Genomic DNA, 144179 nt, shown 5'->3' on the forward strand with positions numbered 1-144179 from the left:
AACAAAAACAAAGCACGTTACTTTCTGCTTTGGCATCAGTTCATTTATTGCTTGTTTAGGTTTTGTCTTATTCCTGAGAAGAAATATCTTTCCAGCCTCATCCCCTCTCACTCCCAACCACGATGGTGACTTCATAACATTTGTTGTTGACTCTATGGGATAATTAAGGGAATTCCAAGGTTTCTCTTGAAACCCTTGGATAGAGGTGGCTGAAAGGAACCGTAGAGCCCCCACCATAACTCTTCTACCTTCTGTAGCCTTCTTTCAGAGGTTAAAGAGGAGCAGAGACTTGAGAAGCTACTTTAGACTTATGTGGGACTGAAGGATCCCAAGTCTCCCTATTCAGTCTTATTGCCATCTCCCTAGACTTGCTATCAATTGTTTTCTTACCCACCTTGTGTCTCAGGAACCACCTCCCAAGAACACACTCTGCCCATTTTCCAGGGGGTAACCTCTGCCATTCCTCTCCCTAACCACCATTCCCTTGGCCAGCAGCATGTCCCATGCCACAGCTGTCCTGAATTCCTGCTCAACTCTCCCCAGTAAATCAGCCCACACTTGTGTAGTTAAGTGAAGTGGCAGGTGAACTCCAGCTAATTGAGTCTGAAGCCTTTGGGGCAGGGCTTAATTCAGAGCATAAGATCTGGTTGCCCATGAAGCAGGCTGGTCAGAGGCTAGAGCAGGCACACGTGTGTGGCAGCCCACGTCCATCCAATCTATCTATCAAGTCCATTTCCTTCAGGAACGTCACCCTGGAACCAGTTACAGGGAGAATTCAACAGAGGAGCAATTCTTCATCTCGGCCACCTAAAAAGAGCCAAAGGGCAGTCAGTGTCCATTTGGAGACTCTAATTGATTTATCTGAATCAGGAACTACAGTCATACCTGAGGGAGACTTTCTGCAAGTCTACGAAACTCTCCCACTGAGTGTTTCAGCCCCGCTTCCATTAGACTGAGCTCTCAGGAGCAATTTGGCAGTGATTCATCAGGTTGCTCTTTGAACTTCTCTTATAACCTCACCAGTTCCTTGACCATGAAAGCCTGTCCACTCCCTCCTCAGCAGTGGAGGAACTGACCTTTCTCCCCAGAATAGTAAGAAGTGTGAGGCTTCCTTTAAAAAAAATAACCACTAGTGGAGTTTCCAAGTCTCTCTCATCTTCCATTTGCTTTGATTCTCCTGTTTTATAACTCTGATCTAAGTGGGATTCCGTGAAACCTCTGGGTTTCATGAGAAAGGGAAAAGTCGGTCATACATACTTCTATCTCTAGGCTTGTGGGTTCCTGGCTGCCCCCTTTTGGTCCCCTCCTCCATCTGCAGAGTTCTGTTCACTTGCCCATTTCCCTCCATCCCTGAGTTGCCCATTGGGCTTCAAATCTGGGGTGTATGTCCACTGGTTGAATTGGCTGGACCAGCTAAATTCCAGTCATGTCGTGCTAGTAATAGAGCTTCTGCAAGATGACCAACAATGAATAACGAAGGAATGCTTTGCTTTTGTTTTGGTTTTTGGTTTGTTTTTTGGTTTTAGCTTTTAAAAACTCTTTCCTGGCAGCCTCCTCTGATATCCAAAGAGTTCATCAGTCAGTGTGGGCAGAGCCTGTTTCCTGGAGAAGAATTTTTATGTTTCTTTATATATATATATATATGCATATACATATTTCTTTTATTATATTATTATAATATATATATACACATATATATGACCAAAAAGGTACTTGCCACAGGGTGATATCCAGCTACCCAATCATCTCAATCTCCTTTATAGAGCCTTTTCCCCAATATAGCCTAGATTTGAGTCATAAGACCATTTCATCCTGATGATTGACTATACCAGATGTTAGTGGGGAGTCCTCATTTCAGCAGTCTGTTAGTTCCCTTTGGGTATTGGAACCAAATAAGGTGCTCAAAAAGGTCACAACTGGCCAAAGACTTAGCATCACAGAAGGAGAATGGCGCTCCCCTTGGCAAGAAGTATCCTACTCTTGCCATTTCCATTTGGAAAAGCATCTGTTCGGGTCAGGTTTGGTGACTCACAAGGTCTTGGGACATCCCCCTAAGTCTAAAGGACCTGCTGGAAGTCCAGGTGATCATTTATGCCTTCAGGTTCCCATCAGTGCAGCCAGAGGCTACCAAAAAACTTCATTTAGCTGTGGAAGAGTTCCTCCTCCCTGCCCAATGTAAGGGAGGAAATTATGAAACTGGTAATAAATTTAATGATTTTATTTAATCAGAAAGGAGTAGGGGAAAGGATGGAGAGACAGAGACAGAGAGAAAGTGAGAGACAGAGACAGAGAGAAAGTGAGAGACAGAGACAGAGAGGGAGAGAGAGGCAAAGAAAGGGAGAGAGAGAGAGGGAGGGATGGATAGACAGACAGACAGACAGAGACTAGATCAAGTCCCCTCATTGATTTTCTTCACATACCAATCAAGTTGTACATTTGTTGGGTTTTATGGAAAGTCTAGATATTGATCTTATTATGTCTTGTCAGCCTTGCTCATTTGGAACTTTTTCCCAACATTATTTTACTCTTTACTCTGAACACTTTGAAATATACTTTCTCCAAACCTAAGCCAAATTTTCTGTCCTTTATCCTGAACATTAGGTAAATAACCCTAGGTTACCATTTCCTACCACAATACCCCTTTCCTCCTTGTTACACTCAGATGCAGAACAGAATTTTGAGGACATTTTTTTAAACCCTTAGCTTTGATTTTAGAATAAATAGTAAGTATTCTTTCCAAGGCGGAAGAATGGTAAGGGCTAAGCATTTGAGATTAAGTGACTTTCTCACCTTCATGCTACTAGGAAGTGTCTGAGATCAGAATTGAACTCAGGATCTTCCGTGTTCAGGCCTGAATCTCTATCCAATGAGCCACCTTGCTGCCCTGGAAGGATAGTTTTGAAAGATGAAATTATTAGTAAATCAAGGAATTGTTAGGAGCTCTTGTATAGGGCAGACAGCTCCAACATATGTCTGGATAATTAAAGAATCCTGTTTAGTCCAACTCTTCCATTTTATAGCTGAGAAAACTGAGGATCAAGGAGGATGAGTGATGTTCTCAAGGTCACAAAGGAAATAGGTAGCAGAACAATATTTGAATCCAGGTTCTTTGAATCCAGAAGGATCTCAGAAGCCCTGTAGCACAAGCATCTCATTTTTTTATATTCCAGTAACTGCAACCAATGGATAGAGTACAATCTTGGATTCAGACTTGGAATCAGGAATATCTTAATTAAAACCCTGCCTCCTTCACAGACTTGCTGTGTGGCTATGAACAGATCACTTCTCTGATTCCCTAAATCTATAAGTTCTAGATAGATCACCCTCTGCATCAAAGGAGAGGGCTCCACCAAGGAGGAAATCACTTGTATTTGAATATCGGCTGCAGGCAAAGACTGGCTGAAGAACATAAGTGGGAATTTATTATCTAATTGGCATCAGTTACTCCACCAAGTGTAACTGATTGGCTATCAGATTCCACTCTCTCTCTCTCTCTCTCTCTCTCTCTCTCTCTCTCTCTCTCTCTCTCTCTCTCTATATATATATATATATATATATATATATATATATTTATTTATTTAATATAACTGGGAGGAGTTAAAAGATCAAGACGGAAGAGGGTCAAAGAACAAAATATCTAGGCCAGAAAGTCATCCTAGTTTCCTGACTCCAGGTCAGTGCTATGTCTATTGCAACAGCATGTGTCCAGAGATAATTTTGTCATGACGGTGCAAATTAGACAACTCTGCTTGAAATGATTGATGCAGATTTTTTTTAATAATACAGCTGACTTCACATAAAGGACCTTCATTCTCAGGGGACTCCCTAAGAGAGAAATAACTATAAATTAGGGATCTAAATGTCATTTGTGAAACAATGGTAAATATACACCAGAGGAAAATATTTTTGAACCATTCACTAGTAATATCAGAGCATGAAAAATGTTATTGTTTAGTCGTGTCTGATTCTTTGTGACCCCATTTGGGATTTTCTGGGCAAAGATACTGGGAATAGTTGGCCATTTCCTTCTCCTGATCTCATTTGACAGATGAGGAAACTGAGGCTAACAAGGTTACGTGACTTGCTTAGGGTCACTTAGCTAATAAATGTTTAAGGCTGGATTTGGATGTAGGTCTTCCTGATTCCAGGTCTGGCATTCTATCCACTATGCCACCTATGGAAAATATTAGTTTCTGCCAGCTTTTTAAAGAAAGAATTATAGGTCTGAAATTGCTACCATTCCATCCATTTTTAAATGGCCAGACATCAAAGTGTCTTAGGAACCCAATATTAAAGAATTGTAATGTGTAGTGGAAGGATTAGAAGATTGAAGTCCCAATTTGGGCTACCTTGCTGCAGGGGATAAAGTCCTGAATCTGTCATCAAGAAGACTTGGGTTCAGATCTAACAACCTCAGATACTTAACTAACTGTCTGGCTCAATTTCCCCTTTTATAAAATGAGAATAATATTAGCACCTACCTCCCTGAGCTATTGAGAGTATAAAATGAGATGATTATTAATAAAGTACTTTGCCATCTTAAGGTGCTATATAAATTCTAGCTATTTATTATTACTGACCCTGTGATCTTTTGCAAATTACTTAATCTTTCCAAACCCCAGCTTCCTAATTAGTAGAATGATAGGGTTAAATTAGAATCAGGGGCTCTTAACCCAAGTTTTGTGGACTTATTTCATTAATATTTTGGTAATCATATTTCAATGTCAGTGGTTTCCTTTGTAATCTCATGTGTTTTTTATTTTATAAATTTAAAAAAGGTTCTGAGAAAGGGTCTACAGGCTTCACCAGATTGTCAGAGGGAGCCATGACACCCCCCAAATTAAGAATTTCTGGTCTAGATAGATCCTTAATCACAATAAAATTATATTCTTTTCTACTACATATATGCCCTTGGATGTTCACAGAATAATACCATATTCAATTAAAATATTAAAAATTAAACAGAAAAATTGTACCAAAATTTTTCAAAGATAACAAAAGGTCTTTAGCAAATATATTGGGGAAAAGGGATTTCACTTGCTGGAATGAAGTAGGACAAAAGTCAATAATTCCACCACGTTGCAGCAATTTGGTTGTTGAGGGTTGGGATTGGGAAATAGGTCAAAGATTGCCAGCTTCATACATTCTGCCCATTCTCTTTCCATCCTGCTATGATGTGCAAGATTCCCAATTGGCAATAACAAGTATGATAGTCCTTAAAAGGACTAGCAGAATTCTGATCACTGCTTAAAATGACAGATTTCTAACCAAGGATGGAATGAATTCTCAGAAGGCCAGTAAGAATGCATTTGCCTATGATCTTTCAAGTCTAATCAAAAAGGTTTTAAAACAAAAGAGAAAGGGGCAAGAAAAAACTGCCTCTCTATATCCACCTAGCTAGAAACCATTGAAAGTAGCAAAACTGAAAGAAGAAAAATAGTTGAGATACCCAGAAGTTTAAAGGTCATAAAAAACAAACAAACAGGAAAAGAGACAATAGGGGAGCTCTTGACCTCAGGTGTCTATATCCCAAATCCCAAAGTTGAGGCGGTTTATAAGATGAACTAGAGGTCCTACACAAGGGTGCAAATTTGACCTTATTGGTATTAATGAGATTGATAGGATAAAGTTAGTGATTGGAATATGGCTCAGGTTGGGTTTACCTTATCCAAAGCAACAGAGTAGGTCAAAGGAAGAGTAACTGAGATATATTAAGACTGTCCAGTAATATGAAGAAGTCCAGGAACCAGAGTGGAATAACATGGCGGTGGGCAAGGGTCAGTGAAGGAAGAGGCAGAAATGTTTTTGTCATTGGAAACGTTCACCGATCATGCGTACAAAAAGAGAAACTAGATGAATAGTTCAGGAAAGAGCTTATGAAACTGGTACAGAAACATGATACAGTAATTAAGGGAGATTTTAATTATCTTGACATCTGTTGGAATAGTTTCTCTTCCAAAGAAAAGTAGCTTCTTGATTTGATAATGCCATCCTTTAAAAGACGAAGGAACTGACTGGGAGATCCTTTACTGTATTCTACATTTCCAAGTTTTTCCCTCCTTAGAAATTCTTCCTTGGATCTCACTGTCTGTTAATTATCCTCACCCTTTCTTAACCAAATTCTTTAAAAATCTATTAAAATCAGAGACAGTGAGGTAGCTTAGTAGGTTGAGAACTAGGCCTAGAGATTTGGGTTTTGGGTTCAAATTTTATCTCAGACACTTCATTTAACCCCCACTGCCTAACCCATTCGGCTCTTCTGTCTTAGAACCAATATATGGCATTGATTCTAAGATGGAAGGTAAGGGTTAAACAAACCAAACAAACTATTATATTGCATGCCTCCTTACACTTTTCCTCAATCTCTTTTCTAAAGCCTGTGCAGCCTGATTGCTGACATCACCCTGAAACTTCCTTCTTTATGTCACCAGGTACCAAACAAGACATAAAGAATATTACAAGATGTATAATAGAAAACTCTGACTACATTAAATTAAAAAGAGTTTACACAAACAAAACCAATGCAACCAAGGTTAGAATGGAAATAAACTGGGAAAACATTGTTATAGTATCTTTGACAAAGGTCTCATATCTCAGATATGTAGAGAACTGAGTCAAATTTGTAAGAATTCAAAGTATTCTCCAATGAACAAATGGACAAAGGAAATGAACAGGCAGTTCTCATATAAAGAAATTAAGACGGTCTTTAGTCATATAAAAAATGTTCCAAATCACTATTAATTAAAAATACAAATTAAAACAACTGAGGTATTGCCTCATACATATCAGATTGGCTATTATGACAAAAAAGAAATTGATAAATGTTGGAGGGGATGTGGGAAAATTAGGATGTTAAACTGTTGGCAGAGACATGAACTGATAAACTGTTCTGAAGAGCAATTTGGAATTGTACCCAAAGGGCCATAAAAATGTGTATACCCTTTGACCCAGCAATGCCATTACTAGGACTATATCCTAAATAGATCATTGATGGGGGGAAAGACCTACTTGTACAAAAACAATTATAGCAGCTCTTTTTGTGGAGGCAAAGAAATGGAAACTGAAGAGATGTCTATCGATTGGGAAATGGCTAAACAAGTTGTGATATATGACTGTAATGGAATACCATTGTGCCATAAGATGATAAGGATCACAATAAGACAATCACAAAACAAAATGACATAAAAGATGATCCTCCCCAAAACTGAAAAGACTTCTATGAAGTGATGCAAAGTGAAGTGAATAGAACCAGAACATTGTCCATGGTAACAACAATAATGTATGATGATTGACTGTGAATGTCTCAACTATTATCAACACTGCAAGAATTTAGGACAACTCCAAGGGGCTCGTGATGAAAAAGTCTATCTACTGCCATAGAAAGAAATGAAGGAATATGCATGCTCCATGTAATCTGGGAAAAAACTAAAGTCACCAAGTTTATCTTAATTGCCAAATCTAATGACCTCAATTCATATTATTCTTTATCCTATTGATGGATTTGCACTGCTAAACACCTTCTCCTCCTTGATTTTTTTCTCCCCTCGGGATTTTTGTTATAATTGAAATTGTTCAGTTGTGTCTGATTCTTTGTAATTCCATTTGGAGTTTTCTTGGAGAAAATACTGGAGTAGTTTGTCATTTCCTTCTCTAGCTCATTTGACAGATGAGGAAACTGGGGCAAACAGGGTCAAGTGATTTGTCCAGGGTCACACAGCTAGTAAGTGTCTGAGGATTGAGCCCTTACACCCTTCAGTAGTAGTAAATGGTCTAGCTATTCTTCTTTTCCAGAGAAATTCACAAAAAAGGAATGTCAGTGCAGGAACTCTCAGTACCATGGCCAGTACCCTGTTCCTTCTTTGCTTATGATATTTGTCCTTTACTTCATTCCCTCACCCCATTAGGTAGTGGTAATAATTTTTTCTTGTTACTTTGGTGCAATTTTTAGACCACCTTTGGGCCATGGCTATCTTTTACATATTCCCAAATCTACTTGTGATTGCCAATCAACAACATAACACTGAAGTTTCCTATCTTTTAGTCATCCGGTACCTTTTGGATCCCTTTATTGGTCCCTGGGTTTTATTTGGGCTATGTAGAAAATGGATTCATATTATTTTATTGATATGTCATACATAAATGTAAATTAAATATCAAATATATTATTATCTTCTATAAAATGACAATTTATGGTTTGCTTTTTTGTAGCATTTGGTATTTTTAAAAAATGAAGTAGCCTTAAAAAAAATACCAGCCATCTTTTACTTAAAAACAACCACAACAACAACAACTATTTTTGAGGGCTTTTCTTGGTAACAGAATCAGCTTTCCTTCCTGTAAAATAACATTCTCTGCAAATTATTTCCCCCCTCTAATATCCCAAAATGCTGATCTGCTTCCCATCAACTTGGCACTTTGTGTTAGCCCTTGTAGAAACTTGACTCAGATTTTTTGCTTAATTAATGGGCACTGGGCTATTCTTTAGCTGAATTAGGCTGGATTCTGCCCAAGAGCTGTAGTAGAGGCACCCCAGGGGATCTGGGTAAAACAAGTCTGAACACGAAATGTCAGTCTTTGTGATCAAATAATTCTCAAAACAAATTGAGTTTAAAATAGCCTCTAAGGTAATAAACAAGACAAAGTCACGATCATTGTTAGGGATCCATCATTCAGAAGCCCGGCTCTCACTCACACCACATGCTGTAATTTCCCTTTGTGACTCCCTTGGCACACTCTCCCCATGTGGAGATGACTGGTAACTCGGAAACTTGTTATTCAGATGCACTGTGTAATATAGCGTCTAACCAGACCTCCTGTCACAGCTTCCAAGCAATGGTTCTGCCATATAGGGACAGCCCCAGGACAAAGAAGGCAACCCTGCTGCCATAGATATTCACAACTTCTACTGGGCTTCCTCTGTATCTCCTGGAGACACAGACCTTCACCATAACAACTACCACTTCTGGTCTCAATCCTTTTTCTTGCCTGTATATAAGCTTCTCATTCACACACACTCTCCCTATTAAGAAGACAAATTTACTCATTCTACTGGACCCCCACACACAAACTGCCAGTTTTTTTCCCCAAAAAACTCTTTTGCATGTGTTAAAATAACTATCCTTTACACCAGAGGTGAGAAACAAGTGGCTCACAGGCTGCCTTGCAACCCTCAATATTCCCAAATGCTGTGGGAAGCAGATTAAAATAAAAGAGGTAAATAGTTGACAAAATAAAAATACAACAGAACATAGATGAGATTAATCTTAAAACTAAGTCAATAGGCAACTCAAAGGGATCCTTATATGTCAGAAAAAAATTAAAGTAAAAGGTATTTAATTAAATAGCATAACAAAATAGATAACAATGATGATTCCTGCACACACGCTATACATATTAGAGTTTACTCTTTGGCAGGTTCCTAGATGATGAGAAGGATAAGAATATTCCTTATGGTTCAGCAGTTCCCATTTCTATTTGAGTTTGACCTTATGCTTTACAATATTGCTCTCTTTTCCATTCATTAGCCCCTCTGGCTAAGTGACTTGGATAGTTACATTAGCTCTCAGTTCATGGACCTTCTTTCACACATCCACGGCTTAGTTTCTCCTACCGTGCCTCTAACATCAGTACCCAGGTACATTGTGATGCTTTCTGCATCTACCCAGAGCACTCGGGCAGCTGTGAGCAGCTGTGGGGCTCCATTACCTTCGTTGCACAGCTGTTCCCCTTTTGCTGGCATTCTCAGCCGCTAACAAATCATAAAAACTTGGGCAGGAAATACAGTGATTTTTGGTTGCTGGGGGGAAGTAGGACAAAGGTTGCCAGATCTGTAGTGGAGAAATGTGATTGCTAGGGGAAATCAGGGTAAAGGTTCCTAGCTCCACCCAAACTCTTTTCACTTTTGTTTCTGAGATGATTTTATTGAATATAGATAGGGTATCATGAGGTTTCAAAAGAATACTCTCACCAAGGCTTTACTCTGTTCTTTTGTAGATTTGCTGAAGAGAACTCTCAGGATGTCTTTTCTGGGTCCAAGTTTGGCATCCACACGGAGAAAAGCATTTAAAAGGTATTTTTCTGACCATAACTCAAATATATTAAATGATAGCAGAAAATTATAGTTCAAAAGATAGTCAAAAATATCAAAAGGCTTTTCTAAATCCAAAGCCTGGTGCAGCTATCTGGCTGAGGTCAACAACACAAAAACGCTGAAATTATCCTTGGTGCTATAAGCTAAAAGAGCTGATATGCCCCTTCCCCTGAAGGAAGAAGTGGCTACCTACCAGTTGAAGAACAAAAGATGGCAGTGGAGAGTAGCAATGAGTTAGAAATTCTAAGTAAAAAGCAGCTGTTGGTAGATGCCAGGAAATAAATAAAAGACCTAAGATCAAGAAAGAAAGTAAGGTTACCTGATAACATTATCAGAGAACATTAGCAACTCTTTGGGGGAATAAGCAGCAGTAGCAGAGCCATGAATTATCAGAAAAAGAATTTCCTGGCATTCTAGTCCTCCTAATGGTTGATAACCTGCCAAAGAGTATCCTCCTAAGTGTTTAAAATAGTACTTAGGAGTGGAGATGAGAATCATTGTTGTTATTCATCATTGCTATGTTAATTTAATCTTTTACTTTGAACAATTTTTGATTAGTTGATGAAAGAAATATGCGGGTAGGAACCCAAAAAGTATACTTTTGATTCAATGCTGCCTCATGATGTTCCTTGGACAAGGGACCTGTGTATAGGGGAACAGAAGTGAATATAGGGACCTGTGGAGCTTGAAGAGATCTCAAAGTTCCTAAATTACAGTAGCTCTCATTTAGCAGCACATAAGAAGTCCTTAATTAAGTATTAGAAGTCTTTTTTCTCCATAAATCTCCTTAAAGCACTTCACCTGATCCTTTCCCCTTAAAACAATCTACTTTGTATAAATGTCTGTGAGTAGATATTATAACCCTCTAAATAGATCCTATGTTCCCTTCTGCCATTTTCAATGTCTATATCCCCATTGCCTAATGGTGGCTGGCATATATAAGATTGTGCTTATTATCTATTTGCTGTTGGATGAATGACTGAATGAAAAAGCATTTATTTACTATGCATAAGGCAGAGAGGCAAAGTAGGTGATGTGTCATTGGAAACCTTGTGCCTTTGAACTACATTTCCCAGGTGCCCACTGACTTCCTGTTGTTACATACTTCCTGTAGACGGGGGGGGGGGGGGGGGGGGGGGGGAGGGGGGGGAGGGGGGATATATTGGATGAGGTTCCTGGTCTTCAGGGCTTTGCTTCCTGGGTCACAACTGTGGTGGTAAGTGAGGTTTTTGAACAGGTAGATTAGCCAAGGGCATGTGGTTTTATTTTGTTATCTTTTTATTCCTTTATTAAAATGATTATTAATAAATCTCTTAAAATATATTTTAAGTTATCATACATTAATTTTAACTTTTACAGTGATGCATAATGTCCAGCATATACTCAGGAAGATTCATCTTTTTTTAATTCAAATCTGACCTCAGACACTGACTAGCTACGTGACCTTGAGGAAGTCATTTAATTCTGCCTTAGTTTCCTCCTCTGTCAAATGAGCTGGAGAAGGAAATGGCAACTAGTCTAGTATCTTTGCCAAGAAAACCCCAAATGAGGTCATGAAGATTTAGACATGACTGAAACAACTGAACAGCAACAATGTGTGAGGCATTGTACTAGGGGTTCTGAGTCAAAGAGAACAAATGGCATAGTTCCTACCCTCAAGGCACCTATAGTCTAACTGGGAAGCCTATAGTATGTACCGAGATTAATGTGATTCAAGAATAGATCTTGCTGGGAATAAAAGAGAGGACCAAGATAAAATGCTCTAGGAAAATTTGCAGTAGGCCAATAGACTGATGAAGCAGAGATGAACCAATCAATCATGAAACATTTATTTTTTAAACCCTTACCTTCTGCCTTTGAGTCAATACTGTTTATTGGTTCCAAGACAGAAGAGGGGTAAGGGCTAGGCAATGGGGGTCAAGTGACTTGCCCAGGGTCACCTAGCTAGGAAGTGTCTGAGGCCAGATTTGAACCCAACTTCCCCTAATCATGTGCCAGGAATTGTGGGAGGCACCAGGGATACAAAAATAATGAATAATTTTAGCTTGCAAGGAGCTCACATTCTAATGTAGAAGACAAACCCACATATAAGAATGTACAGAATAAATGCAAAGAGAATCAATATAAAACACTTAGAAGAAGTGAATCTTTTGAGGTAGGAGAGGATCCTAAAGGTCAGAAATGAGGATGGAGCTCATTCCAGGCATGGGAGGCAGGGGGGTAGCCTGTGTAAATGTAGAGGCTGAAGATGGAATGCCAGGTTTAGGGAACAGCTGGTGGTTTGGTTTGACTGGAATGTAGGGAGTGGGAAGGGGAGAAATGGGAAGATAGGCAGGGAAGGTAGTCTGGAATCAGATTAAAGATGGGCTTAAATGGCAGGCCAAGAAATTTCAATTTTATAACAGAATCAAAGGGGAGTTATTGAAGATTTTTAGTATGAAATATGTTAATATCTGTATGTTAGGAAGATTATTTTGGCAACCATATGTAGGATGAGTTGGAGAGAAGAAGAGAGGAGAAGCAGCTATAAAAACTGGAGATCACATCTGTCTAATTCACAGGATTTTAAAAGCTGAAAGGGACCTTAGAGACTACCTAGTCCACATGAGTCATTTTACAATGGAATACATTTTAGCTAAGACGAAATCAAGGTGTTTTTGAAAAATTAAATGTGCCCATTTAAAAAGAATCAAATCCTATTTTCAATGTAAAGAAGCTATCATTTAAAAAGATCATGAAAGATCTTTAAAAATAAAAATAATTCCAATTTATCTGTTCTATAAATTCAAAGTTGCATAAGATTTTCCTAAAATGAGTACACATCTGTAGACACAGCCTGAAACACATTGAGATGTTATTATAGAGTAATTATTCTAAATGCCTAAATAAACTAATAGGCTCATAGAGATCTAGTCTTTTTATCACCTCTCCCTCTAGCCACACCAAATAGACATCTGGAAAGAAAAAAAAATAAAAAACTTCATTAAATAATGAAAAATGCATTCATTAATTTTATTGGATTAATTAATGATAATAGAACATAGTAGAGGGAGAGGTGGACTTATAACTGTATAAAGATTCTAAGATTTCTAAATAAAATCCATTTTTTAATGGGAATAATTGTATCTGTCTAATTCACCTAGAGGCAGCTCACTGGGTTTGGATTCAGGAAGGGCTGAGTTAAAATTGCCTTTGACACAGACTGTCTTTGTGACCTTGGGCAAGTAACTTCACTCTGTGCATTCAGATAGCTAACTACTAAGTCATAGAATGGTTCAGTCCGCTTATGAGAAAGAGTTCCCACAGCAGCAGCGTGTCAGTATTTTTCTCTTTCTATACTTCCTCTATGATAGACTGTGTAAATAATGAATCCCCAGAAATTCTTGCATGTATTCACATTCATACTCTCCTAATTTTATAATTATATAAAATATGCAATTATATAAAAATGGTCATTGGTTCCAGGCTAACGGAAATGTGCAATGGGAATACAAATTCTGCAGCTACTCCACGGGGATTCATTGTTGGCACTAATCAGGATCTAACTGTGGTTACACATTTTGTCTTCTTTGTCACTTTGAGGAACCTAAGGTGAACCTTCAAGGTGGTTGGTATAATTCCAGACATTTTATTTCAGTGGTGTAAGGAACACCCTCTACCAATGCAGATTGACAACTATTTTGCAATTTATAATCTTATAGAATTGATGAGGGCTATGGGGAGGTTCAAGCGCTTGCTTGGGGTCATCCATCTAATATGTGTCAGTATAAATTGAACTAAGGTCTTTCTGATTGCAAGGCTAGCATTCTGTCTACTATGCCACACACTTGGCAGATCACAGGGAATTAACGACTACTTGTTCACTGATATGCCAATTAATGACCCGAAAGAATCTTTCATATAGTTATTATTTGTATTTATTCTTTAGAGAATGGTTCATATCCTTTAACGAGTCTACTATGGAATGGTTCTTGGTCTTATCTATTTATATGATATATGCATATATGATAAATATCAAACTATTCTAGATAATAAACTATATGTTTATAGAAATGATTTGATCCCTTGTTCATTTCTCTTCTTATTCTAGCTGCATTGATTTTGTGCATTAACAAGACTTTGTTAATTATATATAATCAAAATTGTCTCTCTTGTTTTAAACTCCTCTTGGCCTTTTAGGTTTTGATTTTCCTCCCTAGCAATAATTGTGAAAGATATCAGCTTCTGTTCTCCTTGGATTCTGGTCAAATTTTCCACAACCTGGAATGGTAAAGGCTTTGTCTCTTCTTGTCTTTTTTGCTTCATCATTTCCATCCAGTTCTGATTAATGCGATGAGACTCTTCCTTTAGAATATTCAAATAAGAGGTTGGCTTCCGGACCCAGCAATGGGTCTTGAATTTACTCTAGCAAAGGTGAAGCAACATTAAATTTGTCACTGCCTAGTCGAAGTCAGCAAGATGACACTGTATAATATCCTTAGGAATACTGAGTTAGGAGATCTACAGGGAATAAGGTGGAAAAAAGGTCAGCTACTGACATAAAATTAGGTACCAGATATGTTGACCCTTAATCAGAGGAACTACAGACTGCAAGTCAGCATTACATTATTGAATTCACTTCTCAGATTAAACTGGTCTACTTTGACACATGCCACTGTATCTGCAAGCCAGAGAGAGGGCTGACTATTCTTGCAAGAATGGGTTTCTAAACTGTAATCGTCCTCTCTCCTTTTCCTCCTCTTCCATATTTTCCAATCAAAGTGTTGACCTTCATTTTCACTTCTGAAGAATATTATTGTAGCAAAAAGGGATGTAGCACATAATTAAATTTACATGGCAGATATACTGATGAATATATAAGAAATATTTAAAGTCTTCTCTCTCCTATGGGTACTGAAAAAGGAAATCTTTAACTTTATGAAACCCTAAGCATAATTACAATTCTTGAATGGCATAATTTTTCTGCAGTGCATTATGAAACTTGGGGAGGGAATATAGACAATATTTAACATGGGGGAGGAATATAACCTTCAGAAATAAAAGTGACCTAGAAATGGGAATATCTGCTTCTTATCTCTTGTGTTTTCTAAATATTTGCCATTTATGATCTTTAATTATCATATGTGATCTAAGAAAGCCTTCCTAGGTTTTAGTTCATAAAAGGTAAACATTTTTAAAGGGTCTTTGTAATTTATAAGATCATGGATCATAGAGTTTAGAGGTGAATGAAACCTTATGAATTATCAAGTTGAGAAATTCTCATCATTTTTTGTGTCAGAGACCCCTTTGGCTATCTGGAGAAGCCTGTGGACCCCTTCTTAATCTTAGAAGAATGTTCTTTAAAATTTTTTTTAATTTCTTTTATTTTTACATTATCATAGTTTTTCCCAGTATCCTTCCCCACTCCCAGAGAGTCATTCCATATAACAACAATATTTTTAAGACAAAAGGAAGGAAGGAAGAAAGGGAGGAAGGGAGGGAGAAAGGTAAATTGATCTCTGTGCTACTGAAGCTTCCTATCCCTCCCCACCCAAGAAACTATTAGGCATTATCAGTATATATTGTTCTATGAGTAACCCATTGGTACATGCTAACTGTGTGATCTTGAGCCAATTACTTAATCTCTCAGGGCTCCAGAGCAGTGTTGTCAAAACCAAATAGAAACCAGACCATTAAACTGTACATAAGGGTCCCTGCGGGCTGTATATTGACTTAGAAAAGCAAGTATCAACATTATCTCTATTGTTTTTATTTATTTTGTTAAATTCTTCCCAATTACATTTTAATCTGGTCTGGGCAGCCCTGAGAGGTATCATAAGTACCTTCCTCCTATGGAATCATTGACTATTTTAGGTTATTTGGGGAAAATGTTAATTTTAAGAATTTTTATCTCTCTTTATGGTAGTGATAAAAATTTTCATCATGCTTATACCAAGCTTTCAAACTTTCCAGGAGCTGCTGTTGAGAAATGTTATGAAAGCTGCCTTTGTGTTCTAAACCACTGACAACCAGAGGGGAATAATAATAGCTCATATTTCTGTAGATTTACAACCACCTTGTGAAGCAAGTAGTACAAATACCTCTGTTTTACTCTCCCCATTTTACAGTAAAAGAAATTAAGGTTCTGGGAAGTAAAAGCACTTACCCAGCCTCACACTCTTTTCCCTTTATGTACAATGTCTGTCAGACTATTGAACAACTAGACAAAAATAACTATTTTTCATTGTTGAACAAAGTATTAAGATGTAAGCTCATCTTCTGTAAGCTTGAAAGCATTCTAGGTAGAACTCCAGAAGCCAATAGGAAAGCAGGGATGGTAAGTGACTTGTTATATTCTGTTATTATTTTGATCTGCAGTTTTAGACTTCAAAAACTTTAGGTTTCACGTATCTTAGAGATAATGATTATTTGGTATGGCAACATCTATTAAAATGTGGTTCTTCAAAAATACAGTTCTTAAGCTTTTATAATGGGTTATGGGTGACAGTTTATTCTATGATAATTGCTTCAGTTTCAGAATAAAGTTTGCTACACTCCATTGATGATGATATTACTACAGTTGTACTCTGGATGCTGTTAATGTATTTACAAAGGGTGAGCTTACACCTAATAATTTTTTTCAATTATCAAAAAAAGTTATTTCATTTACTTGTGTAAAATATAACTAATCTCTTGTGGAGGGAGGGACATCTTAATCCTTTCCCCATGTAAGTCAGAATAGTTTTTTTTCCCCTGAAAGGCAACAAAACTAGCCCCAGGATTTGATTGGCTCAGGATATTAAGGCTCAAGCTTAATTCTGTAGCTCTGTCCATGTTGTCATGATTCCTGGCCACTTGAATGCATAAAGAAAAGACCCGTCCACATGGAGTTAGAGACCTGCAGACTTGGGGACTGCCCTAAAGTCACTACAACAGGAGAAACTGCTCAAATATGTTTATATTAACCTCCTTTTGTTGACTATTGAATGCTCTATGGGTGCCTCATTTTGTTGTAATGCAGAATCAGATAGCCTGAATTAGGGCTATCCTCAACGTTTGCTATAGTCATTGGGGAAAGATGGTTGAAGTAGGGAAAGGGTACTGCCAATAAGGAAGATAGGATGATAAGATGACTAGATTTGACACCCTGTCATTCTATGAAAAGGATCTTTCTGGTGGTGTCTTGAGTTTTCTCAATGGAAATGGGAGCAGAGCCTCACTCACCTGAAACAATTAGCTCAGTAGGTATTGGAGTAAGCTATTAAGGAGAAACTATATAGGCAGCATTAAAAGAGGAAAAGAAAAGCAAAATTGGAAAGATAGCAAAACCAAAATTAAGTAAAACAATGTAGCAGCTCTTTGAGGAATCACTGAATTTAAGAAGGACCAAGTCCTGGGTCCTTGAGATGGGTACGCCAAATTTCCACTGAGAGTTCCACTGTGAAATGCAGATTTGGCATATCCATCTCATGGACCCAGGACTTGGTCCTTCTTAAATTCAGTGATTCAGTCTATTCAAGTTAAAGGCTGGTGTATCTTTGCTGAAAATCCTGTCTACGTGATAGCAAAGTAAGTCTCCTTTTGTTAACTGCTGAGTGACCAATGAATAACTCTTCTAACATTGAACATGAACTAACGTGGTCCTGGCCTGAGCCAAACCTACATTCAACATCTAGTAACCTCACCTATCTTAAACACAGTCAGTAAACTGTGAAAGGAACAAAAACCTCATCAGACAAAAGAGACCATAAAATTCATCCATTCATTCATTCATTCATTCACTCTTCCAACAAATACACATCAGCTACTTATTACAAATCATATTATCGTGATAGTCATTGTAAGGGATAAAAAATAACTAAAATATAATTCGTATTCAGAATACTTATAGGCTAATATGGGAAATGAGGAAGTGATAGGCAAACACCATATAAATTGTATATTGATAAATATGTAAGAGGAGATATCACTGGCAAATAATAGACTTTATTTTAGTCGATTTGTGTTTATTCTATTCAAAGTATTAATAATTATATTTATTTGTTTTCTAAGACCACAAGAAATTAGAAGCAGCAAACTAGAAAGGCTGAGAGGGTTATTACAAGCAAATATGCTAAAGACATAGCTATGATGCAGCTATATCATATCAATATTATATATGATATTGATGATATAGTGGTAGCCAATTGATTCACTATAAGGTGGCCACCAGAAAGCACAGCAAGATAGGGTGTTGAACCAGGAGTCAGGAAAATTGAATTCAAATGCTGCCTTTTACTACCTTTATGGCCTTGGGTGAATCCATTAAATTCTCTTAGCCTCAGTTTCTTCATCTGTTAAATGAGGATAATCAGAGCACCTCTCTCCCACAATTGTTGTGTGGACAAAAGGAGAGAATATTTACAAAATGCTTTCCAAATCTTAAAACTTTATATACATGCTAGTTATTATTATTTCTGAAAGAAGACAAAAAATAAACAACAACAACAAAAACCAGATACAAGAACTCAAACCAGTAGTCCAATATCTTATCAGTTTCAACAGGCTTCAAGGATTTATATAACAGAATTTACAGCGCAATATAGTAATTGATTTACCATGATGACTGAGTCATCAAGAAAAGATTACATTATGTTCTCTATGAAGGCAGGAAGTAATACATTTTAAAAAGAGTTTTTCAAGGGTTTTCTTGGTAAACACTCATATATCCAGAAAATCTGATTATTTAGAATGACTCATTCCCAGAGGATTCCAGTTAAATGGATTTATTCTGTTTTACTATACAGGCAGTGAGTTCTTTTGAATGAATGTTGTCCAACAGCAATGCTAGGACCATCTTTTCCCTCATGAATTTATCATTTGTTGGGAAATTCACTAAGGCCATTGGCATTTGGATATGAGTATTACTTTTTGGTGAATGACTTGACATTTTATATTAGTTATGAAGGCTTTTTTTTGTTACTTGACATGATTACATGTAAGCATTGAGTTTTCAGAAGGCTTACTTGTGACTGTCCTATTCAAAACTGAGTGTGGTAATATTTGCCCTTTAAATATAGTCTTTTCTTTAAAATTAATTCGCAATATAAGAAAATACAAAAATTATGGTTAGGTATTCAGGAAGATTTCAAAAATAGTTATGTGCCTACATGGTATAAAAATTCCGGAAAAAAACTTTCATCCCTAAATAATTTAAAATTTTAATCATTGTAAAAGAAAAAATGATTTCGGGGTAGGGATTGGAAATTAGGCAAAAAAAGTTTTAAATTAGGATTTTACTCTTGAAGCTTTTAAGTTGTTGTTGTTTGTTGTGTTTTATTTTGTTTTTTAGTGTGTCCATGGCTACAGATCATAGGGTCTTTCTCTACTCTGTAAGTCATATTCCTTTTTCTAGCTTTCTTCAACTAAAAATGAGTAAAGCTATCATTTACATTTGTTGCTCACATTTTTTCGGGGAAAAAAAGTCAAGTTTACTTAAGCACAAGCAGTTCCCTGTACTCCTTCCAGACAGAATTTGAGGTATGAGATCCAGAAAGACCTACTTTTGCCTAATAGTCTGAGACTCTCCAAGCCACTCCAGGACAGCTGGCAGCAAACATCTTTTGTGGAAAATGGAATCATTTTTCTGTAGGCAATAAAATCATTTTTACCCCTAAATGGCTCTTGATTTTTAAGGCGATGGCGAATTCATTCATTCTAACTTGGGCTTCAAATTGTAATATAAATGAAAGGTATTAGGCTCTTCCCTTTGTACATCATCCTTTCCCCACATCTCCAATTCATTAAAATGAAACATTCTGAGATAGATGCATAAGATATATAATAGTTTGTGCTAAAGTAAATTCCATTTGCTCTGGAAAAAAAAAAAACAAATTTAGCAAATGTTAATTGTGATGGTATGAATTCAAGAATTTGTAGGTAAAACATTGGTCCAGTCAGAGACTTAAATGAATAAGATATTCATAACCTTAAAGTTTCAACAAAATTCATTTCTGGGTAAAAAATGATTGTGTTACTCACTGAATAATGATCATATTTTCTTCAAAGGATGCTGCTGGAGAATATTATGCTAGCCAGATTAATATACAAGCTGGGTAGCTAGAAAGAAGATGATTCTTTCTGGAGGAAGACTATTCTATTGGGATTACCCAGGCACTTAATCAGATTGTTTAGTAGGCAGAATTAGGAAGCAACAACAGAAACCTGTGGAAGAGAGACCAAACTTGTTCTGCTTGGCTCCAGAAGGCAGAATTTGGGGCAATAAATTAAAATTTCAATTTTCTAACTCCAAATGTCCAATAACAACAACAAAAGAGGAAGAAATAAAGTTTAGCAAAATCATTCAACACATTTTAAAAATCTGATGTTATATTCAATATTCCATACAAGCAGAATTCCATTTCTACAAAAGAAATGGTGGAAGTATCTCCTCATATCACTTATTTGAAGCCACATTCAGGCATTACACATTTTGCAATATTTAGTTTCTATTACTAAGTTTTATTTTTTCCATTCTCATAGTTATAATTGTGTATTTTCCATTCTGCTTCTCCTTACTTCATTTTACCTTACAAAGTTACACTCTCCCCCTTTTAAAGAAAGCATCACTTATCTATTATCAAATAGCACTGTAACATTTCCATTTCCATTGCTTTTATTATCATAAAGCTTCTGATTCAAATTTGTACTTATAGCTTATTCATGTACTATTAATATACAAAACAACCTAAGTATAACAGGGAGAATACTAGAGTACTCAGTGTCTACAGGGAAAACTGCCCTCTATTTAAAATATTCCATTAATACAATAATGAGGAAGCATGGCATTATGAATGGATTAGTGCTGAATTAATTAATAGATTAACAATTAATTACTAAATGATTAATGGAATAATGTTTGATGTGGAATCAGGAATACCTGGGTTCAAACTCAGCCTCAGATATTTATTAGCTCTGTGACTCAGAATAAGTCACTTAACCTTTTTCAGCCTTAGTTCTGAATCAACAAAATGAGGGAGTTGAATTGGAGGGACTTTATGGTCTTTCTGAGCCCTCAGTCAGTATATGATCTTGTGATTGTAAAATATCATGAAGAATTGGTACAAAATTTGATATCATTCAAGAAGACAATTGAAGCCCATTATGGTTCTGCCTCACCTTAAAACTATGCTCATCTTTCCTAAATACAAGTAAGTATTGCTTTCACATGAAGAGGGGGATTATGATAAAACATTTTATTGTTTACTTGGTATGCATAGATGACATCAGTTGTACAGTTCCAACAAAAACCATGTTAAATACTTATATCTAATAGAATCATTCTCCAGTGATTTAAAATATGTAATTTGGTCTCAATAAGTGTAAAATTCTTAAAGTTTGCCATGGAAAGATAAAGGCTGAAGACCTTGAGCTTGACTCCAGAAATCAAAATGAACCAATGGATGAAGTATACCAAGACAAGTTACAAATGTAGCTACGACTTAGTGATAAAAGATCAAATCACAGACAATTAGAGGAACAAGAAAGGAAATACTTTTTGTAATTTTAATAGGGGAAGAGTTCATGACCAAACAAGGGGCAGAGAGGATCACAGCAGATAAAATGGGCAATTTTGATTACATTAAATTTAAAAAAAGTTTTGTACAAATAAAACCAGTGCATTTAAAAGAAAAGGAAATCTGTTAATCAGGAAAAAAATCTCTGCAAAAAGTTTCTCTGATAAAGGCTTATATTCAAAATATATAAGGAATGGATTCAAATATAGAAAAACAAAAGCCATTCCCAAATGGATAAATGATCAAGGTATACTGTAAAGAACATCACCCTCCTCCAAGGCATTCAGGCTTACAACCTAGGAGGCATCCTGGGTTCCTCACTATCTTTCACCCCTCCCGCCCCCCCAAACCAAGATTCTGTCTGTGTCTTTTGATTTCACCTTTGCAATATCTCTTGAATATACCCCTTTCTCTCCTCTGACACTGCCGACATGTTAGAATAAGCCTTCATCTCTTTATGCTTTATCCCTTCTCCATTCAGTCACTAAAGTGATTCTCCTAAAATGCAGGTAAAATCATGTCACCCCACTACTTAATAAACTTTACTGGCTCACTAATGCCTCTGGGAGCAAATACAAAATGCTCTGTTTGGCATTCAAGGCACTTCATAACCTGATTCCTTCCTACCTTTCCAGTCTTTTTACAACTCACTCCCCCAACACAGACTCTTCAATCCAGTGACACTGAGCTCCTGGCTGTTACACCAACAGGACGAATTCCATCTTTCAATTCTAGGGATTTTCTCTGAGTATCCCCTATTCCCAGAATACTCTCCCTCCTCCACTATGTCTACAGAGCTTCCTGGTTTCTTTTAAGTCCCAACCAAAAATCCCACCTTCGGTAGGAAGCCTTAGTCAACCTCTCAATTTCAGTGCCTTTCCTCTGTTAATTATCCCTTATTTATCCTGAATTAATTTGCTTTGCATAAATTTGCTTGCATATTGTCTCAGACTATAAACTCCTTGAGGGCAGGGACTGTTTGTTTTTCTTTTTTTTGCCTTTTGGGATCTTCAATGCTTAATAAATCTTTATGTATTTGATTAATCAGTTTTTCAAAGTTGTTTGTTTTTATAATATTGCTGCTATTACATTGACTATTTTCCTAGTTTTGCTTATTTTACTTTGCATCAATTAATGTCTTCCCAAGCTTTTTTGAAAATTCATATACTATACCACATTTTATACCATAATTTGTTCAGCCATTCTCCAATTGATAGGCATCCTCTCAATTTCCAGTTCTTTGCCACCTCAAAAAGAACTTCTTTAAATATTTTTGTATATATATATATATATGTCACATATATATCATATATATGTTCTATATATGACCATAAAATGTTTATATGTACATATATATATAACCATAAAAATGTCTTTTTCCTTGTCTTTTGATGTTTTTGAAACCCATACCCTATCAATGAAAAACAGGGTCCATTACTTTAAGGCAGTCTGCCAAAAAAAGAGGAGGATTGACGTACATTTTCAGAGCATGTGACATTTAGGTTAAAAAAAGTATAAAAATACTTTTAGAATAGCAAATCTAACTTAATTGAGCAACTATGTTAACAGATAAGGTGAATGTAGATTCATTAATCTAATAGAAGCAAAAGTGTTTTATCTCCACCTGGTGCCTATAAAACAACTATTATCCAAGAATAGAATCAAAAGGTCTTCAATGAGGGATATCTGCACAAATCAGCCAAGTAAAGGTCAGAAAAAACAACAACAAAACAAAACAAAAAAAAAAACAAAGAGCTGAGTCATTAAAATTTATTTACAGATATTGAGGACTTTATGGTAGCAATTCACGACCACCTCATCACCACCAGAAATTACACAAGCCTTATCCTTGGGGACCTCATACTAAGTGATCAATGTAGACTTCTAGGATGAACCAAGAAACTCTGCAGCACATCATGGCAGCTGTAAGTATTTATCATCTATTGAATATCTGACATGACCTCGTGACCAGAATTATCCATCAGAAGCTTCTAATCTTTCAGACAATAACAGATGATGAATCCCTATACTACAAATACAGACCTTGGGATATCCTGAAGAATTCAATCAATAAAAATAATTGGGGGGTTATTAAAGATCAAACTGTTGCTTATAATCACTCAGATAAAATATTGATCCTTTAGAAAATTTAAGAAATATATTTTAACAGTGGTTTCCATAGCAAATGTTCCTAATTCTAAATTACATGGATTGAAAAACATTCAAAAGACAGAGACTGAGCAAAAGATATAAAAACCATGTAAGAACAGGATGAACAACATATTGTTATTATTCTGTCTCCTGCTGGAGTTGTTTTCAATGATACTTTCAATGAGCCAACTGAAAATGAGTTTATATCCTAATATTTTTATTTAGTTATAAAAAAGTTTTTTTAGTAAAATAGAACAGTAAGAGAATAATTTCAAGATAATAACTTGTCTTCTTAGTACTGTTTCTATCCAAAAAGATAAGAGAAACAAGATGATTAATTATATATAATTATTTGTTATGTATTAATTAAATATATGCTATATTTATATGTTAGGGCAGCTAGGTGATGCAATGGATGAACTAGTGTTAGGCCCAGAGTCAGGAAGATTCATCTTTCTGAGTTCAAATCTTGTCTTAGATACTTAACTAGGTGTGGGTAAAATGGTCCTTTCTAAAAACATTTGGCAGACTCTTTGATATATAACTAGATAATTAATGAGATTTGGGTGGGAAGCACACAGGTAGAGACTTCTGAGGTCTGATATTAGACAAATATCCTCCAGCCTTTCAGGGCTACCTCTAAATTCTGAGGAAACAAATAGTAGCCAAGTGATCTGGGTACCCAATCTATCAACATATGTTGGGATTGATAGTATAAATCTAGAGCTCATATGTGTTACTCAAGTATCATAATTTGCATTTTTATAGATGAAGAAACACATATTTGGAGAGGTTAAGCAACTTATTAATTAACATCACATCTAGGATTTGTAAGACCTTTTTTCTTCCAAATTTCAGAGAAAGATGTCATTGTAATGAAAAGTCAGAGCTAAGCTGAGGATGTATTGGTATACTATAGAGCAAATATAATTTTTTAAAGGACTGAATTTAAAATCAAGTGTCTGGGTTCAAATCTGACACTACCTAAAGTGACCTTGGGAAATCTCTCTGGGCTTCACTTCTTTCTCTATAAAACTAGGCTAGATGGTTTCTAAGATTCCTTCTATTGCTAAATCTATGATCCTATCATCCTTTAGGTGCTGTCTTTTCTTTCCCTTCCCTTTTTCTCTCCTTCCCTTCCCTTCCCTTTCCCTCCCCTCCCTTCCCTTCCCTTCCCTTTCCCTCCCCTCTCCTCCCCTCCCCTCTCTTCTCCCCTTCCCCTTCCCTCCCCTTCTTTCCCCTTCCCCTTCCCCTTCCCCTTCTTTCCCCTTCCTTCCCCTTCTCCTTCCCCTCCCTTTCCTTCCCTTCCCTTCCTTTCCCCTTCCCTCCCCTTCCTTCCCCTTCCCCTTCCTTCCCCTTCCCCTTCCTTCCCCTTCTCCTTCCCCTCCCTTTCCCCTCCCTTCCCTTCCTTTCCCCTTCCCCTTCCCCTTCCCCTTCCCCTTCCCCTTCCCTTCCCTCTGAGAATCAATACCAAGTATTGGTTCCAAGGCAGAAGTGTGGTAAGGGCTAGGCAATTAAATGACTTGCCCAGGATCACAAAACTAGGAAAGGTCAAAATTGCAACTTATCCCCTCTCTGCAGGTTATTGATGTTTCTGTGTTTTATGAATTTAAAGGAAATAATGAACCCAAAGTAGTAGAGGACCCCCAATTCTAAACAGAGTCAGATGCATTATAAGGACAATTTTATGGTCAAGAAAATAGGAAGATTTACTAGTAGAGCCTGAAAGTACCCCAAGCTTTTCACACATTGTTGTTCCTAAGAGAACTTCTGGTCTTTTTCATAGAGAGCACAACTAAAAGACCTTCCTTCTAGGATGAACCAAGAAGAATTTAGTGGTTTTACCTAAGGTGACATGGATGGAATGATAAATCACTACTTTGTAAAAAATGGAAACTGTAAGAGGAAATAACCAGTAGGGAAATGGAGAAGAAAATGGCCTTATACAATGTTAATAATATTTTCTTTTAATTAAAGCTATAATTTTATATCTGCTTTGTAGCATGAAAAGTAAAAAAAAATTGGAAAAATCAGTGAAGAGATCTTGTCTGTTAGCTTTAGGGGATTCTGTATGATATAGAAGTACATTCAATTTTTTTAATTGGAAGCAGTAATTAATTTTTACTGTAAAAGAGATAAATATTTGGATCATGGGATCCTAGATTTAGCACTCTGATAATATAGAAAGCATCTACTTTGTTGAAAGTTGTTATTTCAGCCCAATGCTTTTCTTTAAAATAAAAAAAATTTCATGTAACTTTTATTGATTAAAAAAACATATTGCTTTCTCTCTCTAAGGAATTCTACCAAGAACTAGAACTTACCCTGGTAGCAAAGAAGTATAGGGAATCAAAACAAACCAACACACTGGCAATATCTGACAAGCTCATCCATCCCAAGAAAACTGTTTCACCAATACTTCTCTGGCATCACATTTGGTCATCAGAAGTTCTAATATCTTGCATTGTTCTTTTTCCTTACATTACTATGGTGGCCATTATATAAATTGCAATCCTAGTTCTTCTTCATTCTGTAACAGTTCAATCAAGCAATAAACATTTTTAAGAACCTACTATGTTTCAAGAATTATGCTAAGCACTGAGATACAGAAAGAGGCAAAAGACAATCCTTGATCTCAAGGAGTTTATATTCTAATGGTGGAGACAACTTGCAAACAAATATATTCAAAACCAGCTACCTACAGGATAAATAGAAAATAATTAAAAGAAGGAAGGCTTCCTAGGGAAGGTGGGATTTTAATTGGAACTTAAAGGAAACTGGTGTAGTGGGTGGTGGGGTCAGGAATCAAGCAGAGAAGGGAAGAGTTTTACAAGCATGGGTACAGCCAGAGAAAATGCCCAGAGCTGAGAAATGAACCATCTTATTTATGGAAAGGATGGTGTCACTGGATTTAAGAGTATGTTGTTGGGTATAAGGTATTAGAAGACTGGAAAGGTAGGAGGGAATTAGGTTATGAAAGTCTCTTAATATCAAAGCATTTTGCATTTGCTCCAGAAGGCAACAGTGAGCCAATGTAGTTTATTGAATAAGTGTGTGTGTGTGTGTGTGTGTGTGTGTGTGTGACATGATTGAACTCTCATTTTAGGAAAATCAGTTTAATGGCTGAATAGAAAATGGGTTGGAGTAGGGAGAGGCTTGAGGCAAGTAGATCAATCAGCATGCTATTGCAATAATCCAGGCTTGAAGCAATAAGGGACTATACCAGAGTGGTGGCAATGTCATAGGAGAGAAGGGAGTATACTGGAGAGATGACACACAAGTGAAATGGATAAACTTCAGTAACAGGTTAGATGGGAGAGAAATCCAGGATGATTTCTAGATTTTGAGCCTAAGGGATTGGAAGGATGGTATTGCCTTCTCCAGTAATAGGGAAGGTAGGAAGGGACAAAGGTTCAGTGGGGAGTTAACCAATTCCCTTTTAGATCTGCTGAATTTAAGAGTTCTATAGGACATCCAATTCAAGACATCTGAAAGGTGATGGGAGATTGGAAGTCCACAGAGAGATAGGATCAGGAAAACTAGATTTGAGAATTATCATTTTAGAGATAGTAATCGTGTTTCTCTCCTTTCACTGTGTTCATCATCTCCTCAAATGCAAAAATATTCCATTGTGTTGATATGCCATATTGATATAATGAGTCCTCAACTGATGGTCACCCACTTTAGTTGCAGTTTTGTTGCCACCACAAAAAGTACTGCCATAAATATTTTTGGTATCTATATCTATGCCTCTGTCTCTGTCTTGTCTGTCTATCTGTCTGTCTATCCGTCTATCCATCCATCCATCCATTCATTCATCCATCGTCTATCTATCTATCTATCTATCTATCTATCTATCTATCTATCTATCTATCTATCTATCTATCTATCTACCTATCCATCCATCTATCTATCCATATCTATCTATCTATCTATCTATCTATCTATCTATCTATCTATCTATCTATCTATCCTTATCTCTCTCTATCCATCCATCTATCTATCCATATCTATTTACCTATCTCTCTATCCTTCTATCTCTCTCTATCTACCTATCCTTCCATCTATCTATCTATCCTTCTATCTCTATCTATCTGTTGGTGTGTCTGTCTTTCTATTTGTCTATCTATCTAATACTTTTGTCTCCTATGGGTAGTAGATCTTCTTTTACTTAGTGGTGGTATCACTGGGTTAGAAGTTATGGAGAACTTAGTGATTTTTCTTACATAATTCTGAATAATTTTTCAGAAAGGTGGAACCAATTCACAACCCTATTACAAGCATGTTAATGTGCTTGGATTTAGTTCTCTTAAAGTATGTGAAAGAGAACATGGTTGGGGGAAGAGGGAGAGAATATCATAAGATAAGGTTGTAAAGGTAGGATGGATGGTACCAAATTGTAGGGAAATTTGAACGCAAGGCTAAGAAATGTGGGATTTTTTTGAGTAAGCAAAAGAGAACTATGGAAGATTTTGTAGTAGTGCAGTAACAATATCACATTTGCTCATCAGAAAGACTCACCTGGTAATGAAGTAAAGGGTGGATTGGAGCTGGGAGAACTGGCTAGGAGACTAGTACAACTTAGACAAGAGGGGATGAGGGACTGGACCAGGAATTGAGAAACTGAAAGGATGGAGAAGATAAGAGAGTATTGATAAAAATTATATCAACATGACTTGAGGGGTGTGTGCAGCTGGGTGGCTCAGTGGATAGAGAGTCAGGCCTAGAGCCAGGAGATTCTGGGTTCAAATCTGACCTCAGACACTTCTTAGCTGTGTGACCCTAGTGCAAGTCACTTAACCCCAACTGCCTAGCCCTTACCACTCTTCTCCATTCTTCTACCTTGGACCTTAGTTCTATACTATTGATACTTAGTATTGATTCTAAGACAGAAGATAAGTGTTTTTAAAAAATAACTTTGAAACGATGAAATTATAGTGGGAAAAGAAATCAAAGATGACTCATATTTGGAACCTGAGTGGTGTCATTAACAGAAATTGAGAAATCAAGTGAAATCAACTACCTTTTTAGGAGAAAGTTTTAGGAGGAATATGGACTTAATTTACATCTTTTCAGTATAAAGTGCTTAGGGTACATTGAGGGAGAAATGTCTTGTTTCATATTTCCAATTATCTATATCACAGGAAAGAAATTTAGACATTGAAACTAGAGGAGAAGTTGGGACAGAAAACACAGGTTTAAGGTCTTAAAAAAGAAGTGAAGGAAGTGTGGGCAAATAACCAGCCAAGGTATCTCCCTCAAACTTAAGCTAATCTGTTGTTCTCGAGGGTTTGAGAGAGGCTAGTCTGCTACTATTGTGGCCTATCACGTCTGGCCATGATGACTGTTGTCATTTTGCCATGAATGTAATAGCCCACCTATTTGAAAGTCTGGTTAATCAGATGAGATTGGCCTCACAACTGAGTTGCCTGCCACAACTGTACCTAATTACTTTTCTTGGAACTTAAGCCTGCAGTTAATTTTAAAGAGTTAAAACAACACCTTGTGATACTTGTCAGAATGATTTGGTATCTATTATCTCATACATGGGAATGAAGAATAATTACACCTTCCTTTAAGTGGGATTTTTTGTTGGTGCTGTCTTTTCATGTCCATCTTACCAAATAAGTCTTTGAAAATGAACTCATTTCTATTCCACATCATAATTTTATTAGGCTTTATAATTAATCTTCAACAATTGAACATATTCTCAGTGCCAAATCTGACTTTCCAGTTGGGTTTTAACTTAACTCAATTTTAATTCCACTCATTTTACTAGCTTTAAAAAAGTGTAATAATTATTATTAAAGGATAAAGGATTTAAATGGCAAGGGGAAAATGAGACTGTTCCAGGGAAGGGAGTAGACAAATACGGTAAGTGGTCCCTGTGCTTGGTATCTTTAATCAAAAGGCATCATGCAAGATCAGATTTGCACTAGAGGCAATTTGTAACAGAAGCATCAGATTTGTATTAGAAGTATCCTAGAGTGACTTGGTCTATGGGTGTTTAGGATCCCCTTGCCTAGGGTTGGATCCAGACACTGGAAAGGGGCTAAGGAGTAGCCTTATAATGGTTTATTGGGCTCCCCACTGGTGTGTAATAGAAAGAACACTGAATCTGGATTGAGAAGATTTGGACTCCAATCCCAGTTCTGTTCCTGGGAAAGTCACTTTTTGTGTCAAGACCTCAGTTTTCCTCAATAGCCAAATGAAAAAGACTGAATTAAATGTCCATAGTTTCAAGATACTGATTGTGGAGTCAGGGGAACTTGGTCTCAAATTCCCCCTCTGATGCTTACAATCAGCTTGACATTTAACCTCCCTATGTCTCAGGTTGCCTCAGTTGCCCCATCTGCAAAATGATCTCTTATGTGTCTCCCAACTCTAGATCCTATAGGTTTCTTTTATTCCATTCCTGCAATCTTAAGTAAGTGTGCTTACCTAGAGGCTCAGTCCTATTGTGAGATCAGTGACAAGGGTTCTAGATGGGAAGATGGTGAAGAAGGCAATAAGGATCCCCATTTCAGGAGTGCTCTGGCTTAAGAGTTAGATCAATCTAGGGTTGTTCTATCCTTCCTGACTCTGATCTCAGGCCTATGGCTTGAGTGATGGCACTGGTCAGCTGAGATCCCCAAACTACAAGGGTAGGAGTCATAATCTGAAAGGATCTCAACAAGATGCCCAAGTTCAACACTGAAGCAGATTTTAATAAAGATCTCACAGCACCATGCTTTGCTCATATTAAGAATTTAACCAATGCTTTATTTATTTATTTATTCTATTCACTAACAGACCAATGCAGTTAATCTGGTGGCAGACAATAAATGAGGCTTAGAAGGCTCCAGAGACTTCTAGGAACAGGTGACAGAAGCTGTAACTTGGGGCAAGGGTCCATCCAGGCTCTAAGAGAAATGGCCAGGATAAAGGCGTGCTTTAGCTCTAGAGGAACTAAGGTCCATAGGACCAAAGGCAAGGATTTGGACACAAAGGATCTAGATGGAACATGGATCTAGATATTGGGATGGAGGTAGAAAATGGTAGTTTGCTCATAGTATTTGAGGAAAAGTGACTAGTTGCAAAAGCTGAAGCACAATTTAGAGAAGGATCCAGCAGCATAATGATGACATGCTTTCCCCATGGGTCTTTTTCTTCCTCTTTTTAGGCTTGGTTTGGCCCTCAGCTTTAAAATGACAAGATGCAATGTTTTACCATGAATGAAATATTGTGTCATATCTAATTTCCCTATAGATGGCAGCATTGAGCAATTCATGATTTTGTAATTGGCTGATCTCTTGTCCTGTGTATACATTTAGCTTCTGTAAACTACAGTTCTAATTTGGAATATAATAGCTGGGAGAAGTGTATTTAATTGCTTGATAATACTTCAGTATTTTTATCTGTTCTATATTATCCCACTACTAAAATTCCACAAAAGTATCAGTTTCTCCTCTACAGAGTAAATGCAGACTTGTATTTCTCTCTCTCTCTCTCTCTCTCTCTCTCTCTCTCTCTCTCTCTCTCTCTCTCTCTCTCTCTCTCCATATTTATATCTCTACCTAGCAATAGAAAATGTAGGGAATATTGTACTTAGATATTTGTGTTTTGTTTTTTAATTAAAGTTATAGAAATATTTTGAAACCAAATGCTAAAATGTCAACAACTTCTAAGATTAGCAGGTTTATATAAAATTAGCAAATTGAAAGAAATGGTTCTTGTTATATAGTTTAAATAATCAATGATCAACCAATAATTCATTATGATACACACTTGCTTTTGTTTGTTCTGGTTAGAATTTGGCAACCTTTTGTTTTTTAATCGTTTTTTGATGGCCTTCAGGGTAACCAAAATCTTGCATGTTCTAGTTGCAGTTAGTAGGAGGAAGGACTTTATTTCTATCTTAATTTAGAAAACATATATAGATTGTAGGGACTGGATCACAGATCTAGAGCTGGAAGGGACTTTAAAAGCCAGACATATAATTTTAGAGATCAGGACATCAAAGTAATTAGGGTCCGAAGAGAATAAGTAATTTTCCCAGAGACACAGAAAATAGAACACTTCGGAGGCAGTATTTGAACCGAAGTCCTTTTACTCCAGAGCCACTCTTCTTTCTATCATAACTTGTTCTGAATCAACTGCACCTGATTGCAAACTCTTACCTTTTGAAGATTATTCCAGAATATTTGCAGATTAGATGAAGCCCTCCATTTCCTCTTTTGAGGAGAGAATATTGCATCTCTAGAACCTTATTTCCATTACAGAAGTATTATCTTACTTAAAAAAAAATACACAAAAAAGCAGGTCTGAATGATTGTTGCTACAGTCATTACAAACGAGAACTAAAATGAACCTTACCTCCCTCCCTCTTTGGTCTTACCTGCACTACATTAGCACACTACTAAAAACACCTCTTTTATTCTCGCTATCAGGTCCGACTGGCATTTTTTTTTCCCATTTGGCTTGCTTGGCTGAAAGACTCCCTGCCTCCCTCTAGCCTTCCCTCCCCAATTCCTCAATCCAGCAGCCTAGTGAATCCATTGAACTGCAGTAACTCTTATTGCTGGTTTTTCTTTTCTTTTTTTTTCTTCATCCTTTAACAAATATCTCCTATTTATAGTCTTGCTGATGTGGGCACGTGTGCCAATGTCATCAAGCTGTGGCGGTGATGTGTGTGTGTGTGTGTTTCATGGGGCAGATTAATGGAGTTTAGATAAAACGGAGGGCTGGGATGGGAGGGAATGCGAGGAGTCACCAGTTTTGAGCTGCCACACTGCAGAGATTCGCAGCCCCCCAGTTTATAAATAACACACCACTGAATGGCGTCTACCTCTTTTTTTTTTTTACTATGCTTTGCAACCTACCTTGGAACTCTCATTCTCTCTATCCACCTCCCCTCCTTGCGGTGTATTGAAGGACAAGCCACCCCACCAATCAGCAGGCTTCCCAAAGCAGAAGCCCATGTGTCCTGGGAAAGGCTTCCTCCTTCCAGACGGGTTTTTTGGTTTTTTTTATTCCCCAATCTCACCCTCCTAGCTATTGAGCATGCTCCGCTCCTTGGCGGAGCTTGGAGCATCCTACATTTCAGGAAAGCTTGAGAGGAGGGACCAGTGCGGATCAATACTAGGGCTGGAACCTAAAAAAGACTGCAGAAGAGTGCACTGAGAAGGAACAAGCCATTAATCGGGTTTTGCTTTCCGTGTTGCCTTTTATTGATGGGCATCGTGTCTCTCTGCTTCTTCAGGGAGTCCCCTTGGGTGGGCAGGGGCTACATTTTGTTTGTAGGTCAGCTTCATGAAAAAACAAAATTCTGGGCACACTTCCTGGAGATGAAGGAGAAGGTAAACACCTTGGAGAAGGTGATCAGCTACTGCAGGGTTGTCCGGACAAGCAGAGCTCCTGACCTCGGCTTATGATAGGCAGTGGTAGTAATGAGTTTGTAATCATCCATAATCTTTCTTCTCATTTCCCTTGTGATTACGGGCACACGTTTATTTCATGGCTTCCTGGTGTTATGGTTGCAAAGGATCAACCACTGCAGGGCGGAATTCTTCCTTTTGGCTATTCATTAACTGGACTATAAACTAGGATCGAACCTTTCATGGTGGCCTAATTAAGCCCTAGGTAACTGGCAGCCACTTCACTTCCCTTAAAAAAAAAACAAACCAAAAAAATCCCAAAACACCAAAAAAGAGCCCCTCTCATTGTGTTATTACCGTCAACATTTCTTTGGAGACCCCTCACCACCTGTGTCTGCCCATCATTTTGAAGGGGGGGGAGGGGAAGGGGGACTGGGAGGAGAACTTGTATAAAACCCTGAGAGAGGAGCGTAAGTAATTGCTATCTTCACGTGCTCCTCATACTTAGATCATAGCTGGAAAGGACCTTAGAGACCATCTAGTCCTGCCTGGAGTTCTTAACTTGGGTTCCATGAACTTGGCACAAAAAAAAATGTTTTGATAACTATTTTGATATAATTGGTTTCCTTTGAAATCTTGTGTATTATATATTTTTTCATTTATAGATACTATTCTGTACATGTATAACCCAGTGGAATTGCTTGTCAACTTTGGAAGGGTGGAGGTAGACAACAGGAATCGGTAACCTTGGAAAACTTGAGTCAATTTGTTACTAGAATAAAATAAAGAAAAAAAAAATTCGATTCTGAGAAAGGGTTCCTAGGCGTCACCAGGGTGCCAAAGGAGTCCATAGCACAAAAACTCTTCAGAACCCCAAGAGACCAGCCCACGGGGATAAGAAACTTGCCCAAGGCCACAGAGAGTAGCAGAAAAGTCTCACATCCCCATCCCCGTACTCTGAATTCACATCCAATGCCCTTCTTACACCTCCAAACCTCATCTAACCCACGGTGAAATGGCTGGTCTTGCTGCACCAGTGTTAATCATCTTTGTTATTGCCTCCCTTGCTCCCTCCCTTTTCTAAGTCTGGAAGGAAACGAAGCCTTTTTTTGAGTCCCCCTCTTTGGTACAGTCACATACGTAACCTTTCGCAACAGCCCAGGAACTGAATACAGAATGGGCCTCAGTATGTCTCCTAAAAACCTTGCCATTTTAAAAAATTGAAAGAAAAACAAAACAAAAACAACTATTTCCTTAGACCGATCTGTCAAACCCCTGAAAATCAAAACTACCTTTTAAGACTCCCCGGATGTGTGAACTTGCATGTACATCAGTAAGATCTGCATAGATAACACTAGCTTACATTTATATAAAGCTTACTATGTGCCAGGCAGTGTGCTAAGTACTTTACAATGATTACCTCATGTGAGATAATATAGGGTAGAGACTGACCTATTAGTCACCCAGACAATTTATGAAGCACCTACTATATGCCGGATCCTGTGATAAGTGCTTAACTTTCATTAGACTGAACTGTCAAGCACTCAGACATGAAGTACCTACTATGTGTCAGTCGTACTAAGAACTTTACTATCATCTCATTAGACTGAACTGTCAAGTCATTTAGGAAGTACCTATTATGTACTAGCGACAAGGGGAAACTGGTTAACAACCGTCTACTGCTCCCTAGTTCTCGGTGGGGGTGGGCGTGGGGGGCCTGTCCTTGACCAGCTCTCCACGCTTTTCAGCCCCACGTCTCCCCTGCAGCTGGAGGGGAGGGGGCTGCTGTTTGTTGGCGCACCTACGCCCCGTGGCTGGACCACTCCCCTCTTCCCAGACTCCTTCTAGGTCAAAGCTGAAATAAACAAACAAGCCAGGCTGGAGTCGGGCATGCTCAGTGGGGCCAGGGCAGGTTTGGGTCGGTAAAGTCAGAGGCTTTATTTTGTGTGTGAGTGTGTGTGCACTCTGGGGCAAAGCCACCGCTCCGGGGCGCTGCCTGAGCGCTGGGCGGGGAGGGGGGTGGTAGTAGGAGGAGGGCGGGCGCGGGTCGGATCGGAATGTAGCAACCTCGGCTGGAGCCTCTCGGCGGCGGCGGCGGCGGTGGCAGCTCCCTCCGTCACGTGTCGCGGTCCTGGGAGGGAGACGCGGCGGCGGCAGAGGCAGGGGGGCCCCAGCGCAGGCGGGCCTCGACGCTTGTTTGGGTTCTGTAACTCTCAGAAGAGGAGGAGGAGGAAGGAGGAAGGAGGAGGCACTGCCCCGGCTCCTCCCTCCCGGGGAGAAAGCGACTGGCTAGGACTCTGGTCCCCAACCTCTCTCCACTATCTCCCCGTCACCCCTCGGGGGCCGCCCGGGCGGCAGATTGGAACTAGGGCGCCGCAGGAGCCAGAGCCTCCGGCCCCGGCCGGCTGCATTAGGCATGGAAATGGCCCTTTCTCGTCGAGTGCATGAGGCTGGCCTCGGGATACCTCACGGGTGGCGGCGGCGGCAGCAGCAGCAGCAGCACGAGCGGCGGCGGCAGCAGCCCCGCGGCCGGCTCTGAGATCCGATCCCGGTATTTCTGGGGAGAAGAGGAGGAGGAGGAGGGGTGGGGGGTGGGGCTGCTGCTGGTGAGGCTCCGGCTGCTGCTGGTGGCGGCGGTGGGAGGGTGAGGGTGGGAGGGGAGGGAAGAGAAGAAGGAAGAGGAGGGGGAAAGGGAGGAGGAGGGAGAGCCCTATGCAACGTTGGGACTTGGCAACACGCCTCCCCCTGCCCAAGGATATTTAATTTGCCTCGGGAATCGCGGCTTCCAGTGGGAGACTCAGAAACCCGAGGAGTGTGTGTGTTTGTGTGTGTGTGTGTATATGTGTGTATGTGTGTGTGTGTGCAGGAGAGGGAGAGACCGAAAGGGGAAAAGCAGGCCCCCCCACTCTTCCCCAGCCCCCCCAGCTCCTCCTCCCTGTGCAGGAATCCAGCCCGTGCAATGAAAGATGCATCTTTGCTTCTTCCCAGCGGCGGCTGAGAGGAGACTTTGCTCTCTATGGATTGGGACTGGCCTCGTCCTGGACTGATTTTCACCCCCAAGGGCATGAAACACCCATAAACTCTCTCGCTGGGGATCCTGACTTCTCAAGCAGCTGCTTTTCTTCCGAGCTCCTGGGGGGGGAGAAGAATCAAAAGAGGTTTTGGACCAAGGACAAGGGGGAGGTTGTATTTTTTAAAAACCGTTTTCCCCTCTCTGCTGGGCAGACTTGTTTGCATGTGCTGTGTTTGGGGGAGGTGCCCGCTCTCCCACCCAACCCGCTTGTATTTCTGCCCACCCCTCGTTCCTTGCTCGGTGGCTGGGGCGGCAGCGGCAGCAGCATGGCGAGTCCACCGGAGGGGGACGGCTGCTTCTCAGATGTGCGGAAGGTGGGCTACCTCCGCAAACCCAAGAGCATGCACAAACGCTTCTTCGTCCTGCGGGCAGCTAGTGAGGCCGGGGGTCCAGCCCGCCTGGAGTACTACGAGAACGAAAAGAAGTGGAGGCACAAATCGGGTGCCCCCAAGCGCTCTATCCCGCTAGAGAGCTGCTTCAACATCAACAAGCGGGCTGACTCCAAGAACAAACACCTGGTAGCCCTCTACACCCGGGATGAGCATTTTGCCATTGCCGCGGACAGCGAGTCGGAGCAGGAGAGCTGGTACCAGGCGCTCCTGCAGCTCCACAACCGGGCCAAGGGGCATCACTTGCACCATTCCCACCACGAGGCTGCAGCTTTTGGAGTGGGAGGGGGAGGAGGAGGAGGGAGCTGCAGCGGCAGCTCTGGCCTGGGAGAAGGGGGTGAGGACAGTAGCTATGGTGAAATGGCCCCAGGACCCGCATTCAAGGAGGTTTGGCAAGTGATCCTGAAGCCTAAGGGCTTGGGGCAGACAAAGAACCTGATTGGTATCTACCGGCTCTGCTTGACCAGTAAGACCATCAGCTTTGTGAAGCTCAACTCAGAGGCAGCCGCAGTGGTCCTCCAATTGATGAACATTCGCAGGTGTGGCCACTCGGAAAACTTCTTTTTTATTGAGGTGGGGCGCTCTGCCGTGACTGGGCCTGGGGAGTTCTGGATGCAAGTGGATGACTCTGTAGTTGCCCAAAATATGCATGAGACTATCCTGGAAGCCATGCGGGCCATGAGTGAGGAGTTCCGGCCTCGGAGCAAGAGCCAATCGTCCTCTAACTGCTCCAACCCCATCAGTGTCCCTCTTCGCAGGCATCACCTCAATAACCCCCCACCCAGCCAAGTGGGGCTCACTCGGAGGTCCCGGACTGAGAGTGTCACTGCCACATCCCCAGCTAGTGTGGTTGGTGGGAAGCCCTGCTCTTTCCGTGTCCGGGCTTCTAGTGATGGAGAAGGCACCATGTCCCGGCCAGCTTCAGTGGACGGGAGCCCTGTGAGTCCCAGTACCAACCGGACCCATTCACACCGACATCGGGGCAGCTCCCGGTTGCATCCCCCTCTTAACCACAGCCGCTCCATCCCCATGCCCTCCTCCCGATGTTCCCCTTCAGCCACAAGTCCAGTCAGCTTGTCATCCAGCAGCACCAGTGGCCATGGATCAACTTCAGACTGCCTCTTCCCTAGGAGGTCCAGTGCCTCTGTGTCTGGCTCCCCCAGTGATGGGGGCTTCATCTCTTCCGATGAATATGGCTCCAGCCCTTGTGACTTCCGAAGTTCTTTCCGGAGTGTCACCCCTGATTCCTTGGGTCATACCCCACCAGCTAGGGGCGAGGAAGACCTGAGCAACTATATCTGCATGGGAGGCAAAAACACACCTAACTTGATGGCCCCCAATGGCCACTATAACCTCTCCAGGGGTGGCAATGGGCACCGGTATACCCCCGGAGCTGGCCCCAGCCCTGCTACAGTTGGAGAGGAGGCAGCCACTGCTGCAGACCTGGAGAAAAGTTTCAGAAAGAGAACTCACTCAGCAGGTACTTCTCCCACCATTTCCCACCAGAAGACCCCCTCACAATCCTCCGTTGCCTCCATTGAGGAGTACACAGAGATGATGCCTTCCTACCCACCCTGTTCCTCAGCGGGCACCGGGAACCGGATGCAAGCCTACCGGCACTCAGCCTTTGTGCCCACCCATTCCTATCCCGAGGAGTGTCTGGAAATCCATCCCTTAGAGGAGCGGGGAGGCCACCATCACCGGGGGGACACTCCCGGGCTACACACCGATGATGGCTACATGCCCATGTCTCCTGGGGTAGCCCCAGTGCCCAGCAGCCGAAAGAGTGGGGGAGATTACATGCCCATGAGCCCCAAGAGCGTGTCTGCCCCGCAGCAGATCATTAACCCTGGCCGGAGGCATTCCCAAAGGGTAGATCCCAATGGCTACATGATGATGTCCCCCAGTGGCAGCTGTTCCCCGGATGGCGCAGGGGGCTCAGGCAATGGCAATGCGGCCACCCCTGGGAACAGCTATGGCAAGTTATGGACAAACGGGGTTGGTGGCCACCATCACCATCACCACGGGCACCCCAAGCTCTCCATGGAGAGCAGTGATGGGAAGCTGCCCTGCAGCAGCGACTACATTAACATGTCCCCAGCCGGAGACTCGGCCACCAGCAGCCCCTCCGAGGGCTACTATGGACCAGATGACCCGCAGGGCAAGGCCATCTACTCCTACTACTCACTGCCTCGCTCCTTCAAGCACACCCAGCAGCAGCAGCGTCGAGGGGAGCCCGAAGATGGCGGCCGGCTCCACCACCTGCGCCTCTCTGCCAGCTCCGGCCGCCTTCTCTACGCCACAGCGGCGGAGGACTCGTCTTCTTCCGCCAGCAGTGACAGCCTGGGAGGAGGTGGAGGTGGCCAGGAAGGGGTGCACGGCCACCTCCACCATCAGGCCCTACACCAGCACCTGCCCCGAAAGATGGATCTAGTTGCCCAGACCAAGAGCCGCCTGACTCGGCCCACAAGACTCTCTCTGGATGGCCCCAAGGCCAGCACCTTACCCAGGGCTCGGGAGCAGCCCCAGCAGCCTCTTCTTCCTCCAGAGCCCAAGAGCCCGGGAGAATACGTGAATATTGAGTTTGTAGGTGAGCAGCCCAGCTACCCGCATGGCTCAGCCATCTCCCTCTGCTCTCCCACCGTCAGGTGCCCAGCCCCGCGCCAGCCGGCCCCCAGAGAGGAGGACCCTGGCTCCGAGGAATATATGAACATGGACTTGAGGCCTCCCAGGAGGCCGGCCTGCCAGGAAGGCTTTGGGTCGAAGGCGGGAAGAGCCTGCCCCCTGCCCACCGGGGTAGGTGGTGTGTGCAGGCCCAGCCGGGCACTGCCAAACAGCCAGGATTACGTGACCATGCAGGTGGGTGGGCCCTGCCCAGGCTGTGCCGATGCTTCTCTCAGCTATGTGGTGATGCAGACAAGCAGGGCTTCCGAGGAGTCCAGCGTCCCAGGCGCTGCCTCTGCCGCCCCTTCCCCAGCTTTTACTGCCGCCACCCCCTCCCTCCCCCAGCACCCAGGCCAGGCAGAGCTGGCTAGCCGCCCCTCCCTGCTAGGAGGTCCAAAGGGACCCGGAGGGATTAGCGCCTTCACTCGAGTGAACCTCAGCCCTAGCCGCAACCAGAGTGCCAAAGTGATCCGGGCTGACCCCCAAGGATGCCGGAGGCGGCACAGCTCCGAGACTTTTTCCTCCACCCCCAGTGCTGCCCGGGGCAGTAACGTTGCAGTGCCCTTTGGGGCGGCTGGCGCAGGTGGCTCTGGGACCAGCGGCGGCGGCAGCAGCGAAGATGTTAAACGCCACAGTTCTGCCTCCTTTGAAAATGTCTGGCTAAAGCCTGGGGATGTAGGGGGCCCACCCAGCAGGAAGGAGACCCCCCAGATGAGTGGGGGTGCCCCCGCGGGAGCAGCGGCCGGTTTGGAGAACGGACTCAACTACATCGACCTGGATTTGGTCAAGGATTTTAATCACCGGCCCCAGGAGTGCCCCCCTCTGCTGCAGCCTCCTCATCAGCCCTGTGGCAGTGGTGGGGGCAGTGGCAGCGGCTGTTCCAGTGAGGATCTAAGCGCCTATGCTAGCATCAGCTTTCAGAAGCAGCCAGAGGACCTTCCATAGCTCCTCCTGAAAAAATCACAGCAGGTGAGTTTCCCAGGGAGAAAAGTGGGCTGCACAAACCTGTCCCCTCTTGTTGCCCCTCTCTCCCTCCCTCCCTCCCTCCTCCCTCCCTCCCTGCCTCCCTTCATCCAGTGCCAGACCAGGGATCAGAGGGACACACACACACACACACACACACACACACACACACACACACACACACAAAATTATCGCCCAGCCATGGAGGGGCAAAGCTTGGCACCTAGCAGACTCCACACTGCAGCTGAACGCACCGACCTTGTTTTGTCAGGAGAGTGGGGAAGGGATATAGTTAAGGATTTTTGGCCACCATGACTTATACAGGTGTCTAGAGCTATAGGCATAAAATAGCATAGTATGAATATGTGTACAAACGTGTCTATTTACACACCATTTCTGAGGGTTGTGCCAGAGAAAGAAGCCCAGTCTATTCTTCTTAGTAATTGCAACTGTATTTAAGAACAAAAACACAACAAAACAAAAATTCAACGGACTGCCCCCAGGGTTGGGGGAGGAGGGAGGGGAGGGTGGAAGTGTTGCTACAAAATAATATTTACTTGAGTTTTAAAGAAGTGGCTGAGCACTCCATCTGAGGCTGGTTTAACAAATTCAAGGTCGCCTTGTCAATCTGCTTTAGTCTAGGGACTTTGATTGTTATTTCAGAATGGTAAGGCTGATGCCTTATCATAAACAGAAATAGAAAACCATATTCAGAATGGCTTTAAACACTAAATTCTAATCTAATTAAATATATATATATATATTAAGAATGAAGTAACATTAGGCAAAGAAATAAGATCTCTCTTTGTTCCTGAATCAATATTCCAACAATATTATTCACACGTAGACACATCATCTCTTAGGCATGACTGTTTTTCAGACAGGATATGCAGTAATCCTCTGCATGCAACTGGGACCCATTATTAGTGAAGAGTTATGGAGGTTCATTACAGTGTGTCTGTATTACAGTAGTCTGCTTTTGGAAATGTCTGTTCTGAGCCTGAAATATCTGTTGGGGGCTACTGTCCAGTTTATTTAAAAGTACTTAAGCTATTTCTGTTTGTGGTGCTTGAAAGGAATAAATCAAGAAATGAGGGGGATTTGAAAAAATTGTTTCACATAGAACATGAATGAATTATGTTAAATCCATTTTCTGTATACTTTCAATAGTAAATGTTGAAAGTTGACTGGAAATACTTATATGGCTAAGCTTGTGCTGAGAATGAACATAGTTGCTGTTGCCTATCCTTTCCCTCCATTGAGTATATTTCTTGCCTAGCTGTAGTCATAGCCATGGGTTGAACTGTGAAGTACTTTTTGCACATAATGTGATGAATTGGCTACTAAGAAGTTTCTACCATTTGGAAACAATTTATTCGAGTGAATTGGTTATCTTGTGATTTTCTCGTTCCTATTTCAAAGACCAGCTTTCTTTTTGAGTGTTTTGTTTTCTTAAGTGTATGAGTTCATTCATAAAATATTGATTTTTGTACCGACCTTTCAGGCAAGTCAGTTAATTTCTATAGGGACAATTTCCTTGATTCTAGTAGCTTTATACATTTGACCCACATCAATCATTGTTTTGTATTAGATGTATGAAAACATACTGACAGAAGAGCAATGACATCCAGTTTAGGTTCTAGGGATGTGTCAGCAGAATGATGTTTACTTATTTATCTTCTGTATATGTTTGCTTGACCCAGATGGATTATGGTGTGGTGGGTGTAAATATTTGGAATGAAATTTATCAATGAAGAACTGTCTTGCTTCTTTGAAATTAGATTCCTAGGAGTATGAGTCATCAGCAGAGTAGACAGAAGTAAAAAGATGTTGTTTCATCATTTTTATTCATAGCTGCTCCATAATCAAGCCAAAAAAGTGATCAAGAAAGTAGACCTTCAGAAATATTCTTCCCAAAGAGAAATGTGTTCTCTTCAGGTGGAAAAGGATTACCCCAAGTCTATTTATTCATAAAATAGTCCCTTTTTTTGCCTAAAGCTTCCAGTTCAAGGCAAATCTGTTCATTTCTATTGTGACCTTTCCTTTGCTTCCATTGGAGGATATATTCTCCTTAAAATTGACATTCATATCTTGAAAAATAACTTGGGACAATCAAATCCTAATAATTATGGAATAGGATGTGTGTATGAGAGAGAGTAATTCCTTCAGTATTTATTAGTGAGATGGAAACTTGTTTGGAATAAGATGTGTGTATGAGAGAGAGTAATTCCTTCAGTATTTATTAGTGAGATGGAAACTTGTTTATCTTCAGTATATGTTTGCTTGCCCTATATGGGCTATGGTGTGGTGGGTGTAAATATTTAGAATGAAATTTATCAATGAAGAACTGTCTTGCTTCTTTAAAATTAGAGTGGGGCATCTCCTCTTAGGTGGATTGGGCTGTTTAGGGGCTCGTGGGAATAATGGGCTATCATACAAAATTGGGGCACATTTTCTTCTATCTTGACTGCTTTTTTTAGGCCTGTTTTCAGTTAAGTGATATTTTGCTTCTCATGATACAAACATGAATTCTGTAGGTCAGTAGTCTGACTTCTGCTCATTGAGCTAAGTAAGTTTTACATTTGTGGGGGGAAAAACAGTTGTAACTTCCTGGGAATTTATTCTCTTTTCACTCAGGTGGGGCTCCTTTGAAAGACCTAAGGTGTCAGTTTCCTTCTGTTAATTACCAATTACATGTAATAACGAATTGCCCCTTCCATTTTATTTCCTCACCTTTTTTGGATTCTCACCTCCTTTCTTTCCCTTCTCCCCAACAGCCCCCTGCTAACTTCCCTCTCCCCTTACCTCTAGTGTCCCATGCTAGGTTTCCTTTTCTTGGATCCCCAACACCTGGATCCCCAATTTCTTCTCTCTAGTTCAGCAAATCGGAGTAAGCCATTACAGCTTGGTCGGCATAGAGGGAAGCAACCGGGAGACCAGAGAAACAGTTCCTGCCCTTGGAGAGCTTACAGTCAGCCTTTAGAAGAAGCTGGAGGGACCAGAACCGGAGACTGAGGGAACTGGAGATTAGGGGAGGGGGTAGGGTGAGGGAGCGTGTGTGGCTTCTGCTCGCATCTCCCGCCTTTGTTTAATGCTGACCCCCGCCCCACCCCCATTCCCCGGACTTCCCCAGCCTGTTTTTGTCGGAGCTGATCACCTCCAGCAGCCTGCAGTGGGAGGAGCTGGGAGCGCAGCTGGGCGGGGAAGGAGAGCTGGGCGTGGATTGGAGAGGAGGAAAACCCGGGAACGTGGGGAGCTGGGAAATGGGGTTTTCGGAATAGACCCAGGGATTCCGCTGGCGTTTGCACTTAGATGCCCGGGGCTAATAGGGCGGCTTTGATTCGGAACCTCTTTCATTTGGGAAGAGCGGCCAGGTCGGGGTGGAACTCCTCGCCCCAATCCGGACCCCCCATTCCTGTCCCGTCTTCCTACCTCCATTTTCGGGGAAAGCCACGTGGATCCTTGTTTTGTCCCCTTTCTTTTTGTCTTTGTTTTGGTTTTGGGCGCTACCTTGTTTGGCTTGGTGGTTTAAGGTGGTGTCTTGTATCCCTGGACTAATCTCGGATGCTCTCTGCTAGCCAACCCCCAACCCCCCCCCTTCCTGCAGTCCTCCTTTCTCTTGGTCCCCAGCTTTTGTTTTCACCCCTGTCCTTAGGGTCCCCCATCCCCATTTCCTTTAGGCCTTGCTCCCTAGTCTGGCATTTCTGCCTGGCACCTGGGGAAGTGGTAGGTGTGGCACTCCCCCCCCCTCCGTCCCCACCCCGCCAAGCGGTGGGGAGCCTCCAGAGATGGCAGCAGAGTGCTCTGCGGCTTAGGCAGACTAGAGGCCCTGGCATTTGGCATGGATCTCCAAGGCTGGCAAGGACCAGGCAAGGATGGGGAGGGGGCTGGGCTGCAGCTGGGGCTCTGTCCCTGCCTTTCCTCCTGCTCTGGCAGGGCCAGGCGCCTTCCCCAGCTCCTCTGGCCAGCCAGTGTCCAGCTAGCATTCGGATTTTAGTATTGACCTCCTTCCCCCCACTGCCCCTTTACAAGACCTGCCTGATTTTTGCATCTACATCTGGTTGTGAACTCCAGAAGGAAAATAAGTCAGAAGAGCCCCAGGGCAGGCTGGAACTGGACCCTCTTATTATTTAAAAAACAATTCGCCCCCCCCCCTTTTTGGGTATCCCCAGTGTCCCCCACAGTTCCTGGCACACGTCTGGCACTTAATAGATGCTGCTTCTTGTCTAGCAGGTGCTTAATTGTTTCTCCTTGATGCCTGAGTTATGTTGTTGCTTTATTTTGGGTGATGATTTTCTCCTTTTCCCTTCCTTGGAGGTCTCCTAACTCCATGTGCTAGGAAAGTTGTGTCCAAATGCTAGACTGGCCTGGAAGTTTCCAAGAGAATCTTGGGTTTAAATCTTTAAAAGGAGGGATTGCAATGAGAGAAATACAGAAACAATAATTCAGGTCTTTTGTGTGACATTCTCCAGTGATTCACCCATCAGAAAGATAGCAGCTTGTGCTAAGAGTTAAAAAATAAATCCTAAACCAATAAACTGTATGAACTTAAGAGAATATAATAGATAAAGGCACTTAGACTTGTTAGGTACCCAAATAATAAGTAGGAAATGAAGCTTTACTATATATATATATATATATATATATATATATATATATATATATATATATTTTTTTTTTAATCCTTGACTTCTATCTTAAAATCAATACTGTGTATTGGCTCCAAGTCAGAAGAATGGTAAAGGCTGGGTGTGGGGGTTAAGTGACTTGCCCAGGGTCACGCAGGTAGGAAGTGTCTGAGACCTCCCCTCTCTAGGCCTGGTTCTCTATCCACTGAGCCACCCGAGCTATAGTATTTTTTTTAAATCTATTATAAAATTCGAATCAATCTAGCTTAATTTTAAGTGAGCAACATAGGACAAGAGAATCCAGTTTTAAAAGTTGATTATATTTTGTTGCCTACCCACATCAATTATATGACTAAATATAATTACAAATATAATGTGAAATATAGACTTGTCATTTTCATTTGTTTTACAGACTTAGACTATTCTGTTCTGATTTGTTCCTCTCCAAAAAAAAAAAAAAGAATGAATGAATGAATGAATGAATGAAAGGCAGAGGTGGTAGGAAGAACCCCCTTTTCTCTGGACTGACTTGACCTGTGTGGCCTTTGTTCTTTGGCTTCAACTAGCTCTGCCCAAGGTTCCCTTCCCTTCACTGAATCATATGTCCTGAAGGCAGTGCTTTTTCTTAGGTGCTGATTGAAACATCACAAGGGAACAGTGTATGATTTGGCATGCTCTGTAAAATAGATGTTATGTCCTAGAATGACTTTCAAGTAGATTGTGAAGTTCTTTGATTTCAAAATAACTTGAACAGCCGAGTTCAAATCACCCGAAAACAACCATTTTAACCTCATTGAGGCTAATTCTTGAGATTTACAAATAAATCCATAAACTGAAAATACTTTAATTTCTCTGCTTTCTCCCCTCCAGAACCATTTTTAGTATTACATTGTACTTTTGGACAAATGGTTTGTAACTCTTGCCTCTGTTATTGTCCAAAGAATAAATAAATGCTGTCCATGGTATTTAAAAGCCAGGACTTTGAATTGCTCAGACCCAGACCATTTTTCTCTTTGTAGATCTAATCCTCTTAGACAGGTCCTAAAATATGACCTCTTTTTAGGAGGCAACTACTAGTATTCCTTTATTGGGTTATTTAAAAGACATATTAATATATAAAAGTTATGTATTTGTGGATTAGGTTAGTCTAGTAGACACCAGAAAGCCCTAGTTTGTCCAGCTATGGGTTTTTGAGGTACAGAGATTTTATTGCCCATCCTTAGCTGCTGAAGGAAGATCCTCAGTTTGATTCCAGGTTGGCCCCAATAGCCCAGGGAATTCTTGGGTGTCTTTCATTTTGGAAGGAAAGTGTCCAGATTTTATCAGATAACCTTTAGGACAGCCTTACCTTCTTCAGTGACCCTCTTGCCTAGATTGAACCACCTAAAAAATCTCCACACTGAATTGTTCTTCTAGACTTATAATCCGGTAAAAAATTCTGGTCTCCAGTCTGTAGCTCCCTGGATGAACATGCCACTCTTCAACAATGTTGTACAGCTATGAAAATACTATATCATGAGTAATCCTAGTTCATATTATTATTGCAGTATTCATAAGACTTTAGTAGACACTCACATAAGAAGGAAACATTTGAAAAAGTTGATTTAAAAAGTGGAGAAAAGCTCTGCTTTGCATTTATACACCTAACTAATATGGCAGATTGAGAGGCAGCCTTAGAACCCTGAAGAACGAGTCTCAAGTCCCACCTCTACTGTGTAATCTTGGGCAATTCCCAATAAATTCCATAAAAGAAGTTCCCATCCCAATGAAATCACAGGTCCAGGCTCTAGCTCTACCCTGAAATCCAGTGGTTTTGTTTTCTTGTTTTGGTGTATATATAAAAGAGGTAAACATTTCTCATGATAATTAAATTAGTTTGGTCCAGAATTTTCTTCCTTAGGATTTCTGACCAGTTTGCATTGGATTATATATACCTTTTCCAGTTTTCTCCTGAGGATTTAGTTTTGCTCTATCCCAGAACTCTAAGCTTTCTGTCTTACCTTGCAGATTTCATAGATCATTAGAATAGTCCATTGACTTTTTTCATTCACTGCTTCACTGACTTAGCCTTTTCCAATCCTTCTCTAACCATGGTAGTAATCAGATAAATTTCTTAGCTCCGTAATATATAAATGTTACCTTTTCAGCTTTAATGGCAATTGAGTATAATGGAGCTCTTAACCGTCTTAAAAAGTATCACTGTCCTCCTTGCCCTCTTTGTCTGCCCTTCAGGATGTGAAATATTGGTTGAGGTAGCAGTTTATTTCCCTACTTTATAGGGTTTTTGGTAATTACATTGAAAAGAGGCATTCTCTTATAATTAACTTCTATAGGTCAGTGATTTTTATAAATGGTCTCACAAAGAAATTAGGGCATTATAAATTCCTTTTTTGATAAAGATATTTTGTTTTTAAAAGGATAAAGCTTATCCTTCCTCTGGTTATAGTGATATAAATTATAGTTTCATTATCTTTTGATTCATTTCATGGATATATTCAATTTTAAGAAACAGTCCTAGTAGCTTAATTTATTTTCTTTTTGTAGTCAGATAAACTCTAAAGGAGAAAACACATTGATTTATTTTTATCAAATTCCATTTTAATATTAGTAAAATTTCTATTGATGAGGCAGTATGAGCTGACCCAAGACTCATGTTCAAATCCTTCAAATCCTGGGATACTTAAATTCTTAATCCTGGAGGCAAGGCTAATTTATTGACAAGTTGCCAGTCTGTATTTTTGGATACACGTACTAGACTAGGAGTTCCCTAAATAAATGAAATCATAATGTAGGATGCCAAAAACATTGAAAATGATGCATGGGGCAGCTAGGTGGCCCAGTGGATTGAGAGCCAGGCCCAGAGATGGGAAGCCCATGGTTCAAGTTAGGCCTCAGACACTTCCTAGCCGGGTGGGTGACCTGCAGGCAAGTCACTGAACTTCCTTTGCCTATCCTTTACCACTCTTCTGCTTTGGAATCAGTATACAGTGCTGATTCGAAGACATGAAGGTAAAAATTAAAAACAAACCCAACAAAAACTCACAACTATTTTTGTAGGTCAAAGAAAAGTAGGGTTGTTATAGTTGTCACTACTTTGGTATTTCTTTCTCCTGTAAAATAGAAACCACTTGAGAGCAGGAATTCTTTCTTTCATGTTTTCCTATCTCCAGTGACTAGCATAGTGTCTGGCAAAGCATAGACATTGAATTATTTTTTTTAATTGATCATTCACAGAAATGATAGCATTTTCCTCAACTTAATTCACAAAAATAGGAAGACTTTTATATAACATGCCTAAGGGTAATCTGAATTCTTCAGAAAAGGTGAACATAAGCCAATTTAAAGATAGTCTTGGTAGTGATCTTTTAAAATCTATATTTTAAAATAACATAATTTGAAATAGATAAGTTTAATATACTAAAAAAGGCTACTTTATGTAGGATTTTAAATCTTATTTTCTGTTTTTAATTTAAAATATTTGCCAGTACCAAAGCTCTGTCCCTAGATTTGTGGATGCATCAAAGATGGCCATAAATCAGAGGAAAAATCTAATCTTTTTAATGTGCTATCCTTAGTGCCCTCTTATATTGCACCAAACTGTTTCATTAATGTATTGGTATGTTCTGGGATGCCTTAGTAAATAATAAATTGTTAAGATCTGTTTATTGTTAGCATGGGAAGTGAACCTAAAAGGTTATAAGCTGTAGTGAGTAAAAGAGTCTTTAATAAACTCTCCATTTGTTTTGTTTTGTTAACTCAAAGGCAGTGATGGGCATTCTCTGATCTTCTTTGACACATCTGGGTCACACAGTTGAAGCATCACTTAATCTTAAGTAACTGCTCATGGTTGTGTTGTCTGTGTTGAAGTGATCAAAGAGGTGCTGTTTATGATGGCTTCTCATTGTTTTAACTTAAATATTTTTAAACATATCCTGTATAGCCTGGCATTTTCTGCAATGCACTAGAATTCAGACTTTATGCTATCAGGAAGTATAAAGCCATAGCCTGTCCTAAAGGGTTTCAGATCCAGAACTGGAAGAGATATTTTAAAGGCTCCCCAGTCCGGTGGTGTCAAACTCAAATAGAATAGGGTTGCTCATTCACTTAGAAAACTACAAATTTACATTATCTATATCATATTGTATTTTAAAATTATTTTGTTAAATGTTTCCCAGTTATATTTTAATCTGGTTCTGTCCTCACTGGTTAGTCAGATAGCTTTATTTTGATGCCTCTGATTTTGTCTAACTTGTTAATTTTACAAATGAAGAAACAGATCCAGAGAGATTGTAACTTGCTCTAGGTTACCGAGATAGTGATGGAGTTGGGCGGGGGAGATCTGAGTTTTGGTCTTCAGATTCTTCCCACTGAAATACCCCCCCCCAAAAGGATTATCAAATAAAGCCACTGTTATGGAGACATATGGGCCTCCCCCACAGTTTACCAACAGCTTCCTCCCCCCACCAAAATACAACCTCCTGGGCAAAGATGGCCACAAGTAGATAAAGTACCTGAATTGGAATCAAGAAAAAAAAGACCTAAGTTTGATACTTAATAGCTGTGAAATCTCTTAACTTTTTTTTTTTAATCCACTACATCTATGAAATGAAACTCATACTAGAGCCTACTCAGGGGGTTGTTAGGAGGATAGATTAAAAAAAGAAATAGATAAGACAAATGCTAGAGAAGACAGATGCTTGATAGGTAGATGGTAGATGACATCAAATACTCTAAAATATTAGCTGCTATTATTTATTTTGTCCCTATTTTGGCATATATATACATACACACATTGGCTCTTTGAGGGCAGGCACTGTTTAATTTTTGTCTTTCTGTCCCCAGTGCCAAGCACAGTGCCTTACATGGAGAATGGTGCTTAAATGCTTGTTGATTGATTGAGCTGGAGCAGCTGGTGTGCCTTAGTTACCCTTCCTCTTCCCCTTCTTAATCTCCTCCTTCCTCATTATAAAATTCCCTGTTCTTCTTAGGAGAAGAAAGCCAAGACTCCATTCTTTTTCATGGAGAAAGTGTTGATGGTAATCAGATCAATAAAAGCCTTTAATTGGGTACCTGTTAAGTGGTTATCACTATCCTGGATGCTGTGGAGGACCAAAAGGATGACTATGGATGATATCTTGCTCTGCAGGTTCCCAAGCAGAGAGGCAGACAGAGACACACAGAGAGAGAATATGAGGGAAAGGTGAGAGGGCACCAGGCTTCAAATCAGAACACAGTTTCATACTGGGACTATACCATCTACAGACTGTGTGACCCTGGGACAACACCTGAGCCCCACTTTCTTTATTGTACCCCCTCAAAAGCTAGTTGTGAAGGCCAAATGAGATAACTCCTATAAAGGGCCCTGGAAACCATAAAACCCATATAAATATGAGCTGTTACTGGTGTTTTGTTCTTTTAATCTTTTTTTTTTGAACCCTCCTAATCTCTAATTGACAAAGTGGTTGGATCACCCAGAACTGTTGAAAGTCTGAGATGTGAAATTGTTCAAACATTTGAATTGATGATTTTTTGTTTGTTTGATGAGTTTTCTTATGCTCAGAGGAAGCCCCCAAATCTAAAGTTAGTATTTGCAAGGGCTTTTTTTTTTTTGGTCTGTGGGTGGCTGGTTTTTGTTTTTATTTTTAGTAGAAAAAGATACTAACCCTGTAAACCCTAGCTCTTGTCCTAGGACCCAGCTGCAAGTCCAGGCTTCTCTGAGGTTTTGTTTTTACTGTCTTAAGCATTAATTCTCTCTATTTCCCTTTTTATTTCTCTTTGTCTGTCTCTCAACCCCCTTTCTTTCTCCCCCCTTTCCCTTCCTCTCTCTCTTGCCCCTCCCTCTGTTATTGTCTGTTTCTTTCTGTCTCTCTGTTTCCCCCTCCTCTTTTTGTGAATGGGTTGATAGTGTGTTGAAAACTTTGCATTTTGACCAAAAAAAAGGGGTTGCACCTTCTCAGGAAGTTGATAGCAGCTTCTCACAGAGATATAAATAGGAATCTTTCCTTCCTTCAGTAAGTTTTCTTCCTTGCTATTCTTTCTCAAACTTTGAAGCTTAGTAAACAAATACAGCAAATTTCATTAAACACTCAGTTGTTCAATAATTCTAAAAGAACTCATGGAGATTCTTCTCTCAATTTTTCCACCCTTCTTTGTACTTAGGACAGCAGCCACCAGATCTCTTGATAATGTCTGTGCTTTTATGTCATTTCATTTTTTTAATTTTAATTTTTCATCTGAAAGTATGCAATTATTTTATTTCCTCACCTGATAGGAAGACCTTTCTTTACACAGGAACCTGCAGCTGGTACAACAATTGACAAAGAGAGGTGTCTCCCCAAAACCGGGGACCAGGTTCCAACAAAGTAAAAATGGAGCCAAATGGCTGAGCTCAACATCTTTTTCCTTTCTCTCCCTCCCCCCACATTCTCCCAAAGAGAAAATAGCAATTAAAACCAACAATAAATCAAGACTGAGAACTTTTTCTTTTTTTAAATCCTTACCTTCCATCTTAAAATCAATACTGTGTATTAGTTCCAAGGCAGAAGAGCATCAAGGGCTAGGCAGTGTAGGAAGTGGCTGAGCCAGATTTGAACCCCAGACCTCCCATCTCTAGGCCTACCTCTCAATCTACTGAGCCACCTAACTGACTCAACTGAGAATTTCCTTTTTTTCCCAACATATAGGGAAAATTTTATTTAATTAGTTAATTTAGAATATTTTTCCATGGTTACATGATTCATGTTCTTTCCCTCCCCTCCCTCCACTCCCCTCCTGTAGCTGACTCTCAATTCCACTGGGTTTTACATGTGTCATTGATCAAGAACTATTTCCATATTATTGATATTTGCACCAGGGTGATCATTTAAGAGTCTACATCCTCAATCATGTCCCCATCGAACCATGTGATCAAGTATCAACTGAGAACTTTCTAACCAGGTGGTTTGATGAATGAATACAGAGCAAGCGAATTGAATGTGTCAACCACTTATGTGAACATGAAAGCACGAATGCTCCCCATCCCCAGAATGGTGGTGTTTAGGGATGATAGGGAAGGTTCCCACCTGTAGTTGGGATATTGGAAGGTTTCTGAAGTCTAGAACACATAGGACTTCTTGTTCTGTAAAAAAGGTACCCAGAGAAAGGCTGAGACAAAGATTCTCCATAAAGTCCTACCTGTCTTCCTTTCCAAAGTCCACAGATCACAGAGCTACGTTTCTGTTAGTGATTTCAGCACCAAGGGGACGTTTCATGAGACAGTAGAATCTGGAAGTTAGGCAGGAAGGTGTCCAACAGAAGAATTATATTTTAGGATCTTTGGGCCTAACAAGTTTCCTCTTTGGTTCCCCATGCTTGGGGGCCACAGTTTAGGAGAACCAGAAGGGACTGCTAGGAGGGACAGAGATGCAAGCTTCTGGCCACATAGAAAACAAATAGGAACCATCATTCTCCCCTTATCTTCCATACTGCATGTCTTTCTGTCCTGTCTTTTAAGGAAAGCCTAGTGAGAGAACCCCAATAAGCCAGGCAAGTGGTTATAGCCCTAGGACCATATTCTCCTCAGAGAATGATACCTGAGGATATTGGGGGACAATGATTGGAAATATATATATTTTTTATAACTAGAAGAGATCTTAGAGGTCACCTAGTTCCATACTTCTCCTTTAACAGATGTAACCCAGAGGGATTAAGTTCCCATAAGTAAGTAATGGTGTTCTGGAATTCAAACTCAGAACCCCAAACTCCAATGTGAGTCCCCCCTCCCTACAATTAACTCACTACTTTTACTTGTACTTAACCCCATTCACCACCCTCATTCAGAAAGGAGCTCGGGATTGGTCCTTATCTAGACCAATCCTGTGCTTGGAAATAGGGAGTGTGACCCCTCCCTAGCATGGGATTGGTCCATTCAAGACCAATCCCATGGCAGGAAGTAGGAAGGAGGGACCCCTGGGACATGCTGGGGGATGCATTTTCCCAGCCACAATATTTTGAAACTCACAAAGGCAGTGTTCTCCTCCCCCACCCCACCCCCCCCATCCCCAAATAGCTATAGTAGAAGGAAAGAGCAGGGTACTAAGAAGAGTCTAGATTTTGGGCCTTCTGCCATTTTCATTCTCACTATTTCCCCCTATTTACTCCTATATCTGTCACAAATGTAATCACCACAATTGCAGGAAAGCAGGGGGTCCTTTCCTAATACAATAGAAAAAAAATTGAATTTGAGATCAGAGCACCTACCTAGAGACAGATTCTGGCGCTAAATACCTGTGTAACTTGGGTTAATAAATCACTTCCTCTTCTGCAGGCTTCAGTTTTCCCACCTGTAAAATGAATGGGGTATCCTGGGTTTAGAAACTGGAAGGAAGGCATGAACCTTAGGAGATTGGAATTAGATGTTTTTGAAGGGTTCTTTCAGCTTTTAAGTTAATGAATGATTCTGTGATCTCTTGTGGTCCCTTCCATTTCTGAGATGTGAGATCCTAAGTGGAGGGAAGGTGGGAACCATGGAGCCTGGTCATTTGAATTAGAGACCTTGGGGACACTTGGAGGAGGTGTTTTCTCTTTGGAAAGTTCAGATTTTGATAAAACAGATTGACCTTTTATGGAAAACAAATAGGCTTAAGTGTCTAATCTAATCAACATTCACATTTTTATCTTCTTACTGCCAAATGCCTTAAATGTTTCTTCTGCCCAATTTCAAGGGAGCCATAGTTATGGTTGAAGGAGAGGAAGGACAAGTCTTGGGGCTTTCTGTGAAGCGCTCCTGAAATGTATTTCTCTCTTTTTTTCCCTCCAACATTTGCACACGTTTCCACCATTACTTCATCTGGAGTATCCTTCTTTTTTAGTCAATTCATTCACTCTTGCCTGATTTTTGCTGTTTAAACATCCCGTCTTTTAAAATAGAGAACAACTGTTGATTTTTGCCAATGTTTTATTCCTATTTTTAGAATAACCTCCAAGTTGTTGGAATTGCATTTTAAAATTGGTCATTCATCCAAGAACCCCTGTGTTATATGGACTCTTTTGAAAGAATTGCACTCCAGTATGGGAAACACTCTCCCTTTTGGAATTTTAGCATTCCTAAAGCCCTACCTTTAAAATGTTTTTTTTGCAACCAGAGCCTTTGTCCCTCACAAGTTACTACAGGGGAAGACCTTCAGAAGGTGTGCAGGCTTGCAGCTAGGTCTTTGAACTGAGTAAGGAATGTGTCTCAAGATGGAAGAATGAATGGCTGTTTGGGGCTTTTAGCCTCTGGGCTCCAAGCTCACTGGAGGAATGTTTTTGTGCCTTCAAAGCTTGTCTCTCACAAGCCTTTGTGAGAAGGGAACTTGGATAGTGTCTTTGCTTTATCAAGTGCACAACAAAAACAATGAGTTACTCAGTCTGATCTAATTGAATGGGGCAGCCTACAAAGTAGTATGTTTGCAGATTGATTGCTTTCAATTAATTAACTTTTTTCTATTAATAGAAAAATTACCCAGAGCCATATTTCTCTGGATTAGTATTTTGTGATAGGTCTAGAGTGTTGACAATTGGTAGATCCTTTTTTTTTTTTGAAGGGGAGAGTACAGTGGGGATAAGGTGATAAACTTATTAATAATAATTAATATTTACATAGTTATATATTATAAATACATATATATGTCAGATACTATGCAAAGTACTTTACAATTATGATCTCATTTGATCCTCACAACAACCATTGGAGGTAAATGCTATCATTACCACTATTTTACAGTTGGGGAAACTGAGGCACACAGTTTTTTTTTGTTTTTTTTCTAAGTAGCTTGTCCAAGATCACACAGATAGTTAGTGGCTTAAACTAAATTTGAACCCAGGTGTTCCTGACTCCAGGCTTGGTGATTTTTCTTGTTATACCACTTCACCAGTAGTATTAAAGAAGTGTTAGGGTTCTGGCCCTTGTATAGACCCAATATTTCATCACCATGAGTACTTCCTTCCTTAGTACAAGTTCATAATCATCATCCCTCCCATGCCTCCTTCTGCTGATTTTTGTTTGTTTTCTCATAAATCCACCGGAGAAGTTCCATTTTACATTAACAACTCCCATTTATTTAATACTTTTAAGATTTGAAAAGCTTTTTCATCATAGCAGCCCTCCCAGGTAAGTAGTATAAAGTATTATTATTGATACAGATTAGGAACTGAGTCTCTCAGACATTAAATGACTTGTCCATGATCACAAACCCGTTATGTGTCTGTAATGGGATTTGAACTTGGGTTTGGAGCCCTTTCTCTGTGACTTCACTATTTGGAGATTCCACTATTTCTCATGTCCACCTGGGGTCTTTCACTTGGTGCCTGGCCACTTTTTCAATCTTTGGTTTCATTGCCATGTTTATTGATGGCCCAAGGCATCTCGTTTGAAGGAATCTATTGTCATGTTTCAAGATTACAACCACAAGATGGCAGCTGGAATGGCCAGAAGATTAGAGAACATGTCATATGAGGATCAGTTAACAGAATAGAGGATTTTGGTCTGTAGAAAAGGAGGAATGGATTGATTAGATATTTAAAGAGTTGCTTCATAGAATTGGGGCTTCATTTATTCTGCATGGCCCCATGAATAGGACCAGTGGGGTTACAGAGAGGCAGATTTAGGTCTACTATAAGGAAGAATGCCTGACATTTCTAGATACTCAGTGCCATCCATGAGTAGAATTGACTGCCTTGTAGGAAGTATAGTAAGTGCTCCATCACTTGAGGTTTCCATGAAAATTGGCTAATCACTCATTGGGAAGGTTGTAGAAGATTCAGATGGTTGCCTCTGAGGTCCTAGTCATGTTAATGAATTTTAATTCTGTGAAAATCAGTTTGATTATTGAACTGGCCATATAAAATGGTAGTTCAGAGACTTTCTTCTTCTACTTTTCATTCACTGTTGGGTTTCCTTTGTGTAGTGTTGAGTCCAGTCCTACATTAGAAACATAACTTTTTGCTCTGATTTTGAACATTTAAGGGAGGTTTTTAAAATAGGCAAAGGAAAAACATGTCTAATGGCTATAAAAATAATCACGATTTAGAAAAAGGTTATTTTTCATTGTCATTTTTGGATCTTAAACAGATCCTTTTCCCCTATGTGAATCCTTATGATATTCTTTAACCAAATATGAAATTCTGGTTAAAATTAATTAGAACTTAATTATTTGTGGACCTGAATAAATGATCAATGATTCTGTGTCTGATTTATCTCAAAGCCTTTCTTTTCTCCTTTTTATTTTCCACAAAGACACTGTCTATCTCTCGAAGATGGACACATCCTTTGCTTTGTTTTGATAGGGTTTGCTTATTTCTCTGCTTGAAATAGCACCTCATCAGCTTTTATTCTGCTAGCATAATTTTTATGATGTTAATTGCATTTTACAGATTCGGGTCACAGTTTAGCATTTGAGTTTCAGGAAATCAGAAATCGAAAGCAGTAAGAAAATTGCTAAAAATAATTGTTTTATTCTAGCGATCCCAGTTATTCCGAAGTTAGTTATTAAGCTCCTGGATAGTGTGGACCCCTTGGGTTCCCATTTTCTTCCTCTGCTTCTCTTGTCTTCCTCTTGGGCATTTCACTCCTCATTAGCACTTCCACACTGGCATGGGTAGGGTTGGGGAAAGGAAGTGAAATTCAAATCAGTCAATTTTGTGAATTGCTCTGCTAAAAAGTGAACTGAGCAAGAAAAGTTGAAACCAATTGTTAAGGGGAGATTTGGAGATTACAGGGCTCATTTAGACCTTTAATGTTCAGGATTCTCCCATCCCTCATTTCCATAGATAATCCAGAAAGTGGACTTTAGTCTTAAAGGCGAAAGTCATGGAATTTCAGTTGTTAGAGTTAGCTACACCTGCTGCAGTCAAAATCCATTTTAGCTTGGCTTGTTAGGAGAAGGATTAGGCTATACCCTAGGTCCACTCCTATTCTGGAAAACAGCGCTGCATTCAGTCAGATGTCATTAACCTTTACTGCATGTCCCCTAAGACTGCTCTATTTTTAATTCAGGATTTCAGCACTTTGCTAATGCACTCATTTGACTTCATTTTATTCCTCAAGACTTTAAGAAGGTCCACAGTTTGGTAGGCAGTAGTATCATTAAGAGATAGTGCTCTGGGCTTATCATTAGAAAGACCTCTGTTCGAATACTACCTCCGATACTCACTGGGTGCCATTAGGCAGCTGACTCAATCTCTCTTAGTCTCGGGGCTCCCATCTATAAATTGAGGATAATAACAATCCCCACAGGATCATTGTGAACCAAGTTTGAAACTATATAAATGGGAGCTCTTCTTATTTAGAATCAACTCCAGCTTTTAATTCATTAATTGCATAACTTAAAACGTTAATTAATTTCCTATTGTGTGCCAGGCATTAAGGATAAGTTAAGGGGCAGTTTACTTTTTAATGTACTCATTGTATTGGCTTCCTCAATGCCTGGGTCATGAGAGGCAATTATTAAATTTCAAAAATGAAATTAAAATGTTAATAAACTATATATTTATATACATTATAATGGCACAGCATATATAATAGAAATATAGCATATAATGTATATTATATTGATATATAAAATAAATATGTTCAAATACATAATATATTGAATATATTCAAATCTGTTCAAATGATAAATGATCTGAATATATTATGCATACATATGTGTCTATATAAATGTACACATACATGTGTTTACATATGTGTGTCTCTATATAGCTGTAGCAACCTTTAGAGTCTATGACCAGGTATCTTTTTAAATTTTCAAATAGCATTTTTTTATGCAAGTGTCTTAGGAAAATAGGTTAATGAAATTTAAAACTAGGACTTCTTTTCCCTAATTAAGGAAATAAAAACTTTATAAAAATAAGTAAGTTTCTCTGAAATTATATTGTAACTGCTAATTCAGCAAATAGTCCCCAAGTCTATTGTAATACGTCTCCTCCCTCCCTTTAAAAAAAAAATAAAAATTGGGCTAATGATCTCATTCCATCATTATTTTTTAGCCAAACAACAAACATTTATATTATATGTAGTACATATATAGTATATATGTATATATATATACATATATAGTATATTACATTAGTGTATGTATATATGTGTGTATAAATATATGTGTGTGTATATATATATGTGTGTGTGTATATATGTATAGTATATTATACTAGGTACTAAGCTCAACCTTAGTGATACAAAGGAAAAACAGAAATAGTCCCTGCCCTCTAGGAGTTTACATTCCCAGCATGCAGCTAAATAAGTATGTACAGAGCACATATAAAATGTATACAGGTAGAGGTGCTGCGGAAAGGATCAGGAAAGAGTTCCAGGTGACCTCATCATTTAGGGTTCATTCCTAGCTCTCAGAGTCCAAATTCTATCTAGCCCAGTCCCTGAAAGAGTCAACATTATTTGCACCATTAGTAATGGTTTCAAAGGATCATTGAGTCTTGTTGACACTAAAGATCAAATAGTTGCTTAAGCTATTTCTTAAATGCCCCAAAAGAAGCTACATTTCAGTATCTGTGTTTTCTAAGAGCAGTAATATAGTAGGGACTTGGTTGATCAACTGATTGATGAAAACATCTATTGCCATGTGAATGTACCTCCTTGTGTGAGCCAGAGGAAAATGGACATAAACAAGTTCACTAGGGGACTTTTTCAAGAAAACGAGGTGGGGCAGCTGGGTAGCTCAGTGGATGGAGAGCCATGCCTAGAGACTGGAGGTTCTGGGTTCAAATCAGACATTTCCCAGCTATATGACCCTGGGCAAGTCACTTGACCCCCATTGCCTAGCCCTTACCACTCTTCTGCCTTGGAACCAATACACAGTATTGATTCCAAGATGGAAGGTATGGGTTAAAAAAAAAAGAGAGAGAAAACAAGGATGAGGGCTTCCTTTAAAGAATCAGACCCGTTCAAGCATTTGTTTGGGGTCCTCTATTTACTGGTGTGGCTACCACTGCTGCTCTAGCCCCATTGATAGTACAGTAACTTTATTTATAGCAAGAGAACCCGAATCATCAGAAAATAACTCTAGTTCCTCTGAAAATTTGAAGAGAATCCCTCAACTTTCTCTTAATAATAATAATAAGTTCTGTGGCTTCTTTTTCTCTACCCTTTAATCAAATTTGTGGCTTTCTCTAGCATCTTCATAAAGTTTTCCACATCTTCTTCCAATTGTGGAGTTCACAATTAGACATGACTTATTAGAGGAGTGTCCAAGAAATTCTGACTATGATAGAAAACTGGACTCCTAGTTTCTTCTCTTATTTTACTCTACATTTGGGCTTATTCTTCTAATGATAGCACTGTATTACTCATTTGTGTTCTCTTAGAGTCCACTGGGACCCCTGAATCTTTCCAAGTTGTGTTCACTTGGCCAATTACTCAATCAATACATCTTTGTTAAGCACTCTTAAGGTAGGCTTTACTCTCAAAGAGTTCACTGTTTACATCATCTAATTTGAATAACCAGCTATTTTCTAGCTTCTAATTGTTTAATTTTTTTCTCTCAATGCATTTTTTTATTTTTAAATTTTTTAACTTTTTTCCAATTTATCAAGTGTATTATCATATATGCCAAATTACTCATGCCCTTTTCTAGAACTATGGATATATTTATCATTTAAGCCTCAAGTCAACAAAACAATATTATGGGAAATGCATTGATGTTTACTAGTTTTTTTCCAATTTCTAAATTAATTATATATATTAAAAATATAGAAAAGAAGAAACATTTGATGTCTTACATTGTCATTATTATTTTTTCCTGTTTGGGGAAGAAACAAAATTGTTGTTTATTAAAGGGACTTTACAGAGCAGGGGTTCTTTTTTCTTTTGTGTTTGTGCTTTGGACCCCTGTGGCAGCCTATGAACCACTTTTCAAATTAATATTTTAAAATGCATACATTAAAATACATTTTATTATATATTATTATTGTCAGTTATATTGAAATATTAGTTATTGAAATATTATTAGTCAGTTATATTGAGCTATTAGTCAATTATATTGAAATATTGTTATATTAAATAGTATTAGTCAGTTATATTGAAATATTATTAGTCAGTTATATTGAAATGTTATTATTAGTCAGCTACATTGAAATATATTGAAATATTAGTCAGTTCAATTGAAAACTCAATTGCAATTGATCAAGAGATTAGAAAACCCAATTTCATGGACTGCATATTAAGAACCCCTCCATAGATCATCTAGTCTAAAGCCTTTATATCTCAGGTAAGGAAACTGAGGCTCAGTGAGATGTCTTTCCTCCCCAGAAAGATTTTTAATGCTTTTTTCTCTATCAGTGCTTCCTTAGATTGCCTGACCTGGACCTAGATTGAGTGGGAAGTCTTCCAACCTCTGGAGACAGGCCTGGTCCATGTCTGCCTAATCTGAGCAAACTCCAGTTTTTAAAATGTGGCTTGAGGGAGGAGATTGAATTTTCATCCCTTGGGCATGGTGAATGAACCTCTGCCCTCACCAGAATGGATAGCAGTTCATCGGCCTCCACTGCAGAGAGATAACTGGTCCGTAGGGGAGAGAAAAAGCAAAAATAAAAGAGAAAGAAAAAGAAAATATTAATCATTCATTCACCCAGCATTTGAGGTCCACAGCCCCTTTTCATGTCCCCAAGTCAAACCCTCCCAGGGCCACATATTGCTCTTTTGTTCCTAATTTTCCTCTTCAAGGCTGGCCTGTGCATTCATTTTTAATCATAATTTGTCTGCATAAAGATTAAGGAGAAGCCCAGCAGGATTCTTTTCCCCTCTTCCCTTCTGGGACAGCCCTTGCTCACTCCTGTGACTTGCATGTACCAATTCTCATTAATCATTTGGAACATTTGAATGTTAGAACTGGAAAGCCCTTCTCCTTGATTTTACAGATGAGGACACTGAGTCCACAGAGGTTAAATAACTTGTCTCAGGTCACATAGCGACTTAATGAGAGCCAGAGGCTCGTGCTAGAAGCCCCATCTCTGGGGGCCCAGGACCCTCAGGGCTCCTCCGTTACACCAGCTGTCTCTATTGCCCTTTTCTCTGACTTATAATAATGAGGCTGGCTTTGGCATGGGGATAGAGTGGAAGGGAGTTCATCCTGGATGATGGAAATACCTGGGTAGAAAATAAAGCTTCACAGCATCTCAGGCTTTCAAAAATCACGTCCATCCTATATCATTTCCCTCCCCTTCAGAAGAGCCAGACGCTCATTTGAAGAAAAAAATAATAATAATTTTTTTGTCTCTCTAAGAACTGTCTCAGCTTGTCCTGTAGATCTGGCAGTAAGATTCTTTGGAGCCTAGATCATAAAAGATTACAACCGGGGATGGGTTTTTACCTCCGTGTGCTTTCTCTATATATTTAACTTTGGATTACATCGGTAATTTTTCAAGCACATTCCCTTATAATCTCTCTTGTTGTCTGTACTTGTTGATTGAGAAGGCTACTGGGAAATAAGCTCAGAATAGAAAACCTAAGGCACGTCGTTATGCATTCTTTTCACCAAAATGAGTCTCTAGGTAAAAATAGGATTATTATTCATGGGCCACAGTAGATAGCCCTGGATACAGAGCTTTCAAGATATTTCTTCTTAATGACCTTTTGAAGTAGAATAGGGATAGGAACCGGACCTGTGTTTCCATTAACGCGGGGAGCTTTCTGGTGAAGAAAACTCCTTCTACCATCTTCTCTGCAATTTCTGTCTAGAATGCTGAGGAATTATGAGTTGCCCAGAGTCAGTGAATAGGTAGTAAATATTTATGAAGCACCTACTCTGTGTCAGGCACTCTCCTAAGCTTTGGGGATACAAATATGAAAAAAAAGACATTTCCTGACCCCAGAGACTTTATAAGACTGCAAAAGGAAGCTAGAAAAGGAAAGAGGAATCATACAGCTAGTCAGGAGCACTCCAGGTCCTTTGCACCTTCCACTCCATCATGGTGGCTCTCTTGGCGTTCTCAGACACTTAAAGAACATCAAATGGCTTGTAATGCTTCGTGTCTTGTATTCATTTGCAAGCCACATACCATTGTGGGATTCATTCAGCACAGACGTGGATGGTATCCTCTGTAGACGTTGTGTGATGTTTTAATTAGGTACTATCTGTTCTCCAGTCATTGACATCCAAGGGGAATTGGCACAATTGGACTATATTTGCATTAACAGTGTTAGCAATCCCCTGGAGTACATATATTTGGCTATTTATGAACTAGCCTTGTCTGTGAACTAAAAACTGAAGGCTTCAATTCTTGGAAGTATCCCTCACCTGCAAGGTTCTATGGGTGGTAACTGTAGCCTTTCCAAGAAAGACCCATCTGTAGGAAGTTGAGGGTTAATAGTCCTCTTTGGGATGATAAGCGATAGAATATATTTTAAGTAGCAGATTACGCACACATACACACACTTTTACAATTTAGAATGGCCTTACTGAGTGTTTCCCAAAAATCTTGGAGGCTGCAAAATATTTTCATTGGCACCTTGTTGTGACCTTTTCCTTCTCCTACCAAGATTGCCTCCTGCTCACTGCTTGCATTTGGTAGACTTAGAGCAAAAGTGTCTGTCTGAAGCTGATTAGATCCTACTCTCAGTTCCCCGACCTCTCATAATCGTAGTTTAATTTCTCTGTAATGCAGTAGAAAGCTAAGGAAATTTAAGCATTTGGAGGTTCATAGTGGTTCAAATTCTTCATCTCCTTCTCCCCCATCCACAGGATACAAAAGTACATCTGATTTGACTTTTCTTTTTTTTTTTGCATCTGATTGAAAATATTTTTCAGTTCCTTCTCCTCTCTGTAATCTGTGTAACTCGAATGTGAAAAGATGCATGAAGTTCACTTTTGGAGGGAGACATTCTTTTTATGAAGAATGAATAGACTTTACTATCAAATCCTAAAGTTCTAGGTTGCATTTATTAGCTTGGCAAGGGGAAAAAAAAAGATAAACAACCCCAAAACATCTCTCTTGGAATGAACAATTTTTAAGTAGAAAGCACAAAGACACACACAGTTTAAAGCATATTTATGTTTTGTAATATTTTTGTTATGTTTTGATGGGATATGTGGGATATGTTCTCAGCATTTAATTATCTTTTAAATATAGAAAATAAAAGTATCACTCATTTGCCAATCAGTTTTTGCTGTGATATTTTCTGCTAGCACAATTCTTGATGCTTATGCTCCTCGAAGGTTCAGACCCTGGGCATTACAGTGGGTGGGTGGGTGGGTGGTCTTGGCGATGACCAGTGCCAGTAGGGAAGAGAGAGCCCTGATGTGGACCAGGGCCACTACAGGAAATAGGTGAAAAGCAGCTCACATTCCAGAGCAATGCTGATTTCCTTTGGCTAGCTGGGTCAGCTGTTTGAATTTGGTCATAGAAATCTGAACTGCACAGCTGACCAGTCCCAGAGAGCCAGGAAGGGTGTGAGAAGGGAAAACGGAGAGGGGAGAAGCTGGCCAGATATTGTTTCTTCTTGCATGCTCACTGTAATTAGAGTAACTTTGATAGTGTTGGCTGCTGTTGGTGTTTTCATGTTTGTTCATATATTTTTACCCTTAGGAAAGGGGAAAAAAATCCTTAAATATGGGCTGCTGTTGGTTGTTCCTGATTTAAATCTGTCAGTGCCAAATCAGAGAGACCGCCATTCAGGCCATAGTTCAACGTGGCTGCCCCCAAAATTTATAGTTTTTCTAGGTCGAGAGCTCATTCAGTTAGTTATTGAGAACTATGACTACTGTGGTTTAGTCAGCTCGTGTGTATGTCCACATTTACTCAGAATATCTGGCTACAGAAATAGAAGGGAGGACGGACAAAGAGCATTGGTAGAGTCACGGGAAACAAGGAGTGGGGGGGGGGGAGAAGGTCCATTTCTAGATGGGTCATTGACCCAGTGACCAAGGGCAGTTAGTTATTTTGTTTTCATTTGAGCAGAGGACTATTGGACTGAAGGATGGGTACTTTGGTGGGCTCTTATGTTTGCAAAGCTTCAGAATAACTATCTCAGCAGATAATACACCAGGCAAAAAGACATTTGTGCACAAGTGGCAACAGGCTGGTGGAATTCTTCGGGAATTAAAACATTCTGTTGAATGATGTTATAGGTTGCTTATAGGATCTGGGACTGACCAAATTAATGCTCAATGATCAAAGTTGTAGCAGAGATCTTAGGTAATTTTTTCATTTGTCTCATTTTACAGATGAGGAAACTGAGGCTCATGGAATTTTTTTGTTTGTTTTTAGTAATTCACCCAGGGTCCTATTGCCTCGGTGGCAGGAGTAGAACTGGGTTTCCTTTGATTTTTCCACTCCCCACAGTATATAAACAGAGCTATAATGAGCAATTGTGTCATCAAAAGGCACCTAGCAGAGACACAGAAGAAAAACAACTTCTTGATCACATGGGTTGATGGAGATATGATTGGGTTATGTACTATCATCCTAGTGCAAATATCAGTAATAGGGAAATAGATCTTGATCAACGATACATGTAAAATCCAGTGAAATTGCTCATCGGCTATGGAGGGGAAAGGGGAGGGAAAGCACATGAGTCATGTAACCGTGGAAAAATATTCTAAATTAATTAATTAATTAAAAATTATCAATTAAAAAGGCACCTAGGCAAAGAGGGAGGACCTCAATAAAAGCCCTTGAACTTAGAAACATTGTGATCCCATTGGGTAGAAGACCTTGGGACACCAGGAGGTTGTGCTAGGGGCACAGCTGTTATGGGTGATGGGAAGCTATTTTTATTAATTATTCTTGCAAAAAAAATTATTCTTGCTAACCTTGCTAATTTTTGCAAAGCTCAGTTTTTTTTTCCATGCTAAAATAGTGTAAGTGCCTCTTCATTTCAGTACCCTAAGGCATAGCTCCAGTCACCCTGCCCTAGTTACAGATCTCTGTATTTCAAACTATATTTAGTTATGTACAATAGCTTACATGTTTAGCCTGCTCACATGAGTAGCTTGTAATAAATACATAGCAGTAGTGGTTTCATCAAGAAAACCAAAAATTTCATACTTAAATTTTACGTGATTTAAGGCTTAAACCTTATCCCTTCCTAAGAAGTAGGACTGTGATAGATTATATTGTTTCCCCTACTATGAATAATAAACTTTTTGTTCATTGTGCAGATTCCTTTGCCGATCAGGAGAGAGAGGTTTCTTTCTTTTGATTGGCCTGATACTTGTTCTATAATTATCTGGTTTCTTGGAATCTTAGATTTGAAGCAACCTAGAGATAATGACTAGGGTGAATCTTCTTCCATTAGCTATGGTGTTGCCACTTAAATGGTAGCCTCATTAAAGTACCTGGGTCTCCTAATGATAGGTTGATGGGTGTAAGATTTACACTGCCAGATGTTGTGAAGACTTCAGAAATTCTTGAAAAACCCAATAGGAGAGCTGTCACAAGCATGTCTCAGTTCCTCAGCTATGTTTGGTTTCTGGTTAGGCACTACCACACACTAGTGAGTTCTGAACATTTGGTACGGTTTGGGTCTCTCAAAGAGAATGCCGCATTACCTTGATTTCATCTCCATTGATTTATTAGTTCCCCAGGAAGGTCTTGAGCTTCCCGTAAGGGATGCTTTTGGGGCAGTGTTCCATTCTACATTCCCAGAGCTCAGCTTTTCCAGGGTATTAACTGATAGACAATCATAGGTAGCTTCACAGATTTTTTGCTCATTAGAAATTTAGGGCTGACTCTGCCAAGTGGTATGTAAAATTTCTAGAAGAGTTGTTACTTATTTCTGTCCACTTCTTTGTGACCCAGATTGGGGTTTTCTTGGCAGAGATAATGAATGGTTTGCCATTTCCTTCTCCAGCTCATTTTTATAGAGGAGGAAACTGAGGCAAACGGGGTTAGTAAAACTCAGACTCTTAGTGGTAGAGAAAGACCTAAATAACTTAGTTCATTGGATGGGCTTTTCCCTATGAACCTCCACAAAATGATTTTGTATTTATTACTTTTTAGGTCATAAGGAATGATGGAAAGGTTTGACTAAATAATAAACTTGTTGAAAAGACAACACCTTCTAAGGAGTGTGCCAAGAGCTCCTAAAACGCCCACCTCTAGAGAGAAGAGGGCTTACCTAACATCTCCAACTCTGAAGTTCTGTGTCATTCATTCTGGAAATTCTTGCATGTGTGGAACGTCAGGAAGGAAAGTCCTTCTAGTTATAAACTTCTGATAGTCGTACCTTTTTTGGCCAGGCATTAATAAACTCAGCCACAAAGGCACATACTTGGGTATGAACCAACCAACCACATCTGGCCTGAATCTTCATATTTATAGTTCCTTATATCCCTTAATTAGAGTCTGACATGGGTTGATCAGGGGGTTACTCCAAGATGTCCTCATCTCTAGCCATGCCCCATTATGTCATCCTAGCCCCTGAGATACACGCCTAAGAAACCAGTCCATCTAGGTACTGGGTGTGGACTTTGGGACTCAGTTCATAGAACTTCATCCTAGTCATGTCTGGCTTTCAGTGAGCTAAGAGCCCAAACTCTGGGCTACCTTGGTCTGCACCTTAGTTAGCATAGCAGACTCTCCTACTCTGGTTCATTAGAAAGCTGGGTCTCAATTTTTCTATAATGAATGAATCCAAACCTTCTTGGGATTCCTCATAAAAGTAGGCTCCTAGCTATTGAATTAAAATCAGGCTTTAGCAAAGTTCTCCCCCTCCCTCCCTTGTCACCTGAAATAACCTATTACTCTCCTGGCCTTATTTTTAGATTAGCATTTATTTTTGAACTCTTATATTGAGTGGTTTTTAGGGTATGAAATCTAAATTTAGATTCGCTGATAACACTTGGCTGCCCAGGAGACTGGCACCTTGTAGAATTTCTGCTTGTATGTTTTAGGAACCAAAGTTTTATTTTAATACTCTAATCTCCTTGATATTATATTGTATCAGATATCATTGATTCCATAACCACATTTCAGAGCATTGGTTAACCATCGTTTTTTAAAAGTGTAAGGAAAGTTTATGCCAGAGATGCAGTATATAAAAATAGCCAGAACACTTCCTCAGGAAAAAAAAATCTATTTATTTCACCTTTCTTCACTGAGAAATATTGATAGATGAATTAGTTTTTAATAATATTTCTATATGCATCATTTTTTATTTTTATTTTTTACCAAGGATTGCTACTTGTTTAATGTATTTAAAGATAAATATGTTTAAAGCATTAAATATCAAAATTCCATCTTACCACTGCTTTGATTCTGTGAGAGAGATAATATGGAAGAATAGATTATATGCTGGTTCTGAGCTCAGATCCTACCTCTAGGGCAAGTCTTTTCTCCAGTCTGAGAATTCTTTAAATCCATAAGTTATAGAAGGATTATGATCCTTCATATGTGGAAGGAGTTCTTTGTGCCATTGAAATCTGGGGTGTTAAGCCCAAAGCCTACTCTTAGGCAAGTCTTGCAACTCTGTGAGAACTATTTAAATTTATAAGTTGTAAAAGAATTATGATCCTGATGAGGTTGGTAGATAAGTTTCCTTCTGATGGCATCCCATATTCAGTGCTTTAAAGCTGACGATAAAACATATATATGCCTTTGTATTCTTAGAGAACAATTAATTTGTGTCTCTTGTTGCATCTAATTTTGTAGGAAAACCAATGAGACAATTGATGGTTTCTAATTCTGCCCATTGATGTTTGGATCATGAGCTGATCATGGTGATTACAGACAGAATAAACTGTTTAATTTTTATTGCGATCCGTTGCTTTGGAATCCATGTATGAAAATAATGCCATTGACTCTTGTCAATGCAGTATTTTACCATTTACTGAGTAACTTCTATGGTACTAGGCACTGGGGATACAAAAACAAGAAGATGCTCCTGCCTTCAAGGAGCTGAACTTCTCCAGGTATTATGTCATAAGATAATATTTGTAAAGCAATTAGCACAGTGCCAGGCACACAGTAGGTTTTGTGTAATTGCTTATTCCCTTCCCCTCTATTCTTTGAACTAATTTGTACATAAATGAGAAGAGTACAAAGCAAAAGAGTATATTACTCTACTTTGTTGGGTTTCCAGTGGTGATGGCAATTACTTTGAGTTACGTATCACATATTATCTTTCCATTAGCCCATGTTAGATTGGATGGAATTAAAGGTATAATCAGTGGCCTGATTAAATTATTTTTCTCTGGAAGCCATTTAAAACTAAAAAAGATTATAGGTATGACCCTTGCTTCATTAGTTCATGTTATAAACTACCAAATTTTTGTTTTAAATTAATCATTTCAAACTTAAATATTATCTGAAACACACCTCCCAATTTCCCATATAAGATATTTACCAGATTTCCCTAGATTCAGCTGTTAGTCAACTACAAATCCCTTATCTGATACTTGGTGGATTATCTCTAGAGAACTGGAGCTTCCACCTTCTAACTGTCCCCTTAATTGTCCAGTTGAACATCAGCTACAGAACAGAGCAGAAAGGACCTCTTTAGACTGTGGGTGGGGAAGGGAGGATGAGAGTTGGGGGAGGGTGAATAGGTTTATATGGTTTTTGTACTTTGTCTGAACACATTCCAAAAGCCAAATCTAAGTGATTTTTGATGATTTTTTTTTGTTTGTATTGTGCATCTTTTCTCAGTCTTCCTTGACGTACATATATCAGAAGTCAGGACAAGTCAAATCCTGTCCAAATAGTTTTCGTGCACTGATAATTCATCGTATTGAATGTTTCTCCAAATAAGTCGGCTTCTTAAAGAAGATGGGAAGTTGGAAATCATTTTGAGGTCCCTTCAGACTCTTAAGATTGGATGGTTCCAAAGTACTTTTTGAATACTGTTAAGAGGATCATCTCTTTTGGGTACGCTTGATAATGAAGTTTCACTCACAATTTTTAAGCAATGGTACATGGCTTCCTTCCTCATATCAGCTGTTGTCTATGTGCTAAGGGTATGCAAGCCTGTTTTAATGTCAGCTTCAACAAAACCCTCTAGTAAATCTATTATAAACCAAACAGAAATGGTGGATGGATTATCACATCTTTAGGATTACCCATGTCATTGCTTTTTGGAGAAGAGGGAAAATTGTGATTCTAATTTTAATCCTATTAGTCCCTCATCTCCTGATTTAAGCAACTTGCTTAAAACTCAACTATTGATTTTTTAACAAGAAAAAACACTGTATTAAAAAGCACCATGATTCCAAGACTGTTAGATGGTAGGTAGGTCATGATAGGTACTATTCACATTATTGAAGGGCTTTTGGTATTATTGCTGAGAAACTTGGTTTCAGAGCTTGAATTGATTTTGGGAGAAGGATGTGAGTTATGTGTATGTTACTTAAGAGTTTAAAATGTTTTATTTGGTTTTTAAAAGAACAAGATATTAGGAACTATTATGGGGATAAGAAAAATGGTCTCAAATGGAAGAAGAGTTGGTTGATATCATAAAATCTAAGAGTGAGAGAAGGCCACAAAGGCTTTGGTGCAATTTTTGATGTTGTTGGATTCAGCAATTCTGATGAAGGATGGATGGTCATTAAAAAGTTTCATTGTGTTATTTGGAAGAAATATGCTCTCCTTTGGAAAAAGAAATCCATTCAAACTTAAGATTTGTGTGTTGGTAAGTTCATTCTTCTTTCTAGTGGCTTTCTGAAGGGTGACCGCCAAAATCTGAGATGTGGCATCCATGGCATTTTTTGTGGGTTTTGTTTGTTATATTTTTGGCATAAATTTGGGCAGTAGCCTTTTCAGAGAGACTTAATACAGTACTTTCATAGTTTTGCATAATTTTAGGACTGCAGAAACCACAAGATGGTATAAAAAGAAAACCCCAAAAATGTAGTAATTTGAATAAAAAGAAACTAAAAATAGACCAGTATGGGAAATGTTTAGAAAATGGTAAGTGGAAACTAGCTAGGAACTTAGTAATACATTTCCCCCCAATTCTGCTTTTCTTGATACATGTAGTGAATTTTGCCCCTCTGAAACTTTCCTTTTTTATCTTTTCATTCAGAAAATCACTTGCTTTGTTCTAAAAGCATTTGAAGGAAGATAATGATACAGAATACAATTGCTCACTGATTTTATTCTTTCTTTGGGAAGTACAGTCTTGGGAGACACTTTTATAAAATTAACATTTCATGGTTCTTTTGGCAGAGAACCATCTGCTAAGAGTGCATGTTGGGTGCAGGAATGTTCTTTCTTTGCATTTTTAGGGTTTAGACCTAGAATTCACCTTCTTATATAGCCCAAATTTTTTCAGCTCTTTTCCTGTAATGTATGTATGTAAAAGTTTCTGTAAACCCCAAGATGCTTTTCATTTACTTTTAACATTTTCTGTGCCATAATTATTTTTGTTGTTATGGTATTAAAATGATGTCACCAGTGGCCTAAATAAATCATTTATGTGATTTGGAACTTGCACTTTTGACCTTTTGTCCCTCTATTTCTGAGTAGTAGCTCCTGGAGGGTTGGTGCTTGTATTTCATTGACAATATAATTTCAGCTTTGATAAATTTAGCTTTGATGGATGATGATATCAGGTCAGTATGCTGTATTCTAACAGGGGTGGGGTAAATAGTATTCTTGGAAAAGATAAAAATTACTTAATTGAATTCACAAATTATATCAGATAGGAATCTAGATGTTTCCCCCCTTGGGGAAAAGAATGCAATGACAGTTGTTGCAACCAAATGGAAACTCTTGAAGGCTGTAATTTATATTTTAAGACTATTTTGTAGTAAGCATGAAGTGTATTGATAGAATGTTGCCTCTGGCTTATTGCTCATCTCTGGGCTACCCCATCTCTGAGAAGCAGTGAGTCTCAAGAGTGGCATTGCTCCCTTTCAGAATGAATTCCCAAAGTAGAATGAAATTCAGAAAATCACAGTCAGAAGTGACTTCAGGAGGCCATCGGACTAGAATAATCTACGCCTAAAGAAGAAGTCAGTAAATCTTTGCAATGAGCAGAAACTTACCAACTTCCATCCCATTCACTCCACTTTTGAGGAGTGCTAAGCGTAGGAAGAGTTTTTCCTCCTGTCAAGCCTAAATTTGTTTTGTTGTAGCCTCCACCTACACTGGTAAAGTGTGAGTATGCCTGGCACGTGGTAGATGCTTAATAAATTCTTTTTAAAATTTTTGTAAAACATTTACCTTCCATCTTAGAATCAATACTGTGTATTGGTTCCAAGGCAGAAGAGTGGTAAGGGCAAGGCAGTGGGGGGTTAAGTGACTTGCCCAGGGTCACATGGCTAAGATGTATCTGAGGTCACATTTGAACCCAGGTCCCCCAACCCTAGACCTGGCTCTTAATCCACTGAGCCACCCAGCTGTCACTTGCTTAATAAATTCTTGTTACTTGATGGGTTGATTTAGAGTCAGAACATCTAGGTTTGAGTTAAGGTGCTGTCTGGTGTTATTTGGAACAAGTCACTCATTTATCTCTGAGCCTCAGCTTTCCTTCTCTGTAAAGTGGAAGAATAGGACTGAATGACCTCTAAGATCCCGGTAGGTCTAAAACTGTAATCTTATCACCAGCCTTCCCTCTTTATTGATGGAGCCCTTTTTTATTTGCTTTTGATTGGATACACACTGACCATGCACAGTAAGGTGTGTTTTTGCTTAAAAACAATTACAAATATGAAGTTACCTAAAACTGAGAATGGAGAATAATACCACTAGCACTGGCAGCCAATATTAACTCATAATGATTTTTATTTTTTGCAGTTTTTTCATAGTTACTTATTTTTTCTTTTTGCTAAAGTAGTCATTTAATTTTTAGGATCTGCAGTCCATAGGGTAATCCTAGATAGAGAACTCTCTTGAAAGGCACATTATAAACACTGAGCCTTAGCCATTTGGGACATCTCTTTTCTTCAGTAGAAAAGATCTTCAAGGCAAGCAGCTATCATACATAATACAGGTGGTGGTTGATAAATGCTTATGAATTTATTAATTTGTTGACTTTTTACTTTGTATGAAGGGACGTTTTGTTCTTGACTGTATTAAATATTTTATTGCTAGGTATCCTTTTTATATTTATATTTATGTGTATTTTTATTTTTTAATTTTATTTATATTTTTATATTTTTGTGTATTTTTATTTTATATTTATGTATAAATATATATATATATATAAATATAAATAAAATGATATTGACTATCGTAGGAATAGAAGTTAACATAGAGTGGGTTTCTCCTTTATTCTCATTTTACACTATTTCCATGTTGAATAAATTGCTGGGAGGAATTGAATCTGAGAGGCATTTATATAGGGGAGGAACAAACTGGACCATTTGCCAAATTTATCTGATGATGAGACTAGTTTGAAAGGAATCACCAATACCCAATAATATCCCTATTAAACTTTGTTGCCCAAACACATTCATCCTGTTATTTAACCAGCTGTGGATGATATTTTTGTGAGCCAGTACTTTGATTTGTCCATACCCGTTCCTGTTCTTTAGTCATAAGAAACCAAGGGTTAACTAAGTCTATTCCAATTCCCGCTGACATGATAAGAAATAGTCCCCCCCCCCCATATATATATGCCACAGTTATCCATTTTATGCTCATGACAACCCCGTGAGGCAGTTGCAGAAACATGGTTATTTCCGTGGATTTAAGGGATTTTTCTTGATTGGACCTAATTTGGCTTCTAACTTTAGTTGAAACTTGGAAGTATCCGTTTTCATTGAAACCGCATGAAATATCCTGATAATCGCTAGTCTTGTCCCCGCAGCGCAGGGATGCCTGCGCTGCCCCTCCGATGATAATAGCAGCTCTCTCCTGGGCTTGTTGTGAGTATAAAATAAAATGTTCAGAAAATGCGTCACAAATATGAAAGTGCTAAATAAATTCTAGTTGTTATTATTATTATGATTATTTTCTTTTCCTTAACTTTTTTTTAATAATAGAAAGGAAAATTTTTATGGCTCTTTTGATGCTTAGACCCGCAGGGAGTTGTCATTGGGGGTGCAAGTGGGGCGACAGCGCATAGGCAGGTTTCCCTCACGTAGTCCCAAATCCGTCCCAGCTGGGTTCTTTCTGGTACTTTTGTAGAAGTCTGTCAAAGGCTTGTTTCTGATGCAAAGACATTCCAGATGGGCGAGGATATAAATGACAGGTTACATTTTTAGGGAGCAAGAGAATTTTTTAAAAAACTGTCATTGCATTTAAATCTTGTATTTAAAAAGTATGTATTTGTAATCAAATATAAGCCAGAGTACTCTCCTGTGGTCCACTGTGGGATCCTTTTCAAGTTGCCATTTTTCAAATTACGTATTTAAACATCTTTTCAACTTCATAAAGAATAGGAAGAAGCCTCTAAATGCAAAAATGTTATCAAAGCAAAATGAAAGTTTTCATTTATTTTTAAATGCTCTCATTTAGTAAAAAAAATTTTTTTGGAAGTTTTAATTTGATTTCCAAATTGACTTAAGTAAGAAAATAAAAAAGAGGGGTAACTAGGTGGTTCAGTGGATAAAGAACCAGACCTGGAGATGGGAGGTCCCGGGTTCAAATGTGATCTCAGACATTTCCTGGGCAAGTGTCTTGGTATGAACCTGGGCAAGTCACTTAATCCCAATTTCCTAGACTTTATGGCTCTTCTACATTGGAACCAGTTCTTAATATTGATCTAAGATGGAAGGTAAAGGTAATAAAAATAAAAATTTAAAAAAAGGTAATAAAAAATAAAAGTATCAAGATTTTGACCAGTGGTGATCAATGATAATTGTATGGAGCATAGGTCTCTTTGAATGACTACTAAATCTAATCCCAGCCTGCGCACATGTTCATATAGATTTGTATGAGCCAAAGAATTGCAATATTTTTTCTTGATTTGGTGGCACATGACACCCCTCAGGTCTCACCACTTTATAATGACTTCTGCCAGCCCATATTGTTCTCCAATATGGAGAAAAGCATTCTTATCAGCAGTGGCAGGATTGACCCGGATCCTTCCTCCGTGCATGATTTTTGGAGATAAGTTTTCTGTAGTCTTTGATGGGTTTGGAAAGATGCTTTGGTCACAGCCTTTCTTTTCTGCTCAGATGATCTCCATTCAACTTCAGTGCAGAAATAAATGTCAGTGCATACCAAAATAGAGGAGGTGCTACAGGGTTTTTGATTTTGATTCGCTACAGCTGCTGTGGAGCGGTTATTGTTTCAGGACACTTCCCAGCTGCCATGGTTAATAGTATGTATGTTTAAAGCCTTGGTGTAGCTCTAGGCTGAAGAACTTGAAGCTGATACACTTAACAAGTTAAGGAAAAAAAAGATGTGCCTTCTGAACACAATAGTTTTGGACCCCACAAAAGTTTTTTTGTCTGTGGGCATTGTTTGCTTCAAAGAAAACTGCATTGACCAAAATCCAGTCTTTTAAAAAAATTTTTAGGCTTATGAAGTTGTATTTTTTTGGGAATATGTTTCAAAAACCATGTGGATCCTCACTATGAACCATTTGTTCATGGTTCTGATTCTTGGTCCAGCTTTGAGTAATGTGTAATCATTTTTTTCCCTTGTACTGTGCAATTTTAGATCCTGGAAGCATATTTTTTTTCCCCTTGCCCTTTGGAGGGCCTCTCAGGGTCATCCTCTAGGATCAAACAGAAATGGAATTTACATTTTCAACAGCCTCTCATATTCCATAATCACTTGCTAAAGTTGCGTGGAATATTCATGTTGTCTCCAAAATTCTATTCAAGTTGTATAATTTAGATACAACCTCAAAATGTTGCCCACTTAAACACCTATCAGTTTTAGACTGTATTTTGTATTTATATAGTTTAATTATGAGAATGAATATCCATTTATATCTCAATTTAGTGCTGTTTTCTTTTCCCACCTCAATTCTATTCCTTAAAAGAAAATATATCCCTTTGCATTCTGTTTTCTAATCTATGGAGTTAGACTATGTCTATTTTAAAGGATCATTATCAGTCATTGTAGCCCTTTGTAAATGAAGGGAAGAATTTGATACCTCACTATATTTTAGTATTCATGTTTTTGGTTTCCCCAGTTGCCAAATTCAAGTTTAATCTATGCAAGTAAATGCTCCAGATAAAGTAAACTATATCTTCATGTAGAATAGGTGTATCATGGACCCTTTTAGCAGTTGGATGCAGCCCTTCTCAGAATAATGCTTTTAAATGCATAAAATAAAATCACAGAATTCCAAAGGGAAATAACAATATTGAAAAAATAGTTAAAATTTTTTTTAACTTTCTTAGGGGAGCATCTAGATGGTTCACTAGATTGAGAACCAGGCTTTGGTTTTTAAGAAAATGTAGTTTGTGTCTAAGACAATTTCATTCATTAGCTTTTCCATTCCATTGTATTTTTGTTAGCATATTAATGCCAACCAGCATTTTGTCCAAAACTTTACCAGAAGACCAAGCAGGAGAAGCTAGTGTATTGGTAAGGGTTCATAAGAGTCAATTCCAAAGAAAATCCCTTTTGGAAAGAGGAGTATCTGTGTTGATGCTCTCCCCAACATATTTTACATGATTCTACTCACCCAAGATATGTGATTTATGTTAACTTGAATTCTGCAATAATGCAGTCAAGCATATGGCACTCTGAGATTGGCTGTGTGTTAATGGTCTTGTAATTGCTTTGCATAATTTTGTTGTTTCTAAAATAGTTCTTTGGGTTGCCTGATGCTGAACTGATATATTGTTCTGTGTGGTTTTCATGATAGGATAACAAGAAAACTATTCTAAGGTTTTAATATTTTTGTCCATTTAAAGAATAATTTTAGAGTGAGCATTGTGATAAGTTTTTATCATCTCTACTTGGATCAAGAAAATAAAATTATAGTGCAAAAACACTTTTGGAAGGTGGTTGACTTCATATTGTCTCATTATCAAATATGTAGGAATACTTAAATTTGGAGGTGCCTTTGTAGATCACTTGCTTTTAATTCTAGTCCTAGAAGATCTAGGAGTCTTTTTCATAACATCATGCCAAGTTTTCAACCTCAAAACACTGACTTGGAAGTACTCTGATATATGAGATTTTTAACTTAATAATTTTAAAGTCTTGTTGGCAAGTTCTGTCTTTGAAAATCCATTGCCTCTATCTTTGAGGCTGTTAAGAAAAAAAGACCTTCATTTTGTAGTGGAGGCAAGCTATATTTCTTGTTTTCGGTTATCTCCTTTTTCTTGCTGTCTTAACCATTCTGCTTATCTTATGTGATTCTTGTGGGTTACAGTCTTGTAGCTGAATTTCACATTAGTATTTGAAAAGAATGTGATTTTAAATTAGCCATCCATTATTTGTCTCAAGAAATTCTTTAACATTATTTACATATCAAAGGGAAAAAATTATTTGGGTCCCTTTCCCCATATCCTTTTGGGGATATAGTTGTACCATATAGAAGCTACTTATTCGTTAAGCTTTTGACTCTTGTTTTCTTGTATTATTTTGTCACTCTTGATTAATTGGTAGGGAACAGTAGATAATCTGAAAAGGTTCTTCTCCCTGTTGGAAAAGTATATGGAGGCAACAATGAAGGATTTTAATATCAGAACTTCTAGAACATGAATTTGGGAGTCTGTGTAAGATATGCCATGGGTACCTGATCATTAGCATTTCCTGATATTAATGGTTGTGTGAAAAAGAATTCTCTATACATTAGACCTGATACATGGTGATCCAACCTCTTTTCAAGACCTAGAAGGTCCTCAAGGAGGGGAAACCTGCTTCCTCCTGAGGCTACCCATTCCAATTTTAGATAACTGTGACACATAGCAAGTTTCTGCTTTTATCGAGCTTAAATTTGCCTCTTTCCTACTTCTTCTTGCTGTCCCTAGTAAGCAGAACAAGCATTTTCTCCATGCCTTCTCACAAGCCACAGTAGCTCTAGTGTTTGATCTTTTGTTCTCCAGGCTAATCCTCCCCAGTTCCTTCAATTGCTTCTCATGACATATGATCTTGAGACCCTTTTATCATCTTGGTTGCCCCTCTCTGAACATCCTGCATCCAGTCACTACCCACTATCCTTCTTTAAATGTTCTCGTTCAGTACTCCAGGTGTTTTCTGATCAAGACAGAATACAGTGGATTTATTCCTCCCCTTAGCCCTGCCCTCTGCCTTTCTTCCTGAAGTCAAAGGGACCATTAGCTTTTTTGTTCACTTAATATTCTGATGACATATATTGAGCATATAGTCCACTACCATGGGTTGGAAAAAATGATGCCAGCTTTAGTTGCTATGGCCCCAATCTACTATTGAAAGGATTGGAAGACAAGATAAAATAGCCAATGGAATCATCAGTATTTTAGCTGGAAAGAATGTAATGCTGGTTGGAATGGAATGGAATAAGGAATCATTCATCAGAAGAGAGTTTTCAGAATAGTGTGTAAGGGCAGTTAAGGTTAGAAAAATTTCAATAGAGCTTGTACCTCCCAATATAAAACCACAATGAGTCATTTTTATAATCATAAAAATGGTATCATATGTTGAGGTTAAGAGCAGGCCAGTTGGTTAGAAAATCACCTCTCCCCCATCTTTGAGACTTTTTCTCTAGATTGTTTAGCTAGTTTTTTAATAAATTGCTTCATTATATTGTTAAATATTGCCTATTGAACATAATTTAATCGCTTCTTAAATACTCTAGGTTGTAAGGGATAAAGAAAGATCAGTCTGACTAGAGCTTACATTCTAAATCAGAAACAAAAAAAAAATTGTTACATCATCATCGTAAGAAACACAAAATATAGGATACCCAAAATATAGAAGTAAGCTTGATGTTGAAAATAAAAGAATAAACAATCATAGTGGAATGTCATTAATCAAGAGCATTTCCAGAAGCAGGTCAGTTTTAAAAGATTGAGTTGGCAAAAATGAAATAGAAAGATGCTGTCCTTCCTTTTTAAATAATATAACTTTATTGTATTGTAGACTTTTGTTTTTTTAAGTATAAAACAAGCATTCTAAAAGATTAAAAGACAGAGATTCACGTGGAACTATATTTTTTTCTTTAAGATAATTACCTTTTTTTCTTTTAGTTTCTACATTGGTTCCAGAAATCCATGTTTAATATAAATAGATTTGTGTTTATTAGATTAGAGTTTGGTGCTTTAATGAATCAAAAGAAGAGCTAAAGGTAGCTTAGGTTAAAGATGCCTTCTTTTAAGGAGCAGGGGGCAGCATTCTCTTCAGAATCATGATTGGAGAGCCATTTGATCCCATCATTGTTAGGGGTGTTGGAGTATTTGAGAAATGTAGAGGAAGAGAGAGAGTATTGTCACCATTTGACTTAGATACCACTCTAGTCTACACTGACTTGGAAAAAAAGAATGTGAACTTGCATTCTGTTTGGGTTTGGGCTAAGTTAATTTTACCCAGATTACATACCATCTCAAGTATATTGGAAAACACATACTTTTCAAGATAGACATCTTTTTTGGGGGGGAGGAGTAGAGTTAGGGTTTAAGACATTTCTGTAGATGACAGTCATTAACATTGTTAATTGTAGATCCATCCTTTTGAGCACTTTCTGATTAGTTACTACCAACTGGGGTAATATGCATCAGCTGAACTCTGTTTATATGTAAACTGTATAATATTTTAAAGCTCACGTCATTGTTTTATCCTTCTCAAAGTACAGAATGTTTTGATCTACATAGGGAATATTTTTTAAGAGTGAATGCGTAAGAAATGTAAACAACTAGTAGGGGAAATGCAGCTGTTTATGATTTGCCTTTTAATCTTCTGTTCTTTTGTGGCCTCTGATGTTAAAGGGCTTTTGTTTACCTATTATAGTGTATGGCTTATGATTTTATAAGTATACTTTTTATGGTTTTGTTTTGGCTTTCTATGTAAAGGGAAGGAAGGCTGAAGGGAAAGTCACATGTTATAAATATCCCCACATTTACCAGACCTTGGATTTGAAGCAACAAGCCAGTATAAGCTATCATCTCAAGTGGAAAAGGTTTTGTATTTTATAAGGTCAATAAATGTCAGCCCTCATACTTTACTTTTAGACTGTATTTGTGTTTTTATGTCAAGATCTATTTGTCGCAGCCAGTTACTTTTGTCCTCTACTGGTAATACTCTTTAAATCAGAGCTCTTATATTTAGTTATTATACAGGAAGCTACTTTAATCTCTTACTTCATTGCTTTATATTTTTTATGGCAATCTGTCTCATAAATGATTTATTGGTAGTGAAGGTTAAGTTCAATTCAGACATTAAATGCTTGTTGAGTGTCAGGCTTTATGTTAGGCACTGGGTGTTCTGAGATTAAAAATTAAGCAGCCCTTGCCCTCGAGGAGTTTTTATTTTACTAAAAGGATAGAACTCTTCCAGAAGTAATTGTACAAATGGTTTCACTAGAGTGAACCTAACCACCATGGTTGGAAGAATCAGAAATGGTCGACTGGAAGAGGTGACATTTATAGAAAATAAGATTTTGTTGGAGCTTTTTTGCAAAGCCTGATGATCATGCTGGCTTGTATATGGCTGTTGTAGGAGTAGAGAGGCAGAGTGAGATGTGAGCTATCTTGTAAAAGTTGAATCAACAGAATTTGGTAATTGATTGAAGATATGAAGTTGAAGAGCTGAGATCTGATCTTTCAAGAACTTTATTTTAAAGAAAAAGCTGGAGTTTCCCTATCTTGAAATTAACTAACCTCACTAAATCTTGAATCTTGTCAGATTCAAATGTCCCTCCTTGGCCCAGGATTGGTCCTTATATAGACCAATCCTCTGCCTGGAAGTAGGGGTGTGTTGCCCCTTCCTAGCACGGGATTGGTCCAATTCAAGACCAATCCCATGCTAGGAAGTAGGGGGTGTGGTCCCTCCCCCCAGCATGAGATTGGTCAGGACCAATCCCACATCAGGAAGTGGGGGGGGGTGTCCCCTAGGGCATGCTGGGGGAAGGCCACAATATTTTAAAACTCAAGAAGTGAAGGACAAAGGAGAGACTAGGTGAGCCTCAAGATTTCAGATATTGGGTGTTTGGTATGGACAACAAGCCTCAAGTCAAGAAGACTCACTGAGTTCAAATCCAGTCTCAGACACAGGCAAATTACTTCACCTCATTTATTCTTGTCTTGGTGTTCTCAGGGCCTTGTATAATGCCATGTACATAGAAGGGACTTAGCTTTTTGGTTGAACATTTGTGGGAATTCGGTTTCAGATGGGCAACCCGGGTGCTGCATTGGTTCCTATGTAATGTCAAGGGCTCCAGGGGAAGGTCTCCACACATTGAGTTTGTGGATTGATGTGAAGAAATGGACTAGACTTAACTCCAGAAATCACAGATATATTGACTATGAATGACAAGAAGCAGTGATGTCAGTAATGTGGGATTCCCCTCAAAAAGGTTCTCTAGTATTCATGGAATTCAAGGCATCTGACTGTGATTTGAGAGCTTTTATTTTTTTACTTCTACATTTCTTTACTTGAGCAGTTAGATTAGGAAATTAAATGGCCAAATGGAAAAATCTCAGATTAGTTCATTATTGTGTTTATGTGGTTTCTTTTTTTTTAAAAGAAATTATTTTTATTTTTATGTGCTTTATAAATTAACTAAAAAGGACTAAGGTGAACAAATTAATTTTGTCCAGTTGAGTTGCAAAACTGAATGAGGAGCACTTTTCTTACTCTCTACAAGCTATTTTGACCCCCTACTTATTTTTTATAACATTATCTTGAACTTGTCTAGCTTCTTGTTATTAAGTGCTGCAATAACTTGTTATTTGTATATAAAAAGCAGAATATTTAAAAGCTCATACATGGTAAGGATGCTTTAAAAATATATTTTTAGTAAAGGATAGCTCATTACAATTAAGTAGTCAGATATTAACTTTTAATTCAAAGCAAAATAGGAAAAAACTTTAATAGCAAGACACTTAGTGAATAATAAAATAGTGATAACATACAGTATTTCCAAATTAGGTCACACAGAGTTAACAACTGATTTTAAGTGTTAGATTTTCTATTGATTTTACCTCTTTAAGATATGTGTTTCTATATACTATTCGGCCCAGGCCAAAATTGGAAAGGGGGCAGTTTGCTTTATGAGTTCTACTATTTTTCTTTTAGTGGCTTCTTTACCATCTTCATTTTTTTTTGCTCCTCATTTTCACTGTAGTAAATACTGGATTTCTGTATCCTCCTGACTACTAAAGGTGGGCCCCCTGTGGTATCCCATATAAATCTTCCTTCCCTGCATAGCATCCTATTTTTCAGCTCCTACTCATCACTTTGAGGATAGCTGGATTTTGTGTTACTTAATCTAATAAATTAATTTGTTGTTAAGATATTAATGACCACTACCTATTTAATTATGAAAAAAACAATTGTTGAGCACAACGTGAGATTCTTAGCTTCCAGGTAACAGATTCTTATCTTGACAGGTGCCTTTAATACCTTAACTCAAAGAAATGACTAACATGGAAATTGAATGCACTTGGCATTCCAGACTGGGAGGTATTTTGGGGGATATGTGTGTCATGTGGCTTTTGGGCACACATCAGTTTCCACCAATCATGCTTGCCTGTAGTGCTAGGCCAGTCTCTAAAAGCATATTCTTCAGTTATTTCACACCTGTACACAAAGAATCTTACCTTTGGAATGAATAGCAGAGGCCCTGTAGTTTTAACACAGACCTTAACGAGAATCCTCTCTATGGTAGACTCAATAATGGCCGTCTAGTCTGCTTCAGGATCATTAGGAGTGGTAGCAGTTGTGGGAGAGAAGTTATACCTCTCAAGGCCAATACCTATATTTTTGGATAGCATTAGTTGTTAGGAAGTTTTTTTTAAAACATAAAATCTAAGTCTGACATAAACAATTTTTTTTGCTTTTTTATTAAAAAAAATATTACTATAAACTTGATAAGCATTAACAAACATGAACATTTCCACATTAATGAAATAGGGGGGAAAAGGCCACATAGGAAATTGATTCTCTGTTACACACAGCTTTAAAACAGATAAATTTCAAATTTAACATGGTAGTTCCATCATTTCTTTGCTTGTTGACATGAACTGTTCTTGATGGAGCCATTCTGGTTCTTTGTGATTACTGTTTCCTTTTCAAAATGTTTATGTTTGCTCCCCCTTTAATGATATGTTCTAAAATTTTTCAGGAATTAAAGTTATATTAGATATCCCATGGTTTTGTAGACTCAAGAAAAATTGGTTTGCTCTAAAAATTTGCCTTAAACAGTGGTGCTTTTCCCATTTGCCTTGACATTTGTAGTTTAATGACATTGGATCAACAATCTACCAATTCATTCCCATTTATCACTTAGCTGTTTAACAGCAGGCACTCACTTCATGTGGCTGGGCTTTCTTTGGTTAATTGAAAAATTAGGAATAGTGCTATTTTTACAACTGATTTGACTGGGCTACTATGAGAAAAGTGCTGGGTAAGGCTTGAAGAGCTAGAGAAATCTAGGTTGTTGCTTTGAGATGTGGTCCATTTTTTGTTAAGATGACTTGAAGAACAGCGAGATGCTCTCTTACTCTCTCATAAAAATACATTTGGGATATCAATATTCAGTTAGCCAGTTTTGTGTTCTCTTTCCAGGCCATACATCTCAGAAGCAAAATAAATGGACAGCTCCATGTTCTTTCTGTTGTCTGTTCCCATCATCCCATCGTCCATGAGCAATATCTTCCTTCATTCTTTTCTTTTTCACATCATTGCTAAAAATACAAAACAAAGTATGGGTTGCTTTTTGCCACATGTCTTCTCTCCTCAGGTAGTCTCTAAAGTTCCTTCTGAGTGAATTATTTCCTTGGCATTCCCCATAGCCTTGAAGAGAGTACTCTACACATATTACTGCCTGAATGATTGTAGGAGAGGGCCAAGAAACTTATTTGTGTCTTATGTCCAATGTGTGGTGCATTGTCCAGGGGTGTTTTGGGATTCAGGCTTTTGGACTGGCTACCTCATCAGTATCCTTCCATTTCCTCAAGCCATATTAAGTGTCTGTTTTTATGCTTTTTGTGACTTTTCTAGGATAATAAAATAGCCCCTTTGGGGTAAAAAGTTGAGAGTAGAGACCCAGGGAAAGGAATGGTCATCAAATAAGTAGGGTCTGCCCCTACTGACTAGAAAACTCCATGGACATTCAAGTTGAATTTTTGACTTATAACTGACTTCCTAAGAAAGATTTGAAGGGTGATGCTTATTGGCTGGGGACCTATTTTCCTGACTTTGGAAACTTTCATGATGGATTTGCTGCCAACTATGTTGACCTGGGTGTAATTTCTTACTCAAATCATGGTGGTATCAGGTTTGGACTCAGAAGACCTGGGTTCAAGTTCATTTACCTTTAGGCTTTAGTGACCTAATCTGAAAAAAAAAATAAGAGGAATTCTGTTAGCCTCTAAGATCCATTACAATCTACAATTCTATTTCCAAGTTCACCTAGACAAGCTTACTATGTATGGCAGCACCAAGCTTAACACTAGGAATACAGATAAGACATTCCCTGCCCTCAAAAAGCTTAAATTCTTATGGTGATATAGAACACATAAAACTGAAAAGGGGGGTAGGTATTGATAGCTCCATATCTCCATATCTATCCTTTCCTCCCTTTTTTATTCTTTCAACTGTATTTGTTTATCCAGCTGCCACTATTGTCCATCTATATATCATCTATTTTATCTGTCTTCTCTGTTTTTCTTTCTCTCTGTCTCTTTCTCTTGTCTGCCTTTATCTCTTTCTCTCTCTGTCTGTCTCTGTCTCTGTATGTATCTTTCTCTTTCTCTCTCTCTTGCCTCTCTATCTCATTTTATCTCTGTGTATGCCTTTCTGTGTGTGTGTGTGTGTGTGTGTGTGTCTGTCAGCCTCTGTCTGTCTGTCTCTCCTTTTTAGTACCTCATCCTTGGATCACTTTCATTTCTGATTTCTGGTCCTTATTTCCTAATATTCTGTTTGCCTTCCTTCCTTCCTTGTTCTGTCTTGCATTCAAGTCACTGAGTAACAAGTGGTTTAGCTTGGTTTGCCAGATTTTGGAAAGTTCATCAAAGAGTTTTTTTCTGCCTCTTCATCTCTGACAAATGTTGGTGAATAAGATGACTTTGGCTTACTAGGCAAGTAAAGCACAATAGATAATGGTGCAAAATGAAAACTTCCTTAAATACCCATGAGGAAAGAAATTTTTAAAAATTAAATTAGCCTTTTTCTTTGGTCCTTTAATCCCAAGACTGTTTTTTGTTTTTGTTTAAACCCTTACCTTTTGTCTTAGAATCAATACTGTTTATTGGTTCTAAGGCAGAAGAAGTGGTAAGGGCAAGGCAATAGGGGTTAAGTGACTTGCCCAGGGTCACATAGCTATGAAGTTTCTGAGGTCAGATTGGAATCTAGGACCTCTGGGACTGGCTTTCTATCCACAGAACCCACCTAGCTGCCCCCCCCCTCCTTCCCCTGGGCTAACTGTTTAAAAGTTTTTTTTTTTTTTTGTTAAGGATGTTATCTCATCAAGGTAATAATCTTAGCTATGCTTGTCTTGCCTGTGTGAAATTCAAGAATTTTCAAGTATTATCAATTTTGTTTACTGTGGCTTATAATCATGGCTGCTAGCTTTGGAAAAACATGACTAGATGGAAACTCAAAAATAAACTTGCCAGTGATGGTTCTCTCATTAATAATAGCCTTTTAGCCAAGACATACATTGTACTAGTGTGTGTATCACAATAACTAAACATCAAGGTAAATTTATTTTTTTCTCTTTACTATAATCTCACAAGTAATAGGGCTTTCCATCTGCCAACCTCAAGTGAAGATTTCCTGTGCTGCCTTTCTGGTCACAAGGGAGTTTTATATTTCTCATTGCTTAGAACTCATCTTTTCCCATTAGAGAAATTTACAGCACAGGCCAATAATATTTTGAAATCTTATCATAGAGTCCTGGTAAGGATTACTTCACTGACCCTTGCAGGCAAGAGAAAGTCAATTTAGGTAAACCCTTTAGTGCTTGTATTTTTCTCTGAGCTAAATCCTAAATTTTAAAATACCTTACCAGGTAGACTGTAACGGTTTTCTCCCAGAAAGAGGGAACATCCTGGTGCAGTTAAAAAATGATGGACTTGGGGATCAGCTAAGTGGCTCAATAGATTGAGGGATGGATCTAGAGACTGGGTTGCCCTAGGTTCAAATCTGGCCTCGGACACTTCCTAGCTGGGTAACCCTGGGCAAGTCACTTAACCCCTATTGCCTCAACCTTACTTAACACTCTTTTGCCTTGGAAGCAATACACAGCATTGATTCTAAGATGGAAAGTAAGGCTTAAAAAAAAAGTGATGGACATGGAGTGAGGCAAGTCATTTCTCTTTTTTCCTTATCTGTAAAATGAGGCAACTAGGTGACAAAGCATGTAGAATGTGAGACCTGGAATCTGGAAGAACTGAGTTCAAATCTAGCCTCAGACCTTAGCTGTATAACCCTGAGTAAGTCATAAAATGGGGATAATAATAGCACTTACCTCCTAGGGTTGTTGAAGACAAGAGTTTTGCAAACCTTAAGGCACTTTATAAGTGTTAATTGTTATTAATAAAATGAAGGTTTGGGTTTTTTAGATGACTTTCAGCTCCAAATCTCGGACCCTATGAATTTTTTTTTTTTGCTTTAACCATGATGAAAATTCTGTTTAATTGGTTCATTACCAGGGTTTTGAAAGATGTTTTTGGAAATTTTTGGAAGGAAATTGTTGAATATCTTTTTTAGCAGTCTATGCACCAAGGATTTTACCTATTTTGTACCATCACAACTTTATGGAATCCTAAGAGCTGGAAGAGATCTAAGAGAATGTCTATTCCAACTCCCTCATTTTACAGTGGGTAAACTGAGGCCAAGTGGGGGAAGAATGCCAAAATCAAGGTCATATGCATAGTGTTGGGGTCCTTAGGAATCCAGGTCTTCTGTTGATCAGTCCATTCACTCATGGACCAATCAAACTTATTGAGAGTTCCTCCCTCTTTTAGAGTTTCTGGAGATAAGAGTTGACCAACGTAGGTCAACATCTATAGCCCTCTATCTTTAATCCCTGCCCTGGAGAAGCTTATGTTTTGCCATGGAGGGAAAATTAATTGGATTCAGTTTTTTACTAGTGAAAGTGAACCCTTGCCAGTTAGGAATAGTACCCATTTTAAAATAAACTCTTCTGTTTTCACAAGAAGTTTCTAGAACCAAATTCCAGATTGAAGAGATCTCTTTGTAAAGTGCTTCCTTTTTTCATTCTTGGTCTTTAGCTTATTAACTATAAACAAAAACCATCATTTGATTTGACATATTTTTACATCTTCTGCTGTGCAGCCATTTATATAACTACCATGATATGGAAACATCACAAAGTTCAGAAGTGAGAACGACCTAGCTTTTGGGATAGAACCTCAGTATAAAATTTAATTATAAAAAATATCCTGGTTATGGTTCAAAGATGCAAGTTGCCTTATTATTCATATTGGAAGGCACCATTTTGTAGGGAAAAGAATATGGGCATCAGCGAGCCAAGATTCTGCCATTCTTTTGCTGTATGACCTTGGGGTTTTTGTGAAAAATCTCCTCTAACGTGTCATCACAATACAGACTTGACCCTGGGTTCTCAAAGACTGTACCTATGGGGAAATATTTCTTGGCAGGTACTACCAAGTTGGAGAGGCTTCAGGTACAGGCTTAAACGATTAATTATCTGAGGACATCAAGCTTTGTTCAGAAAAGCTTCATTGGCCACTACATTTCAACACACTCATTCCTTATTTTTAAAAAATTTTGATCATCAACTCCAAGGGGGCACTTTCTTCTACATAGTAGAAAAGCTAGCACTGTAAAAGAAACCACAAATCTATCATCTATAGCTTGCTTTTCTTTATAGTAAATAATAAATTCAACATGTTACTTTCAAAGTTGACCTGCTTTTCCAGAATCCCTCCTTGGCTTTCCTTCTCTTGTCTTTGCTTTTCAGAAAACATGTTTAATGATACTTCCCTTCCTTCCTTCCTTCCTTCCTTCCTTCCTTCCTTCCTTCCTTCCTTCCTTCCTTCCTTCCTTCCTTCCTTCCTTCCTTCCTTCCTTCCTTCCTTCCTTCCTTCCTTCCTTCTCCTCTCCCTTATCACTTTCTCTGCTCGAATAAAAAAAAAAAGAAAACAAAATCTTTTAACAAATATGCATAGTAAAGGAAAACAGATGTGCACTTTGGGTGTGAAAATATATATCATTCTGCAATGAATGAAGCCATTCTAAGAATCTCTTCTAAGAAAAGAATTTTTAACTTGGGCTCCATGGATAACTTTCAGAGGGTCCATAAACTTAGATGGGAAAAAATTACATCTTTATTTTCACTAATATCTAATGGAAAATTTATATTTTCTAAAGTGATTTAAAAACATCATTCTGTGAAGAAGCCTGTAGGCTTCACAAGACTCCAATGGGGTTCCATGATATAAAAGGTTAAGAATCCCATTACCAAGGTAGGTGTAGCCTGTGCTGGTTGCCATCAGTGAAATCCTAGTTCTTTTGAAGTATTGAATAAGTGACCTTTAGCAAATAATTTCCTATCAATAAGCCTTGTTTCCTCATCAGTACAATGAGGGAAAGTTGGGCTAGATGGTCTCTTGGGTTCTTTTCAAGCCTAACATTCTATAATTCTAAGGAAAATAGTAAATTCTGAATAGGTTTGTGGGTGCCTTCTGGACCAGCAGCATTGGATCAAAGTCTGATCGGATGGGGGGGGGCAGGGCAGTCACAGAGTTACCAGATGGCCTGCCCCAGTCTGGACGCCAGAGCTGAGGGAATGCTGTGGCTTTTGGTACCCAGCAGGTAGCAAGTCTTGGAGTCTTGCCATTCAAGAAGGCTCTCTAAAAAACAAACCTGTCCACAGTCCCCTTGGTTCTGCTAACTTTCCTCAGTTTTCCATTATTGAATTAATAAAAGCAATGGGGCTCGACGCTAGCAATTCCTTCCTGATTTGTTTCTTGGAGAGGTTTCTTGGGAAAAAGCTAAAATACTGCATGTATATCAATATTCATTAGCAAGAAAGACTGCAGAGGATCCTGGAAATTTGCATAATGCAGTAGTTGAAAGGGTTTCTTAGTCAATTGTAATGTTCCATACAAACATCTACCATGGCACCTTTTATTGAATGTCATGAGATCCATAAAAGTAGAATTCTATTTTTTAAAAAGTATTTTACTCATTTCAGTTCAACAAACATTTATTAATCACCTACTGTGTGTAAGATACTGTAGCTCTATAAAGCTATTTTTGGATTTTGGCAGATGGCCCAGAATACATTGTTGAGTTTGTTACAAAGATTTGACTCAGAGCAAGAAATACTTCATCTGGTCTATTTAATGATTACTTTATAATAAAAATGTGGTCGTGTCTTGTTTGTAGTGTAGACAGGAAAAGAGAATTGTAGCTCTGTTCATTTTTATAGAAGTAATGAATCTTACGGTAAAGGGGTCAATTACCAATCCACTCCCCTTACCACTTCAAATATTCCAAATCCCTCCCAGATTTCCAAACCACCCACCAGAATTAGCCAGTTCACCAAAAAGATCCAAGAGTTTAGAGAGGAGTTAAGGGTTGGCACATACCTTTCATCCCTGTCAATGACAAGAAACTGTAGTGTAGAATCACAACTTTGAGCTCCATTACAGAGAAAAGCTTTAGATTTCTTCTTTATTTTTAAAAAAGTCCTTACCTTCTGTCTTAGAATTGGTTCCAAGACAGAAGAGCAGTCAGGGATAAGCAGTTTTTGGGAATTAAGTGACTTGCCAATGGTCAAACAGGTAGGAAGTGTCTAAGGTCATATTTGAACTCGACACCTCCTGGTTCCCTATCTACTGAGCCACCTAGTTGCCCCAATAATTTAGATTTCTTATGGATTTTTTTATAATGGAATTTATCCTAGATGGATACTTTAATAGTTTTGTGTTATTTTAGTTGAGCCGATTGTGATTGGGAGAAGGAGGGAGGGAATAAGTATTTATACAGGACTTGGGTGCCAGGCACTGTGCTAAAGGCTTTACAAATATTAACTCATTTGCTTGACCAAGAAGAAGCTATTTTGCTTTTAATTCCTTAAGGGAAACGTGTAAGGAGTAGTTTGATGTACTGGGTTTAAAATAAGGTTCATTTTACCCAGAGAATGCTAAATGAATCCAATTTTATGGATGGAGAAATTGATAGGAATGACCTCTCTCCATGGTCATTTGTGATTTGACTTCTGTCCTCATTCCCCTTGACGTCTCTTCAGGGTTTGATCAGGACCACCACACAGGACCCTTCTTTGGTGACTCTTGTGACGCTGCACTTTATTTATAGTTCTTACCTTCCCATTCCATTTGGACCTGATTTCTCTCCTTTTGTCACTCATCATTCTTCCGCTCTTTCCATTCAGTTCAATCAGACTATATTAAGGACCTACTGTATCCTAGGGACTGTGCTAGACACTGGGAGCACCAAGACAAAAACAAAAGCCTTTCTTCATTCTAAGAGTAGTATGTAGACATATACACAGATACGTAAGATACGTATATTCATATGTATGGATAGGTACATGTATAGATGTGTACATATTTGTGTTACAAATCTCCCTCCCCCCAATGGAAGCACACTGAGATCAGAGACTATTTCAGGTTTCTCTTAGTATCTCCTTGGCTAGGTTTTTACTTTAGTGCTGAAGGAAGTATTAAATAAAGTCCTTAAAAGATAGCTTGAGAATTACTTAACAGCCATCTTACTCTTCTCATGAAACACACGCTCCAATAGCTATTATAGTGGTTTCCCCCAAACACAGGTCTTCTTCACTGATCAATTAGTTCTCATGGTTCTTTATTATTTCCAGTATTAAATAGAAATTCCTTTATTTGGTATTTAAAGTTATTCACAACCCGTCTGCCCAGTCTTGTTACCCATCTCTTCCTTTCATGTTTTTTTCTCTCTGAATGTCTACATTATTTAGCAGAAATCAATAATTCTTCGCTTCCTCACTCAGTTATTATTTCTTCTTTCTAGAAACTATTTGGTCTTTATATTGGTCATACATTTGCTCTCTCATCTCTTCTGTCTTTCTCTTTCTGCCTCTGTTTCTACCTATTTTCCTCATCTTTTCTTGTCTCTGTCTCCTCAGCTTTGGATGAAACGGACCAAATTCTAGATTGCTATGCTTCATTTTATCAGTGCATGGAATGCTAAGGTTTTCTACACTTCAAGATCAATCAAATAGGAAGGGATCAGCCATCTAGTTTGACCTCATCTGGCCAGTGAGGAAACCAGTGGAGAGAAGTGATGGGAAGTTAGCCAAGATCACACTAGTCATAATGGGGAGAACTGGCATTTGTACTCAGGTCTTCTCATTCCAAGTGTAGTTTCTTACATTTTACACAGAATTAACTATCTAGATACATTTTCTTGCCTTACTTTTTTACTCTTCCCTGGTAAGACCACATCTACAGTACCCTATTCAGCTCTCAGTATCACATTTTAGTAGAGTCATTAATAAGTTCTGGTCAGGGTCCAGGTAAGGACAAGCAAAATGATGAAGGGCATTTTTATCAAGTCATATGAGCATCATTTGAAAGAACTGAGAATTTTTAGCCTAGAGAAGGAGAGTCTCTGTCTTCAAAGTATTTGAAGCTACCTTGTGAAAGAAGGACTAGGGTTAGTTGGCTTATCCCTAGGGGAGACAACTGGGAAATTAAGAGAAAAGTTGTAAGATTCATCATGAGTCTTGATGTCAGAAAAAAAGAAAAACATCTTAACAATTAAAACTATCTAAAAGTGAAATTGGGTATCTCAGATGGTAGTGACTTCTCTCTATCTCCTTGAATGGCCACACATTGGGATTTGTGTTCAGATGTGGGCTAAACTAGATGACTTCTGAGTTCCTTTTGTCATATCAGACATCTAGGATCTTGTAGAAAAAACATCTTCCTTTCCAAGAATAATTACTGACTTTACTTAAATGGAGAAAAGGACATTTTCCATCCTAGTGTTTTTTTTTTCCCATTGCATTTAAAAGAAAATACATTGTTTGAGTTTTCTAGTTTTTGTTTTCATTTTTTTTCAGCTTGTCCTCAGAGTTGATTTGGTTATTAGTTCTTGCAATCCTCAGATTGTTAGACAGAGTGAAAGTATCAAATTCGAATCTCTGGTGTTGGTTGAATATGTTAGATGAGTGTATATATTTATTTAACTAAGGTGAGAATGACATTTTTTTCTTTTTATCTCCAGCATCTATGAGTTTGAGCAAATACCACTGCTCTTCTGGAGTGAGAACATAAAAATTTAGACAAAGTAACCTTTTAAGATCTTCCTGGATTTTTAATTTCAGGACTAATGTGAATTATGCTTATCATTTCCATTTCCCCTTTTCCCATTCTTTCTCATTTGGCCTTAGTGACCTAGTGAATGGTAGTTGGAATGAAGTATGATTGGACCAGCTAGATATATTGGACTGAGATGAAGAGTAACTCACCCTCTAATCCAACCCTAGGGCAAGTCTCAAAATTAAATGTATTCACAGGGCTGAAGGGGAGAAGAGAGTGACTTCTAGAGCCTAGAATTTGGAGGAGTAGTGTTGTTGATGAGAAGATCTGAGAGCCAAGTGGCAAAGCAGATGGAAAGATGCCCAAGATGACAGGGCCCTGGTATCTTGGAGAATGTTCAAATTTCCCTCTATACCAATTTCTTCAGAGGGAAGACTTTGGGAGGGGAGTCAGACTTCCTTGTTGAAGGGAGAGTTAGGAGCTTATTAGTATAAAAATTTCTACACCTGTGTATTTAATATATTTCCATTATTCTTATTTTGTTAATTAAGCCTCTTATCTAGAAAAAGTCAGATATCATGTCCTAGAGCTACATACATGGCGTGAGGTAAGAATTTCAAATGGAGGTTTGTAGAGGAAGAGATGAACTAAAAACAAATCACAGTGTCTTTATGGGTACTAGGGCCTAGTCTGAAACCTTAGCTTTGTCTTTAAAATGGGAACTAACATGGAATAGAACTTTCCATTTTCCTGGTAGAAGGTGGCAGAATTAGGTCATACCAAATAGATTGCCCATTTGTGACCTGATTATTCTGGAAAACAAAACAAAACTTGAGGCATTTTTGAACCTGGTTTAAGGGAAGCTCATCTTAGGGTTGTTAATTAAGTGCTAATTGTAGCCTGTCACTGTTTGATAGTAATGGTGTAATTATGTGGTTAAGTAGTATTTTGAATTCATTTTGTCAGTGTCTGGGGCTATAGTCTGGAGAGAATAGCAGCTATTGTTTTCTTTGCATGACATCATTCCAACTGTTCCCATGGTTGAGTTGAAAGTTTATCTTTTCTTGCTCTCTATTCTGTTAGTACTTAATCTGGGAATCTTTGAATTAGCCATTTGGAAATCAATGTATTCTTTCTGTGGCCAATATCTTAAATCCTATAGCACTTTTATTAACAAAAAATATGTGTTTATTAGGAGTGATGGAGAGATGTGTGCCATAAAGTGTGGTATTAGCAGCAGCCTATGATGGCTCCCTTAGATCCTTACTTCCCTGAATCAGCATTTATTACGGACAAGAGATTTATTCCCTTAAGTTTTCCTCTGTATTCATGTAATGAACCTTGACATTGTTTATGCAATCATCCTTCCTGTAGAGCCTTTTTGTTTCACAAAGTGAAGCATCTACCAGGGATAAATGTAAAATCTTATATTGGGGTTCAAAAAATCAACTTTATAAGAACATGATGGGGATTAGACAGGACCTTGTATGAAAGAGATCTAGAGATTTTTAGTTGACTGTAAGCTCAATTACAGCAAAAAAACTAATGAGATTTTGAGATCTACTCTCTATGAGAAAGTAGATGACAGTCCTGTTGGATTCTGCTCCAGTAAAACTATACCTAGAATATTGTATAAATTTTGGTCACCATACTATAGAAAGGAGGAATTGATAGGTCAAAGAGAGTGCAGCAGAGGGTAACCAGGAATGATGAAGAACCTTAAGCTCTTGCCATTAGAAGATCAGTCAAAGGTGTCAGGACATCTACCCTGGAAAATTTAAGATACATCAGGGGCACGTGGTTCTTCTTGGACCCCTTTGGATGATCACTCTGGCCCCATTCTTTAACTGTGAGTGTAGCCTAATGCTCTGTCCTGGACTCTTCTCTTCCTTCTCTGTACCCTCTTGCTAGTTGATCTCATCAACCTTCATGGGTTCAGTCATCTTTTGCTGGATGACTCCTATCTCAATCTGTCCAGCTCTGGTTTTCTATCCAAATTTCAGGACTCCATCATCATCTGCCTACTGGACATTTTCCAAGGGATATCTTGTATGTAGCTCAAACCCAATACATTTAAAGCACAACTAGATATCTTCCCCCCAAAGTTGCCTCCCTTCCTCATATCCTTGTTTTTGACAAGTACCACCATTTCCCCAAGCATCCAGCATTTCTAAGTGTCTCTGAGGGAAAAAACAAAAAAGAAAAAACTTGAAACAAATGCAAAAATGACTAAATTAACCCTTTGTCAGTATCATATTAAGTATAGTAATAATACAAATCCCAGCTAGTTCACCCTCTTTTCTTCCATCAGAGCCCACCATGAGGCTTCAATTCCCCCAGTTAAGTACTTCTCTGAGTACAGTATGTTCTCTCATTCTTGTGTGTGTGTATTCCTGGCATTGTCTACACACACACACACACACATACACATATTAAAACCATAACCCTAAGATCTCTTACATAGCTGTGCATGCTCTCTCTTCCAGCTCTTGTGTATTTAGACATATTCTGTAGTCTGAGAAGGTTAGATTTTTTTAAAAATCACTTGATTTAATTCAGAAAACATTTTCAGTTACCACTACATGCAAGTCAAATGTCATCCTCTTTCTATGCCTTGCCATGGCTCTGGAACTGCCTTCTGATAAGCCTTTTTGACCTTAGCTGGGATAGTCCTTTGGTGCTCTGACTCTCCCACATTGGACACTTACCAGTTAGCTGTGTGCCCATTGGCGAGTCCTATGAGTCTGAACCTCAGTTTTCTCCTCTGTAAAATGAGGCTATACCTGTAGTGCCCACTCACCTAATGAGCTGAAGATCAAATGAGAAAACATATTTAAAGCACCATATAAATCTGGAAGTGCTGTAAAAAATGCCAGCTAGCATCATTGTCACCATTATTACCCATATCTCTCCAGTTCAATGACACTGCTATTTTCAGTAAGTTGTATTTCCACCATTATCAGAGGCCCTTATTAAGGAGATCTGGCAGATCCAAGTTCTCCCTATAGTAATAATAAATTCAACTTGGCCAACAATTGGTCAAAAGATGCCAGGATACTCCTGGGTGGCACTCCAAGAGGTGTAGAAATGCCTTTGATGATCCCAGGCACTTTGGGATCATCTCAGGGTCATTTCTAAATATTCCTTTAAGAGAAAATTCTAGCTAAAGAAATGCCCTCATTTGGCACCAGCCGCCAGTGTGATGTCCTTAGGGTACCTCAAGCCCTGCTAGGCAACCTACTTAGCACCAGAAAAGCAGGATAGTGTTTAATTCAGAATGATATTCGGGGACCTTTGAGTGAATGCTGTTTCTCAGATTAAAGAAAAGTTTCGACGACAGCTAACAGACAAAAAGAACCCCAGAAGTCTAATGAAAATAAATCTTGAAAAAAGAACTAGAGGCTTTGTGTGGGCAAATCTTGGGTCAAGGTCTAGTATAAATTGGGAGACCCTTCCTTCCTGACTAGAGGTTTAAAAAAAAAGAGTTTGTACAGACCTTGAAATTTCTAGGCCATTTCTGCTCAGAAGGTACTTAAAGCTGTAAACAATAAGTACATTATCAATGATTTCAGGCCATCTTTTAGATTTGATTCGTACTCCCCCAGCTGAGAACAATTAGGCCTGCATCTGGCAGCAATTTCAATCTTTTTACAAAGTTAGTCATACAGCATTGGCTATGTTACCCTCTGGTGCAGTCTTTTCATATCGGAGTTTTGGGAAAAAAAAGCCCACCCAAAACATCCAGTTCCTCCCCAATATTATTAGCTCTGCTTGGGAACCTGCAAATAGTGCATGAGTAACTCACTGAGCATCCATTTAAGTCTATTCATAAGAAATCTTTGGGAATTCTTTCATGTGGTGGCATTCATTCTTTGCCGACTTGTGACGTCAGTGTAAGACTGCTATGGGCACTTTTTTTATTTCTTCTGTGAAAGCAAGAGAAGTGGTCTTTCAAAGGATTTCTGTGGAAGGCATTAATTTAAGAGTTCCTTAAAGCTAGGCTAATGCTGTATGTCGTAATATTTAAAGTATCACCTCTTGATATCCCCTTTGTGGGTTGGCGACTCTTTTGTATAAAATCATACCATGGTACACTTCCCTTAGATCTCCGACTTCCAGGTACCTTTTCTTGGGCACCTATAATATTCCTCTCCTGAATCTCTTTTGAAAAGAACTTTCTTTTTCTTCCCTTGTGGTGCCCCTGCCCCCTCTTCATCTCTCACCCCTGCAATTGAGTTGTTTTTTGCTAGTGGATTCCCCCTGAATTGTTAGGACTTTGGGCATCTTTTTTCTTCTTGTGATCATTTTCAAGTATCACAAGAAAAAAAATTTTTAGAACAACTTCACGCCATGATCCCCAGAAGGCAGAGAGATGGGGGGAGATTTGGTACAAGTTGTCTTGTCGTGGTTTGGAAACTCAGTTTTTCCAAAGATTTGAATGGAATGTGATTTGGCTCAGATCCGTTTTTGGTATCCCATTAGATCACTGTATTTCCATGTTTATTGTGGGTTTTTTGGGGTGGCAGGGGGAGTCATTGCCAAACTTTTTTGATTATAATTTCTTCAGAAGGAACTCTAAAAAAATTGTGGCGGTAATAATACAAAGGAAGCACAAGTTTAGAGTAACTACTTCATGGTACCCCAAATTATAGCTTATCATTAACATGACCCATTTAACAAGCCCCACCTACCTTTGGACCTTAGTGACACACAGAGGGATTGGTCAAGTGAAACTTGTTTTCCAAACTGCTTCTTAAGGTAGCCCAGTTGTGTTTTCCCCACAGCTAATAAATCTTGGTTGTACTGTAGTATTCTTTGAAAAGGAAAGATGAGGATTCTTAGGGTGCATATACTTTTGTGTATTCCCTGTATGTATTTTAAAACCAGTTTCAGTTGGCTTGAGATCATGTTTTTCTATTGTCTGGACAACCCTGCTCTTTAGGATAATTTATTTAACATCAAAAAGCCCTAGCTCTTGTATCTCCCTCCCACCATTTCTCCCTTGGTACCCCCCTGAAGGCTGGAGTGGAGATGAAGGCTGAAACCTTTAGCCTGTGGTTTTAAAGTTATGTTTTTCAGGAGATGTAAATGAGGTGTGTGCAATGGGGGAAGTCTAGGAGGAAGCCTCCAAAGTACTAGGAGTTTCAGTCTCGCTTTTGTGTATTCCGGCTCTTCTAATACCCAAAGCCCTGCCATCTGGACCCAACATTAGTCTTATCTCCATGAATCCCATAACAGATGTCTAGCAGATACCACTTGTCAGAGGTACCTTCTAGATGCTTATTGGGTTCAGTACATTTTTCTTGCATTACCCAATTCTTCCATAAAGTCAACCACAAACCATATTCTAGGGGACTCCAGCTAAAGCTTGTGGTGAGTAGGAAATAGATTAAACACAGGTTTCCCCTTTTCTGCAGCTGCCAACAGTGATGTCATTGATGTTAACGATCCTTACCTCAGCTTGCTACAGTCCTAGCACCCCCTATTAAAACACTTGTCTTGGGAACTGTTTTTATATGTTGTTAAGGAAACATTGACGTTTATTGATAAGAAACAATTGGATATCCAGACGATTACTTAGATGCAGAAAGAAGCCCTTTTTCCCCCCCTGAAGCCATTCTGGAGAAGCTAAACAACAGAAACCTCCATTTGCTGTCTAATGAAGAAAGTATTGGGATGGGAACAAACTTCATTGGTCCTTGCCTTCCAGATTATAAAAGGGACAAGTGCACGGAGAGCTCTGCTGGCCCACTCCATGCCTTGTATGTGGGGTTGTGCTTTTTGTGCAAGTTCAGTGTTGGTGCATCAAAAACCTAGACAGGTAGGACTGACGGTTGGATGGTGCACATTTCTGAAAGTTAAAGAAACCCGATGTGAAATGTGCAACAGAAAGCTCAGGGCTTGAAGGCAAAGATGGATGGTGGCGTGAGAAGGATCAGAAACACTCCTGTAGATATAGACATCCAAGGACCATTAACTCCGGTAAGGCAGCTCTTCCCATCCTGTGTGCCAGTCTATGGACAATAACCTGGAAAGAGCCCCAGACCAAGGAGTCAGTAAATCAGAATTCCAGGGTTGGCTTTGGGTAGGGCATATAAGATTAAATGCTTTGTAAACCTTAAAGAGCACTGTATTATTATTGTTGTTGTTGTTGGCATTTCCTTTGGCTAGGTGACTGTGAATGTAAAATGAAAGGGGTGAACTGGATGTTCTTTAAGCTTTCTTCCAATTATGATAATATAAATAAATACATAGATATAGCTGTATCTCCTATATCACATTACCTCCCTTCTTTGGGAGGGAGAGAGTGCATGGATTGCAAAGTATCAGAAAACAAATATTCAGAAATTGATGTGTAATCTTGAAAAAATTTATTAAAAAGAATTGAAGGTTTGATTTCAACAAACCTTCTGTCATTCTATATAATAGATTTTGTTTGTTACCTATTAAAATGAAATTATTATATTTGTCCATCTGTGCAATTCTACAGAAAAGAGATAGGTAATGTTTCATGTGTGTATGTACTTATATGCATGCATACAATCCATATATGTGTATATAAGCAAGACATATACAACATATGGTGCATAACGACACCTGTATATATGTACATATATAACACACGTATACATGTGTAATGCATAAATAAAACATGTCTGTGTATGTTGTGTTTGTATGTGTGTTATATGTATATATGTGTATAAAAACTCATTTCCATTTCTGCAATACACATAACCTTAAGTGTAACTAAAATGGAGGAAACACAAATGCATACACACATATAAGCAGTAAAATATTTTAATTTCTATTTGTCTCACATTTATATTACATATGTGTGTATGTATATAGCACCTGCACACAGACACATAAACACATTTTGCCTTCCTTTGGGCTACACTTCAGGGACGTGTTGTGTGTTTCACAGAAATGTAAGCAAGAGATTGGGGGCAGGGGATCAGCTTTTGTCGGAGAATGTTAGATTTGGCAAGAACTTGCAAGATTATTTGCTGAATCCTACCCGGATCAAATCAGCACACGTTCATTAAAACACCTATCATGTGCAAGGCACTGGGGACTATAAAAACAAGGACCAAACTGCCTTTGCCCTCAAGACACCTGCATTCTCATAAAATAGAAGACAGTTAAGAAATAAATGCTTGACAAATGGAAGTGAGATTTCTAGCCCTCTCCCAATTGGAAGGTAAAGAAACCCAAGCCCCAAGGGATAGAGTGATTTGCTTATGGCAGCATAGTTGGTGGCTGAGATAAGACAAGACCCCTGGTGTCCCAATATCCAAGCCAGAGCTCTTTGGAGTGGAGGAATGGGAACAGCTGCACTTGTCAGGCCAAGCCAAGTCCAAATCCAAACCATGCTGCCCATCACCCTCTGGGAGGTGCTGACCTCCCTTAATACCAAGTGCCCTCCCTCCCAACTAAGTTATATTTAATGTGTGTGTCTGTCTATCTCTTATCTATATCTTATCTGTCTACTTGTCTGTCTGTATCTAAAAAATACAGTATATATAAATATATATAACAAATATAAAAATTCAAATACATATAAAGTCTATATACTTGAAAAGTACATACAAGTATATAGACTTTGTATATTTTTGTACAAATATACTTTGTATTTTTTTGAAAAAAAAAATATATATATATATTCTTGTCCCTTCTCTTTAGAAAATAACTCTGAGGGGGCAGCTGGGTGGCTCAGTGGATTGAGAGTCAGACCTAGAGATGGGAGGTCCTAGGTTCAAATCTGACCTCAGACACTTCCCAGCTGTGTGACCCCTGGGCAAGTCACTTGACCCCCATTGCCTAGCCCTTACCGCTCTTCTGCCTTGGAGCCAATACACAGTATTGACTCCAAGACGGAAGGTAAGGGTTTAAAAAAAAAAAAGAAAAGAACTCTGAGCTCTGAGCAAGTGAGAATTGTTTCCTTCTTTATCTTTGGATTCCCAGAAACGTAGTATAATGCCTGGAACATAGTAGGTGCTTTTTAATACTGGTGAATTCGTTGTTTTTTCCCTTCCTCCCTGCCTTCTATTTCCCACCAACATCAAGGCATGCGCTTACTTCCCTAACTGTGTCACCATTTGGCATATCTTTTTGGCTAACACTAACCCTGGGTCAGTAGCTAGACTGAGAACCAGTCAAACTGAATGATCATTAGATGCTAGTATCTACTTAATCCAGATACCATTAATTACTACAGAAATCAGTGCTTTTATTTTTTCTTCCATCTCCTTTCAGAACCTTTAACCTCTTAAAAATAAATTGTCTGAACCTTTTTTTTTTTTAACCAAACAGAAAACTTTTCTTTGGAAAAGAGCAAGTCAACAATACCGACATCCTTTCTTCCCCGTGGACTTTCCAGGGAAATGACAGATGACTTGGTGTTGTCCCTAGTCATTGGCTCCTGCCTCGGTCATTTACATTTACCTTTCTTCTTTGGTGGTCTCAGGAAGGCACCAGTCCTGCCAAAAGTCCTTTCCTTGGGACAAAAAGACAGGAGAGAGAGGGCCTTCCTCACGTTGGCGGCTTTCCCTGCATTTTCTTCCTTGGCAATGCAATGCACCGAAATGTTGGCTAGCATCTTTGTCATGTTTCAGCCCCCACCCATGTGACTTGGATCAGGCAAAAGTGCTATTTAAGCAGCTCCATTAAAGCTTTTGGCTCTGCTAGGGAGTTACCCTTTGCCATCAAAGAGACCAAGTCGCCAAGTAACAGCCCAACTTCAGCCTATTCAAATGTATTGTTTCTTTTCATTTGCTTAAATGACTTTTTCTCCCCCCCCTTTCAGCTTCAAGTGGCAAATATCTCTAGTTAACCTCCATCTAGCTCAACTCCAGCTTCATTTTTCATAATGGTACTTATTCTTTTGTTTCTGTTTTTAATAGATGCATTTTAGGGTGGTTTCAGGAAAGGAAGAGCATGCATGTCATAAATTGTATACTGTTGTTAGGGCTTAAATTAGTCATAGTCAGAATCTTAGATTCTCCTTATTTTCAGTGGTTGTTAGGAAAAAGATCCAAGAAGCATACTCTCAGCTCCCATGAAAGGAGAATCTTGTACATCCTTTCTATTTGATGGGCCTGGAAAACATCTAAGGTATTTTCCATTTTAATGACTGTTCTCTAGCTAAGTGAACTATAAGGCAAATCCTATTTTCCCTAGTGACTTTAGTTATAAAATTGGATTATATTATTGCAGTAGTTACCACTCTTTTCCAGGCTATCCTCCAAATAGTTACTAAATTGATATTCCTAAAAAAAAATAGGTCTCTGATATCCTCCCCCCAAATAAAACATTTTCAGTGGTTCCCAGTTCCCTTTAAGATAAAATACAAAATTGTCTCTCATCCTTCCATGCTTTTAAACAAGTTCCCCCTCCCTACACCCAAGAATCCTGGGTTTCCATCAAAATATTGCTTGGGTGCCACCTCATACATGAAGCCTTTTCTGACTCCCTCACTTCATAGTACTCTTTCTCCCTTGAAATGGCTTTGAAGGCTCTTTATTTTTAAAATGTATGCACATGTGACATCCCTATTGGAGGATGTAAGTTCCTTGAGAGAAGTCTTTTTCATTTTTGCCTTAATAAATGGTTTTCAGATGGAATTTCTAGGAAATCCCCAATGCAATCAAGTGAAAATGTTGGTGAGAGAAGGGGTTAATATGGCGCTTAGTATAGCCATTGCTATAAAGGCTACTTTTTTACTAAGAATGTTTTTTGATACCTGTTTGAAACTAATAGGCTTGTCTTCCACAATCTAACCCATCTCACCTCCCAGTTAGGCTACTCCTAAGAATCTAGAGATTCCTTCCTTGAATGAGGATTCTTAAATCTTATATTATATATATATATTATATATATATAATAGCCTCCAAGCTAATTTTCCTTTCTTTTCATGCTATGATTCGTTATAACTTCTAGAAATTAGACTATGCAATTACTCTTCTTATATTTGAATTTGTCTAATCCTTTTCTTGATACCACAAATAAGTTTGTTTAACACAAAAGATACATATTCTCTCTCTCACACTATTTATATAGATATGTGTGTTTATACATATAATCATACATATACTAGCTTTATTTAGAAATCAGCATTTGAAAATGTGCATACATACACTAAAAGGAATGATCTACTTGAATCAAAGAATTCAATTTTTATTTTGTCATTAAAAAGCACAGGTTCAGGTGAACTTTACCAGGTCATTGTTATGATTCTTTATAATACCTAGATTGGAACTATACTTCCTAGACTTGAACATATATGTGGGCCTTTGAGAATGAGTTGTATGGATGGGAAGGCAATAGAACTAAGCAGTATTAGGGAAATTGGTTGAATCTGAAAGGTATGGAGGGTGAAGGCATGGGATACTTAGTCCTGTTAACATGCTTAATGTAAATTCCTCCTTTTCATCCATGGATTGAGGTATTGTTTTTCATTTTTTTTAAGTTCTAGGTCTCCTCTTTGAAATTGCGCATTAATTAAAAAACACTATATAGGGGGCAGCTGGGTAGCTCAGTGGATTGAGAGCCAGGCCTAGAGACGGGAGGTCCTAGGTTCAAATGTGGCCTCAGACACTTCCCAGCTGTGTGACCCTGGGCAAGTTGCTTAACCCCCATTGCCTAGCCCTTACCACTCTTCTGCCTTGGAACCAATACACAGTATTGGCTCCAAGATGGAAGGTGTAAGGGTTTAAAAAACAAAACAAAACACTATATAAATGTCAACCATTATTATTGTTATTATTTTGAGTTTTTTGTCTCTAATGGGTTAAGAGTTTATTTGGTGGGAACAGTTTCAAATATATTACCTTTCTTTCTGTAGCACTTAAATCAGTGTTGGGCAAAATTAGATGTTAAAAAATACCTAATAATGGTGTGACTTCAGGGTTGAGAGTAAGATATATGCTCCAAGGAGACTAGTTCTTTTGGCAGTAGTGGGGAAGTTGAGAATGCTATATGATGAGATCAGTCCTGGGCACTACATTTTAGGAAAGCTATAGAGCAGACAGGTTAGTTTAGAAGTGGATAACCAGGCTGGCTCAGAGGACTACAGACAACCATGGATTGGTGGAAGCAACTTGGGATGTTTAATTTGAAGGAGAGAAGACTCAAGGGAGAATGATTACTACCTCTGAGAATTTGAAGGGCTGCCTTGTTGAAGAAAGATTAGATTTGTTCTGCTTCCAGGCACATAACTAAGCTCAATGAGTACATGATGAAGGGACCTAGGCCAATCAGCAAGCATTTATTAAATATTTCCAATATGCCGGGCACTGTCCTGAGTGCTGGAAATAGAAAGAATGAAACAATCTGTACTCTAAAGGAGCTTGCATGCCAACAATGTAAGGAAAAATTCTTTCTAATCATTAGTGCAGTGCTTCAAAATTAGAATGAGTAAGAGACCATCAAGGTCATCTAGTCTATTCCCTTAAATGGAAACTAGAAAGGGATCCTTTTGGGGAAAGTAGAGTTTCCTTATTGCAGATCCTCTAGGAGAGGTTGGATAGCCATTGTTGAGGATGTTGTGATAGGACTTGATCAGGTATGGGTTGTTCTCAGTGACCTCTGAGATCTCTTCTAGTTTTTAGGCTCTTCACTTTGGAGAAGATAAGGTCAAATTTCAAGGTAGGTGGGAGAAAAAATTAACCAAGAGTGTATAGTGGGAAGAATTATGATTTGAGTAATAAGGAGTTTAATGCTTAGGGCCAATCTCAAAGGATGAGAATAAAAAGGAAGCTATTAGATTTATCTAAGAGATCAGTGATGACCCTTGAGAAAGTTTCAGGGGACTGGAGAAAATGAAAATCACATTATGGAAGTCCAGAAATGGAATTGGCATGGAGATAGAAGCAGCAACTGTGAAATACCCATTGCAAAAAAAAAAAAAAAATATATATATATATATATATATATATATATATATATATATATATATATATATATATATGAATAGGAGCCTAGGATTGTAGTTTGAAGGTATTGAATCATTAAAAAATGCTTAAAGACAGATGGTCATATGTAGAATGCCACAGCTTAAATTTTAATTAAATTTAATTAAAAGTTTAATTTCTGGAAGAAATCATTCAAATGATTGAACTGTGAGTGAATAAAAAGACATTTTTGTCATTGTGTCCTCATTCACTCAGTCCCCATGTGTGGTATGAATTTGTGAGATGGCTAGAAGGATTTTGACATGATCTGGGTCATGTAACAAGAGCATAGCTAATAGATTCACAGTGGTGAAAGAACCCATGATCTCAGACTCATTATATGACATATGTGATCACATTTATGTGGATAGTCCCTCCAGTGTTGCAAATCGCAGTTCATTTGTGACCTCTTCTTCTGTAGGACTTGTGCCCATTTTATAGCTGTTTAAGTTCCTCAGAGGGGGTCTAACCAATGTGCTAGGGGATTTATTGTAATGATACTGGTTGGAATAACAGGACCATCCATTGCATGTCTCTCTTCTTACAAACAAGTCTGCTTCTTTTTAAATGAAGCGTACTCATCCCCACCAAAATAGTTCTTCATTGTCCTTTGGGCAACTCTAAAATTTAATTCTTTTGAGAACATGGCCTTCCATGATTTGCATCTGTACAATTGTAAATGAACCAACCAACCAACCACATTTAGGACTTTTGATTCTAGTTTTATCAAATATGTTTTTACTAGATAGCATATGTGAAAGAGAATAGGGGTCAGTTGGGTGGTTCACCGTATTGAGAGCCAGGCCTAGAGACAAGAGGTCTTGGGTTCAAATTTGGCCTCAGACATTTCTTAGCAGGGTGATCCTGGGCAAATCACCTAACCTCCATTGCCCACCCCTTAGCAATCTTCTGCCTTGGAACCAATTGGTTCCAAGAAGAAAGCAAGAGTTTAAAAAAAAAAGAAAGAAAGGAAAGGGAACAATATAATAATACTGTTACTTTGGTATATTTAATTCTTTCTTGTTCTTAGATTCTGCAAAGCTTATATTTGCCATAGTCTTTGCATACTCTTTTCTTTGGATTAAGTCATTGTTTTACTTTAAATAGTTGGATTTAATTCCTAGAATTATTTTTTCTAGTTGAACCTTCCGTGAGACTTCAGACAGTGAGCTCCATTGAAGAAAACTTAATTAGTGCAATAATTTTTAAGTGTAGTTAGAACAGGAAATGTGGTATTTCTGGCAGTGTTACAGTATAAGCTGAACAACTTTAGTACTCTTTACCTCTATCCTCAGTAAAACAGGAATTACTAATAATGCTTTCCACAGATGTGTGCTGCTGTCTCACACATTGCTAAACAAATTGTTGGTAGATTTCAGGGGGTGTAAACACACCCTTAAATAAGTGGTTTTAAGCTAAATCTGGATTACTTTGATGGCGTTTATTGTACAGGTTTTGAAATCATAAAACATAGTAGCTGCTTTCATGATAAAAAATAATCCAGTACAATGAAACAGCTTGAAAAGTGGCAAAAATCTCATTCTTTTTCTTTTAGGGAAAAAAATAAATGTTTTCATTTTTTTATATTTTATTTTCCAGTTACATTCTCCATGGCCTCTGCCAACAATGAAATGTCCCTCTTGTAAAAGAACAGTATTTACTCAAAACAAACCAAGACATGGACCATGTCTAAAGTCAAGTGTCTTGTCCTATACCAAGAGCCCACCACCTCTCTGTCAAAAAGAGAGAGATATAGGTTTCACTGAATCCCTTCTCAATTGCCCTTGCATTGATCAGAGTTCTAATAACTTCTCTGTTATATTTTTTAACTCTGCAACAGTTCATAAAAGTCTCCTTGTGACTTTTCTAGTAATTTTTTCCCAGAAAATTGAGACTGAGTCATAGCAATGCATTTATGTGCCTGGGTTTCCCATAGTCCAATATTGATCATTTTCTTTGTTTCTTCTTTTCCACTCTGATTAATGTTAGAGTTGAAACCTCAATTGTTTAATGTACATTTCCATTACTTTTAGTGATTTGGAACATTTTTTATATACTTGTCAATAGTTTGCATTTATTCTTTGAAAAATTGTCCATTAATATTCTTTGACCCCTTTCTATTAAAAATGGCTCTATGGTATCAGCTTTTGATATATCTTGAATATCAGATCTTTATCAGAGAAATTTTCTAGAAAGATAGTTTCCTATAACTGACAGCTTCATTTTATTCTAGTTAAATTGATTTTATTCTTACAAAAGCTTTTACATTTTACATAATCAAAATTGTCTATTTTGATCTCCTCTATTCAAGTCTCATACTCCTCTCTCTCCCCCATCTTGCCCTTTATCATCTGAAAAATGGCTTCAGTGGTTATCATCCAGTAAAATGTGAATTTCTACCATATGTGGTAATGTAATAATTTGTAAGTCTCAAAGACTTATTTCAAAAGGACCGATCCTTTCTTGAGTGTAGATGCATTTGTGAATTCCCAAAGCATTTTCATTTCATCTCTGTTAATGTTATTGATAAATTAATATTATAGTACTAGAAGAATCAATAGGAGGGTATGTAGGATAATGTTTTAGGGACACGGCAGTATCATTAAGTAATTTCCCACCACAAAACCCTCTGGCTGTTGGGGGTATCATGTTACTCTGCTCACAAGTTATCACAGGATGATATAAATCATAAGAGTTAATCCCAGGAATGGCAAATATTAGAAGGGGAATATTCATGGTCTTTTTTCCCAAGGAAAAGTCTCATATCTTACTGTGCTCAATAATTTGGGCCTGCCACGTAAGCTTATCATAGTTTTTTCTCTATATATTTTTAGATAGTATTTCTTAATCACAGAAATGTCTGAAGGCATCTTGCTTCTTAACTCAATTTTGGGCATGTGTGAGTGTGGATAAAAAAAAAGTATGTGTGCTTGTATATATATAAATATAAATAGGCATATTTATAGATGTATATGTATGGATACAAAAAAGTAAATTAATAAACATCCTGCAACTCTAATATCAAATGGTTATTTTTCCAATAAAGGAATCACCTAGAAGATCAAAGATTTATTCCAACCATGATGGCAAAGGTCAAAACACTGGGGATTGAATTTACCTTGTATGTACTTGCCCAAGAATTTTACTTGAATTGGGTTTAATTTAAATTTAAATTCTAGTAATAGCCCATTGGGAACCAGATCTGTTGAAACCCCACTTATTGGTGAGCATGGATCATCAGGGCCTTCCAATGAACGTCAGTTAGAATGCTTTGGGAAATACTAGATTTGGCATTTTTCAGGTATAGGTAGGGACCTCTCAGAGCCAGGAGATTCCCTCTGCTCTCCCTTGTCTTTAACTGACCAGCCAGAAATGACTGAGGCTGTACTGAAATTAACCACCCAGGCTGTACTGAAATTAATTCAGAGCCATCGATTTCAACACATACAGTGAAGCTCCCCTCCCCAATGGCCCCCCACTCTCATCTCTGTGCAGGCGGCGCAGGTTCCAGCTTGTGCTTCTACCCGCCTAACTGGGTACAGTTTGTTCCTCTGCAGAGCTATTCATTCAGCCCTTTTGGAAGAGAGCCAGATATGAAATGAAAAGCAAACCCTGCGCCCTTCACTCTTTCCCTGTTTAAATTAGGCAATTTCTTTGTTTGTCACCAGTCCTGTAATAAAGTATGGCATTACCGTCTAATTTTAGGCCCCGAGCTCCAAAGCTCTGGTAAGTAAGCCGAGTGGAGGTATTCCGGGAGGAACATTCCAGGCGGCTGCTAGAGGGGTTCAGGAGAAAGTTGAAAGTAAATAAGAGATCTGTGAGATAATTCTCCAGGGAGTTTCCCAGCATACCACACATCATTTGCAGAGATAGGCTTCCCTTTCACTTGAAGGACCACACAAAGTAAATTCTGTTCCTTGGCAATTAATGGGCACAAGACAGGAGCCCTTTTTAATTTTGTTACCTTAGTGTCTCTATGGTAAGTCTTTATTTGCAAGTAAGGAAAAATAGACTGCCTATCTTTTAGTAGCAGGGTTCATATGTCAAAATATATAGAACTGTTCCCATATATATAAATATATAAAATGTACACATACATTTAAAATTTCTACACATAAATATATAAATTTTAGATATAAATTATGAAATTTATAAATTATCTAAATAAATGAAACACTATAATCTTAGTTTCATGAGTTTGAATTTACCTGAAAGTTGCAGTGTAAATATCAGTAAAAAATCCCCTTCAGAAAGGAGATGGGGCAAGAAGGGGGAGCAGGGGCAATTTGATTACTTCTTCATTACCTTGTTTTCCTAGCTTAGCCCTAGCTATAGGGATCTTACATCTTCTTTTATAGACTTGGGGTGGTTGACTATTAAGAGCATTTTTTAAAAACGAGGGACTTAGGTTGTTATAAAAGGCATCTGTCTCACCATCATTAGGCATAAAGGGGATTCTTTTTTTTTTAAGCCCTTACCTTCTATCTTGGAATCAATACTGGGTATTGGTTCCAAGGCAGAAGAGTGGTAAGGGCTAGGCAATGGGGGTTAAGTGACTTGCCCAGGGTCACCTAGCTAGGAAGTGTCTGAGGCCAAATTTGAACCCAGGTCCTCCCGTCTCTAGGCTTGGCTCTCCATCCACTGAGCTACCCAGCTGCCCCCTAAAGGGGATTCTTTTTGTAAGTATTGCCTTTTTGAGTCAGAGGTATGGTAATACAGGGAAAAGAACAGATGTCTGGGGGTCAGAGGACACCTGCCTTGAAAATGACCACTTGTGTGATTTTGAGATGCCTTTCCTTGTTTTCCTCTTGTAAAATTAATGATCTCTAGGGTCCTTTTCCATCTCTAAATCCTCTGATTTCTTACCTTCTTGAAGGGCTTGGGTGGAATTGTAAGATTAAAATTAATATCCAAGAACTCCAAGTATTATATTTTATAATATTTTATAATTTTATAAATATATATTATATATATTATATTTTATATTTTTATAATAATATATTAATAATCACTTGAAGTAAAAGAAATAAAAGACAAAAAGAGTGGGGTGGGGTTACACACAAAATTTATCTCCAAAATGTAAGGACATAACATGAGAATAAAAGTGGGATGATGGGAATTGGAATCCTGGGGAGCAGATTCTAATTATAAAAAATGGAGAGAGGGATAGAATTTTGAACTGAAAATAAAACCTTAAAAACCCAAATAAGATAAATCCTATGATAACTTCATTGAACTGTGCCCTTGAATCTAAGTGTGATGACCTTCCTTTTTAGCTATTTATTATTAAACTAAACATGTCTTCCTTAATCTCTCTCCCCATCTTTTTTTTAAACTCTTATCCTTCTGTCTTAAAATCAATACTACATATAGTTTTCCAGGACTTCTCTCATTTTCTTGATCTCTTAAAAATTATATAGGTTTGTTTGCCTGTTGTAGACTTGCCAGCTCTAGATTATGATTGTTTGCTACAGATTCTTAAATTTTATTTCTCATATTTTAGCAAATTTTTTTTATATTTTAGTAAGTTATTTCTTACATTTTAGTATAAGTGAAAGCCCCCAGGCTTTCTTTAGATATTTAGGACAGCGTTTGTTATGTCTGGCACCCTTGATTGTTCTTACGTGGCCTTCTTCACATCCTAGAATAATCATTATCCTCAGCAAAAAAACACCCGTGATCATAACTTTCTTCTTTTTTTTTTCTTCCCTTGCAGAATGATGACCTACACAACCTCAGCAAATCCTTCTTAACTCATGGGTATTCAGACGCCAAGTGTTTCATGTCTCACAACTAGGACCTCACATCCTCCTCCTCCTCCTCCTTCTCCTCCTCCTCGGTACGATACACCCAGTTTAGTTTGTTTACTTAACACAAACCTCAGGAGTCCGTTGACTGAACTGCACATTCTCTGTTGTGCCAAGCAGAAAAGCACTGTGACATCAGGACGAGCTTCATCGGCGACCGCAAGGACTTAGCTGGCCACAAGGAACTGATGTGCCCACCACTATGTCATATGAGACTGGGTTTACTCTTAGCACATTTACACAGTACGCTAAATTTCATTTGCTGCTGAAAAACCTGTATGACAGATCATCATTGTAAATTATTACATACCAAACTGTTAATGTTGGTTGGAGAGTATTAAATATTTAACATAGGTTTTGATTTATATATGTAATTTTTTAATTAAAATGTAACTTTTTTTTCCTACAGCACATCTTTTTTTGGGGGGTGTGGAACTGAGGTACATTATGTTCTGTTGTAAACAGAGTGGGGGAACTGCTTAAAACAAGGCTAATGAGAATAGAGTAGGGTACTATTCTTGTTTGAAGATTGTAATTCAGAAAATAATATAATATTATTCCTAGGTCCGCAGATGACCCTCGATTGTACAGCTATACTTACTGATAATATCTCTTGTAACATAAACCTGATGTTGATCTGAGTTCCTTACAATGAAATCATAATTTTATACTTCTCTTATAAGACAGTAGTAGGCCGTGTTAACTAAACTGAAGACAAATTTTCTATACCTGCTCTTTGCAGCCATCAGCTTAGAACTTGGCTAGTGAACAGAAACAAAAATAGGACAAAAAAGAAATCAAAGTCTTCCATTGTATATATTGTACAAAAAAAAGAAAAGAAAAGAAAAAAGAAGATGAAAAAAGAAACATGGGTGATCCCTTTAAATCCAAATCTCTCCTTGGAATGAACAATGTGGGTGTTTGTAAATTCTGGAAATCTCTTTCTATGCGTAATAAACTAGATGCTGTTTATCTTTTTTTTTCCTTTCCCCCTTCTAGAAGCTATCTCCATTCTCACAGATTTTTCCTCTGTGCTTACATTCAAATATTTCATTTCCCATGTTGTCTTGAGAATGGCAGCAGGACAAGTGAGTGCTTGCTAAACGAAATTAAAATTCCAGAAGGTGTATTATGATAGCTAGGACATCTCACTCGACTAAAGACCTTTATCTCATGTTTCCTGAGACCTTTCAGTGTAAAGCTTTTAAAAGAATGTAATTAGACTATTTTACTTAAAGGGCACTAACTGTCCTGTTAGTGATTATTTAAAATAAAATATGAGTAAACCAGGAATACTTAAAAAAATACCAATATGCCGGTGAAGCAGTCCCAAATCCTGGGAATTTTTTGTGTGTGATCAAAGATATGGCAAAGAATCTACCTTTAAAGTAAGAGGCCTGATTACAGATTTTTATATTTTATCTGGTGAACTTTCTAATGCTTTAATGCTCCTCCTGAAGTCAACAGTTCTGTATCTGGGGTCCCCAACTTTTTTTGTGGGGATGAGCTATTTTTTATTTCCTTAAAACTTGAAATCACTAGAGAGAAGAGCAAAATAGTGGCCATTGTCCAGCCATCAACTAGTTGGGGACTCATGCGCTACTCTTCTAAAGAGGGATGGTGATGGAGAAAAGAGATAAATATCTTCTCATGCCCCACAAAGCCAGTGTGAATGTTCAATCAACTGGTTGGCATGGATCTCACAGGTATGTCGTTCTCTGATTCATCATCACCAATCCCAATACTGGTCATGTTTAACACTGGCTGAAATGACTAGGCCTAGAGTTATAAACAACAATTTAAATATTTTTAAAGACCTTACTCAATCTGATTACTCTTTGTAGAAATTCTCTCCTTTAATTTTGAAAAACCTGCCATGAGAGACTTCTTTTTTTTATAAAAAATAGACTCCCATAATTGAGCTGACTTTCATTATTCAACTGTTTTGACTCATCTTTTAATAGTATAGAGAACAAAAGCAAGATTTCCTGTTCTTTTCCATTAAGAACTCAAGTAGTTATAGGAAAATCAATGAACTGAGTCAGCATCAACTGTTTTCCTATAAAGCCAGTTATTTTTCCTTCAACTCAAGAAACTTAACTTTTTCATACATATATCACCTTAGGCGCCTCTCTTTGTGTAATTGACACAGCATCTTTTGGCTGAGCATCCAATGGAACATTACATCTTGGAAAAGAGATCTCCTCTCTCCCCCAGCTCTTATGCCTTTGGTTTGTTAATGGGTTAAAGAATTAAACGACAATAACGTTTCCCAATTTTCTGAACCTTAGTTTGGTGAAGGCAAAGGAGTGGGTTATGTCACTTATGTAAAAATTGAAAGAGAGATGGGTGTTCAAGGAAGAGACCTCTGTCCCAATTGCATGCAAGTGCCATTTTGAATACTTGTCACTTGTCAGCTGCTTGATTCTTGATTAGGCTCAAGTAAAACCCAGGTCACTGGCTCCTATCTATTTTAAAGTCAAAGAAAAATCAGAGATTTGAATTTAAGAAGCAAAAAGAAAGGATTTTTAATGATCTTTAGTCTGCAAAATATTTCCTCTTTACTAACACCACCTGTAGCCTTTTGTATCATTTTTTTCCCCTTTAGGCTTAACCACAGACTGTTAAGATTATTAGAAGTATCAAATATGTTTCCTACCTAAAATGATACTATCGTTCATTTTTTAAAAATGGTTTTAGAGCCTGCCTGAAATGAAGTGATTTTTACTGATGAGCCACCTGACAGTAAGGATAAGTCAAAAGTTATTTTACATATCTGACTATTTCTTGATACTTAACTATGGGTCAAGGACCTTTTGACTGGCCCCGTTGATATCTTTTTGTCTGTTTTATTTTTTTCACAACTTTATGATTTGAATTGTTCTTTTGAAGTTGAGTTTTTGAACCTTAGCATAGAACTTTACATTTAATCCCCATTAAATTTTATTTTACTAGATCTATGTTGATTTTAGTATACATTGATTTAAAATTCTCTTAACGGGAAAACACATAAAACATTTCTTTTCCCCCAGTGTTTAATCTATTGTAACATTTTGTGAAGTACTAAAGAGCCTCTTCAATTTTTTTCTTTTACTAAAGCTATCTTTTTGTCATCGTGTCCTAACTATAATGTACCTTATTTAATTGGAGAGAAAATATTTACACAGGTGAAAAATGTTCACCTTCTACAGTCTCAGTGAAAGGTGAGAAAATACCATGTAGAGAGTGGCTATTCATGGTCCTCATGACAGGAGTCAGTCATTTTGCATTTGTTGTGAGGATAAAATGGAATTATATGTGTAAAGCACTTTTCAAACCTGAAAGCACTATATATTGTTAGCTATCAAATGATAAGATCCTGGAGCCCAAGACTCCATGGGAATTATGACCATGATCTTGGATAGAAAAGTCTGTTGGGATGGCATGTAAAAAAATGGACTCTGGCCCAAGTGACCTCCCGGCAAGAAAAAGGAGGGGAGTGCTTCGAGAATACAATAAATATCCGGCCAAGGTGACATTACTCTTTTGTAGACTGCTCTCAAACCCAAGAGGAGAGTGGCCGCCATTTTGGGGTGTGTGGTAGCTCTGCATTGTCCTTGTGCCAATGAGATAGTACCAGCCAGGGAGGAATGTAGTCCGTGAACCAGAGAGCTAGTGGCACATATTTGCTACCCCTGCTACTTCCCCTTCTGTACCAAACAGGAGTATTGTCATTGCCCGCCAAGCCAGTGGTATTTTCCCTAACTCATGGATGTAGAAAACAGCATGATATAATGGCACTTGCCATTCTCATGTCTCAATCTCAGACATCCCTCCTCTGAGACTTTTAAGTTAGAGTCTCAAGGTTATGACCTGCCTTAGGGAGAGGGAGTTCTCACACCAGGAGATCCTATACCAATAAAATCATTTGTATGGATAAAAAAAAGTCATCTGCTGATAAAGCAACATCCAGAGTGCTGTGGAAGATACAAAACAAACATACTCAAGTCCCTATCATTTAAGAAGTTTCTACTACTACAGAACTGGCAATCTAATTTTTTTTTTTGAAAAAAATTAAGATTCCACACTCCAGGGGGAATGTGTATTCATGTGCATGCATGTGTGTGTGTGTGTGTGTGAGCGTGTGTGTGTATGTGCGTGTGATTCTGGAAGGCACAAGCATCGTCTTGTCCAAAGTTACTGACCTGGCATCTATGATGTGGAATTAACAATCAATCCAGATGTCTCTTACAGTCATTTCCCAAGGGTTAAGCATCCTCCCAGTGAAAGCATCAGATCGTTCAAAATAGGAAAATCAGTCTACACTTGTAGATAACGTTAGACAAATCCGTCTTCACCTGTATAGACAAACAACTTGTAGTGTAGCCGTTTTTAGTAATTTATGGTAGGCGCAGACCCTGTTTCCTCAGTACAACGCTACTTGAAGGCACAATTCTTTCTCACGCCTCAGGGACTGCCTTTAGAATGGGAAGAATAAAAAACATCCATGTTTTCACTGAAAATGTTTGTACAGTCCGATTCATCCGCTTACGAAGGTGCTGCCCATGGTGCTACTTCACTTGTGTACAAAAAGAGACCAAGGCATGGTCTGTATTGCTACCAAAACATTCTCTTGTATAGATGTGTATTGCAAAATGTATTGTGTGTGTGTGTGTATATATCTATCTATCTATGTCATGGGTACCAGGCCAGTTGTATATTTCCATTTAGAAGTGTTTCACTTTTCAAGTTTTGGTAGTGCTCTGATTTTAAGATTTTTTTTCTTGATTTTAGTCTCAAAGATTCTGTCTGGTACTTAGAGCTGTAGTGTCTTCATCCCTGATTAAAGAAAACTGTGGAAATGAATTCACTGATGTTAATTAATGTTAGTGATCCTCAGTGTCTTTGGTAAAAGAGTACAAGATCAAAAACTACTAGTCAAGCCAAACATCTCTGAAGAGGATTGAGTAGATTTGAAGCCACTAACATAATTGAGTTCACCCTGCCTTGCCCGCAAGCTCCCAGAGTGACTTTATAACCTCTAAAACCTATGAGGATTATTTTAGCTGGAAAGGGCATCCCGTCGAGACATGCACCTTAAATTTCTGTACTCCTAGAAATGACATATGTACTACATAGTGAGTACTAGAGTTTTTGTTTTTTTAATATAAACTGCTTGTTTCCATCATAGAATCCAATTCAACCCAATAAGCTTTTATGCTAGTTGTAAGCTAGTTGTAAGATCTCTTTTCTGGAGATTCCATGGAAGCAGCCTAAATATGTATCCCACCTTTATAGTTATTAAGTCAAAGTTTGTTAATTTGTCTTAATTTGGCAGTGAAAAGCCCGTTATAGAATATTTTGAAAGAAATCATGTTATTTCTTTCAAGTGTTATGCTATCAGGGGACCTGAAGCTAAGTTCTAAGTCTTAGTGAATCTTTTAAGGGCTTTAAATAAGAATCAATTATAATTAGCATACTCATTATTTAGCAATAGCATTCAAAGTGACTCTATGAGTGCTTAAATCATTTGTTGCCCTTAATTGTTAAGGAGATTTTTCTTTCCTTCTTTGCAATATCTTTGCTTAGTATTTGGCATGAATTTAAGGTCTGATTTATAGAATATATTTTTTAATGTTTTTATTCATTCCAAATCCATATAATAAACTTAAACTATAGCTAATAAAATGTTGCCAACATTTTTGGATGAATAGGACTATTTTTTAATCAGGACATATTTTTAAAAGTGTCGATTGGTATCAAGGAGTTCATAGGATGACCAATTTAGAACTGGAAGAAACCCTACAGTTCATCATCACCCTCATGATACAGGCAAGGCATCTGAGGTTCAAAATGGTTAAGTGACCATAGTTACACGAGTGTCCAAGCCATATTGAAACTGAGGCCCTTGGAGTCTGAAGGCAACCCAACCCCCCTTTTACACCACCACACTGATTCCCAGAAACCAATTTGTGCTCTGAAAAAATATGGTATTCCCCTCACCTCCCGAAAGCCCATCTCATAAACTTCATTTTTTAAACCTTTTTTCCCTACTAAAAAAAAAAAGCCAAACCTATAAATACCAAATTATAGGACCGAACTAAAGAGATTTTCCCATAATTATTGTCATTCTTCATTTTTGTTTTGAGTCAATTCACCTATGCTAAAAACAATTTTCTAGTTTCTGAAGGTCTCCCTCCCCCCCCACTTTAAACCCTTGCCTTTCATCCTTAGAATGAAAAGTATGGGTTCCAAGGCAGAAGAGCACCAAGAACTAGGCAATGGGGCAGGGTTAAATAATTTACCTGGGGTCACACAGCTGTGAAGTGTCTGAGGTCACATTTGAACCCAACACCTCTGGTCTCCAGGCCTAGTTCTCTAACTGACCTTCCCACCCCTCACCCATTTTTGAATTTTTCTGAATATTTCTGACATTTCTGAAAAGGCGCATTTTCTACATATTTCTGAATAAGCGCATTTCCTTGCAGCATTGGGAATGAAATGCTCTCTAGCCCAAAGTGAGGAAGATAAATTTCAGGTTCAGCTGTAAATCTTCTCTTCCACCCAACCCCTTTTTTTACTAGCCCCTGATAATGAAGAGTCCTTCATCATGATTTTGAACTCTCAGAACCTCAACCTTCTATTTCTCGTTTTTTTTAATGAGATCTCTTATGAGCTGGAGCATCTTCCCCTTTGTCCTTCTTACTCCCACCCAAACTACCATACTTCTTAGGAGGTGAAAGAGGAGCAAGACCTCATTGGCGTAGTCAATGGTGAAAAGACTACTTGGGATTGATAAGTGAATCAGCACCCATAAATCTATAATTAGATCAATACAGGTCAGCCAATAACCATTTATTAAGCAATCCCCAAGTGCAAGGCACTGCACTGGGGATTTGAAGATAAGAACTCAGCCCCTGCCCTCAAGGAGCTCACATGCTAATGGGCACAAAATGGAAGGACTACACATATAAGATTGTACATGAAAGGTAATTTTAGAGGGAAGCAGAGGGACCAGAAAGACTCGCAGAAGGTGGGATTTACATTGAGGAACCAAAGAAGCAGGGGAGGAGAAACTTGTGTTCTCCAGGAAAAGTTTGGGGAAATCTCATAGAAAGGCAGTCAGGAAATGAGTGACTTGTATGAAGAACAGCCAGGAGAATATATCCATCATCTAAGAGTGGGGATTGGGAATAAGGACTGGAAAGGTAGAAAAGTACTGGCTTGTGCAAGGCTTTCCATTGCATTTTATATTTTATTTTAGGGGTTATGGGAACCCCTGGAGATTATCAGTAGTGTTAGGCACATCACCAGTTTAGGAAGACACCTGGTACCAGAGTGGACAATGGATTGGCATGGGGAAAGCCCTGAGACAGACCAACCAATAGGCTATTGCCATAGTCTTAAGTGTAAGGTGGTAGCAGCCTGCACCAGTTATGGCCACATGAATGGAGAGGGGCACTTAAAGGAGAGATGTTTGGAAGTGTGTAAGTGGAGTTTTGAACCCTTGGATTTCATCCCCCAGAAGTCCTTCAGTATTTCCCAGAATTCCTCTCCTCTCTCCACCTCAGCAATGAGGAGAAGAATTCTGGGAAATACCGAAGGACTTAGGACTTCTAGGGGATGAAGTCCAAGGGTTTCAAATTCCACTTGTACATTAGGTAGAAATAGCAAGACTCAGTAACATACTGGATATGTAGAGTTAGGGAAACTAGACCACTATCAAGGATGACACTGAAGTTTGTGGGTCTGGGTGACAGGTTCACCCCTTTAATCCCAAAGTGCCTTTAGCACTGAACTTCTTGAGAGACAGTTCAGTATCCAGTGTCAAAGTTTAGTATCAAGAGCCTGCTGTATGCAGTGTACTGAGATATAAAGACAAAACAACAGTCCCAAACCTCAGAGTTTATAGATTATAACCCAAAGAAGAAAGTGTTGGGTACAAAGAGGGTACCAATCTTGCAATGTATGTGTAGAGGAAGCAAAGTCCACTTCTGGCTGGTGGCTCATCATAGGAGGCTTTTTGGTCTTTAAGTGAGTTCTAAGGATGGTTGAGATTTCAACTGGAAGAGATAAAGGGGTAGGGATGGAGGAGGTATACAGGTGTAAGGATTACTCTAAACCATGCAAAATGAAGACATCCTGGAAGGATATCTACATTAAAGAGGCAAAATGAGAGGGGAAAAGCCAGACAGTGATTTTAGAGTTAGGAGAAGACTCCAAAGATTGTTGTAATGAGAAGAGGCAAAGAAAAGGAAATTTTAAGGAGGAGGTTTGTTTACCAAAAGTGTCAAATCCTGCACAAAGGTCAAAAAGGATGAGAATGAAGAAAAGGCTCAAAATAATCAGTGTAAGAACAAACACTTTAATGTTTTAGGCCAAAGATCATTGCAAAAACTGGATAAATAACAAATAAAAGGCCAAATAATTAAAAATAAATTAGAAAAAAAACACTACACAATTAAAAAAAAAGAAAAGAAACAAGTAAATGCCACAAAAGGAATCTAGGAAAAGGGCCAAAATAGATTTCATTCAGGGTATGTTTTTGGGTTCCATTGATTGAACCAAAATGGCTGTAGAGAAATTCATGGTGGGTCTAAGAAGGCTGCAACATATTACATGCCCACTGGAGATGGGCACAGAAGAAGCCAGGTATAAAGGTGACAAAGATATACCTGACTAGGAAAGAAGGTAGACTTCTCCCATTAACAGCAGGAATAAATGGGGGAAATACCAATGCTACACCGGTTTTCAAGAAATATTCTGAGGTCTACAGGAAAGCTTCCTGCATTGGTCCTCTGGAGCATCTGTAAGAGAACATGCACAGTAATCAGACAAGACAGGAAGGTGTCAACAGTGTTTATAGAGAGCTAGTTCTGCTACTTTGTAGGGAGGGAATATCCCCATTGAGGAGATCTGGAACTCTTGAGGTATTATAGGAAGTATTACTATATAAAACTCATGAGAAGTTTGGGAGAGAATTCCAAATGGCATTGGGACCATATGCCATCCCACTATGTTTATTAAAAATGGCGGTAGGTAGGAAGAGGATCCTTTGTACAGAGAGTTTATATACTCAAATGAATCAAGTTCAACTTGACAAATACCTTGGAACCAATACTTGGACAAATACCTTAAAACCAAAGCATTCTTTGGTTTTAAGCAGAATTTGGTAAAATGTAGGTTTGAGAAACCTTCAAAATTTTAGTTTCTGAAATGGGTAGAGAGGAAAGGCCTCATTATATAATAGTGCCATCTGGAAAATGGCTTAGGATTCCTAGGGTTCAAAAGGCAATTTTACAGTAAGATATTAATGTATAAATGTTCCATTGTGTACTTCTACCAGAAAACCAGAAATTGGTGCTTGAAATTTTGAATAACCCCTTCTTTAGTTGTTTTATTTTGTTTTCACAGTATACTGTATATTGGTTCTAAGACAGAAGAGCGGTAAAGGCTAAGCAATGGGGGTTAAGTGACTTACCCAGGGTCACATAGCTAGGAATTGTCTGAGGTTAGATTTGAACCTAGGACCTCCCATCTCTGGGCCTGGTTCTCAATCCATTGAGCCACATAGCTGCCCCCTGTCCCTTAGTTTAGGCTAGTTGCCATCTGTAACTGTTGATGTATTTAAAACTTGTGTAATCTTTTGGAAACAGAGTCAAAGGAATATTTTATCTTGATGTTTGGCTGTTAAACTGTGGTCTGACACTTGGATAAATGCAACCTCTTATTATTTCCTTGTGGAAAAGAATAAAAAAAAATTAAAATCCAGGGTAGAGGGCAGCTAGGAACTGCAGTGGATTGAGAGCCAGGCCTAGAGACTGGAAGTCCTGGTTCAAATCTGGCCTCAGACACTTCCCAGCTATGTGACCCTGGGCAAGTCCCCATCGCCTAGCCTTTACCACTCTTCTGCCTTGGAACCAATACACAGTTTTGATTCTAAGACAGAAGGTGAGAGTTTAAAAAAATTCCAAGTAGGGATATCAGTTTGAAATGCTAGACTTTATCTAAAATGTTTATCTCTTGATTAAGTATTAAGCCTTTATCCCATTTTATATCTTCATCACCTCCCACTCCTGCTATTTAACAGGATTACATCCTTCATATGTGAAAGTAGGAACGTGGTTTCCTTTTCCTAGTTACATTTTTAGAAGGGAAGGACTGGCCAAACTTTTCCTTTCCTGAATGGACCAGTGAGCTTATTCAGCAACATTTGACAGTTGGGGATGTATCTCATGGTTTTTACAAAATAGTTCACAAGAACATCATTTAAGATCTGGGATGGGTCCTTTAAAATAATTCTTACTTTCTATCTTAGTAACAACTCTAAGACAGAAGGGCAAGGGCTAGGCAATGGGGGTTAAGTGATTTGCCCAGAGTCTCACAGCTAGGAAATATGAGACCACATTTGAACCCAGGACCTCCTGACTCTCAATCCACTAAATCACCTAGCTGTCTCCTATCAGCTAATTAGGTGAATAGACATCCTGAAGCAATTTAACTCAATTAAAGAAGGATTTATTGCAACTTAGAGGCAGTGTGATATAGTGCAAGGAGTGATGACCTTGGAATCAAGAAGACCTGGGTTCAGGTTCTGTCTCTGACAGGCTAGCTGTGTGTGGCCATGGGTAAATCATTTATCCTTTCATGATCACAGACAACTCAACAGATGATCAATTGTAATTCTCCACTGACAGTTCCAAATGCTGATGAGATCATGGGTGTATACTTCAGTTCCACACTCTCCTCTTTCCTGCCAAAAAAAAGTGGAAGGTACTATCAGTATTAGAATTTGGCTCCCCACCTTAATTTTTAAAAGGCAACTTAGGGAGCTCATGTGGGTGGCTCAGTGGATAGAGCACAAGGGCTGGAGTTGGGAAGACCTGGGTTCAAATAAGGCCTCAGACACTTTCTAGCTAGGTAAATCTGGGCACGTCACTTAATTCCATTTGTCTAAAAAAATAAAATTAATTCCAGTGTCTTGTGAGGACTCCAAATTAAGAACCTTCCACTCTCAGTGCCATTGCTGAATGCTGTCTAGTCTCAGAAGGTTACCTGAGGATCTTGAGAAGTTAATTGGCTTATCCTATATCACGACCTGCATGTTAGAGGCAGGACTTGGACTCCAGTCTTCTCCAATGCCAAGAATGGTTCTATTAACTACACTAAAAGCTTTTTATTCATCCAAATGCTTTTTTAACATTTTATTCTTTTAAAACAAACTTTTCCTTTTAGTATATTCCCATAGAAAATACCCTACTGTTTGTCTTTTTATATTAAATCCATAATCAATCAGTAAACACTATTAAGTTCCTATTGTGTGGCAGACACTGTGCTAAGTGCTTGGGATACAAAGAGGCAAAAGATGGTCTCTGTCTTTCTATTTTATGTTTAAGTCCAAAATGAATAATTAATAATAATACTAAAAATACCAAGCCCTTTAACTTTGAGGTACAGTTGAAGTTGAAAGGGTACCGGGTCAGGAATCAGAAATCCTAGATTCTAATGTTGGCTCTACCAGATATACAACTGCGTAAATGTCTTTGCCTCTCTGATCCTTAGGTTCCTCTATAAAGTGGAAACATTGGGCCAAACAGCCCCATCTAGCCTTGATATTCTATGACCTGCAAGTTAAGTCCATCCTGTTTTATTCTTATATATATTGGCCTCTGGAACTCTTGCCACCACAGGACACAGAGACAGAGGAAGGACTGAGAAGGCACTTCCCAAAGACACCCTTTCTTCTAACCTTATTCCCTAAAGTAACTTCTGGCAGCATCTGAAAATATATTCTAGGGGGCAGCTGGGTGGGTCAGTGGATTGAGAGTCAGGCCTAGAGATGGGAGGTCCTAGGTTCAAATCTGGCCTCAGATACTTCCCAGCTGTGTGACCCTGGGCAAGTCACTTGACCCCCATTGCCTAGCCCTTACCACTCTTCTGCCTTGGAGCCAATACACAGTATTTGTGTATTGGTTTTTTTAAGGTAAGGGTTTTTTTTTTTTAAAGAAAGAAAATATACTCTATGAGAAGATTTATGAAGACAAGTTGTTGTTTCCTTGGCAGAGCCTGGAAGATGCCTTCCATCCTGTCATCTTATTTCCCTTACAATTTCATTTCTTTGCCTTTTGGGGGGTATTAAATTTTTTCTCATTCCTTCATCTTCAGAGGAGGCCAATACCATTGCAGCATTTACCTCACTGTGGTGGGGATGTGGTCATGGATTCTCAAAAGCATTGCCATTTTCTGGTAGATCCTACCAAACTGGAAAGGGTTTGGGTGATGGACTGTCTGAGAGCTTGGTGATGGACTGTCTGAGGTCCAGCCTGGCTATTTTCCCGGAAGCTCACCATCAAAAGGTTGGTACCAGATGATGAATGTTTTGACCACAACTGATGAAATCATCTGATGTGCAAAGCAATTGTAATCTCCATTGGGGAAGGAAGTGAACACTGTGAAGAAATCAGAGAACAAGGATGATAGTTCACTTGAGAAGGGAGAAGGGAGAGTTTTCCACATTGTTGTTTTTTTTAATCCAACTATAACCTGACATGGAAAAATACATCTTGCCATCTAGTCATTAGTGCTAAACATACACAATGCCTATATTTTTATTCATGTTCCATAACCGACATGATCCATAACCGACCCTTTAAATCTTCCCAAACCAACCACATCTCACCAAAGCACAATGCAGCTTGCCATAGTGGAAGAATTAAGAAATGAGATCAAATTTTCACAAGGCTAGCAGATTCTGCCTGCTATTTTATATTTATTTCCTCAATGAATTTACATCCATGCCCAAGTGAATGCTTCATGAAGAATGGAACTAACGAATGCTCATAAGCAGAAGAATCCATTGGATCCCAGTTAACTAAGGAATAACAAAACACTTTGGACTGTGGAAACCTAGGTTCTGACTCTGGCTCTCCAGGAGAACAGAAGATTCTTGAGGTCAGGGGGTGTTAGGTGTTTTTTTCTTTCACTTTATTCTATCAAATTGTCTTGCACATAGTAAATAAATGTATTATTGAATCAAATACAATGGGATAGTTGTTACCCTGAGCAAGCCTTCTCTGGGCTTCAGAGTCATATCCAGTGGAAGAGCAGGCCTTCTTCCTAGGCTCTAAAAAATAAAATTTTGCCATTAAAATGTGTGATAAAACTGTAATGATGATGCTTTCTTAAAAATACACATATATGTGCATATACATATATAGTTATTTAAATATTAATTCATTCAAAGATAGGTGCCATATACATGCAAAGAAAGAGATAATTTTAAAAAAATCTTCTGCCTTAGAATCAATACTATGTCTTGGTTCCAAGTCATAAGAGTGGTAAGGGCTAGATAATGGGGGTTATGTGACTTGCCCAGGGTCATAGAGCTAGAAAGTGTCTGAGACCAGATTTAAACCTCCTATCACTAGCTCTGGCTCTTAACCCACTGAGCTACCCAGCTGCCCTGGAAAGAAAGGAATAATTTTGACCAGGCATCACGTTCTCCACAGAAACAGATAAAATCATACAGATACATCAATTTTAGGGCTATAACATAAGTAGCCCTATGTAGCCCTTTGGTTTTCTCCTCTATAGAATGAGTTAGGCTAGACTAAGTTTTATACTGGGACTAGGTTATATATACCAGGTATATATAAAATATACAGAATTTTATACAGAAACAGAGGTCTTGGTCTTTAATTTGACTCTGTTGCTCATGAAACTATGTTTCTGGGCAAGACTAATCTACTGTGCCTCAGTTCCCTCATCTGTCAAAAGAGGGGGTTAGACTCAGTGACTTGCAAAAGCCCCTTTCAGTTTAAAAAAAAATCTGTGAACTTTAATGTCTTTTACCTATAAATCTTTGATACCAGGCTCTCTGAGTTCTCTTCTACCCTTAACTTTTATGATTCCCTTAACTTTTTTTTCACCCCTACGAAAGTTGCAGTTCATGTCTTCTATTTAGTTCAACTATGTGTATGTTATACTTGACTCTCTTTGGGTAAAATGTAGAATGAAAACCCTTTGGATAGTTGGGGTTATGCCACTCTTGTTTGTGTGCCAGCATCTAAAACAGTAATTTGCATATAGTTGGCGCTTAATAAATATTTTTTGAATTTCATTGAATTGATCGTAACCTAGTTTCTCTAGGTCAATAATTTATTTCTTCAGTATAGGCTCTAATCATTAATCATTTCTCTTGGCTGGTAGCATCCCTTTGGTAAGATTTCCAATGAACATCATTAATGGTCAACCATGGGATTTCCTTGGTATCATGGGTTTTAAGTTTCCACCAGAAAAATCCTTTCCTGCTGGGACTTAGAATAAAGGGAAGCATTTTTTTTTTCATATCAACTTCTAGTCATAATTAGGTGGTGCCCTTGATAAGGAGATAAGCATCTTTTGAAGATGGCAAAGAACAAAAATGAATTCAAATGAATTAAAGGATTTCATTTGTGAATAATGATGATCAGTTTCAGACTGCACAAGTAAAATAATAACCTTGTCCTTTAACCTGTCCAGATCATATCCAACCCTCAATGACCATCTCAAATCTCATCTCCTCCAGTGTAACCTTCCTGATCACTCCAGATTTGAGTGGACTCTCTTTCTTTGCTGAACTCCTACAACACTTATTCTTTAAATGTGCTGCAGTGAAAAGAATACCGATTTTGAAGTAAGAAGACTTGGGTTGAAATTTTAACTTTTTTTTAATATCTGTAATCTTGGACAAGGCTTTGAGTCTCAGTTTCTCCATATGTAAAAGGAAGGAGTTAGACTAGAAGTGAAGGTTTTTTGAGAAGCCATTCCTTGAGTGGTAGGGCAATATAGTGAAGAGAGCCCTGGTCTTAGAATCAGGAAGACCTGGATTCAGATCCTGACTTGGATTTTTATTAGTTTTGTGACCTTGGACCAGTCTCTTAAACTTTGTGGGCCCCATTTTCCTCATGTATAAAATGTGGAAATTGGACAAGTCTGTAATGTCAAACTCAAATAGAAATGGATAACTATGGGTTATATATTGACTTAGAAAACTATAAATGTACATTATCTATGTTGTATTGCATTTTTATTTCATTAAACATTTCCTAATGAACTTTATTCTGGTTCATGCCACTTACAAGGCTTTGCAGGCTGATACTTCTAAAGTGACCTCTGAGAACTCTAAATCTCTGATTTGATTTTTGATGATCCTTTCACCATCACACACAATTGCATACACATTTTGCCTATAATTTATTGTTGCTAAAACTTTTCCTAAGGTTATGTCCTCTGTGAAATGAAGGTCTTAGCCAGCACAGAGGTTTTCTTGCTTTCTTTTATCATGAAAACATCATAATAAAGAAAAACCATAGGCTGTTGATCTATGTAAAATTTTAATGATTGCTGTAAAGAAAATGCTAATAGAGAAAACTTTATGCTGGGTCCATAGCCAATGATCTATTTTTAGGTGTTGAAATAACCCTTCACTGAAGAACTAATCTGATGCCTCATGATAGTGTGGAGGTGACCCCAGATTTTGAAAGGCTATACTAGTAAAGTGAAAACTCTTTGGAAGGTCCTACCAAGTTGGGAATGTTTCAAGAATGTACTTGGTGACAAGCTGTCATCCAATGACCAATCTAGCTATGATAGAGAAATGCCCTTTACCAGAATGAGAGTGATGAAGGTTTGAGTAGCAGCAACTGACAAAGGTTGTTTACTAAGGCACCAAAGTGTTGAGATCTACATTTTTAGTCAGAGCCCAAACTCACAAAATCACGATTCAGGCAATAAGCATGTATTAAATGTCTACTATGTGCCAAGCATCATGCTAACTGCTGGAGATACAAAGAAAAGCAAATGACAGTCCTTATCCTCAAGGAGATCACACTCTAATTGGGGAGACATCATATAAATAACTATAAATGGACAAACTATATGTAGAAAAAATTAATTTATTAACAGAGAGGTGACACTAGAATGAAAATGGATTAGAAAAGGTTCCCTGTAGAAGGTAGGATTTTAACTAGGACTTGAAGGTAGCCAAGGAAACAAGAGGGTAGATATGAGAAGAAAAAGCCTCCTAGAGAATGAGACAGTCACTGAAAAAATCCCCAGATGGGAGATGTAGTATCTTTTTTGGGGGTGGGGGGCAAAACAAGGAGGTCATTATCGTTGGATCAAAGAATGAGGTGTAAATAAAGTGTAAGGAAGTTGGAAAGTTCGAATTTGAACATCAAATAGGATTTTGTATTTGATGCTGAAGGTGATAGGGATCCACTGGAGTTTATTGAGTATATTGAACCTATGCTTCAGAAAAATCAAGTTGGTGACTCAGGGGATCATGCCCTAGAATGGGGTGAGACTTGTGGCAGGCAGACCAATCAGCAGGCTACTCCAACAATCCAGGCGTGATGTAATGAGGGCCTATGTTAGTATGTTGACTGTCAGAAAAGAAAATGTGGCAGATGTGAGAGATGTTGTGAAAGTGAAATCAACAGGTCTCAGTAGCAGATTGCTTAAAAAACACTGAAGAGTCAAAGACAACCTGTTGGTTTCAAGCCTGAGGGTCTTTTAGGATGATGCTAGCTTGATGGTAATAGAGAAATTTAAGAAGGGAAAAGTTCATGGGGAAAGATAAAGCATTTAGTGTTGGATATGATGAATTTAAAATGTCTACAGAATATTCAGTTTGAGATGTCCAAAATCAGTTGGAGATATGAGACTGAAGGTTAGTATAGAGGTTAAGATGGGATGAATACATCTGAGAATCATCAACCTAGAAAACAATTGAATTCCTGTTTGCTGCTGAGATTACCAAGTGAAATGGTATAGAGAAAAAAGAGATGAGGACCCAGGACAGAATTCTATAGAATGCCCAAGGTTAGTGAATACAAAGTGACTGAAGATCCAACAAAGGATCCTGAGAAGGAACAGTCAAATAAGTAGGAGGAAAACCAAGAAGAGAGTATCAAGGAGAAGAGGGTGATTCACAGTGTTAAAAGGCTGCAGAGGGATGAAGAAAGATGAGTTGAGAAAAGGCCTTTGGATTTGTCAATGAACAGATCACTGGTAACTTTGGAAAGAATGTTTTTGTTTGAATGATTAGGTTGGAAAGCTGACTACTGAGAGTTAATAAGAGGCAGAAGAAACAGAAGCACATATTATAGATCTTTTAATGAAGATCACAAAAGGCAGGAGGCATATGGGACAACAGTGGGAATGGAAAGATCAAGTGAGATTCTAATGAGGATGGGGAAAACATGAGCATGTTTGTAGGCAACAGGGAAGGAGCCACTAGATAGGGAAAGATTGAAGATAAAGAGAGAGTTGCGATGACAGAGGGGAGGAAATCTGGAGAAAATAGGATGTCAGTGACAGAGGGGAGGAAATCTGGAGAAAATAGGATGTCAGTGGATCCCTTGTGAATCAATAAGTATTTAAAGATTGGTTTGTCTTGCCAAGAAGCAGAGTCACTCATTATGTGAGATAGGAGTAAAGATGTAGATAGTGATCGAGTTCATTTGGGAGACATGAATTGAAGGGAAGGGGAGAAGAGAAAGTTCTTCAGTTTTTTCATAGAAACACAAGGCAAGATTCTCAGCTGAAAAGGTTTAGGAGGGGAGAAATTATGAAAGGGTTGAGAAGGGTTGAAGAGGTTTGGAAGAGCAATTGTGTTGAGTGAGATAGTTAGAGAGGTCTGAAAGTATTGCCTGGAGCATTGAGGACCCAGTTAAGCTATCTAACATAAATTTGTTAGTGGACCAAGTCAGACAATTGAATGATTTTCTCTACCTTTATTCAGCATATTGTTCATTCTTCATTACAAAGAGGACCAATGACATCATGACATCTTGAATTGCATGCGAATTGGATTTAAGTGAGGCATAATTTCACAAAGTCAGCTGCATCACTTTCTCTTCCATAGTCGTTGAAGTCTGGTGGCAAGACAAAAGTCAGGATGACTGTGATGGCTGTTTGATATCTGACCAAGCTCTAGGCATTCCACTGACCCTGCTTTAGATGCCTTTGTGGCTATTGGAACAAATTGCTCTCATCTTCCCATTCTTCTGGAGGAAGTCTTCACACACTTGGGGTAGACATCCTTCTAACTCCTGGATGGGTTAGTGATTGGTTGGTTACCTTTAACCTACTTTAGCCTCTCTTCCAAGATGGTTTACTAGGTTGTAGCCACTGCACATAGTACAGCTTCTTGGAGCTACATCCAAGAGCACAGTGACAGATGGACACCAAATGTAGATGAACCTGAAAATGACCTGGCAAGCCCTCACACCACACCAGAGGTGCTCATCTTTCCTGCATACGCTATATATATATATATATATATATATGTTGGTAGGAGCAAAGACAATGAATGGTGGGAATGATCTTAACCTTAGGTTTGACAGGGAATGATTAGTGATATAATAATGAGAGGAAGGACTCAAGACAACAGAATAGAATTGAACTTGTTCACTAAGGAGTCAAAGTGAGGAAAGAAAGGGAATATGGCTAGTGTGGGGTGATGACCTGGGAAAGAATGGAGAGGTTAAGTATTGAAGGTCATGGTGTGGATAAAGACAAGGATTTGGCATTAAAAGGCTGAGGGATATGTGGAAAGATGATCTGTTAGGATCATATAAGTGAATTTCAGAGCCCATGAACATGGAATTGGTACATTTGTGGAAGATGGAAAGATCAAGAGTTCAGCCATCTTTGTGAATGGCTGAGGTGGGATGGAGGAGTAGTCATGGAAAAGAAATTAGTTGAAAGAAACTATGGTCTTTGGAGGGAGTACAAAAGTGTATTCTGAAGAGCTGAAATTGAGGAGACAAAGATTGTGAGCCAGGTACTGGTAATTTGTCAAGAAAAGAAGGAAAAGTATCCTGGATAAATAGCTACTAGGGATTTGATTGGGTGGTAAACATGGTTTGCATCAACCTTAGAAAGGAAGGGTTTACTACTGAGTGATGGTGGTAGGAGAAGAACCTGGAAGTAGCAATGGGAAGCAAGGAAAAATCCATTTCTCCCATCTCAACTAGTGAGGCAAGAGGAATGAGAGGAAGTGTAGCCAGCCTTGGAAAGGATGGCCAAAGGAGGCTATGTCATTGGCAGAGAGTCATCTCAGTGAGAGCTAGAAGTTGGAAGGAGTGGGAAAGTAAAATATTTAAGATGAAAACAAGTTTGTTGCCTATAGAGAAGTCATTCCAGAGGGCACAGTAAAAGGGTTGGGTAACTTTTAGTTAGGACTTTGGGGGCAGGGTGGGTTGAATATGGAAGTCAACAGATCAATAAACATTTATTAAATGCATTCTATGTTCCAGATACAAAATTAAGCTCTGAAAATCCAAAGAAAGGTAAAAGATAGACCATGCCCTGAAGGAATTAATACTCCAATGGGGGAAACAACATACAAACAATTATGTTCAAACAAGCTATATATAGAATGAGCATCAACATAAAATGATCATGAAATAATCAACAGAGGGAAGATGCTAGTATTAAGAAAGGTTGAGAAATGCTTTCCATAGAATGTACAATCTTAGCTAAGACTAGAAGGAAACTAAGAAAGCCTGGAAATGGAAATGAGGAGGGAAATCATTCCAGATTTTGCGAACAACCAGTGAAAATGCAAGAAAAAAGAAGGAGGTTGGTATCACCAGATCAGAAGGAAACTGGAAATAATTGAAGTAAATATTTAGATAGCCATGTTAGGGATATGATGGTCTTAAATAACATTACCATTCATTTAATCTCTCATTCATTTAGTCAGAAGGCTTTAGTTTAAATCCTGCCTCCGATACATGCTAAGATTTGAGGCCTTGGGCAAGTCACTTAATCTGTTTTGAGTTTTTGCCTACTTTTCTGAAAAAATAGGGTTAATAACACTCGCACTATGTATCTGAGGTCACATTTGAATCCAAGACCTCTTATCGCTAGACTGGACTCTCAACACACTTGGCTGTCTAGTTGCCGCTCTACCTATATTTATAAGGAAAGAGTTTATGTTATATTATTATTCAATAATGACATTTTAATATTTTGATTCTATTTCAGTTATTGTAAAAAAAACAATACAAAAATTAAAGTGCCATCCTCAGTTGCCTCATATGTAAAATAAGCAGATCAGACAACATGATCTTTTTTTTACAAATAAGGAAATGGTGACTCAGAGAGGTAAATTAATCTGTCCAAAGTCACACAGCTAGTTAGTGGCCGAACTGAAACTGGACCCAAGGTCTTTAGATTCTAAGACCATTGCTTTTTCCTTCCTCTTTGACACCAAGGGTCCCTTTGTCCTGGAGCCATTTAAACTTGTGCAAATAGTACAGGGCAATCATGTTATTGAAATACTGCTCCATTTTGCAACATTTGAGCATGTATGAACATACTAGATGAGGACAGTGAGCCTCAAGTAGCAGGAGCTGCAATACTTTTGGGAAAACAGATAGATGGTCGCCAAGGACTAAATGAACATCGTACAGAGAAAGTTGTTGCCACTGGCAAGTGAATGATGTGTTATTTAATTGTTTTAGTCATGTCCAGTTCTTTGTGATCCTTCCTGGGGTTTTCTTGGCAAAAGATACCAGAACAGTTTGCCATTTCCTTCTCCAGATTTTTTTACAGATGAGGAAACTGAGGTGTTAAGTTATTTACCCTGGGTTACACAGTGCCTAAGTGTCTGAGGCTGGATTTGAACTTATATTCTGCTGATGGCAGGGTTGGCACTCTATCCATTGAGTCATCTAGCTGCCTATATCTGGAATATTTGTTGTTCATCATTTGTTGTTCAGTGACACCATTTGCATTTTCTTGGCAAAGATGTTGGAATAGTGTGCCATTTCCCTCTCCAGCTAATTTTACAGATGAGGAAACTGAGGTAAACAGGGTTAACTGACTTGTTCCAGAGCTAGAAGCCTGGGATTCAAGTTCTGCTTCTGATATAGATCCTGAGCAAGTCACTTAGTGCTCTAGGCAACTTCTTTAAGACTTTAAGCTTTAGAGAAAGCACCAATTTGCATTGATAAGGGATCCTCCACCAGGAATTCTTTCTATCAATAGAATCACAGATCTGGTCCTTATTCTGAATAACAGGATAGTCAGTTATCTCAGGACCATTTCTCTCTCAACTCCATTGAGGAAGTTGCATGGTCTAGTGGGAAAAACAGGCATTCTGGAGTCTTAAGGATCTGTGTTCAAATCACTATTTTGATATTTGCTGCCTGTGTGACAATGGGCAAGTTGGTGTCTGGACCTGAGCTTCTTTCTTACCTCTTCTCAGTTTCTAAAGAAGTTAATAAGAAACAGGCTTTTATTACATTATAGAGGATTTATGTTGAGGACTTAGCGAGGAATGTACTTGAACAGCAAATTGTACTTAAAGCATTTCTGCCTTGGTAGTATCTGCCATAGTCCTTGAGAACCCAAGGGAATGTATACACCCCAAGGAAAAAATGAGAAAGAATTTTGTAGAGGGCCAAGTATTAAAGTAAAATTCAATTAAAATAAAAATAAGGAAAACTTACTGTAGAGTACATTTGTTAGAAATGGGAATTAATTGGAGTCAGGCAGGTGGCTCAGTGGATAGAGAAGCAGGTGATGAGAGATCCTGGGGTCAAATCTTACCTCAGACACTTCCTGGCTGCATAACCCTGGACAAATCACTTATCCCCTTTTGCCTAGCCCTTATCCCTCTTCTGCCTTGGGACCAATACAGTCCTAAGTCTAAGATGGAAGGTAAGGGTTTAAAAAAAATGAAAAAATAACCAACAAAGCATCCCATTCCTTGGAGTTATTTAAAGTAGGATAAATTTTCATTTTGCTGAGGGAGATCTAGATGTGGCTCTCCCCAGTGGGAGCAGCCTAGACTAGATTCTAGCCTAGATAAATACTCCTCGAGGTCCTTTAAAATAGATCATATTGAAATAACTCGAAACTAGCATAGACCTTGTCAGGCTGATTCTGGATGAAGGGCAAGCCAGTGAGTCTAAGGAGCCTGAGCTCAGAATCTCCATCCAAGGTCTCTAATTACTTTGGCCTGGCCTGCCTCGTCCTGCTTCATGGTGGCTAATGAGTCAGACCTCCTGGTTCTGTAGACTTCGGTCTTGCTCATCCTGCTATAGTCACTAACTCTCCCTCAGCATAATGTGTCTTACTTCTTGTAGAATTTCCTCATCCAGAATCAGAGAGTTGATTTGAAGGTGTGATTCTTGCTCCTTGCACCCCAGTTTGGCTGGAATGTTTTTTTTCATATGGCTTCCCTGAATACCAAAACTGTTATTTAAAAGGGCTTGCTAGGTGGCACAGTGGATAGAATTTTGGCCTTGAAGTCTGGAAGAACTGAGTTAATTGTTTGATAACTTTGTGACCCTGGGAAGTCACTTTCCTTCTCTCAGCCTCAATTTCCCCTCATTAGTAAATTGGGTATTATAATGGCACCTGCCTCCCAAGGTTGTTGTGATGATTAAATGTTGTAAATTTTTTTGTGAACCTTAAGGGACTATAAAAATGCTACTTATTTTTATTACTACTACTACCACTACTACTATTATTATTATTACTCTGCTAGAGAAAAACTGTTCAGATAAAAGTCTTCTGAGTCCAAGAGTCTTCTCTACTATAATACAGCTGCCTCTCATCCTACACAGCCTTCTCTTCGGAAAGAAAATGATTTTTTCCTGATTCTTATATGTCATTAAAAGATATATATATATATATATATATATATATTTACATATCATTAAAAAGAATGCTTAACTCAGATTTCATGATTTCTGATACAATACTCTTATTAAAATAACTTCCACTGGCCACAGATATCACTAGACATTTACTCTTCTGAATTGCAATGATCAATTTATAATGGTTAATCGGTAGGGCAGAAGGTGAGGTTTCATGTTAAGGAAATATTATTCCCCAATAATACTATAACAACGAATTCAAGTTCTTAGGGCAAATTCAAGTCAGCTGAGTAAAGGGCTGGGGAAGAGTTGGATAGGAGTGGAAAATGGAAGTTGCACAGAGGACAGTCTTCCCTACTCAGAAATAATAAAACTGGACAGTCTTTCCCTTAGTGAGTCTGGTAGTATCTTCTGGCTTGGGAATGATACAGGATCAACAACCAACAACCTCATGAAAGAAGCATGCCTCTAGTTGTTTGCACTAGTTGCTTAACCTTAGTTAAGGTTCTGTTCTCTGATCTTGCTAGCCTGGTCTTTGGATTATTGTAATTATAGCTGTGTGACCCTGGGCAAGTCATTTGACCCCAATTGCCTAGCCCTTACTGTTCATCTGCCTTGGAACCAATACTTAATATCAATTCTATGTCAGAGGGTCAGAGTTTAAAAAATTATTATAATTGCCAAGCTTTCTGGACCATAGTCACTGGCTGGCCATTTATTTTGGCTTCTGAGTTCCTTCTGTCCAACTCCCCTTATCTAAAATCTTTCCCCTCTAAAAGAGAAAGATTGTGTAAGAGAAAAAAGAAGCACCAACTAAGTAAACAATACAAAGTTAACAGTCTGATGAATTGTAAATGCATTTTCTTAACAGGTCTGTGACTAGAAAATATTCACTGAAAAGAGCTTTCTCACCTGTGCTACCAGAGAAAACTGGTGCTGAATAAATTAATTCCTCTTATAAGCAGTGATCTGCACCTTTCTTTCACCATTTGCTTTGTTTTCTTCTTCATAACCAGTTTGTTTCTGCTGAATTCAGAGTACGTGTGTGCCTTGTGAAGTTTTTATATCTCAGTGAAACAATAAAGAATGGAGAGGATATAGAAATAAGTAAATCCCCGATGTTTAAGCTAGTGGACTCTGCAACTGGACATTTGGCTAAAATTCAATCAAAGATGGTGCTTGTAGGAGCCACAAAAGTTATTTTTTACAGCTATGTCCAAAAACCCCCTTCAAAAACAGCAGAATAAAGAAAAACAGAATAAAGTTCAGCTTTCATTTAAAAGAAAATCAGGCATAATTTTCTTCAAGGAGAGATGTTTTTAGAAAACTTGAATCTTTTACTGTACAAAAAAGAACTCACAACTCATTTGTAAAATGAAAGGCATCAAGTGGTTTCATTTTCCTTTATATTTTCTCAGTTATCCATGATGGGAATACAGAATGTTAGAACTAGGAAGGACTCTAAGATTATTTAGTATAACCCCCCAATATAATAAATTAATCAACCAAGGTTCAGAGAATATGAAGAATAATATTATCTGACATTTGTGACTTTAAAATTCCACAAATACTTTATATAATATACATATTATTTTACTCAAGTCCCATACTATCTCTAACAGGCAGAGGCTTACAGGTATCATTTGCCCAGTTTTACAGATGAGAATATTGAGTCTGAGGTGAGTTAAGTGACTTCACCAAGATCACACACCCAATACCCTCCAAAAGTCTGGCAAATAATTTGTTCAAGGTCATAATAGCAGAACTCCTGACTTCTAGTCTAGTGCTCTTTCTGCCACATCAAGCTTTGGCCCCAAAGTCCCTGACATTATCAAAATATTGCCAAAGAGTATTTATTAAGCAAGTCTTGCAACATTTCCTCATGGCTCTTTCTCAAAGCCTGACTTTACTAGAACAGTAGGAAAGGGCTTCCTGTGGCAAAGTCAATCACACCCTTTGACTTTCTTGTCATTAATATTGAGGTACAGTGGGTGGAACACTGTAGACCTCATGTTCCCTCATCTGCCTGTGGTCTTGCATCATGAATACACCCACCTTTGGGAAGTGAAAAGAAAATAGAGGATAAGGATGGGAGCTTCTAAGTGCTGGCAACCAATGACCTCTTTCTCCTGCTGTCCTAACAATAGGATTCCTTTTGGAGTCTGGGTTTATCCCTTTATCAAAAAAAGATGGTGAAGGGTCAAGAGCAATGAGGACCAGCTATTCAAGTGGGAGCAACAATCATTCATTCTGCTCTTGTCTCTTATCATACACACAGAAATTTCTAAAGCATTATGCAATAGAAAGAGCAATGACTTTGGAGTGCCAGGGGCATAAATTTAGTGCTGGAAGGGACCTTAGATCTCATTTAATGCAGTATCCTCATTTTACCCTCTCTGAGCTCAAGAGAGAAAAACTGATTTGTTCAAGATGACCCAAGAAGTGAGAATCAAAATCTATATTTGAATCCAGACCTTCTTAGCCTGGCTTTAGCCCTCTTTCCAATGGACTGAGAGCAGTGGATTTCCTGATTGACCGAGTCTCAGCAATCTCTGATGCTTATTAGCTTTGGGAAGCAGAAGACTTGAATTTGTATCCTGGTTTAATTATTTCCCTTCTTAATCACCACATCTGTAAATGAAGGGGTTGGACAGGGTGCTCGATATGGTCTCTTGTATTTTGAAATCCCTTGTTTCTATGTTCTGGCCAACTTGGCTTGATACTGTCTTAATAGAAGGAAGTTGGAAGTGTTAGAGATTGGATGAGTACAGAACAAATCAATTGCTATTTATTAATAATAGTTAAGATGCTCCCAAGGTGAGAAAGCTACTACTTATGTGTAAATTAGGCACACTTTAATTCTGTCTAGGTCATGAGGGTACTATTTAGAAAATTACTAATACAGGCTACTAAATGGAACCCTAGTACCCAAAGGAGTTAATGTACTTTTCAAAATACCTAATTTATACCTAAGGATGGGGTTGTTAACCTAGTTAGATGTTTTCCAAATCTATTACTGTTACCGTTCCAAATGCATTTAGCTCTGCTCCTCTGGATACATTTTCTGAAAAGTGCCAACATAAACATGTAGGTCAACAATCCATGAAAGATACACTTTTCAAAAGAAGAATTGTAAATCATCAAAAACCTTAAGGTAGAAAAATGTTCCCAATAATTAATAGAGAGACATTAAATAAATTAATAAAATTAATAATAAATAAAATAGAAATAAAAATACTAAAATAAAAATAAAATAATGAATGAAAACAACACTTAGACTTTACTTCACATGCTACAACTTTGTTAGATAATAAAAGATAGAAATAAGTTGTGTTAGAGGGCTGTGGGAAACTAAGCACACTAGTGTGCAGTTAGTTTAGTAAGTTGGTCCAAAAATTCAGGAAAACAACCAGGAAATATGTTAGAAAATCATTAAATCAGGGCAGCTGGGTGGCTCAGTGGATTGAGAGTTAGACCTAGAGATGGGAGGTCCTAGGTTCAAATGTGACCTCAGACACTTCCAAGCTGTGTGACCCTGGGCAAGTCACATAACCCCCATTTCCTAGCCCTTACCATTCTTCTGCCTTGGAACTGATACACAGAATTGACTCCAAGACAGAAGGTAAATGTTTTTTAAAAAAAGAAAATCACTAAATCATTCATATTTTTTGACTCAACAATCCTACTTATAAAAGCATGTACCTCAAGGAGGTCAAAGCTAGGGTGAAAAAGGGTCTAATGCATAAAATATTCATAGTAACAGGTTTCTTTTTTGGTAAAGAATTGGTGACAATGGAATGGGAAACAGCTAAACAAATGAATGTAATGAAAAATTCTTGTAAGAAAAATAAATCTGAGAAATTCAGAGAATCCCAGATCTTCAGAGTTCAATAGTTATTTAGTCCAAATCATACCAGAAAAAGATCTCCATGTACAACATATCTGGTGAGTGATAGAAATTCTGATAGAATTTTCTGACAGAAGCAGTATGAATAATTATCATTCACATAATGCTTTAAAAGTTTGAAAGATACTTGATATATATGATGTCCGTCAATCTTCAGGACTCTCGAAGGTAGCTGTTATTATCATCCCCCACTTCAAAAATAAGAAAGCTGATGCTGAAAGGTTGACTTTCCTAGGGCTGCCTGGCTAAGCAAGTACCCGAGTCAGGATCTGAATGAGCATCTCTAACTCATATTCATTGCTCTTTCTTGGCTTCCTACGACTTAAAGGGTAGTCAGAATTCCAGTAAATTGCAATAACCAATTTCAGGGCCAAAGAGCAGGTGATGAAACATTTCCCTTCTCTTGGTAGATATTTCAGATAAGATGAATGTATAGGTTGGCTTTGCTCAACTGTTTTCTTTTGTTTCAGGGGAAGGTGTTCTGGGGGACTGGTTATGTTGAGAAGTGACAGTTGTGTTTGTCTCTCTTTCTCTGTGTGTGTTTAAAAGGCATAATAATAAATTAGCAAAAAGCCCCACATATGTAAAGTTTCCTGCTCTTATGCAAAGGGCAGAGTAAAGAGAAGAGATGTTTTTCACTCCTTCCATCATGAAAATTTGCTACCATTGACAAATTGGGTTGGAACAGTACCAGAGATTTAGAACTCAAAGGGACCTCAGACACCACATTGTCTGCTGAATTTATTTTAATCAGATGAGGATACTGAGATCCAGGAAATTAAATTAGTTGCCCAAAACTATAGAAGGAGAAAGGGGAAAAAAAGGAAAAAAAAACACAATAAAGATAGTTTGCTTCAGAGGTAAAAATTGAACTCACGATTTCTAACTCAAAATCCAGTGCTCCCCCCACCACCACAGAAAGCATCCTGATAGTATGTACAATGGAAGGAGCATTGGTATCAGAAGAGCAAAGCTTGCTTCCAACATTTACTGGCTGTATCACCTCCTGAGTAAAACGCAGTCTTGAGTGCCTCGATTTCCTTATCTGTAAAATGTGGATCAACTGCTTTATCTATATCTCAGGGTTGATGTAAGGAAAGTAATTGATAACCTTAAGGTCCTAAAGAAATCGGAATAATTATTATTTTGTTTTCCAGTACAAGTCTACCAACTTTTCTTTGTTTCTGTAGCCTGGCATGATGTTGGTTGGGGCAGTCATGTCACAGCATCAGCACATAGTAAGGACTTAATAAATGTTCATGGACTTAACTATACATTTGGCTGCTTTTTGAGACCCCTTTCAAATGAGTGTCAAGCTGAAAGCATTCTTCTTGTAGAGTAGGAGAAGAGAGAGGAGATCATCTTGAATCTATACAGAAAAAGACGCATGACTGGCATCTCATCTTATAATTCAAGGCAACAATTTGCTCTTCTGCTCCTACATCTTGTATTATGCAATATATCTAACACTGAGGAAAGATAGAGTTGCAGCTTATAAAAAAGGTCAAAGAATAATTCCAAAGGATTCCTGATGAAAAATGCTATTTACCAACAGAGAAAGAGTTAGGGATGTGTATAGTATACAGAATAAAGAACTGCCTTGGGGGCACGAAGAACTGGATTCAAATCCACCTTCTTACACATCCTAATGTCACTGTACTTTCTTTTGCTCTAGGCTATTTGGGAAGACTATAAGTAATCCAGATAATGACCCGCTTTGGTAGAAAGTATTTCCTCCTTTGGGATTTCTCTTTACAATGAATTCAATGCCTATCCTATGAGTAAGGCACTATGGGAATAATAAATCAAATGGGAATACCAATAACCATTCAGTTAAATATGAGGTATTTATTATTCATGTGAGTTTCTAAGGTTTATAAAGCATTTTTATCAAAGACCCAATAAGTTAAACTGTGCTCTCAGAGGCTAGGTCAATGATAGCTTCCATTTATAGAGTATTTTACACATATTTTCTTCATTTGACCCTTATAACTACTTTGTTATAGAAGGGTTCATTGAACTGAATGGAACTGCCTACTGACATAATAGGATTGAAGGGGCTTTAGGGAAGAAACATAGAAGGAACATATAAATAATGAACAAGCAAAATTTCAAACATATGCAAAAGCACAAGCAACTTGCATTAAAAGCAAAAGATGAACACAACTTCGAACTAAACTCATAAATACTACTCTTATCAGCTAATACAGAACATTCTAATACTATTGTAATATGTTAACATCAAACAGAGAAAAATTTTTGAAAGTTAGAATAAACACACCATTGCATAAGTTTTACAATGAAATTAAACCAAAACATTAAACTCATTTATGCAAACTACAAGTAACAATAGATTATGTGAGCTCTTTATACACATATACATATAGCAATACAATATATACACGTCTGCTATACGTATGCACATATACTTCATATCTATACACATGATACACATATGTTACATATATACACTATAATTTAATTAATTATCAATCCTAATATACTTGCTATTTACATACATTTGCATCTGTATTTACAATTTTGTTTGCTATGTGATGTGATGTTATTTGTGTTGTGTGATGTATGCTGTTATGTATGTTGTAATGCAAGTTAGTGTCTATCGTATTTTATATACTTAATCCTATCTAATTAAATCTCTATCTTCAAAATTCTTTTGTCTACCTAAATTTCTATACTAAAACTAAATATGTAAACAGATGACTAAATTTTGTTAGTAACTAACTAATCTATAGCTAATGTTAGTACCCTAACTTATACATTGTTTTACTCATTTAAGTAGTGATTCAATGTAACCTAACCATGTTTATGGTTTGTTATGTTGTTACTTTGTTATATCATATTGTTTTGCTAGTGTAATGTCAGTCTTACTGTTATGTTAATTATGTTACTGTTACATGCAATATATTCACCACTACTTCAAATCTTTCCTTCTTTTCTCATCTCATATTGATTGAATAATTCTTCTTCTCCAACTCCATGGTAGTAAATATATTTATGTTTATTTTTGTTTGTTTTTGATTCTAAAGACTCAATTTGCCTGATGATTCTTTCTATGATCTCTTCTTCATTTTCTTAATCTATGATTTGTACATTTTCATTATTTATACCATGTGCTAATTTTAATATGTGAACAATGATACCATGAATCTCTACCCAAAATGTTAACTGAAGATGGTGAAACTAACACAATGGTGTAAGGATCTACCCAACTCTCTTGTGTTACTGATATTTTAGCAAAATTTTTGACATATACCGTATCTCCTGGTTTGAAATCATGGAAAGAATAATCCAATGGACCAGATTGAATTAATACTCCTATATCATGTAATTCTTTGAATCTTTGTTGTAAAGCACTTAAGCAAGAAGCAAATTGACAACCTCCTCCTAAGAGTGATGTATAGACTGTCTTACAAGTTTTTGCCTGTAGTGGAGCATGTCCAAAGAGCATTTCATAGGATGATATATGCAAATCTGCTCTTGATCCCGTATGTAGGTAAAACAAAGCTATGGGAAGAATATCTGGCCATTTGAGATGAGTCTAAGCATAGATCTTCCCCACCATAGTCTTGAGTTCCCTATTTACACCCTCCACTTGACCCAAACTTTGTGGGTGATAAGAAACATGATATTTAGGTGTGATTCCTAGATTCTCATAGACTCTTTTCAGGGTATCTTGGGTGAAGTGAAATGCCTTATCAGTCTATGGTAAGTGGTACTCCAAATCTAGGTATAATTTCCTTAATCAACACTTTTATCACAAAGCTAGCTGTATTTGTATTTGATGGAAATGCTTCAGACCACTAAGTTAATCTGTCTACTATTGCCAGACAAAGCTTGTATGTTCCAGCTTTTGGTATGCTGATGTAATCAATTTGCAGACTCTCAAATGGGCAATATACTAAAGAGCTACCACCTAAACCTTTCTGTCTGAATGCTCCTTGATTGAATTTTTGGTAAACAGAACAGCTTATACAGATCTTATTTGCTATAGTACTTATTCCAGGAGCTACTCATTGCCTCTTTACAGAGTCAATTACAACTTGAGTACCAAAATGACCTTTTGTGTGGATGGCTTGACACAAATAGGTATACAAGTCTTTTGGTAACAATGGTTTTCCAGTATCTGCAATCCATATTCCACATTCTTTCCTTGCTCCAAACTTCTCCTTCCATTTCTGAATTTCTGAGACTACATAAGCTTATTCTAGATCATCAGATTCAATAGTTAACAAATTCATTACATACACTGGAGCATTCCTGGTAGCAAATTTTGCAGGGATATCAGCTCTATGATTTCCTTTAGAGACTGAATTTCTGCCATAAGTATGACTTCTACAATGGATCACCACTGTTTAGTTTTCCTTCTTCATCCAGGTCCAGAGAGATTGTCAGTTGCTTAACTGTTTCTCTGAGATTCTGTTCCACCAGCTCCAGGGAAAATTCTAATCCCATGCCCTGCCAATCACTCTTATGCCCTAAGTCTTATAGAATGACACCAGAGTTAGGATTTGAATTTAGGCTTTAAATATCTCCAAGAGTAGCATTCTCTCCGCTAGACTGCCTCTCAGTAGTCAACCATTGCCAACCAGAAAAGATGACAGTAGATGATTTGGGCACCAGGGCATGGACACTCAGGCAAGAATATCATCTACAACTGGTCCAAACAAGTCATTTTAGGAATCTAGGTCAAAAAGCAGGCTGACCAATGTTGACAAAGTTCTAGAAGGAAGAGCCACAAATGGAAGAGCCAGTTCAAAGTACTTCCATTGGGTAATATGGCAGCTGAACACTAAAGGATAGCCAGGTAGGAACCTGCCAGAAAGAGTGACATTTTAAGAAGCCACAGTCTTCAGGGTTAAAGTTAACTTCATCTCATAAATATTCCCACTGATTTCTTCTTATTCTGGGAGCACATTAGGAAATCAATGTTTTATTCTGGCGTGCATCAGGAAGGTTAAATGGAAGGTACCCCAAGCAGCAAGGGATACTTGCAGAAGCCTGCTGGGAGGCACGTGTCTCCTGCACCTGCAGAGTCAACATGACCCTCATTTTTTTGGCTCCATAAGGCTTTTCGTTAATAAAGTTGGGACAAGGGGGGTGAGATAGGGAAGGAGGAAGATAACCTGGCAGTACAGTCTGAAACTGGATGGCTCCCAGAGCACACTGTCCTTTGTCAAGGGCTGGGTCAGAGTGCAGAGGGGAGAGGGTTTCTTTGCCATCCGTTCTTCCTGGCAGTGCAAATAACAGACTGTAATTATAGTTTTACTACTGGACAGTCCAGGCTACTGTTCCAAAGGTCTGGATATCATCAAAGGGCTTGAAGAGAGAGCCCGAGTCTGCCTTTGAGGCCAATCTATAGGAACATGAATGTACTTGCTTTTGTCCAAACAGTCCCAAAGATCATGTGGTGCATAAACACTACAGAGAAGGCTGGCAAGTAATAAAATCTCTGCTTATTGCCAGGTATCTTGGCATCAATTCCATAAGGAAGGGAGCAGGATTGACATCTGCTGAAGGCAATTTCACTAGAAATCTTTCTGAGAGGACACTGGAGCAGTCTGGTGCCGAACAAAATGAAGGCTTCGGTGCTTTCCAATAATGTGATCCTGGGAAAGCATTGGACATCTCTGTGCTCTCAGTTTTTTTTCAATTGTAAAATAGGGACAATATGCTTTATATGTTACTTCCCAGGGATATTAAGAAAGAAATGGAAATGACTATTATTTATTTTATTGAAGGGTATGAAGAACTCAGAGGCTAGTCTACCCTTCTCCTTCATCTTATAAATGAGGAAAATGAGGCCCAGAAAGGGAAGTGAATTGACCAAGGTCTTGTATTTTTTATATTTTGAGGGAAATAAGAAAAAGAATAGAAACAATAATGAGAGATGTAACATTTTCCCTCTAGTTGGGAAAAAGGAGTATTTCAAAGAAGAAAATTGGTTTCTTTAACCCATCTCTCTATAGAATTGTGCTACCCCAGCTCCTATGATTTGCCCAGGGTTATACAGAACCACTGTGTCCCAGGAGGGCCTTGAATCCAGGTCTTCAGAATTTTAAGACTGTTCTACCTATTTTTGCAATGTTGCCTTTATAGGAGTCAATATTTTGTAAAATGGAAGACAGCAAACCTCAAGATTTATAAATTGGTCATGTGATTGGTTAACTTAAATGGGAAAGTTCCTCTTATAAATTCATTATCAAATGAAATTGAACACTTTCCACCTAATCTGCCAAGGACTGATTGAAATGATGATTAATCAATTTAATGAAAGTTAGTATTTGTTATCAGTCTATCCCTTCCTCCTTCCCTTTCTCTGTTTCTTTTTCTCTCCTTCCTTCCCCTTCTCTTTTTTTCATCTCTGTCTTTCTCTTCCTCCTTTCTTTTTCTCTTTCTTTCCTACTCCACCTCTTCCCTCCCTCCCTCCATCCCTCTCTTTGGTCCCTCACTGTCTCTCTCCCTCTCTCTCTCTATCTGTCCCTCCCTCCCTTCCTCCCTTCTTCTCTCTCTCTTCCCTCCCTCTCTCTCTCCCCCCCCCTCTCTCTGTCTGTCTGTCTCTTTCTTTCTCTTCTCCTTTCCTCACCCATCTCTCTCTTTCCTTTTCTCCCTTCTTCCCTATATTTCCCTGGTCCCTCAGTATCTCTATCTCTCTCCCTCTCTTCCACTCCCTTCTTCTATACCTCTCTCTCCCCCTTTCTCTCTTGCTCTCCTTCTTTTCACACCAACATCTCTCTTTTCTTTCCTCCCTTCTTCCCTTTCTATCCTTGATCTCTCAAAGTTGCCCTCATTATAAGTGCAGCAGCCATTCCATTTAATGAGTCTTATCCCACAGCTCATCATATGGAAGCTAATGTGCTTTGTTTTTCTGACCTCTGCTGCTTTGCACCTCCTTGAACATACTGGTGATCCTCTGCTTTTCTCTTTCTGCCCACCATCTTAGTGTTAGACTTAGTTTGGACACCCATTTATTTGGATTTAGGACTTCAGCCTCTCCCAGTAGCAGGGATTACAGGCACATGTAATTTTGCTTGGCCACATTGTCTTGATGTAGTACAAACCATGCCAATGGAATGCATAGACTGTCCATCAGGTAACCCTTACTCTTGCCATATGACCAGTTAGTCAATCAGTCAACTAGAATTTACAAAGCACCAACAATGCACCAGGTACTTTTTTTCCTGCCAACCAATTTATTTCTTGCATGGCATTCAGTAGATACTACATTTTACAAACTGCAGAGATTTGTTCAGGCACTATTTTTTTTAAACCCTACTATCTTAGCTAACTCTTACCTTCTATCTTAGAATCAATACTATCAGTTCCTAGGGAAAAGAGCAATAAGAGCTAGACAATGGGGGTTAAGTGATTTGCCCAGGGTAACACAGCAAGGAAGTATCTGAGGCCAAATTTGAATCCAGAACTTCCCATATCTAAGTCTGGATCTCAAACCACTGAGTCACCTATCTGCCCCTACCAGGTACTGTTCTAAGCTTTGTACTGGCATGTCTCCTTTTTCATAAGATTATTTCCCCCACACAAAGCTCCATTTCCCATCTCTGTGTCTTTTCATTGGCCACCACTCATGCCTAGAATTCTCTCTGTCTTCATTTCCTGATCAGAAAAATATCTTTTTTTCAGTTGGTTAAACAAGAATTTTTTTAAGTGTCCTCCTATGTATATGCCAGACTTTATGTTAAGTTCTGAGGATACAAAAAGAAGCAAAAGCTATCAACTAATAGTTGAATGGGAGAGAGAAAAACAAACTATAAATAAGATAAATAGGAAATAATCAGCAAAGAGAAGGCCCTAGAACTCAGAGTTTCAGAAAGGCTTCCTGTGAAAGATGGGATTTTAGGTGGAATTTAAAGGAAGCAAGGAGATGAAGATAAGAAGGCATTCCAGGTATGAAGGATAGCCAGAGTAAATGACTGGAGCAGAGAGATGAAGTTTCTTGGTGGTGGAAAAAGCAAGGAATCCAGTGTTGCTGGATCAGAGTATATGGCAGGGAGTATAATATAAGAATACTCAAAAGGTAGAAAGGAACCAGGTTAGGAAGGACTTTGAATGCCTACCTGAAGATTTTTTGTTGGATCTTCAAGATGATACAGAGCCACTGGAGTGTGTGATTGTGTGTGTGTGTGTGTGTGTGTGTGTGTGTGTGTGTGTGTGTGTAGAGGGGTAATGATGATGGTGGTGACATGATCAGATTTGTGCTTAAGGAGAATCACTTTGGTGGCTGAATGGAGGATGGATTGGAGAGGGGAGACACTTGGGGCAGCTAGACCCATCAGTAGGTTATAGTAAGTATTCAAGTGCCATGAAGACTTTTCTGATTGTCCCAACAACCACTACCCTTCCTTGTATTTATTCTGTATATTCTTATATACATATATGTATATATTTGTTGTTTTCTTCACAAGAATGCAAATTCTTTCTGAGTTACTATTGGTTCATTCATTGAAATTGTGTCTTCAATGCCTCTCATTGGTTGGCTCATAGAAAGTACTTAAACATGCGTGTTGCTTGTTTGAACTTAAGATCATAGATTTAGAATAGGAAAAGTCCTTTTACATCATCTAGTTCAATCCTTTGCTTTTACAGATGAAGAACCTGAGGCTTAGAGCTGAGATGGTTTGCTTAAGATCACAAAGCTAGTATTTGAACGTAGGTTTTTATGATCATATCTTTCTTGATAAATCCTTTACACTTATTTTGTCCATTGTATTTAATTGTGTGTGTGCATGTGCGTGCGTGTGTGTGTGTGTGTGTGTGTGTGTGTGTGTGTGTG

General features: G+C 38.5%; 1 protein-coding gene and 1 long non-coding RNA gene across 2 annotated transcripts; both read left to right on the forward strand.

The window, feature by feature from the left end:
* Positions 1 to 11239: 11239 nt before the first annotated feature.
* On the forward strand, positions 11240 to 26340 carry LOC103093796 (uncharacterized). The gene is made up of 3 exons (XR_001624438.2): positions 11240 to 11306; positions 23405 to 23549; positions 26074 to 26340. It is a non-coding gene; the product is annotated as an uncharacterized LOC103093796 (long non-coding RNA).
* An 8720-nt stretch (positions 26341 to 35060) lies between these two features.
* Positions 35061 to 113668, forward strand: IRS1 (insulin receptor substrate 1). Its single transcript, XM_001373835.4, has 3 exons — positions 35061 to 35682; positions 36120 to 40226; positions 108733 to 113668. Exon 2 carries the CDS (start codon positions 36471 to 36473, stop codon positions 40200 to 40202), a length of 3732 nt encoding a protein of 1243 aa, XP_001373872.2. The 5' UTR covers positions 35061 to 35682; positions 36120 to 36470; the 3' UTR covers positions 40203 to 40226; positions 108733 to 113668.
* Positions 113669 to 144179: the final 30511 nt, after the last annotated feature.

Source organism: Monodelphis domestica, chromosome 8, assembly GCF_027887165.1.
Source record: "Monodelphis domestica isolate mMonDom1 chromosome 8, mMonDom1.pri, whole genome shotgun sequence".
Classification (NCBI taxonomy): domain Eukaryota; kingdom Metazoa; phylum Chordata; class Mammalia; order Didelphimorphia; family Didelphidae; genus Monodelphis; species Monodelphis domestica.

Bases quoted from the DNA above. Each gene is read 5' to 3' on its own strand.
- IRS1 (XM_001373835.4), top strand. From the start codon at position 36,471: ATGGCGAGTCCACCGGAGGGGGACGGCTGCTTCTCAGATGTGCGGAAG.